At 42.2% G+C, this 144179-nt stretch overlaps 1 protein-coding gene across 2 annotated transcripts; it reads right to left on the reverse strand.

Annotated features, from left to right (window-relative positions):
• Nucleotides 1–33579: 33579 nt before the first annotated feature.
• sap130b (Sin3A-associated protein b) lies at nucleotides 33580–99591 on the reverse strand. Of its 2 annotated transcripts, none has more exons than XM_072255785.1 (21): nucleotides 99451–99591; nucleotides 95706–95832; nucleotides 95000–95256; nucleotides 90441–90608; nucleotides 90176–90308; nucleotides 89444–89571; nucleotides 88238–88362; nucleotides 85058–85208; nucleotides 83372–83462; nucleotides 79531–79635; nucleotides 78714–78855; nucleotides 77783–77913; nucleotides 68922–69230; nucleotides 66690–66861; nucleotides 65520–65624; nucleotides 56982–57334; nucleotides 55637–55894; nucleotides 55276–55401; nucleotides 51559–51662; nucleotides 42762–42875; nucleotides 33580–35084 (listed from the first exon to the last, which is right to left on the reverse strand). In XM_072255785.1, exons 2-21 carry the CDS (start codon nucleotides 95824–95826, stop codon nucleotides 34926–34928), a joined length of 3252 nt encoding a protein of 1083 aa, XP_072111886.1. In that variant the 5' UTR covers nucleotides 95827–95832; nucleotides 99451–99591; the 3' UTR covers nucleotides 33580–34925. The 2 variants fall into 2 exon arrangements, with proteins under 2 accessions (XP_072111886.1, XP_072111884.1); XM_072255783.1 differs by having other exon boundaries at nucleotides 66690–66864.
• Nucleotides 99592–144179: the final 44588 nt, after the last annotated feature.

Raw genomic sequence — 144179 nt, forward strand, 5'->3', positions numbered from 1 at the left:
GACTGTTGTTTAAAACTTCTCTGCTCATTTCCCTAATGCATATTTTCCTCCACCTCTCTTCCACCATCAGTATGATCAATCCTTTTTATTATTTCTAAGTGGTTCTATTTTTGTCTTCATATTGCTCTATTTGTCTTCTATTGCTATTATGTTATACATACTGCAAACTCTTCTTTTATTCCTCTCCATCTGCTCTAAATATTTTATATCCTGCTAAGTTCCAGTCTTGGTTTAATATCTTCTGAGTAATTCCTACCATACCCAGTTATGCTCAGAGGCCACTTTATTAGATACACCTGCTTGTTAATGCAAAAATCTAGTCAACCAATCATGTGACAGCAACTCAATGCATCAGAGCATGCAGACATGGTGTTGTTCAGACCAAATATCAGAATGGGGAAGAAATGTAACCAAAGTGACTTTGACTGTGGAATAGTTGTTGGTGCCAGACAAAGTGGTTTACATATCTTAGAAACTGCTAATCTGAAATTTTCATGTGAAAATTGGTGAAAATGCCTTGTTAATGAGAGAGATCGGAGGAGAATAACCAAATCGGTTCCAACTGAAATAACCAGGCGTTTCAACAGTGGTGTGTAGAAGAGCACCTCTGAATGCATAACATGTTGAACCTTTATGTGGATGGGCTACAGTAGCAGAAGACCACTTAATACTTACTTACCACTAGGAGGTTACCTTAATAGGTGCAGGAGGTTCATAATAAAATGGCTACTAAATGTATTTCCAAGGCTGAAAGCATGGTATCAGCTCCTGTTTTACTATTCGCCTCTCTACGAAGACCCACTCATTTTTTAAACAATTTCCTCTCACTTTTTAGTTACACATCTCCATTATAACAATTGTTGTCAATGCCCCCACTTTACACTGATGCTCTCTATATTTTTGTTCCTATTTAAGATGCTTGCCTTTCTTGCAGATTCTCTCCTTACAAATATAAAGTCTTTACCATCTCCAATTTTTATAGGTGCACCATAGAAATCACCTTTTCCAGATACATTATGGCATGGTATGCAACTGCTCTACCTGAGACCTCAAGAAACTGCAGAGTTGTGGACAGAATTCAGTCTGTCACGAAAATCAGTCCCCCTTCCATGGACTCTGCCTACAATTCTTGCTGGTCTCAGTAAAGCAGCTAACATAAAGACCCCTCCCACTACAGACATTCTTTTTTCTCCCACAATCTATTGGTAGAACATTGGAAAGTCTTTGACAAGAACAGGTTATTCAGCCCAATAAAGCTTGCCAAATTCTGCCTGGCCTGCTGAGTTCCTACAGCATTTTGTGTGTGTTGCTTGGATTTCCAGCATCTGCAGATTCCCTCTTGTTTGCCAAATTCCTATTCACATTGTTTGTTGAAATAACTATTGAGTTTAGATCAGGAAGTCTCTAAGGTACCACTCTCAACCACACAACTAGGTAGTTTGTTCCATGTGTCCTTAATTCGCTGTATAAAGAAATGCTTCCGATGTTAGTCTGAAAACTCCCCTTAACCATTCTGACACAGCCCCATGTCATCAATGATAGATTAATTTTGAAGTAGCAACTGGCATCCACTTTACTTATACCATGAATGTTTTTGAACACTTCTATCATGTCTCCTCTTAATCTACATCCACTTAGGCTAAAACAATTTAATTCTTTCAATCTTTCTTCACAGCTCATACCCTGCAGACCCAAAATGAGTCTAGTGCCCTTCTCTGGACTGTCTCCAGTGTCTTCACATCCCTCACTCAATATGGAGACCAAAATTGTACACATTATATAAGGTGTGGCTTCACATGCACATTATACACCTTAAAGAGAACCTCTTGATTTGAACTCCACTGAGCACATTCTGTTAGCCTTCCTAATTGCTTCTGTGCATTGTCTAGATGTTGTTAGTGGTGAGTCTACCAGGACAACCAAATCCTTGTCATACAGTGTACTTTTTAACTCAAGGCCCCCCCCCATTATATATTTATATCTAATATTTCTACTTCCTGTATGTAATACTTTACATTTACTTACATTAAATTTAATCTGCTACTTATCTGCCCACATCTGGATTTTACTTAGATCTAACTGTATTGATTCTGCTGCCTGAATGTTATCAACCCGTCCCTTTAATTTGTGTCATCTGCAAACTTTACTAGTTTATTTGTTATGTGCTTATCCAAATCATTAGTTTAAATTAAAAACAGCAGTGGCCCCAAAACTGATCTCCACAGAACCCCACTTTTAACATGATTTTCTCACCATAACTCGTTTATTGTTTTTGAGCCAATTCTGCACCCATTCACACACCTTACTCTGAATCCTTACCTCTTGTAATTTAATTATTAACCTCTCGTGGGGTCAAAAACCTTTTGAAAGTCAAGGTAAATGATATCAATCGTTCTATTGTTATAAATTTTAGCTGCCTCTTCATAGAACTGCAGCATGATAGTGCAACATGATTTCCCCTTTCTGAACTCATACTGGCTTTCTGCTAACATGCCTGTTCTTATCAGCAGCTTTTCCACCTCATTCTTTATTATTACCATTATTTTGACTATGATACACATTAAGCTTACTAGTCTATAGTTACCAGGGTCAATGCAGTCACCCCTCTCATATACTGGGACAACACTTGCCCTTTTCCAGTCCTTAGGGATTTCACCAGTCTTCACTGATTTTTGTAAAATACATGTTAGGGGTTTGTATGTATAATCACAGAACTCTTTAAGTACCTTCAGATATATGTTGTCTGGCCCCACAAATTTATTTTCAGCTGAAGCAGGACCTCACTTTCTAAGAACTGTAAGTCTCTTAAAATAAACTTATATTTCTCTGCACATTCTGGCATACTGTTAACATTTTTGCAGGTGAATACTTTAGCAAAATATGAGTTAAGAGTATCTGCTATATCTTTCTCTGCATAATTCATCACCCCATTATTATTCCTAACACACTTAACTTCCTCCTTGACTTTTCTTTTACTACGAAATGATTGAAAAAAAATCTCTTGGGGTCAATCTTGACAATATCAGCAATATCTTTCTCAACCTGCTTTTGGCAATCCAAATTTCCCTCTTGACTATAGCGTTCATATTTTCATATGCCCTACAGTTAATCAGTCAGTCAGTGGGTGCCGTCCCAAATCCGGGGTTGGCGGCTGTGCACTTCCATCTTCTTCGATCTTGCGCTCTTTTTCTGGCCTCAGCATAACTCAACCCAGTCCATTGCCTCACATTATCGTACCAAGTGGTTCGCTGCCTTCCTCTTTCCCTCTTTCCTTCTGTCATCCCTTCCAATAACAATTTCTGCAGTCCACCACCTCTTAACAAGTGCCCGGCATATTCCAGCTTCCTTTTCTGCACATTCTTCAGCAACTCCTTTTCTCTCCTCGCTCTCTTCTACACTTCCATATTACTGACCTTCATCACCCATCTAATTTTCTGCATTCTCCTTAAACACCACATTTCAAATGCCTCTAGTCGTTGTTGCGCTTCCTTGCATAAGGTCCATGATTCAACTCCATACAAAAGACTGCTCCAGACGTAGCATTTCCAAATTCTACAATGCAGCCCAAAGTCCAACTTCTTGCCACACAGCACGTCACTCAGGCTCCAGAACATTGATTTTGCAATCTCAATTCTTCATCTAATGTCTGTATCACATTTCCCGTCCTCTGTGACCATCTGTCTCAAGTATACAAACTTCTTGACTTGCTCTATGCCTACGTTGTTAATTTTGATACTGATTTTGGGGACTTCTTTCTTCTGTGATACTACCATCATCTTCGTCTTTGCAGCATTTATTTTCATTCCAAATCGTTCTCCTTCAGCATTTATCTTGTCTACTATTCTGAGTAACTTGTCCTCAGTCTCGGCTAACAACACTGAATCATCTGCATACCTCAAGCTGTTCACTGTCACTCCACCAATTTGGACACAAGCTTCATCGTTCAACACTCTGAAGATTACCTCTGGATAAATGTTAAATAATAAAAGGGAGATAATGCAGCCCTGGCGAACTCCTTTTTGGATCTCAACTTCTGGTGAATTCCCACCACTAGTTCTTATGGCCTTCTGATGCCAGTACAGACTCGCAATCAGTCGAACATCTATCCCATCCAGCCCCAAGTTAATATCATTACTATTTTTACTTCAATAATTTTTATGTATATCTTTATTCATCCATGTAATTATTCAATTGTTTTTATTGCTTCTTCTGACCTTGGGCATGAACATTTCCTGCACTGTGTGGAGAAGATGGCGGCGCGACGCAGCTTGCAGCGGCCACTCTGGTGAATGATATCTGTTATCTGTCAAGTAGGGCACCGTGCACAATCCTGATTTGATGGAGACAGACGTGAGAGTACTGAGGAACATCTGTGAAACTTCTGAAATGCCCGCTTCACTGCTGCTGCTACTGTGTGATCCAGGATCTCCGGAGGGAAAGGCCCAGAGTCCTCAGCTTTGCTTGTTGCTCGTTGGCTGGGGCGGGGTCGAAGCGCTCGGCAGAGATGGTGCCCGGTGCTTGGTGTTGGAGGGCTGGTCGGAGGCTCGAAGTTTTTGGACGGACTCAGAGTCGGCTGCGGTCAGGTGCTTCCAATGCATCAGCAAGATTGCGGCACTTGGAGTTCATGGTAGGGAGAGTTTCTCCCTTCTACCGTCTGCGTGAGATGATGGGGCTATCAGGACTTGAGACTTTTTTTTACTGTGTCCATGGTCTGCTCTTTATCAAATTTCGGTATTGCTTTGCACTGTTGTAACTATATGTTATAATTATGTGGTTTTGTCAGTTTTAGTCTTGGTTTGTCCTGTGTTTCTGTGATATCCTTCTGGAGGAACATTGTATCATTTTTTAATGCATGCATTTCTAAATGACAATAAACGAGGACTGAGTGTCCTCATAATCTAATCTAATCTAACCTGTAAATCAACCCTATTGTTCCTCATCTGACTCAACGTTTAAAAAAGGTAATAGGGAGAATCCTGGGAACTATAGACCAGTGAGTCTTACGTCAGTGGTCTGCAAACTATTGGAAAGGATTCTTAAGAATAGGATCTATGAGCACTTGGAGAAGTACAATCTACTCAAGGATAGTCAACATGGCTTTGTGAAGGGAAGGTCATACCTCACGAGCCTAATTGAGTTTTTTGAAGAGGTAACAAAAGAAATTGATGGGGGTAGGGCAGTAGATGTGGTCTACATGGATTTTAGCAAGGCATTTGACAAGGTCCCCCACGAGAGACTCATCCAGAAAGTCATGAGGCATGGGATCAATGGAACCTTGGCTGTTTGTATAAAAAATTGGCTTAGATTATGAAGACATGTAGTCCCCTTTTATTGTCATTTAGTAATGCATGCATTGAGAAATGATACATTATTTCCTCCGGTGTACTATCACAAAACACAGGACAAACCAAGACTGAAAAAACTGACTTAAAGGAAGAAAGCAGAGGCTAGAAGTGGAAGGAAAGTATTCTGCCTGGAGGTCGGTGACTAGTGGAGTGTCGCAATATCTGTCCTGGGACCCCTGCTCTTTGTGATTTTTATAAATAACCTGGATGAAGAAGTGGAAAGATGGGTGAGTAAGTTTGCAGATGACACGGAGATTGGAGGAGTTGTGGATGGAGCTGTAGGTTGTCGAAGGTTACAAGAGGATATAGACAGGATGCAGAGTTGGGCAGAAAAGTGGCAGATGGAGTTCAACCCAGATAAGTGTCAGGTGATGCATTTTGGAAAGACAAACCAGAAGGCTGAGTACAGGGTTAATGGTCGGTTACTTAAGAATGTGGATGAACAGAGGGGCCTTGGGGTTCAAATCCATACATCCCTCAAGGTCGTTGCACAGGTTGATAGGATAGTTAAGAAGGCCTATGGGATGCTAGGCTTCATTAATAGGGGGATTGAGTTCAAGAGTAGAGAGGTCATGTTGCAACTCTACTAATCTCCAGTGAGAGCACACTTAGAGTATTGTGTTCAGTTCTGGTCAGCTCATTATAGGAAAGATGTGAAAGCTATGGAAAGGGTGCGGAGGAGATTTACCAGGATGTTGCCTGGATTGGAAAACAAGTCTTATGAGGCAAGGTTAGCAGAGCTGGGGCTTTTCTCTTTGGAGCATAGAAGGATGAGAGGGGACTTGATAGAGGTCTACAATATTATGAGAGGCATAGATAGGGTGGCTAGCCAGTATCTGTTTCCCAGGGCATGAATAGCAAACACCAGAGGGCATATGTACAAAGTTAAGGGAGGGAAGTTTAGGGGAGACATCAGGGGTAAGTTTTTTACACAGAGGGTTGTAGGTGCCTGGAATGAGTTGCCAGGGATGGTGGTGGAGGCTAAAACTTTAGGGGTATTTAAGAGCCTCTTGGACAGGCACGTGGATAAAAGAAAAACAGAGGGTTACGGGGTAGTGTGGGTTTAGTACTTTTTTTTTAAAAGAATATATGCATCGGCACAACATCGAGGGCTGAAAGGCCTGTACTGTGCTGTAGTATTCTAGTGTCTAGTAACATCAAGCAGTTCCTTACAGTTTACCTTCTTAAGTCTTTGCTGCATCTGCACAAACTTTGCCATTCTGAAATTCAATTTAATGGCTTTGGTCTTTGCTGATGTACTCCCCCCAAAAATTTTGAGACTAACAATGTTATGATCACTTGTTCCTAAAGGCTCAATAACTTCCATACTCAAAATCCTGTCCTGTTTGTTACAGAATATCAATGTAGACAGGCCTCTCCTCATGTTGGTACACTAACATAGAAAGAAAGGTATGTCGCATCCAGTATTTTCCAGTTAGCGGGCGATTTCCTTCCACGCCACTCTGACGTACTGGGAAATCATGTACGAGGCAAGTTACAGCACTGGTTTGCCCTTGCCTTCTGCCGGGTGAGGTTTTTTTTAAGAGATCACCAGCTCTTAACCCAGCATGGATGGAGAGCATGCAAGGGTAACATACTAGGTCAAAAAATAATCATTCGACAACTCAGTAAATTTACTCTCAGGTAGTCCATTTGTTAGTGGGTTCTCCCACTCAATATTTGGGAAATTAAAAGTCACCCATGACTGACATCACACTCAGAACTTGCTTTTTTGGTTGAAGACACGAAAGTTTGAAAATACATACTGCTAGGCTCAAGAACAATTTCCATCTTGACTATCAGATAAGCAAACCTCTTGTATGTTAAATATGAACTCTTGACCTCACAATTTACCTTATCATGGCCATTGCATCTTATTATCTTCCTGAACTGCACTTTCTCTGTAATTGCAACACTATACTTTTACATTCTGTTATTGCTATTCCCCTGTTCTATATGAATGTACTTATGTTTTGAAATAATCTGTACGGTTAATATGCAAAACTACAACATCTCAGTAAGCAACAATATTCCATTTACAACATCCCAGTTTTCGTGAGGGCACAGCTCTGATTCCCAATTCCCAGTTACACCTGTAAATGCTGTGTTTCTTCAGGATTTTGAATCATGACTGCTTCCAATCATTGAGATTGAAAACGTGTTCACAACCACAACCTGAGGGAGGAGAAGCTGTAAAGAAAAAAAATAGTGTTCACAATGGAGAACAAAGATCTTAACTGAGGCCACATGTAAACAAGAGAGGTGATGAATTTAGAAAAAGAAGAAAAAGGAAAAGTATGTAAAGCTTCAGAAATTAGGATCAAACAGAGCACATGAGGCGTTTTATGAAGCCAGAAGAGATCCAAATAGGGTATTAGGGAAGTCAGGAGAGGCCATGAAAAGTCCTTGGCAAGTAGGATTAAGGTGAGTCCCAAGGCATTCTATACATAAATCAAGAGTAAGAGGATAACTAGGGAGAGGGTGGAACCACTCAAGGATAAAGGGGGAGATCAATTGCTTGGATGCAGAGAATATGAGTGAGGTACTTAATGAGTACTTTGCTTCAGTATTTACCAAGGAGAAGGATATGGAGGACCAGGAGATCAGTGCTGAGTGTATAAATATGTTAGGGCACTTAGAAGTCAAGGAGGTATTGTTGGGCTGCCTAATGAGTATAGAACATAGAGAACATAGAATAGTACAGCACAGTAAAGGCTCATGTTGTGCCGACCCTCAAACCCTGCCTCCCATATAAGCTGCTGCCTTAAATTCCTCCATATACCTGTCCAGTAGTCTCTTAAACTTCACTAGTGTATCTGCCTCCACCACTGACTCATGCAGTGCATTCCACGCACCAACCACTCGCTGAGTAAAAAATCTTCCTCTCATATCCTCCTTGAACTTCCCACCCCCTACCTTAAAGCCATGTCCTCTGGTATTGAGCAGTGGTGCCCGGGGGAAGAGGCGCTGGCTATCCACTCTATCTATTCCTCTTATTATCTTGTACATCTCTATCATGTCTCCTCTCATCCTCCTTCTCTCCAAAGAGTAATGCCCTAGCTCCCTTAATCTGATCATAATGCATATTCTCTAAACCAGGCAGCATCCTGGTAAATCTCCTCTGTACCCTTTCCAATGCTTCCACATCCTTCCTATAGTGAGGTGACCGGAACTGGACACAGTAACCAAGTGTGGCCTAACCAGAGTTTTATGGAGCTGCATCATTACATCGCGACTCTTAAACTCTATCTCTCGACTTATGAGAGCTAACACCCCATAAGCTTTCTTAACTACCCTATCCACCTGTGAGGCAACCTTCAGGGATATGTGGGCATGTACCCCCAGATCCCTCTACTCCTCCACACTACCAAGTATCCTGCCATTTACTTTGTAATCTGCCTTGGAGTTTGTCCTTCCAAAGTGTACCACCTCACACTTCTCCGGGTTGAACTCCATCTGCCACTTCTCAGCCCACTTCTGCATCCTATCGATGTCTCTCTGCAATTTTTGACAATCCTCTACACTATCTACAACACCACCAACCTTTGTGTTGTCTGTAAACTTGCCAACCCACTCTTCTACCTCCACATCCAGATCGTTAATTAAGGTGGATAAGTCTCCAGGGCCTGATAGGATTTACCCCAGGTTATTGAAGCAGGCAAGAGATGAGATTGCTGGGGTCTTGATTAGTATCTTTGTACCCTCTCTGGCACAGGCAAGATCCTGGAGGACTGGTGAGTGGCTAATATTGTACCTCTATATAAGAAGGGAACAAGGGAGAACCCTGGGAACTAAAGTCTGGTCAGTTTCACGTCAGTTGTAGGGAAATTGCTGGAGAAAATTCTCAGGGATAGGATATATGAGCATTTGGAAACCGATGGCCGAATTAGGGAGAGACAGCATGGCTTTGTGTATAGCAGATCATGCCTTACCAATTAGATTTTTTTTTTGACAAAGTGAAGAGAGAGATTGATGAAGAAAGGGTAGTGGATGTTGTCTACATGGATTTTAGTAAGGTGTCTGACAAGATCCCTCATGGGAGGCTCATCCAGAAGATTAAGATGAATGGGGTCCACAGCGAATTGGCTGTTTGAATTCAGAACTAGCTTGTGCATAGAAGACAGAGGGTAGTGGTTGAAGGGACTTATTCAGCTAGAGGTCTGTAATTGATGGTGTTCTGCAGGGATCAATGCTGGGACCTCTGCTGTTTGTGATGTATATAAATGACCAGGATGAAAATGTAGATGGGGGGGTTAGTAAGTTTGCAGATGATACCAAGATGGTGGAGCTATGGATAGTGTAGATGATTGGTGAAGAATGTGGTGTGATATAGGACTGTTGCAGATATGGGCAGAGAAATGGCAGATGGGGTTTAACCCAGATAAATGGAAGGTGTTGCCCTTTGTAGGGTAAATGCAAGGAGACAGTACACTGTTAAAGGCAAGATCCCTTTAGAGCAGAGCAGGGAGGTCTTGGGTCATAGGTCCTTGAAGGTCTCTACAGAGATCGATAAGGTGGTTAAGAAGGCTTATGGAATGCTTGCTTTTATTAGTCGAGGCATTTTCAAAAGTCAAGAGTTTATGTTGCAATTTAATAAAACTCTGGATTGGTCATGTCTGGAGTATTGCATACAGTTCTGGTCACCCCACCATAGGATGGATGTTGAGGCTTTGGAGAGGGTGCAGAAGAGGTTTACCAGGATGCTGCCTGGTTTAGAGGGCATGAGCTATCATGAGAGGCCGGATAAACTTGGGTTGTTTTCTCTGGAGAGGCAGAGGCTGAGGGGAGATCTGATAGAGATTTATGAGATTATGAGAGCCATAGATAGAATAGACTGGGAGTATTTGTTTCCGAGGGTTGACATGTTTAATACCAGAGAGCATACGTTGAAGGTGAGAGGAGTCAGGTTCAAAGGGGATGGGAGGGGCAAGTGTTTTTTACTCAGAAAGTGGTGGATGCTGGAATGTGCTGCTTGGTATGGTGGTAGAGGAAAATAAATCAAAGGCTATTAAGGGATGTTTAGACAGGCACATGAATGCGAGTAAGATAGAGGGATTTGAAAATTGTGTAGGTAGGAGGGATTAGTGTTTTTGATTTGCTTTTTAGTTGGTTCGGCACAACATTGTAGGCCAAAGGGCCTGTTCCTGTGCTGTACTGTTGTATGTTCCATGTTCTAGGTGAAATTATCAGAGGAGTGGAGGTTTAAATCAAAGTCTGGTTCATCGCCAGATCACACCATCACAAAGACAATCTGGGCAGGGAAGTGTTCAAAGGTGTGTCTGATAACACTCCTTGTGGGTTCATGTTTTTCTTCTGATTGAATGCTTTGAGGATGTAACAAAACACGTTGATGAAGAAAAAGCAGTGGATATAACATATATAGATTTCAGTAAGGCATTTGATAAGGTTCCCTATGTGAGGCTTATTCAGAATGTAATGAGGAATGGGATCTAAGGAGACCTTGCTTTGTGGATCCAGAATGGCTTGCCCACAGAGGGAAAGGGGGGGGTTGTAGATGGTTTGTATTCTGCATGGATATCAGTGACCAGTGGTGTTCCACAAGGATCAGTTCTGGGGCCCCTCATATTTGTGATTTTTATAAATGATCTGGATGAGGAAGTAGAAGGGTAAGTTAGTAAGTTTACTAATGACACAAAAGTTGGGGGTGTTGTGGATAGTCTGGAGGGTTGTCAGAGGTTACAGCGCAACATCGATAAGATGCAGCACTGGGCTGAGAAGTGGCAGATGGAGTTCAACCCAGATAAGTGTGAAGTGGTTCATTTCAGTAGGTCAAATTTGAAGACAGAATATAATATTGACAGTAAGACTCTTGGCAGTGTGGAGGATCAGAGAGATCTTGGGGTCCGTGTCCATAGAACACTCAAAGCTGCTGCGTAGGTTGACAGTGTTGTTAAGAAGCCACATGACGTGTTGGCCTTCATCAGCCATGGGATTGAATTCAAGAGCTGTGAGGTAATGTTACAGTTATAAAGACCTTAGTTAGACCCTACTTGAAGTACTGTGTTCAGTTCTGGTCACCTCACTACAGGAAGGATGTGGATACTACAGAGAGATTGCAGAAGAGATTTACAAGGATGTTGCCTGAATTGTAGAGCATGCCTTATGAGAATAGGTTGAGTGAACTCGGCCTTTTCTCCTTGGAGTGACGGAGGATGAGAGGTGACCTGATAGAGGTGTATAAGATGATGAGAGGCATTGATCACGTGGATAGCCAGAGGCTTTTTCCCAGTATTGAAATTGCTAACATGAAGCAGCAGAGTTTTAAGGTGCTTGGAAGTAAGTAAAAGGGGGATGTCAGAGGTAAGATTTTCACACAGAGAGCAGTGGGTGTATGGAATACACTGCCGGCGACGGTGGTGGAGGCGGATACAATAGAGTCTTTTAAGAGACTCTTAAATAGGTATATGGAGCTTAGGAAAATAGAGGGCTATGCAGTAGGGAAATTCTAGGCAGTTTCTTGAGTAGGTTACATGGTCAGCACAACATTGTGGGCTGAAGGGCCTGTAACGTGCTGTAGAGTGAATTTAAAACTGACTGAGAACTCACTAGCTACTTCCTCTGATATTTTCCACAGCCCATCAGTGTTGTCTCACTGACTTCAGTGCTATTTGTTTTTAGTGGAGTTTTCACTGTTCAGACTAAGATTCCGAGAAGGTCTTGAGAAATGTCAGGGCGCTTTGAGATTATCCTAGAAGGGTGGAATGTATTACTGTTGGTATAGCACAGCCAAAGTAGAAGAAATTCAATCTGAAGAGGTAGCTGGTAGAGGAACTCCCTCTCCCATAAACCACTTGCTTGCCTTGACCTGCTGTGAAAAAGTATTCCTGCTTCAGCGCAATATGAAGTTTGTTGGGAAATAAGTCAGCAACAGTCAGATACTGCAATCATCACTAAAGTAGCTCAGCCATTCAGATCTTTGGCACTCAGTGAAAGGTAATGGCCAGATAATGAATGAAAAGTTCCTCAGTTCAGCAACAGAAAGAGTAATGTCCTCTCAATGATGACTATCTGACGGGGGATCTCATTGAAACTTACCAAATACTGAAAGGCCTGAATAGAATGAACATGGAGAGAATCTTTCCACTAGTAGGATAGTCTAGGATCCGAGGGTACAGTCACAGAATAAAGGGATTTCTTCAGTTGGGGGTAATGAAATCTTGCAGTTTATTGCTACTGTGGGCAGTGGGGGTCAAGTCATCGGGCATTGAAGAATGCTGTAGAACAGAGGGATCTAGGAATAATAGTGCATAGTTCCCTGAAGGTGGAATCCCATGTGGATAGGGTGGTGAAGAAAGCTTTTGGTATGCTGGCCTTTATTAATCAGAGGATTGAGTATAGAAGTTGGGATGTAATGTTGAAATTGTATAAGGCATTGGTAATGCCAAATTTGGAGTATTTTGTACAGTTCCGGTCACTGAACTGTAGGAAAGATGTCAATAAAATTGAGAGAGTACAGAGGAGGTTTACTAAAATGTTGCCAGGGTTTCATCTCCTAAGTTACAGAGAAAGGTTGAACAAGTTAGGTCTTTATTTTTTGGACCGTAGAAGATTGAGGGGGGGACTTGATAGAGGTGTTTAAAATTATGAGGGGGATTGATAGAGTTGACGTGGATAGGCTTTTTCCATTGAGAGTCGGAGAGATTCAAACAAGAGGACATGAGTTGAGAGTTAAAGGGCAAAAGTTTAGGGGTAACAGGAGGGGGAACTTCTTTACTCAGAGAGTGGTAGCTGTGTGGAATGGGCTTTCAGTAGAGGTGGTTGAGGCAGGTTCGATTTTGTTGTTTAAAGTTAAATTGGACAGCTATATGGACAGGAAATGAATGGAGGGTTATGGGCTGAGTGCAGGTCAGTGGGACTAGGTGAGAGTAAGTGTTCGCTGCGGACTAAAAGGGTTGAGATGGCCTGTTTCCGTGCTGTAATTGTTATATGGTTATATTTAATTAAGAAATTGATAGGTTACTGAAAAAGGCAGGAGAATAGGATTAAAAGAACAGCCATGAGAATGGCAGAGCAAACTCCATGGACAACATGGCTTGATTTTGCTTCTATACAATGAGTAACCATTTTTTAGATACCTTCTGTTCCTAATATAAGTCGTTGTAACACATCAACTTGAAAGTTCAACATGTTGTGCATTCAGAGACAAGAAAAAAGGCATCCATTAGTCTTGCGAGACCATGGATCTGCGCCTGGAAAGTCTTCACTCTCCAGGGCACAGGCCTGGGCAAGGTTATATGGAAGACCAGCAGTTGCCCATCCTATAAGCCTCCCCTCTCCACGACACCAATGTTGTCCAAGGGAAGGGCATTAGGACCCATACAGCTTGGCACCAATGTCGTCGCAGAGCAATGTGTGATTAAGTGCCTTGCTCAAGGACACAACACGTTGCCTCAGCTGGGGCTCGAACTCACGACCTTCAGGTCGCTAGTCCAATGCCTTAACCACTTGGCCACGTGCCCACATACAAGAGACATAACTCAAATAACATATGGTTATTTGAGTTATTGTCATTTTCCTGTCAATAACTCGAATAATCATTGAGAATGGCCAGCAAGGTCACTAGATGCTTGTTTTTTGCACCATTGTCTGTAAATTCAAGAGACTGTTGTGCGTGAAAATCTCAGCAAGTTAGCTGTTGCTGTGATACTCAAACCTCCTTGTCTGGCACCAACAATCATGCCAGTCGAAGTCACTTAGATCACATTTCTTCCCCATTCTGATGTTTGGTCTGAACAACAAACCAAACCACTTGACCATGCCTGCAAGCTTTTATGCATTGAGTTGCTGCCACACGATTGGCTGATTATCTATTTGCATAATAAGCAGGTGTACCTAATATAGTGGCCACTGAGAGTTCCTTATGGGCTTATAAACATAAGCATTGATCTCCATGAGTGATAATGATGGTAACAGCTGCATATATCATCTCAGAATAGTGGGATTAAAAGAAGTCATTATAAGCCTCGTTTAAAGCATGGTCAGAATCATAGTAAGAATCTATGGGAAAAAAAAGTGTAATTAAAGAAATATTGTTTTGTTAAGGAGTTTGTGTACTGGGCAGTCACAGCTCTTGGCAAAGCCTCCCATTTGTGGGGAGAAAGAAAAGTGTATAGTCAGAATTGAATGATCGCAAAGATATTGGAGGATTGCAAAACATTACATTTCAAAGAGAGTCCAGAATTATAGCAAATTTACAGCAGGCAAGGAGACTATTTGGGCCAGAGTCTGCACAGATACTTTGGAAATATAATTTAATCACTTCTGTTTCCCAGGTCTTTTGTAAAATCCTGCAGAAGTAATTATTGAACATTTTTTATTGAATTATTACACTTTCAGGCAGTGATCTCTGGATGATCATAGCTCACAGGGTGATAAGATTTCTCCTCTTATCAACATCAACTTTTATCATCCAGTTTACATGTGCTGGTCCATGCAGATTCTCTTCTTTCACTTTCCCAAGGCCCTTCACAATTAAGAATATATCTTTCAAATCACCTGTCAACCTCCTTTTTTGAATAGCAGTGTCTTACGTAGTTTACCAATCTTTCTGAAGTATTAGTCTTGTATTTCCTTTTAATCAATATTTTAGTCTTGCTTTGTGGGTTTCTAAATGCTCCCCAATCCTTCACCTACTATTCATTACAATTTTACAGGCATTTTCTTCCAGTCCAATACCACTGATAATGTGTTTCATTGCAACATGACGGCGCCAGTGACCAACACAACCAACAGTGATGGTCCACAAACAGTTCATGAAACTTCTTTTAAATATGCTTCTATGACTAAACTGCACGTAACTGGAGCCTGATATTTACATTTTGATGATGTGGTTTTGTGCCGACTGAGTGTTCTGGAGCTTTTGCTGTCTCCGGAGGAATTCGGCGAGGTTGAGAGCAGAGTGTGCAGCCTAAAGGTGGAGCACAGGCTCCTGGGTCAGCTCTATTATGTCTCGCTGATTAAAGCGTCGAGCAAGATTGAACTTGACAAGGACGAGAGTGGAAGGCAAGTGGGTGTTCAACGCCATTTGTCTGTGCTTGACTGGTCTCCCTTCCCCCTCGCTTACTGCTGCCGCAGGAGTCTCACACTGCAAGGTGTGATTGGCGTGGCTCATGGCTGTGGTCTTGTTTTTGGAGGACTGCGGTTCAAATTACATGCGTCTCTGGATTCTGGTCACTTTTTTTTTGCTATTTTGCGCAATTTGATTAGGGCACTTTGGCACAGACTGTCGCTGTGGCCTGCTATCACCAAACAATACAGTGCCAGACCAAATTAAACTGAACATCCCTAGACATTTCGAGGACTCTGCAGTTTGATATTTAATATTCTGTGTGTTGTTCACTCACTTTTTGCTGTTTGAGTGATTTGTTCTTTTTTTTGCATTTTGAGTGTTTGATGTTTTCTTTGAATGAGTTCCATCGTGTTAGTCCTGACGAAGGGTCTCAGCCTGAAACGTCGACTGTACCTCTTCCTAGAGATGCTGCCTGGCCTGCTGCGTTCACCAGCAACTTTGATGTGTGTTGCTTGAATTTACAGCGTCTGCAGAATTCCTGTTGTTTCCATCATGTTTCTTTGTTTCGTGGCCTGTGGGAGCATGAAGCTCAGTGTTGTATACTGTATATATATTTTAATAAATATAGTTTGACTCATTGGCTATAAAAGGTTCATTTTGCCCATGGTGTCTTGATTTACAGTGGGTGATATTTTGAAAATTATGAAATATTTCTTTAAATTCCTACCATTGCACAGATACTGTAATATCTTTTCATCGTTCTTTGTATAATTGTTTTCTGTCATTTCTGCTATAACGCATAGGCAGCCATTGAGTTGTAGGGAATACAGTGAGCAGAATTGACTCGATGCTAGGATGCAGAGGGTTATTTGAAGGTTGACTCTGGCTGAAGACCTGTGACTAGTAGGTGTAGCCCAGAGGTCTGCGTCAGGACCTGTTATATGTGAATGATTTGGATATGAATATAAATGGAACAATTAGCAAGTTTGATGATGATACAAAATTAGGAGGTATTGTTGATAGTGAAACAAGTTACAATGAATTGCAAAAAAAGACCTTGATCAGTCAGGGAGACATGCTGAGGAATAGCAAAAGGATTTCAACTTGGGTAAGTGTGAGATGATGCATTTTTGGATAATCAAACCAGGGTAGGACTTATACAGTGAATAACAAGGCACTGACAAGTATCATGAAACAGAGGGATCTGGGAGTACATGCACACAGTTTGTTAGAAGCGACGTCACAAGCAGACAAGCATGTGAAGAAGGGAATTAGTAAGCTGGTCTTCATTAGTCAGGGCACTGAGTTTAGGAGTAGGGACATGATGTTGCAGTTATAAGTTGCTGGTGAGAATACACTTAGGAGTATTGTTTACAGTTTTGGTCACCCTGTTATAGGAAAGCCATTGTCACACTTGGAGACGTTACAGAAGAGATTTAGGTGAATGCTGCCTGGACTAGAGAATCTGAGTTATAGGGAGAAGTTGGCCATACTGGATCTTTATTACCTGGAGTGCAGGAATCACCTCAGACGATTATGAAGCTATAAGGGATATGGTTAAGACAGACAGCCACGTCTTTTCCGCTGTGTTGGTGAGTCCAAAACTGGAAGGCGCAGATACAAGAGGGGAGGAATTTCACAAGAAACTTGAGAGGTAACTTCTTTATACAGAGGATAATGAATGAACTTCCAGAGGAAGTGGTCAAAACAGGTACAATTTCAGCATTTAAGAGGAACAGAGGGGATAATTGTGAAAACTGGGACTAGTAGGAAGGATGCTGTGGTTGGCCTGGACCGGTTGACATTTGCTCCAACACTATCTCAATCTACAACGGGCTATGAAAGCACTTCAGTCTCACTGCTCTGCAATTTTCTTGCAGATTTGGTATTCTGTTCCCCCTTATTGATTACTGGCAGTACAGCAATGGCACCCATTTTCCTCATCTCCAACCAAATGCGTTCTCTGTCCTTTAAGGACAGTAATTGAAAATCTGAAATTTTTTTAAAAAGTGAAACTCCTGGGAATACTCATCAGGGTCAGGCAGTTTTGTGGTCTGAAAAACAGAGGTAATGTTTCAGGTTGATTACTTCTCATCAGCCGATTTAATCCTTGGATACTTCAGCCTCTCCAAAGCCAAGAAGGCATGATATCCAGAACTAATCTCCAGGTGGGCAACAGATAAGACTGTAAAGAGTAACTTATCTAATAACTTTTGAAACATGTGATTGCAGAGAAATAATTATTATAAGTTAAAGAATCAGAACAGGAATCTGGTAGGAACCTCAGCAAAGTTCATCAGCATTGATGTCAGGTTAGAATGGAGAGAGTGCTTGCTCTCCTTGGAATAAGGAAAGCCAAGAAAAAATCATAAACATAAGAGATTCTGCAAATGCTGGAAATCTTGAGCAACACACAAGAAGTGCAGAAAGAAGTCAGATCCTGATCATCAGGTTTCATCAATCCCGAAGAAGGATCTTGGACTGAAACATCAATGTTTATTCTCCTCCATAGCTACATCCTGAGTTCCTCCAGTGTTTTGTCTGTGTTGTTCAAGTTGAGAGATTTGGTTGAATTGCATGAGATCGTGATTGGTTTCGATTGGGTAAATAAAGGAAAGCCGGTTCCATTACTTCAATAGCCAGCAACAGAAAATTTTAGATAAAAGATATAAAGGGGATGTGAGAAACAAATTATCAAGAGTAGTTTTGATCTGAAATTCACTGTCCATAAAAGCAATGGAAATAAATCAGTCTTCAAAGCCAGACTCAGTAGGCCTTGAAAGTAAATTATTTGCAGCAGAAAGAGGATGATAGGATTAGGCCTCGAGGTGCTGGTAGAGATTCAAGTGGCTTCCTCTAATGTGGCATTTCTGGAATTCAGCACTGGACAAAACTTCAGCCTACCATGGGATACAAAACACTTTCATAAGTTTAAACAGCAAAAGCATTCATCTTGGATCCCATAGTCAAGAGCCATTACATTTGGCAGATTATTTAATGACCATCACTTTCATCTTACACAAATGTGGGTAAGTTCTTAGTTCATGGTTCACATGGTGCTACCAGCACCCAAGCTAGCTCTCTATGTTGTACATACAGCTTCAAGTAAATAGTTTCTTTAGGAGGCCTGGCAATTAATACATCAGTTTCCCTCAGGGAGCACTTTCTTTCTCTTTGCCAGTGCTTAAGCTGCAAGCACAATTCTCAGAAACTGCAATAGGTAAAAATAAAAGCTGTCGTCAAAGTCCAAGGTTCGAAGCAGCCTCCAGTTTTGAGGGAGATCTGTTTGTTGACCAGTCTCACTTCCATTCTAACAAATTTCAAAAATACTTTAAGTGACATAGCAGGACAATCTCTGTAATGTGAAGGGCTAGTTTACTTGTTGGCTAAAAGCAGTTACCATGCTGGTGGTTGATTAACCCTTTCAAGGGATGCATCAGCTCCTTCCCATTGGTTGCCTTGCTCGCCAAGTCCAGTTCCAGGCGCTGAGTAGTACGTGCAAGAGACTTGCAGGTTTTCCTTTGTCTCCAGGTGCTCACCTTCACACTGAGGTCACGACCAGTGCAGAAGAACCATTGGGGAAATGTGCTGCATATATAGGAAAGCCCATGCACACGCTTAGCTCGGTACTGAAACTGTTGAGTTTGAATGTTTGGTGTTGTAGTTTCTGTGACAGATGTTTGGTTGATTGTTTTACTGCTTGTCTGTAAATAAATGGTGAATGTGCTTATTTGTAATCAGCATCTTCTATCTCACTTACCAAACCTGTGAACCTGCTTCCTTGTGACAAATCTCCCAAGTAATTCAAGACCTTTCTCTTTTAATAATACAGTAAGCAACACAATATCTGCTATTATTATGGCATAATGTATTCCTGGGACTGATTCCAATGCAGTAATCTAGGCATTTAAGTGACATCATCAATCATAGCTATGAAGAACCAGGTTAACTTGTTCTTAGCTGAAACATCAGGTCATAGCTTTAAATACTTAGTTGTAAGGCTCTCTCTCTCTCTCAGTTGCTATTCCATAGTCTTATTGCAAAACATTTTCAAATTGGTAGTATGGTCTCAAAGAAATGGCCAAGAAATTGTATAAATAGTATAATGAATTGAACCGACTTTATTTCTGACATTCTTCACATACATGAGGAGTAAAAATCTTTACATCTCCATCTGATTGTGTAATGTGCAATTTTGTAGTAATTTGTAATAAATAGTATGTACAACAGGACAGTCAATATAGCATAGAAATACAACTGTGTCAGTGTGAATTAATTAGTCTGATGGCCCGATGGAAGAAGCTGTCCTGGAGCCTGTTGGTCCTGGCTTTAATGCTGTGGCACCATTTCCTGGATGGTAGCAGCTGGAACAGTTTGTGGTTGGGGTGACTCAGTTCCCCAATGATTCTTCGGGCCCTTTTTATGCACCTGTCTTTGTAAATGTCCTGAATAGCAGGAAGTTCACATCTACTGATGCGCTGGGCTGTCCGCACCACTCTGCAGAGTCCTGCAATTGAGGGAAGTACAGTTTCCATACCAGGCAGTGATGCAGCCAGTTAGGATGCTCTCAATTGTGCCCCCATAGAAAGTCCTGAGGATTTAGGGACTCATACCAACTTCTTCAACCGGCTGAGGTGAAACAGGCACTACTGTTTTTTTTTAAAACACACAGCCAGTAGGTACAGACCACATAAGGTCCTTGGTGATGTGTATGCTGAGGAACTTAAAGTTGTTCACCCTCTCAACCCCAGATCTATTGATGTCAATATGGTGGGGAGGGGAAGGGGGGAGCCAAATCTTTTGGACACAGATGCAGAGAGTCCATTCACAGCACAGTGCATCACAGGCTCACCACTTCCAACCATCTTCATGATGTTTTTCTTCAGGAAGGCTAGTATCATCAAGGATGGCCTTTCCCTTTACTCTTTTCTACTTTCTGCCAGAAGATATAGGAGCTTGAAATCTTGGACAGCCGGCTTAAGAATAATTTCTTCCCCACTGCCAGCAGACCACTGAACCAATCATTTCTTTCAAACTTCCTTCCCAATGGTGCTGCTACATCCTAGGACTCGCAATTCTCCGTTATTGTCACTTCAGCATTTCTTTTTCTACTACTTCAAGGTGCACGGCAATCTTTGCACCGTTCTGCTGCTTTGTACTCGTCGCTGTGCTCGTTGTATTTATTATCACCACGTGTACCGTTTACCCTGCAAGTTTCATGCAAGCAAAGAATCTAATTGCACTCTGGCGTACATGTCCAAGTCTGAATCTGAACAAACATCACCCTAAAGTGCTGCGGATATGTTCTGCCAGTGAGCACATTCAAAAACTGAACTTTTTAAACACTTGAGGAATCAAGGATGTGGGGAAGTGGGCAATGCAGGTCAACTATGATCTCATTAAATGGCATAGGAAAATGCAAACAGCCTCCTCTAATGTTTAAATGCACATGAAGTGCCACAAGGAAAGCCTTTAAAAGTCAATAGAGATTCAGTTGCCCCTCGATATGCAGCATTCACATGCCTTCAAGTCAGAGGCTGTTCCAGGATGACCATCCAGGACGTGCAGCTCAGAAGGGCCATCTTTCCAAGTAGTCAATGATCCCCAGTCCCTCAGGTAAAGGAAGTAAGTGAACGATTCAAAGGTACATATGTCAGAGAAATGTATACAATATACATCCTGATTGCCAAGGCTTATACTCCAAAACAAACCAACAACAGACGAAGAGGGACGTATCAGATCAGGTATCATTCTACAGGAGGCCAGTATACTTGATCAGATCCAGGCTCTCCTCCATCCTGTTGACAAGCAACTGGATTTCCAGGTAGGTCATCTTATCCAAGGGGAAGGCAGAAATTAAAAAGATCTGCATTTTAAGGGTGGTGAATCTCTACCCAAGGGGGCTGTGGGGGCTCAAGACAGAGACTGATAGATTCTTAGATAAAGAAAGTCAAAGTCTATGGCATAAATGCAAGAAAATGGAGTTGAGGTAATAATACAGAAAGGCAAAGCAGTTACAAGGTACCTAGTTGGCTACTCCGGCTTCTGCTTCTTCTAAATAAAATCAAATTGTAAACCATTCCACTACTAGATCATAAAGAGTCTACCTCTGAACTCCAGTTCCTTCAGTTTGATAACTTTCTCCCTTTCCCTATCAAGACTTTTCAATTTTATTCTTGATATTTTCAACTAACCCACCCACTACAGTTTTAAAGATTGTTCCCACCTTGGGTGAGGGAAAGTGCTTCCTGATTTCATCCATGAACATAAAGCTTTAATCTTATAACTCTTTCTGTCCAAGACTCACAATGTGGGAGGTAGTTTCTTTCCATCTTCCTTTGAAAGTCCTTAGGATCCGGACTTTCCACTCATATTCGGCATTATTCTAGTGAATCTGCTCTACATCCCTTTCTAATATCCTTTGGCAGTTTGGGTCACAGAATAGAATGACACGTTTGCAATAAATATGAAGACAACATAAAAGACAATAGAGATTTTCAGAACAGTGACAACAGAGATATCAAACATTTTACCTAGAGGAACAGTTATCTTGATGGAAAACTAGGAGCAGAGTAGCCATGATTGACCAGTAGGGCAGACTTGAGAGGCTGAGTGGCCTACTCTTACTTTCTTCTGTTAAAATCATCAGCCTCTTCACTGTTCAAGCTATAGTTTTCACATTCAGCTTTAAAAAAAAACAACCAAAATCCATCTATTCCAGCCACACAAACAGTCATAAATTTTGCAGTAGTCGATTAAGGATTGAGAACAGTTAGTCTTTTGAATAAAAGAAAAGCTCCATTCTAAAAAGAACCCAGTCCACTGAAAGAGTAATCTGTTGTTGGGACTGTAGGTCAAGAAGGACTTATTCGTTGAAATAAGGAATTCTTTGATAAGCAAAAGATTCATATCTCTCCACAAAATTAATCTGGGCTCCAGGTGATGTGGTTAACACAGCATCTTAAAAAGATTCAGAGTATGTGACCCTCTCAGAGAGGTCTTGCTGGCACAGTAGCTGTGAATGAGCAATAGCTCTTGGAAAATATTTCTTCAGATATACGCAGGGATCCTGAGGTCAAGATCAGGCTCTACCTCCAAATGACCCAAATTCATGATTGATCAACATTTACTGATCAGTTGAGAATAAGAACACAAGAGAACAGGAGCTGTAGGCCATTCTGTCCCACAAGCCTACCCCACATCCAATATGATCACAGCTGATCTACCCCAAGCTTCATTTCTTTTATGTCAGTTCCTCAGAGCCCTCAATTCCCTTAACTTTATATAATTTATCTATCCTCCAGATGCTCTAGCCTCCAGAACCCTTCAGGGTAGAGAAATCTAGATACTCACCATCCTGAGTTCAATACATATTTCAGTTTTAAATGATCACCCCTAATCTTGTTATTATGCCGCTGTTTAAGACCTTTCACTGGTGTAAACAACTTGACATCTACCCTGTGGTGCCCCCAAGGATGCCATATATTTCAATAAGATCACCTCTCATTCCTCTCCACCCTAAGGAACATAGATCTGATTTCTTTAGCTACATATGACAGGGCAAATCTCTCAAGCCGGAAAATAGCCTCATGAATCTCTTCTGCATTGTCAAAACCCCAGGAAGAATTAAAACTTCATTGAAGTCAGTGGCTGCAACATCCAAGACAGCTGGGTTACAGCATTCTCCCTCAACAACTTAATAAAACAGTGCATAAAGCTGGGAACCTCTCCTGAGCTGAACTTTCAGTCGAGTATGGTATTAAGATCATTTTTTCTTCCCACCAGAAACACTCTCTCTCCTAAATTTGTGAATCACTTTTCTCACAGACCTCTTTCTTCCTCCTTCGCAAAATCCATAGCCCGTCTTATCAGCCACATCATCTGCCTTTTTCAAGCCCCCCCCCCCCAGGGTCCTCACTGACATTAACAATGTTACACCCAGTCTGGAATACTGCAACTCACCTTGGACAAAGGCTAACAGTCAACCTGCTCTTTAACATTTAAAAACTGAAGTTATGATCCTATCAACAATTAGAGTTTCCCATTCTCTATGAATTACTAATTAATCATCTGGAACCTCTGAGGAACCCAGGTCCAACTTGTGGAGATACTTCTTTGCTCAGTTTGTAATTAACCTAGCTACACATTTCTAAATTCTTGGACTTCTAAAGCAATAAGAATTTAATTTTTTTTATCATCTTTAATCATAAACATTTCCATTTATGCATTCTATAAAATGTTTAATCTATTGGTTAAAATCTGGATATTTTTCCTCTAAGTTTGCTAGTGTGAATGTGATTGCCTCCCTGGTCCATACATCACTTGCTGAATGCTACAGATCCCTTTGAATTGATAGCTGACAGCAAAAAACTTGAGAAACTAATCTCCTTTAACAATTCAGTAAAAGAAAAATGAATTGGAAGTGAAACAGGGCAAAGATTCAAAGTCACAGCAATACGTCATTTGGGCACAAAGTCAGTTCATTCTTTTTTAAAAAAAGCTAAATTTAAGGAATGCAGTAAACCAAATTAACCAACCATACAAATTTCTCTCAATAAAGGCAAACTAAGGTTACTACATACAATTGGAGAGGATAATTATGTATAAATTAATTGCCTCAAATCTGTTGGTTATAAAGTTTCCAGGTTTGATTGGTAGGAGAAATATCTAATCATCTCCATACAGTCTTGGAATAACCAGGGCACAGAAATCTGGTGTATTAGTAAAGAGCAACTGTAACGAAAACCAATTTCCCCCGGGATCAATAAAGTATGACTATGACTATGACTAGGAAGTCTACCCTCCGGGACCCAGCAGACTTTTACAGGCAGCTTTCTTCAAAGCAAGAAGCAAGTGTTGTCATTTGGCTGTTTATTGTTGTGTGATCAATGGAACCTTGCAGAAACATCTTCCTGAAACAAGAAAAAATCTCGGACTCCTGAAATCATCCCGAGTAAAGTCAAGCCCATAAACAAGTGTCAATCCTCCAGTAAAGGTACGAGGGTGAAGAATAGAATTTTGCTGCACAAAAAGATGCCATTTGATGCCACTGTTTATGGCTAGCCGTCTCCGTGTGTCACAAGTTTGGAAGAACTGGAACAATTTCAGCCCATACTTCAACCTCAAATCGGGCCACCAAACCCTGCTCTAGTGAAAAAGGAACAGAGGCAGCTGGAAATGACTGAATATGGTATCTATGCACAGTAAAATGTTAGGCTGAATTAACACTAAGTAGAGACACACCACTGACCACTGGTGAAAAGTGCACTTTGCAATTAAGAGTTTGATTAAAGCACACAATCACACACTTACACACCACACTAATCATCAAGACATGGTTTTACCTTATTTGAATCCTTTAACTAAGGGTCTTCCTGTAATCCCAGATTTGCATGTTGTTTCAGGATTTGGGAAGGAATTGTTTCCCCTTGTTCCAGTACCGCACTGATAATCCAAACCAGGTTTGACCTATTTCAGCACCTTCATCACAAGGATTGCTGCCTACCACAGTATCACCTACATTTCCCACCTGAACTGTGCAGTATCCTTGCAATAAGTACTAAGCTAATCAGGAACAGAGGAGCATGGGATTGATTGCTTCTCAAAGTTCATAAAAGGACTAAGTGGGTCTCATCACTCGGGTATTTTACTGTCTTAACCAATACCACAGTAACAGGAACTGCTTCTACCTACTGTTGAAGCCTTGACTGCCATTAGAGATGTCTTAAAATGGACTCCTTGTTTCTAATTCCACCACCATAAGATGGCCTGTAGTGTGCTTCCAATTTAAGGGCTCTGACACCTTGGGTCTCAGTAATGTGGGCTAGTTTCCCTAATTATTATTGCTGCTTGGTGAAGTTAATACCTCATGCTAGACTAAATTTATCCTGTGATCAATCACTCCTTCAACTATCAACTACTTATATTTTCAAAAAAACTTTACAACCACTGACATCCTTGTATGTAATTTCCAACTTATGGTTCAAACTGTAAACTGTTCTGTTGTGTTATAGCTGTTTTAACTCTCTGACAACCAAAGCATTAAGGTATATCATCTTGGTTTACCTCTCCCTCCTCCACAGTTAAAGCTATAGAATTAAGCCAATTCAGAACTGTACCAGGAACTGTGGGCCAACAGCAGAGCAAAGCCTTACAACAGATGTACAATCTTTAACAAGAAACATTAATCTCAACCCATGTGAACGTTAAAAATCCTAATACATTAAATTTAAAAAAAACAGGGATAGCTTGGCTCAGTCAAAAATCCTTCATTCACCAGGGAAAAAGAAACAAATTGACTGGTGCTTAATCAAGCAGTACACAAACTCCCAGGTCTGTCTCCAATACAGAGACTACATTTCAAAACAATTCATCATACACAGAGTACATGAGAAGATTGAGACACACACAAATTGGCAAATAAGTACAGGTTTCCAGCACAAGACTGGTTTTGTTCGATGATTCTACTTTGAGAGTGGGAGCCTGACTCAAACCATTTAGTGAGAAACAAAACAATTTTTGGATTTTGCATTTCTAACATAGAAAAATATCTCAACCCACTTCAAAGGCAAAGAGGAACTTAACACCAAGGAGTGGCAAACAAAAGTGTTTGGCAAGGAACAAGATTTGGTTAAAAGTCAAAGAAGAATAGGGAGGAACAAAGATCTGTGGAGGGAGTTTAGAAAACAAAACACAACAGTGAAATGAAGGAGCATACACAAGAATGAAATGCAGATAGCAAGGAATGCTTTGTGCTTTAGGGACACAAAGTTTTGAATGCATGTTTCTATGCTGTATGATTCTGCAAATACGAGGAACTGGAGCTCCACAAATAGGTCAGCAAGAAATGAGGTGATCAGGAAGCAAGAGGCTAAAGAAGATGTTACATGGGTTACAGTATAAGAGAATAAGGAAGATTGCAAGGTCAGTTGAGATAATACTGGAATCAAGGCAGGGATGAACATTAGTTCAACCCAATTCTGTTTTATATATTAACTGCCATTATGCTTTGCTGGGAGTTATCAAGATAGTCAATGGAGCAAGTCCTAAAACCTATATGAGGCATTGTCAGGTTGAAATCTACCAAATGCTATAGTGCATTTGGGACAAATTTTGGGTGGCACAGTAGCCGGCTGGTGGCGTGGTGGCATCAGCACAGGACTTCGGAGCGAAGGCTCCCGAGTTCAAATCCAGCCAGCTCCCTTGCATGCCTTCCATCCGCACTGGGTTGAGTGTCGGGCTAGCAACTCGGCCTCGTAAAAATAAGAAACACTGCTAAAAAAACGCCATCATGACGGCATCCCAATGACTCCACCCAGAGTTAAGGGCTTTCTTCTTTCTTCTTCTGCATGGCACAGTAATGTAGTGGTTAGCATAACGTTATTACAGCTCCGGCGACCTGGGTTTAAATCCTGCCACTATTTGTAGGGAGTTTCTATGTTCTTCCCATGTCTGGCACACTATGATTTCCCCCCATATTCCAAAGACTTACAAGGTTAGTAGGTTAATTGGTCACATAGGTGTAATTGCGTGGTGCAGGCTTGTTGGGCCAGAAGTGACTTATCTCTTTGTTAAAGCATCTACATACTTGCCAACACCTCCCTTAGGCATAATACACCTTCTGGTGCCTCCCTAGTGTAAAAACATGTCTTCCATACACTAACATGGGAAAAATAATTCTGCTTTAAATTTTTATTTGTCTTTAAACCTAGTTTACACAGTACCTCTGCGCTGTACAGCAGCTCCGATATCAACGTGATCCTTGAGCTTGATTGTTTTTAGCAAGAGTTGAAATATCTGCTTCAAGTTGTGACTGGAACAGCCTCAGGTCACCATGCCTAACGATGTCCAAGCAGTTTCTGTTTTTTGTGAGTATATCATTCACTGCACTGAACCCTCTTTCAACAAGGTAAGAGGATGTAAGTGCAATGAAGAGCAGTTTGGGTCTTCTCCAAAGACCAGGAAACTTTGTACAACAATGTAGCCACACACCACAAAAGCCGACAATTTTGAAAAGCATTTTTGCTTCTTCATTCTGAATTTCAATAATTTCTTCTTACAAGCTCTCTTCCTGTTCTTCCACCTTACATAGAAATGGGTTAATTACCCAGTCTGGAATTTCCAGATCATTCAAATTCTTGAGTCGATTCTGAAAATCCTTCTTCAGTGATTGCAGGTGTAAGCAGTACTCTTGCAAATCACCTTCTGTGGAAGAGTGCCATTCTTTCCATGCAGGGAAACTGAGAGAACATTCTTGTCCCAGTGTTTTGCTTATACGTTTCCAATAAAAGTGGACACTGAACTTTTTGTCTGGATTAAATTGAAATTCTCACCCTGCAGTTTCATATTTAGAATGTTCATTTTGTCATACAGAGTGGCCCAGTATGCCACATCTCCACGTAGAAGTTCAATCTTATTTCCCAAGTTCTTGTTGACTTAGAGAAAAAATTCAACCAGTATGTCAAAAGATCAAAGAAAAGTTTTAAGCAGCTGCCTTTTGACAGCCAATGCACTTCAATATGAAGCAGCAAGCGTTCAAACTTTTCATTGTTATCTTGGCATAACTGGTGACATATTCTGCTATTTAATGGATGAGATTTAATTTTGTTGATAGCAAAAATTACAAGAGTCATGCCTGAAAAAGTCACTGGCTGAGGTATTTGGCTGCAAGATGTTGATGATGAGTTACCCAATGATTGCAAACAGACTTAAATTTTTTTTCATAAATGCAATGAAACCAGCAATGCGACCTGTCATATATGGTGCTCCATCTGTTGCACAAGAAAGTATGTTCCTACTTGGAATACTTTTATCCTCAATATACATTCTGAGCTCATCATAGAGTGATTTTCCATTGATACTTGTTTTTAAGCTTTTTACAATCTCTTCATAAACTTTTCCATTTTTGATAAACCATACATATGCTCTAAGCAATACCTCATGTCTTACACAATTCACTCATCCAGTTGTATCCCAAATTCTGTTTTTATAGCTCTGTGCATAGTTGATACTCAATGTCTTCACTCATGTTGTCAATACAATGAGCTACAGAGCTATTACTCAGAGGAATTGATTTTAAAATACTGGTATCCATTTTGAGACAGTGGTCAGCACTTCTTATATAAGCAGGCATTATTAATCTTTCACCAATTGTATGAGACTTTTCACACTTTGCTATCCTTTTGCAAATGTTATAAGAAGCAATGAGACAACTATCAAGGTTATTTTTAGCTTTCTTGGCAAATAACTTGAGTGTGCAACATTTTTCAAATGCTTCTTTCTTCTTCTGGAACTGAGTAATAGCATAAGTAGCCTTATCAGGGTGTCTACTATGGAAGTGTTCCTGCAACCTTGATGGTTTCATGGCTTCATTAGCCAGTGCAGTTTTACAATTAAGACACATGGGGCGTCGCTGATCTGACAGGAACGGAATAAAACCATACTCCAGGTATGTAACATTGTATTGATGGACTTTCTGTAGTTTCTGTTTCTTAGGATTACAATTCAAGGCTTCACTACCTTCAGACTCAGATCGCACCATATGTATTTATCCATTATTATTGGAGCTGGATTAAAATAAAGTCAACACACACTGGGGATACTTACTGGATGTTGACGACAGCAGCCAGTTGACATGGATGGAACGATGGTAGCAGCACGCGAAGGAATGAGGCGATGATGAAGACGATCACAACAGCAGAAATTACATTGACAAGGATTCCGATTGGAATCTGAATGTTAGTTGGGATAGAGCTAGTATTTAGCAAGCTACCTTTATACTATTCCAGTTAGCACAATTGACCAATCACATAAGGTCTCATAATCCCCAAAGATGGTTCTTGACTGCAAATATGAAGCCAAGGTCGCTTTGAACACCTCAGCAGAAATCCTTGGGATTGGCAGATTCATTGATTGGCTCTATTTCACTGTTCAGTTCTGGCCAGTGCTGTATCATTAAGTAACCTGTTTTCTGTAGATCTGTAGAGAAAGTTGAGAGGGTGTACTTGACTTACCAACTATTAAATTGCATGAACTCGTTCCATGTCACAAGTCAAGGGGAACTGTTGGGCACCCTAATACTAATTTATGTATCCCCAGTAATGTCTGTTTGCTTGGTAAGGTCGGATGAGATTGTTGAATTTCAGACGTGTTGTGACGACAAGTGCTCACCACTTGTTCTTCCTGTGTACCAGTGCCTCATCCCTTGTTTTTAAAAAAAAGTTCCTGCTCTACTAATGGTCAGTCAGGGCTCGTGCCTCAAGTTAGGGTTCTGCTTACTGCCTCCCTCCCCAAGAATTTTTAACGCCCCCCCATGACTTCCAATTTTCCTAACACCCCGTAGGACGCGTTAACCACCCCCATTAGGAATTACTGCTGTAACTCTAAGTTAAAATAAAATCAACAGGGCAGATAAGGTGGTGGTAAACACAAAATAATCTGCAGATGCTGGGGTCAAAGCAACACTCACAACACGCCGGAGGAACTCAGCAGTTCGGGCAGCATCCGTGGAAATGATGAGTCGACGTTTCGGGCCAGAACCCTTTGTCAGGACTGTAGAGGGAAGGGGCAGAGGCCCTATAAAGAAGGTGGGAAGACCCTCTACAGTCCTGATGAAGGTTTCCGGCCCGAAACATCGACTCATCGTTTCCACGGATGCTGCCCGAACTGGCTGAGTTCCTCCAGCGTGTCGTGAGATAAGGTGGTGGGCTGAGGAGGCTGTGGATTATTTTTTTTTGTATCTTTAGAAGGCATTTGATAATATGCCATGCAAAGGCATGTTGTTCTATGATTGTAGCTCATGCAACTGAACAAGAGCTTGAATTTTTTTCAGTTTTTATTTTCGGTTCTTTGTTAAATCAATGGTGCAGCTAAGTTTAATTTGGTAGTAAGAAAATGTACATATTCAAAGTATTATTTATTAAAATCTACCAATGTCTACCAAGTCAACATGCTCACATCACTGGCCAATGCAATCCATAAATAAAATCATGTTGTCTTTGTAAAACTGAGGAACTCAAAAAGCAACATAAATTAAAATGCAAATTTATACCCTACACAGTTTTATCAGTTTTAAAATCATTTTCCCAATATTTTGGACCCCGTATCCAAAGAAAGATGTGCTGGCACTAGACAGGTCTAGGGGAGGTTCGCCAGTCATCCTGGAGGTAGTGTACATTCCATTTCAAGCAGATGTCAAATGGCACTGGAGCACTGTGATCAGTAGTCATAAGACAGCACACCCAGATGCCTTCCTGATTGTTGTGGGGGTGGGGGGGCTTCAACCAGGCTAGCTTGAAGACCCCAACTACTCAACACCAACATGAGACCTGCAGAACCAGAGGAGCCAACACACTCGAGCACTGTTACACCATCATCAAGAACACTTACCATCCCATTCCATTTCCATACTCTGGTATGTCCTATCAACAGGCTGTACTACTTGCAACATATAGGCAGAGACCAAAAACCACAGTACCAGTGGTGAGGACAATGAAGGTATGGTCAAAAGAGATAGAGAAGTATATACAGGACTGATTTTGAATTGGTGGGCTGGACCATATTCAGAGATTGACATCAGAACATCCTTGTCAGGCATCAGGTCCCAATAATGTATCTGACAAGGTACTGTAAATTCATGCCAACCAACTGGCTGGAATGTTCAAAGCCATTTTCAATCTTGCACCCCAGCAAGCAGAGGTTCCCACCTGCTTCAAAATGTCATCAGTCATACCAATGCCCAAGAGCAGAAGGAGCTGCCTCAATGACTATTGCCCAATGGCACTCTTATCTACTATGATGAAGTGTTTTTGAGCATTTTGTCATGGTTAGAATCAATTAGATGCAACTCTCAGACTGAAGGAGCAATACCTGGGTAATCTGCAACCTGATGGCATGAACGTTGATTTTTTTTACTTCTGGTAATTTTCTCTCTTTCTCTATTCCCCATTCTGGCTCCCCTCCTACCCCTTTCTCTTCTCACCCATCACTTCCCTCTGGTGCCCCTCATTTTTCCCTTCTCCTATGGTTCACTATCAGGTTCTTTCTTCAGCCCTTTACCACTTCCACCTATCATTTCCCACCTTCTTTCTTCATCCTCTTTCTCCCAACCACCCACCTTCCACCTCATCAAGTTTTCACCTATCACTTGCCAGCTTGTACTTCTTCCCTTTCAGCCACTTTCTTATTCTTGCTTCTCCCACATTTATTTACAGTGCTGATGAAGGTTCTTGGCCCAAAATGTCAACTGTTTCTTGCTCTTCATAGATGCTGCCTGACCTGTTGAGTTTCTCCATCATTTTGTAAAGTGTGTGTTGTTCAAGATTATTAGCATCTCATGTTTAGCTCCCGCCTGGGTAAGGCGCTGGCCCCACATGCACTTGCCTGCTGCCACAAGTCCACAGCACACACACTCTCTCTTGGCTTTGGAGCACCGAGTCAACAGCAAAATGTCAGTCAAGCTGCTGTTTATCAATTACAGATCAGTGTTCAACACTACGATCTCCTCACCACTAATCAACAAGCTTGAAAACCTGGGCTTCTGTATGTCCATTTGCAGCTGGAACCTTGAATTCCTCATTGGGAGACCACAGTCCGTACAGGTGGGTTATAACATCTCTTCCTAGCTGACAATTAACATAAGCAACCTAAAAGATGTCTGCTTAGCCCGCTGTTCTACCATCTCGACACTCATGACTGTGTGCCTAGGCACAGGTCAAAGGCAATCCATAAATTTGCGACTGACACCACTGTTGTTGGCAGAATCCAGATGGTGATGAGGTGGTGTACAAGAGTGAGATAGATTAGCTGGGTGAATAGTGTTGCAATAACAACATCACTCTCAATGTCAGCAAGACCAAGGAACTATTTGTGGACTTCAGCAAAGGGAATTATGGAGTACACGCACCAGTCCTTATTGATAGGTCAGAAGTGGAAGGGTGAACAGCTTCAAGTTCCTGGGCATCAACATCTCAGAGGATCTATCCTGGATCCAGCACACTGATGAAATCATGAAGGCGGCATGCCAGCTGTTATAGCTCATTAGGAATTCGAGGAGATTTAGAATGTCACCAAAGACTCTTGCAAATGTATACACATGTATAGTTGAGAGCATGCTGATTGGTTGCATCACAGGCTGGTACAGAACGCCAGTCCTCAGGATGACAAGAGGCTGCAGAGAACTGTAGCTTCAGCCAATTCTGTTATGGCACAACTCACCTTGCCAAAGGCCAACTTCAAGTGGCACTGTTTCAAGGAGGCAGCATCCATCATTAAAGACCCTTCACTATCTGGGACATTCCCTCCTTGAGTAACTACCATCAGAGAGGTGGTAGAGGAGCCCGATGACCACACTTGGTATTTTAAGAACAGTTTCTCCACCACCACCATTTTTCTGAATGGTCTATGAATCCATGAATTTTTTGCACATTTTTGTACTTGTAATTTTTATGCCTTTGCACTGTACTGCTACAGCAAAACAACAAATTTCATGACGCATGTCACTGATAATAAATCTCATTCTGAACCTGGAAATGAAAAACTTAACAAAGAAGGAATGTTTGATCACTCTGGGCCAGTACTCAGTGGAGTTCATAAATATGATCTCATTGAAACCTACTGGATACTAAAAGGCCTGGATCAATAGGACATGGGGAGAACGTTTCCATTAGTGGAAGAGTCTCAGATGTGACAGCACAAGCTCAGAATAAAGTGGTGTATCTTTAAAACTGAGGAGGAATTTCTTCATTTGGAGCGTGATGATTCAGTCATTGCTATGGAGCACTGTGGAGGTCAAGTTATTGGTGTATTTTAAGGCAGAGATTGATTAGTACAGGGGTTAAGGGCTAAAAGGTGAAGGTGGGAGAATGGGACTGAGAGAAAGAAATATTAACCATGAATGAATAGTGGTGCAGAATGGCCCAATTCTACTCCTACATCTCAAATTAGTTAAAAACAAGAAATTCAAATAGTAAATATATTTTGTCAAGGCACCACAAGTTAATAAAACAGCTGCAAAGAGTGGATTATTTTCACAGCTTGAGTGTTAAGTTTAGCCAACTGTGATCAATTCAAAATTCTCTGGAGAGTTGAAAACTAACAAGGTATGTGACATGTTCACCATTTTGTCACACTACCAGCTCTGGAAAATAGAACACACATACGTAAGAAGGTGCAAATTATGTCAGAGCTTTTTGTTTCCAGTCAGGATTATGCAGTTGGTATAAAAGCTTGCACTGTTTATTAATGGATTTTCAAGTGATTATGTACAAGAAACTGCATCACAAACTACAAACATCTCACACAAGATCACCACACACAAGAAAAGCAGCCCAGCTTAAATACCTTCTTGGTTACAGACACTGCTGGTCCAAACACCAAACACATAATGTGGAAAGAAGTGATGGAGGAGCAAAAAAAAAAGCCATGTTTTACAAAGACTCTGATCAAGAATCGTGCAACCTTCCTTTTAAATATAAAAAAAACTAGTAATTTCACTTTATTAATAATTTCTGATAGAAAGATGACATGGTTAGAATTTTAACCAATATATAGGAACCTGGAGTGGAACGATACTACAACTGCACAGTGCTCAGTCAATTCACCATGGCCAGGAGCAGCACAGAACAAAGCCACACTGCAACAAATTGACAATTCTTTTACAGTCCTTCTGGAAACTAAAGATACAACGAGGCTCACAAGTATGCAATTTTGATTAGCATACACCCCACTTATTCCCAAGATGAAAATATTAATATTTTTTAAGGGAACTTCTTTCTTTTTCTCATTGAGAAAATATTCAAACAGCTCTCGAATGGCTCCTGTCAGTCAATGCGGGGGCAAACACGAGTTAAGTTTTGCAAGTGCCAAGAATCACATTCTCAAAGATGCTTGCCTCATGTAATTGTAAAGGACAGCATATGCTTTAAGAGACCAGCAAAATCAGATTAGCTGTTTTCACAAAGGGGTTCCCTTCTTCTGTTGGTAAACTGACAACTCTGGCTGCTGGACTTGGATGATTCTTCCATTCTAAGCTACAGCCACCCTCAACAACTGCAGCTGACTGGGGTTGCTAATCACGAACACCTAGATTTCTTCTAACTTCTCGCCACTGTAAACCAACATTGGTGACGAGGTGCTGCTAAATTGGAACTAATGAATCACTACCCCAAACTCATTACCTCAAAGATTAAAAGAAAATTAACGGGAGAACTGCCTGCCAATCTGTTCTTTCTGAACAACGAGGAACATCAAAGGAAGGAGGAGGAGGAAGCCATGCTATTTAACTTGATGAGCAAGTTAGTCAACACTGCAGTGTGTAGTCAGGTTCAAGAAAAATCAAACTCACTTTTTGCAGGCTGTCACAATTTTAGTGGGATTCAACTGATCAACAATGCTGAGACTGTGGGTATTTCCAATTACTGCCATCCACACCACAGCAATGTTCATGTTCTGTGGAAACTATCCATTACCTGCAAACATTGGCTTTATTAAAATATCAAACTAAACATTTATACAGTGGCTTTAAAATACAGTTACTACCCAAATTTGAGACCTTAGGACTTCTCTTTTCTTTTCAATTTGGACACCTTTTTGACGGTTCCATTTTTGTTGAGGAGTTTTAGGACTCGATCCTTGTGATCCAGAACCTTCATCATGGTATCTTTGGCTTCAGTGATCTGGTCTATAACCAGTTTGCAACGCTGCATGTTCCCCTGTGAATAGAACAATGCAGAATAATGTTACAGCAAATTAGATACTATTAGTTCCATTCTCACCAAAATGCTCCCAACTGACTTGAGGACAGATCAAACCACACTCCATGGGCAGGAGGTGTACGGCTTTGTGCACTTTGCTTTGCCAGGGTCCCAGTGCTAGTCAGGTGTATGTCTTCATGCTGACTGGTCAGGTAAAAGAATAGACAAGAGATTCTGCAGATGCTGAAAATCCAGAGCAACGCACAAAATGCTGGAGGAACTCAGCTGGAGGGGAATGAACAGTCAACATTTCAGGCTAAGACCCTTCATTAGGACTGAGCTCTTCCAGCAACTGGTGTGTTGGTCAGGAAAAATAGCTTTATTTGAATAATCCAATTGGGAAGAGGCTTTGGTACTGTGATAGTGTGATGCACAAGGTCTGCTCTGTGGGATGCACAAAGATCCATTCTCTCAGCAATTTCACATCATTCACTTATTTATTTCTTTTGACTCAAGTGCTTCAGAACAAAAAAGAACCAGAGAGGGTGAGGCTATGAGGCTGGAAATGGTCAGTGGAGGGGGCAGCTGGGAGGGAAACAGGTGGGATTCCATTGCATAATTAAACCAATTTCATTTGTGAAACTGTATATACATTTTAAAACAACTTTTTAAACTAATAATAATTAGCTTATGAATGGGCCTCAAAAATATTTCACATTGTCCTTCTGTCCCTCCCAACTAAAAGGTTGTGTACTACCAAGTATACAGGACTAAAACAAATAACGATAATAAGTATTACTGCCTCAACCTTCCTCCTTTCCAATAAAGTCAGTGCTGTTCTGATCTTTGACCTCATCCTCTTAGCCCTCAATTCTCATGTAGAATTTGTACTTCCATGTTAGTCATGAATTTCTTTTAAGGACTACACCCACAACACTGTCGACATAGTGAACTTTCAAAGATTTGCAACCGGAGGAAATTCCTCCTTACAATTTTTTTTAATCCTAAGACACTGCTCTTTAATTTTGTAACTTAACAACTTCTGTCTTGCACTGTACTGCCCCAAAACAACAAATTTCATGGTGTGTCTGTAATAAGGAATACAATTCTGCTAACCAATTTTATATTCTCCTACTGTGAAATATCTTCACAACACCCCTCTGATGACCCTTCTCAAAATTAAACATCTCAATGGGATTGCCTCCTACTCTTCTAGATTCTCGGTTTGCATTTCCTTTCTTCTAAAACAATTCTCAAGAATCAAGTCCCCTAGATGTGACATCACAAACCCTGCATGGCTGTTACAAAGTTAATGCACCAACACTTTGCATCAAGAGTCTACATTTTTCCTCCAGTATCTTTCTTTAGTTACTTACATCCTATCTTCGTGTGTTCCTTTGAGTTTCTAAACACTATGTAATTTTAATAAAACTGTTTTCTATTCTTCCCAAAGTAATACATTTCCCCACTACCCATCTGCCACATGCTTGCCCACGTCTATATTCCACCTTACTGTCCTTGGTCATGTATAAACGTGGCTAAGCTATACTTGGTCCCCTAGTTCAAATCATTAGTACATAAGTAGTGAGGCCACTAGTACAGCTGGTTAACCCCCTCTTCTTCAGTGTGCTGCCATCAAGATTATTTGACACTTTTTATGTGGCACCCCACCAAATGCCTTTTGATTTGATCCTCAAACATTAACATTTTCTCCCTCTACAGATGCTGTCTGACCTGCTGAGTGTCTCCAGCATTTATTTCAGATTTCGCAATGTTTGATTTTTTGTTTTAATTTTCAAAGGACAATTAATGTTGGTTTGTGGCTCCCAGCTTCCTCTGTAATCCAGTGAATTGTAAACAGGATTCATACTATTAGTACACAGTTGATGCAAAAGGATTAATGAGCACTTTGAATTTGACTTTTCTCATAAAAAATGGTAAATCTGAAGCATCATGTGTTGTCAAATTTGGGACCATCCAGTTCAAGGTGCAGGACTATCTTATTAAAGTTAAGAATTTTTACCCCAACAGAAATGACTGCATATATACCTATCCACCAACCACAACATTCCTGCTCCAGGACATATTTTATCTAACTACGTGATACAGCCTCCTCAATTTCTTTACATTCTGCGGACAGATTTAACTGGCCATTTTTAAGGTGGAGATGGATCAACATTAGTGGTCTGATACAGAGCGCCATACTAGGCTTTCTCTGAGACGAGGTAATAAACACTGATGTGGACTGCAGTCTAATAAAGGCCAGATGGGGTTAAGACAGCCACTTTCTTTACCTAAAAGATATTAAGTAATCAGTTCAGTTTTGACAACAAATCTGATAAATTAAAAGTTGTTTTTTTTTAAATCTAGTTTAAGCTATTTCTCTCTTATCCCCCTAAATAATCTTAATTCAGATCCATAGTTTGGCATTACGGCATTAAAACGAGTGCCAAACTCAGCCACTACATTGTGGCATGTAAGCAACATCAGCAAGAATAGCAAATCATTGTGTTAGTTTGCCTGGTCCTTTTAGAGGGTGGTTAAGAATCACAGTGTTACAGACCAAGAACAAACTAGGCTGAGGACCTCAGGTTTCATTCCCGAAAGGATGTTAGTGAACAGCCAACCAACATCCTCTGTAAGGAAATTAATTACTGCATTTAATTTTTCCAGCTGTCATGACAGGACTTGAACTCTTGCCTGTGGACAATCAATCCACACCACCAGACTGAGAGTCAAGGTGACTCACCATTGTGTAAACGTAATCTGTTATCACACTGAGATGGAGCTAAGGGCAGCAGTCGTGTTATAGCTTGGACGGGAAGCAATTGTAGTGATACATAATTAGACCATAAGACATACGAGTACAATTAGGCCATTCGGCACATTGAGTCTGCACAGTCATTCAATCGTGGCTGATTTATTATCCCTCTCAACCACTTCTCCTGTCTTCTCCCCATGACCTTCCATGCCCCTACTAATCAATAACCGTTCAACTTACACTTTAAATATACCCAATGACTTGCTCTCCAGCGCCATCTAAGGCAATAAATTCCACAGATTCACCATCCTCTGACTAAAAAAAATCCTCCTCATATCTGTTCTAAATGGACATCCTTTTATTCCAAGGCTGTGCTCTCTGGTACAGGATTCCCCCGGTGTAGGAAACATCTTCCCCATGTCCACTCTATCTAGGCCTTTAAACATTCGATAGCTTTCAATGAGGTTCCCCCTCATTCTTCAAAACTTCACTGTACACAGGCCCAAAGCCATCAAACATTCCTCATGTGTTTATCCTTTCATCATTCTCGTGAACCTTCTCTGGACCCTCTCCAATGGCATCACATCCTTCTTAGATAAAGAGCCCAAAACTATGCACAATACTTCCAAGTGAGGCCTCACCAGTACCTTATAAAGCCTCAGCATTACATCCTGGCTTTAATATTCTAGTCCTCTCAAACTAAATGCTAACATTGAATTTGCATTCATCACCACCTACTCAACCTGCAAATTTACCTTTAGTGAATCCTGCACGAGGGCTCCCAAATCCCTTTACACCCCAGAATTCTGAATTATTTCTTGGAAAATAATCCACACCTTTATTCCTTCTTCCAAAGTGCCTGACCACACACTTCCCTTTACTATACTCCATCTGCCACTTCTTTGCCCATTTTCCTAACCTTCTGCAGACTTCCTGCTTCCTCAACATTACCTGCTCCTGAACCTAGTTTGTATCATCCACAAACGTGGCCACAAAGCCATTAATTCCGTCATCCAAATCTCTGACATATAATGTGAAAAGAAGCAGTCCCAACACCAACCCCTGAGGAACACCACTAGGAACTAGCAGCCAATCAGGAAAAGATCCTTTTATTCCCACTTCCTGCCAGTCAGCCAATCTTCTATCCATGCTACCATCTTTCCTATGGGCACTTGTTTAGCAGCTTCATGTGTAGCATCTTATCAAAGGTCTTCTGAAAATCCAAGTAAACAACATCCACTGACAGTCCTTTGTCTATCCTGTCTGTTAGTTCCTCAAATAATTCGAACAGATTTGTCAGGCAAGACTTTCTCTTAAGGAAACTATGCTGACTTCAGCCTATTTTATCATGTGCCTCCAAATCCCCCCAACACCCCCTCCCCCTTTTTTTCCAGTGGTCTGATATCCATTCTGGCTTCTCTTTTACTCTTTATACACCTGAAAAAAAAACTTTTGGTATCGTCTTTTATATTATTGGCTAGCTTACCTTCATATTTCGCCTTTTCTATCCTTATTGTTTTTTTAGTTGCCCTTTGTTGAATTTTAAAAGCTTCCCAATCATTTTTGCTATACTGTATGCCCTCTTTGCTTTTATGTTATCTTTGACCTGCCTTGCCTGCCACAGTCGCCCCATCTGTCCTTTAGAATACCTCTTCTTCGGGAGAAGTCTATCCTGCGCCTTACAAATTTCTCCCAGAAACTCTAGCCATTGCTATTCTGCCATCATCCCTGCTTGTGTTCCTTTCTAATCAACTTCGGTCAGCTCCTCTCTCAAGTCTCTGTAGTTGCCTTTACTCCACTGTAATAATGATACATCTGATTTTGGCCTTAAACCCTCAAACTGCAGGGTGAATTCTATCACATAATGTCACTGACTCCTAAGGCTTCCTTTACCTTAAGCTCCCTAATCAAATCAGGTTCATTACACAAAATCCAAAATTGCCTTTTTCCTAGTGGGTTCAACTACAAGCTACTCTAAAAAGCCATCTTGCGGGCATTCTACAAGTTTTCTCTCTTGGGATATAGCGTCAAAATGATTTTCCCAATCTACCTCCATATATTGAAATCTCCCCATGACTATCATAACTTGCTCGTTTTACATGCATTTTTTATCCCCCGTTGTAATTTGCACTCCACATCCTGGCTACCGCTTGGAAGCCTGTAATCTAACTCCCATCCAGGTCTTTCGACATGCAGTTTAGCTCTACCCACAGGGATTATACATCTTCCTATCCTATGTCACCTTTTTCTAAGAACCTGTTCCCATCCATCCCCCAGCCTCCAAATAGAGCCACCCTGCCCCCCGCCTACCTGTCTGTCATTTCAATACAATATGTATTCTTGGATGATAAGCTCTCAACTATGCTCTCAGTAATGCCCACAACATCACACCTGAATATTTCTAACCTCACTGCAAGATTATCTACCTTATTCCGTATACTGATGCATTGAAGTATAACACCTTCAGACTTTTCAGCACCCTTTTCAATTTTTTCCCCATGTTACCAGCAGTTACATTCTTATCTCTTTCTAAACTACACACTGTATTTACTCGTATACCAACAACCCCATCCTCTGCACTACCACTCCGGTTCCCACCTCCTTGCCAAATTAGTTTAAACCCTCTCCAACAGCTCAAGCTAGCCTGCTCACAAAGATATTGGTTGCCCTTGAGTTCAGGTATAACCTGTCTTTCTGTAAAGATCACACCTTTCCCAGGAGAGATGATCTAGAAATTTTAAACCTTGCCCCGGCATCAATTCCTCAGACACACCTTCATCTACCAAATCATCCTACACATATCCTCATTGGCACGTGGCACAGACATCAATACAGAGATTGCTGTCCAGGAGGTCCTCCTTTTCAGCTTTCTATGCAACTCCCTATATTCTCTCTTCAGATCCTCATCTCTTTTCTTATGTGTGGTGTTGGTACCACAACTTCTAGCTGTTCATCCTCCCCCTTTAGAACGCTGTGGACTCAAACTGAGATATGCCTAACCCTGGCACCTGGAAGGCAACATACCATCCTGATGTCCCTTTCATATCCACAGACATTCACATGACGAATAATGTCAATGTCATCTAGGAGGTCCCAGGTGTGCTGGTTTCCATTATCCTACCTTGGTGATGCTTTACCATAGGGAGATCGATCAATTCAGCCCATATCTGGAGGTTGCCTAGAATTAGCCGGTTACAACAATACATTTAGCCATCTAGTCAGTTGCAATAACAGATTTAAATTCTTCTCTTTCCTGCAGCTTGCACAATTCTAGCCTTCAAATTCCATAAGACCACAAGTTATAGGAGCAGAATGAGGCCATTTGGCCCATCGAGTCTGCTCCACCATTTCATCATGGCTGATCCATTTTCCTCTCAGCCCTAATTCTGCCTTCTCCCGGGATCTCTTCATGCCCTGACTAATTAAGAATCTATCAACCTCTTCCTTAAATATATCCAATAACTTGACCTCCTCAGCCACCTGTGGCAACAACTCCAGATTCACCACTCTCTGGCTAAATTAGCATCCCTCTATTCTGAGGCTGTGTCCTCTGGTCTTCGTCACCACAGGACACACCCCCTTTACATCCACTGTATCTAGGCCTTTCAGCATTCGATAGGTTTCAATAAGATCCCTCCTCATTCTTCTGAATTCCAGTGAATACAGGCTCAGAGCCATCAAAGGTTCCTCATATGAGAAGCCTTTCAATCCCGGAATCATTTTTGTGAACCTCCTCTGGACCCTCTCCAATGTCAGCTCATCTTTTTTTTTTAAGATAACAGGCCTAAAAACTGCTCACAATACTCCAAGTGATGCCTCAAAAATCCTCAACATTACATCCTTGCTTTTATATTCTAGTCCTCTTGAAATGAATGCTAACGTTGCATTTGCCTTCCTCACCACCAACTCAACCTGCAAATTAACCTTCAGGAAATCCTACACAAGGACTCCCAAGTCCATTTGCAACTCAGATTTTTGAAATTTCACTCCATTTAGAAAATAGCTTATGCTTTTACTTCTTCTACCAAAGTGCATGACCATACACTTCCCAACACTGTATTCCATTTGCCACTTCTTTGCCATTTCTCCTAATCTGTCTAAGTCCCTCTGTAGCCTCTGCTTCCTCAACACTACCTGGCCTTCCACCTATCAACGCATCGTCCGCAAACTTGGCCACAAAGCCATCAGTTCCATCATCCAAATAATTGACATATAACGTAAAAAGCAGTCCCAACACAGACACCTGTGGAACATCAACCAGAAAAGACTCCCTTTATTCCCACTTTGTCTCCTGCCAATCAGCCAATGCCTTATCCATGCTTGTATCTTTTCTGAAACACCACAGGCTCTTAACTTGTTAAGCAGCTTTATGTGTGGCACCTTGTCAAAGGCCTTCAGAACATCCAAGTACACAACATCCTCTTTTGTCTTTTCTACCTGTTATTTCTTCAAAGAATTCCAACAGTTTTTTTGTTTGTGATTTGTCAGGCAAGAATTTCCCTAAAGGTAATCATGCTGACTTTAGCCTATCTTATCATGTGCCTCTAAATACCCCGAAACCACATTCTTAACAATCGACTTCCAACATCTTCCCAACCAATAAGGTCAGACTAACTGGCCTATAATTTCCTTTCCCCTGCTTCTCTTCCTTCTTGAAGAATGGAGTAACATTTGCAATTTTCCAGTCCTCCAAAATCATGCCAGAATCTATTGATTCTTTAAAGATCATTACCAATGCCTCCGCAATCTCTTCAGTCTCCTCTTTCAGCACCCTACGATGTAGACCATCTGGTCCAGGTGACATCTACCTTCAGACCTCACAAACTGCAGAGATGGGGCCTTGTATATATCATGGGCCAGCACTTAATCTGCTCCCAGCAATGCATGGCTGGGATGTGAGCTCCACAGTTTGCTCATATAGGGCATCCACAAACCTGGATCAGCTCACTGATTCGATGCATGTCATCATCTGCAGCTGCTTTCTTCTTTGGAATCAGCCCTTCCTGTAATGAAGCCAATCTGTTGTACACATCATGTTCCAAGCTAGTCTGTAGAGTTCAGAAAAAGAAAAGGATTAGTGAAAAGGACTGAGCTCAAATTCCAAACTTTTTCTTAGTAATCTGCAATGAGTAAATACTTGAATGTTATGATACCCAGTCAGGAAACAAATGAACAGAATCTGTTTTAGTTTAAATTTCCTTCCCTCTCCCCACCCTAGTTCTTAAGCATTGCAAATTCTAGGAAACCTCTAGTATAATTTTCATAGACATTATTAATGCATGAGCCTTGAAAGTAAAACAGATAATTCTTAATGCCCTTTATGTGGAAATTAAAATCCCACTGATGTTTCTTCTGTTAAGTGGTTACATTCACCGAGTAGATAACGCTCAATTGTATTCACAGCTCCTCGGGAAATGATTGAATGCCAGAGCAGACTCGATGAGCTGAATGCCTAATTCTGCTCCCAAGTCTTATAGAGCCCATGCCTACATGAGCAAAGGCCTTGTCAAAATTCAGTCAAAGACAAAGTGACAAGTAGCATTTAACCAACAAGCACCAGGTACTTTACCATAATATTTTTGATATTCAGTTGTCACTAACACTGCCATTTTATGGTTCACCACCAAGCAGAACTCAGCTGGACCAGTTGTGCAGGGTCTCCCTTCTCAACATCTATGCAGGCATGTCAGAAGCATGATTTTTCACTTGTCTGGGTGAATGCAGCCTCAACAGATCAGAAGTTAAACAGTAGCGAGGATGAAGTATCCTGCCTGATTCATCAACCTAACTATTCACACCTTGAGCACTGTGGATGCAGTGTGCACCATCTACAAACTGCACTGCAGTTATTTAAAAGAGCACAGTACCTCCCAACATCACAGCCTCCATTAGCCTTCCCTTTCCTTTGCCAAAAATTATCCTTTACTTCAGGATCAAAGAAAGCATCAGCTTTTGTGTATTTAAAGCACCTCCCCACCTTGCCCTGTCACCTTTCATAATGACAGCTTTGTCACTAAGACTGAAACTGGTCCTGACTCACCACCATTTGTGATCTCAACTATAAATGATTTCATGTAATCATCTGTCAGACATCTAGCATCATGAAACAAATAGAATTTGACTTCTGCTGACATAACTTACTCACAGATCAGCATGAACAATGCACCAGAGCTTCCCGAAGATAATATTGTACACAGTATCCAGTACCATGACAGTTACGTTCAGCAAACACTTAGTTAACAACTTTTAATGAAGGTCACAGTTGACAACCAAATACAAAGATCATTCTATTTACAGAGCTCTACTGGTAAATTTAGATCCACGCACCCACTACAACAATGGGTCTTTTATCATAATGCAATGATGTAGAGTCTGGTGTGCTTCATGAGAAGGTATCTAGTAAACACATACCTCAGCTCCTTTCCATAAACAGCAAAATTGGCAGATGTTTGCTTTATGCGCTGGAATATCTTCAAATACATTTCAGCATAACTTCTCCCTTTGGTATCAAGTTACAGACAGTATACTGGAATTCCTTGCGTGTGCTTCCAGCATGAAATCAGACTCAGCAGCATCCTACAGTCATACTGATGTCAGTCTTATTTGATCACAAACTTCTACAGACACACTGTTGAAAGTATCCTGACAGGTTACGTCATGCTCTGTTTCGGCAATTCAAATGTCCAGGACTACAAGCTACAGAGAGTAGTGCATTAACCAAACAGATCACAGGCAAATCCCTTCACATCATCGGCAGCACCTATAAAAGATGCTGGCTTAAGGCAGCAAAATCTACCGAAGATCCTCACCATCTACTTGCAGCTACCATCGAGCAGAAAGTCCCAGACCACCAGGTTCCAGCACAGCTACTTCCCTTCAACAATCTGGTGCTTAATCCAACTGGCAAAACCTTAATCACCACTATAATTTAGTAAACCTATGGTTATTCTGATCACCATGGACTAAAATGGACTGTTTAAAAAAAATTGAATTACATTTTTACTTATAAAATTTGTGTATAATCTACGTTTAACAAGTTTTTCTTATGAATGCTGCTTATTTGATGCTATATGCCTGTGGCACTGTTACAGACTAGTTTTGCATTATCACCTGTGCAGATGACCATAAACTCTACGTGGAGTCCACCAAAATATTTCAGAGGAATAAGTAGCAAGGCATCGAAATTCACTGGAGCCAGGAAACAAAGTGATGATGAAAAGAGGTTTTGCAGGAATTTCATACAAGTCCTCCTCACAGCGATATTCCTTTGCACGTGTAGCTCAGGGAACTGGGAATGAGTGAATAAGCCCCGCTTACGAGAACACGCACAGAAATTTTCTCCAGCATGGAGAAAGTAACTCAGCCAATCAGGAAGGCTACGGATTACAGAAGATGGAAGTTGTTAGGAAAGACACTGGGGAACAAACATAGGAATCAGGTATAGGGATGGTGGGTAGCGATTGGGGCTTTAACAAGATATGAATCAAGCATTTTGGGGTGCAAATAGGTAAATAAAATTTATCTTGAATGACCTAACAGTAGATTGATTCCAAATTATGCAAGTATATTTCCAGCCGTTTATCTATTAAATCTCTGATGCTAGTTAATAAAACCACTCTATTTTCTGAGTTGTTATTTTAAACTTCCTGTAGAATCACCACTATTTATTTGAAAGCATAAATCAATAACCCCACCCACCCTGGATGTTCTCCTATCCCTCTCCCAACGAGCAGGAGATACAAAAGCCTCAAAGAAAAGCTTTTATCCCACTGTTATCAGATCTCTTAAACAGATATTGAAATGTACTCGTGGCCTCAATCTACCTCATTAGGATTGTACACTTTATCATTTACCTGCACTGCACTTTCTCGGTAGCTTTTATGCTTAATTCTGCATTGTTTTGTTTTACCCTATTCTAGCTCAATGCATAGTTTAATGATATGATCTGTATAAACAATATGCTTTTGGGACTGCCTGGTAAAGGAAGCCTAGAGAAAAATAATATTAACAAAGACGAAGTCTCACTCCAAGCAAGGACTGGACTTCAATTGTAAACAAAGTGGGAGAGCGGAAACCTGATTGGATGAAGACTAACCAATCAGGAGGGACGGAATACAGGGGTGTAAATACTACCAGTCTAGACATGCCCAGGCATCAACACTGAAGGATGTCAAAGTATGTCATCAAAACACTAGTTATAATCAAACCTGTACTCTGCTTGAAGCCAGAGAAGAGTTTATTCATAATATGCATACAAGCTTTTCACCGTATCTTGGTACATGTGACAATAATAAACTGATACCAATAAAAGGTCAGATTAATTTAACTATGTCTATTTTAATGTAAAGAGTATCATGAACAAAGGGGATGAGCTTAGAGCGTGGATCAGTACAGGGAGCTATGATGTTGTGGCCATTACAGAGTCTTGGATGACTCAGGGGCAGGAACGGCTACATTTAGTGCCAGGCTTTAGATGTTTCAGAAAGGAAAGGGAGAGAGGCAAAAGAGGTGGGGGAATGACACTGCTAATCAGAGATAGTGTCACATTGAAACATCGAAAACCGACAGCACTATACAGGTCCTTCGGCCCACAAAGCTGTGCTGAACATGTCCTTACCTTAGAAATTACCTCGAGTTATCCATAGCCCCCTATTTTTCTGAGCTTTATATACCTGTCCAGGAGCCTCTTAAAAGACCCTATCATATCTGCCTCCACCACCGTCACCTGCAGTCCATTTCACACACTCACCACTCTCTGCATAAAAAACACCACTCTCTGCATAAAAAAAACTGACATCACCTCTGTAGCTACTTCCAAGCACCTTAAAACCGTGCCCTCTCATGTTAGCCATTTCAGCCCTGGGAAAAAGCCTCTGACTATCCACACAATCAATGCCTCTCATCATCTTATACACCTCTATCAGGTCACCTCTCATCCTCCGTCTCTCCAAGGAGTAAAGGCCGAGTTCACTCAACCTATTCTCATAAGCCATGCTCCCCAATCCAGGCAACATCCTTGTAAATCTCCTCTGCACCCTTTCTATGGTTTCCACATCCTTCCTGCAGAGAGGTGACCAGAAATGAGCACAGTACTCCAAGTGGGGTCTGACCAGTGTCCTATATAGCTGCAACATTACCTCTCTGCTCCTAAACTCAATCCCACGATTGATGAAGATCAATGCACCAGATGCCTTCTTAACCAGTCAACCTACGCAACACACATCAAAGTTGCTGGTGAATGCAGCAGGCCAGGCAGCATCTCTAGGAAGAGGTACAGTCGACTTTTCGGGCTGAGACCCTTCGTCAGAACGCCTGCTGCGTTCACCAGCAACTTTGATGTGTGTTGCTTGAAGTTCAAGCATCTGCAGAATTCCTCGTATTTGAGTCAACCTACGCAGCAGCTTTGAGTGTCCTATGGACTTGGACCCCAAGATCCCTCTGATTCTCCACATTGCCAAGAGTCTTACCATTAATACTATATTCTGCTATCACATCTGACCTACCAAACTGAACCACTTCACACTTATCTGGGTTGAACTCCATCTGCCACTTCTCAGTCCAGTTTTGCATCCTATCAATGTCCCACTGTAACCTCTGACAGCCCTCCACACTATCCACAACACCACAAACCTTTGTGTCATCAGCAAATTTACTGACCCATCCCTCCACTTCCTCATCCAGGTCATTTATAAAACTCACGAAGAGTAGGGGGTCCCAGAACAGATCCCTGAGGCACACCACTGGTCACCAACCTCCATGCAGAATATGACCCGTCTACAACTACTCTTTGGCTTCTGTGGGCAAGCCAGTTCTCGATCCACAAAGCAATGTCCCCTTGGATTCCACGCCTCCTTACTTTCTCAATAAGCCTTGCATGGGGTACCTTATCAAATGCCTTGCTAAAATCCATATACACTACATCTACTGCTCTACCTTCATCAACCTGTTTAGTCACATCCTCAAAAAATGTTAAATCCTTTTCAATGCCACCATTAACTTTACAGCTTTATAACCAAACTCTGTCCAAGGTCCAGATGATGCCTTGGGTACATCAGTGATATTCTTCTCTCTCAAACTGGTCTCCCCTCTCTCTTATTGGTCTCTCTCCCTCTTCCTCCTATGTCCCGCCCCGTTTATTGGTCTCTCTCTTCTCCTATTGTTTCTCTCTCTCTCGCTCTCCCTGTCTCCTACAAGTTTCTCTGTCCTACTTATCTCCTCTTCCCCTATTGGTCTTTCGCTCTCTCTCCTGTTTGTCTTCCCAACCCACCCTCTCCCCACCTCCTATTGGGATCTCTCTCTCTCACTCACAGCTGCAGAAAAGAAGGAAGTCATGGAAAGATTGCCTACTGACCGTCTCTTTGTGTGGAAGTTAGGAACAGGAAGGGGTCAATAACTCTACTGGGTGTTTTTTTATAGACCACCCAATAGTAACAAGGATATCGAGGAGCAGATAGGGAGATAGATTCTGGAAAGATGCAATAACAGGGCTGTCGAGGCAGGAGGTTTTATTTTCCCCAATATTGATTGGCATCTTCCTCGAGCAAGGAGCTTAGATGGAGAGGAGTTTGTTAGGTGTGTTCAGGAAGGTTTCCTGACACAATATGTAGATAAGCCTACAAGAGGAGAGGCTGTACTTGATTTGGTATTGGGAAATGAACATGGTCATGTGTCAGATCTCTCAGTGGGAGAGCATTTTGGAGATAGTGATCACAATTCTATCTCCTTTACCATAGCACTGGAGAGGGATGGTAAAGGAGATAGAATTGTGATCTATCTCCTTGTCTATCCATAGGTACAGACAAGTTAGGAAAGCGTTTAATTGGAGTAAGGGGAAATATGAAGCTATCAGGCAGGATCTTGGAAACATAAATTGGGAACAGATGTTCTCAGGGAAATGTATGGCAGAAATGTGGTAAGTGTTCAGGGGATATTCCCGTGGCGTTCTGCATAGGTACGTTCCAATGAGACAGGGAAAGGATGGTAGGGTACAGACACCATGGTGTACAAAGGCTGTTGAAAATCTAGTCAGGAAGAAAAGCTTAGAAAAGACTCAAAAAATTAGGTAATGATAGAGATCTAGAAAATTATAAGGCAAGCAGGAAGGAACTTAAGAATGAAATTAGGAGAGCCAGAAGGGGCCATGAGAAGGCCTTGGCGAGCAGGATTAAGGAAAACTCCAAGTATGTGACGAGCAAGAGGATAAGACGTGAGAGAATAGGACCAATCAAGTGTGACAGTGGAAAAGTGTGTATGGAACTGGAGGAGATAGCAGAGGTACTTAATGAATACTTTGCTTCAGTATTCACTACAGGAAAGGACCTTAGCAATTGTAGGGATGACTTATAGCAGATTGAAAAGCTTGAGCACATAGACATTAAGTAAGAGGATGTGCTAGAGCTTTTGGAAAACATCAGGTTGGATAAGTCACCAGGACTGGATGAAATATGCCCCAGGCTACTGTGGGAGGTGAGGGAAGGAGATTGCTGAGCCTCTGGCATTGATCTTTGTATCAATGGGGATGAGAGAGGATTGGAAGATTGCAGATGTTGTTCCCTTATTCAATAAAGGGAGTGGAGATAGCCCAAGAAATTAAAGACTAGTGAATCCTACTTCAGTGGTTGATAAGTTGATGGAGAAGATCCTGAGAGGCAGGATTTATGAACATTTGGAGGGGCATAATATGCTTAGGAATAGTCAGCACGGCTTCGTCAAAGGTAGGTCGTGCCTTACGAGCCTGATTTAATTTTTTGAGGATGTGACTAAACACATTGGTGAAGGTAGAGCAGTAGATATAGTGTATATGGATTTTAGCAAGGCAGTTGACAAGGTACCCCATGCAAGGCCTATTGAGAAAGTAAGGAGGCATGGGATCCAAGGGGACTTGGCTTTGTGGATCCAGAATTGGCTTGCCCACTGAAGGCAAAGAGTGGCTGTAAATGGGTCATATTCTGCATGGAGGTTGGTGACCAGTGGAGTGCCTCAGGGATCTGATCTTCAACCACTTCTCTTCGTGATTTTTATAAATGACCTGGCTGAGGAAGTGGAGGGATGGGTTAGTAAATTTGCTGATGACACAAAGGTTGGGGATGTTGTGGATAGTGTGGAGGGCTGTCAGAGGTTACAACAGGACATCCATAGGATGCAAAACTGGACTGAGAAGGGGCAGATGGAGTTCAACCCAGATAAATTGAGGTGGTTCATTTTGGTAGGTCAAATATGATGGCAGAAGAGAGTATTAATGGTAAGACTCTTGGCAGTGTGGAGGATCAGAGGGATCTTGGGGTCCGAGTCAATAGGACACTCAAAGCTGCTGCGCAGGTTGACTCTGTGGTTAAGAAAGCATACGGTGCATTGGCCTTCATCAACTGTGGGACTGAGTTCAAGAGCTGAGAGGTAATGTTACAGCTGTATAGGACCCTGGTCAGACCCCACTTGGAGTACTGTGCTCAGTTCTGGTCACCTCGCTACAGGAAGGATGTGAAAACTATAGAAAAGGTGCAGAAGAGATTTACAAGGATGTTGCCTGGATTGGGGAGCATGTCTTACGAGAATAGGTTGAGTGAATGTGGTGTTTTCTCCTTGGAGTGACAGAGGACGAGAGGTGACCTGACAGAGGTGTACAAGATGATGAGAGGCATTGATTATGTGGATAGTCAGAGGCTTTTTCCCAGGGCTGAAATGGCTAACACGAGAGGGCATAGTTTCAAGGTGCTTGGAAGAAGGTACAGAGGAGATGTCAAGGGTAAGTTATTATTGTTGTTTTTTTTTTAAAAGCACAGAGAGTGGTGAGTGCTTGGAATGGGCTGCCAGTGACAGTGGTGGAGGAGGCGGATACAATAGGGTCTTTTTAAGAGGCTCCTGGATAGATAGATGGAGCTTAGAAAAATAGAGGGCTATGGGTAACCCTCAGCAATTTCTAAAGTAAGTACACGCTCAGCACAGCATTGTGGGCCAAAGGGCCTCTATTGTGCTGTAGGTTTTCTATGTTTCTATTTGGATATGCACACTTGGAGGATGAGAGCTGACTTGATAGAGGTGTACAACATTATAAGAGGCACAAATCAAGTGGCTAGTCAGAGACTTTATCCTAGTGTGGAAATGGCTAATATGAAGGTGTGTAATTGGAGGAAAGTATAAGGGGATGGGAGAAGCAAGTTTCTTTTATATAGAGTGTGGTAGGTATGTGGAACACCCTGTCTAGGGGCATTTTAAAAACTCTTAAAGAGGCACATACAAGATAGAAGAATGGAGGGCCATGTACGAGGGAAGGATTAAATTGAAGGTCAGCACAACATCATGAGCTGAAGGGCCTGTATTGTACTGTAATGTTCTATGCTCCATGTTCTGCTACTTTTCAGAAAAAAATCTATTTTTCAGAAAACAGAACTATTTCCAGATTTCTGTTCTGATAAGATTAAGCACAGATACATTGAGCAACAGCAAAACTTAGACGAAATGGGACAGATGAGACTACTTTAACACACAGCATAGGCTTGATATGCTAAGTGGCCTTATATATTTTAAGAATAGAACAATAGAACTTCTTGCGATACGAAACATAAGATAAAAGTGGAGATTGCTATTGACACTTTGGCAATAAAAGACACTACTTTTTTCAGAAGTCTGTGAAAAACAAACATCATACTTAAGCAACAACTATAAAATTGGACCAGGTGCTACACACCTAACTGCTTGCAATGTGCACAAATATGCAGGCTTCACCCAACTTACCAACTGCATGAGTTGTGCGGCACAGAGGTGTACTTTCCAACCCTGAGCCTTGCAGACAATTCCTTTTTGATTGGCTATCTCTTGTAGCGTGGGCTTTTTCTCCTCTAGAAGTAAAGAGAGAGAAGGCATTAATCCAGGATTACTGTGCAGTGAAGAATAAATCAACCAACCAAAACGTTACAAGAGATTTTATGTACTTTCAGAGACAAATACAAGTTGCATTTGATCAGTTAAACTCAAGAACCCTCAAGTGAAAAGAAACAGACTAGGCCTAAGCACCTTCTAAAATTATAGTCAAAGATCTCCCGAAATCTCGTATCAGAGCATTATTGCTCTCCTAGTTAAAATGTAGAATTGAAAAAAGAATGACATTTAAATAGCAACTTACATTTTCTGCCCAAAGACTACACAAGCAACAAATTACTTTGGCAGTAATTTTTCACATTTATCGAACATGGCTCAAGTAGCAATTTTAGTAGAAGGTTGTGTGTTTAAGTCATAGTCCAAGATTTCTAGCCCAACTGAACCTTCTGACCAATGATGGTGGAAAAGGGAGTGTGATGTCTCTGGAGGCACTGTTCGTTCTGTATGCAGTTCGTTTTGTACAAATGTCACTTCCTGTTTATAATCTGTATCTACATCATTTCCTTCACAGGTTAATTCAGATTTCAACTTGAAGCGCACACAGTAGAAAGACATCCATCTCCATCCACTCTTTACTTGCCCTTGAAACAGCAATATCTGAGTCTTAAGCTTTCTTAATATTGGTAAGCATTAGTAAATGTACTTTGGAAGTATTAGGTTTATCGTTCATCGTTAAGCTATTGTTTTGCCAGGAGTTCGTTCTAGTCCATGGCATAACTATCTGTGTATAACCTTGTTTAACACTGATCAGGATTGACAATATTGGCATATTCAGGCGTATGTCAATTCTGTATTGAATCTAATATGTGTTTTACTTAACTTTTTGAAACCACGAAGTTATCATTAAAAACACTGAAGAAAGCTTCTGGCTGGGGTGATTTTTGAGAAGGTCCCTGTCTAGCTTTGTACGCAATGCACTGCAAGGGCAGTAGAGGGAGCATTTGCATGTAATATGTAATATGTAAGCTTCAATGTCTGTTTCAATGGCTCAAATGGATTTAAGTGGATAAATGATAAATGGACTTGTTTTGATAAACATTTACCAAAGTCACCATTCACTGTTTTCTGGGTTCTTGTTCTGCACCCAATAGCTAAACATCTTCCTATTACAGTGTAAAACAAGGTCTACATTATACCCCTCATTGTTCAGATGCCAACTGACAAAATTACCAACAATATTAAATGTTTTCACAAGCTAACAGTAGAAGTAAAATGATAAGCATTTACACAGTTTAGTTTGTGCCTGTAGATGGCAGAATGACAATACAAGTACAGGTGTCCCCAACTTTTCGAATGTTCGCTTTACGAAACCTCACTGTTACGAGAAACCTACATTAGTTCCCTGTTTTCGCTAACAGACGGTGTTTTCACTGATACGAAAAAAAGCAGCGCGCGCCCCGAGCAGCCGCTCTCCCCCAGATTCGGAACTGCATTCTCACCGGCATTGCTTAAACATGTGCCTGTGAGCAGCCGTTAGCAAGATGAGTTCTAAGGTATCAGAAAAGCCTAAAAGAACTCGTAAGGGTGTTGCACTTAGCGTAAAACTAGACATAATTAAGTGTTTCGATTGTGGTGAACAAAGTAAGGACAAAGTGAGTTTGGCTTGTGGAAGTTGACGAAGATGATGTTGAAGAGGTTTTGGCATCCCATGACCAAAAAACTGATAGATGAAGAGCTGATACAATTGGAAGAGGAAAGGATAACAATTGAAACGGAACGCAGTAGCGAACAGACCGAAAGTGAAGTAGTCCAGGAACTGAACGTGAAGCAACTGCATGAGATTTTCGCTGCAATGATAAAGTACGACTTTATTTCTGAAAGGGTACGTCGGTTTAGGGCATATTTGCAAGATGGTTTACAAAGAACTGTATGATAGAAAAATGCGCGAGGCCAGCAGTCAAGCATACTGTCATTTTTCAAACCTTCCACATCGCCACAGCTGACGACAAACCTCGATCTTTGACGTCGAGGCAGGCAGAGATAGAAGAAGATGACCTGCCTGCCCTGATCGACGATGAGATGACACCCCTATGTCCCACCACCTCAGTGGCCGCGCGCGGACAGATACCGATCCGCGGAGAATGCAGCGGTAGCCGGGAGGCACTCAGCACGTCTTTAAGAAAAAAAGCTGAAATAAACAAGCTAATTAATTAGGTGCCGCCCGGCACGTAAATGTCGATTCGCCTCTGATCTGGGCCGATATTTACGTGCCGGGCAGCACCTAATTAACTAGCTTGTTTATTTCAGCTTTTTTTCTTAAAGATATGCTGGATGCGTCCCGGCTACTGATGTACCTCTACATGCTTCGCGGATCGGTATCAGTTCACTGTCCAGAGGGTGGGGGCCACTGCACCACCCCAACCTTCGCCAACTCAACCTAACACACCATCACCAGTGTGCTCGGCGCTGTCCCAATTCCGGTAAGTGATACTACACTGTACATACATTATTTCTACTTTATATCAGCTGCGTATTTTTACGTGCAGGCAATCGTTGTAGAGAAGTATTTCTACTTTATATAGGCTGTGTATTTATCATATCATTCCTGCTTTTACTATATGTTACTGTTATTTTAGGTCTTATGTGTTATTTGGCATGATTTGGTAGGTTATTTTTGGGTCTGCGAGCGCTCACAAATTTTTCCCATATAAATAAATGGTAATTGCTTCTTCACTTTACAACATTCCGGTTTAACAGCCATTTCATAGGAATGCTCTACCTTCAGATGGCGGGGGAAACCTGTATTGTGCTTCTAAAAGCCAGTAGTCTCAAATTCAATTGCAAACAAGTTTACTGGTACAAATAATATAGGTAAGAGGTATTAGCTTGTACAACACAAGTTTAGGAAGCTAGGTAACAGATTAAAAAGTAGGAGTTTTAAGGCTGTCATCTTTGTATTACTTCTGGTGCCTTGTGCTTAGAGTATAGAAATTGTTTGATGAAATGTGTGACTGAAAAGATGGTGCAGGAGGGAGAGTTTTGAATTTCATTGGGACCATTTTTGAGGTAGCACCTGTAGAAACTGGGCAGGTTGCAACTAAACCAGAATGGGCTCAACATTCTCGAGAGCTAGTGCCACAGCGGAGAATTTTAGCTAATTTGGCAAGGGAGTGGGACAAAGTTGATGGTGGAGTGCTGTCAAATCTGGAAGGAAAACAATATTCAGTAGGTAGATCAGACATGGGCTTGATAAGGCACACGGGATAAATGCAATAGAAATGATGGATTGAGAGCATTGATTATCAACAGGAATATGATAACATTGAACTTGGTTGAAAGAAGGGCAAAACTGGCAACTCAATTCCTGGTAGAAAATAGTCAGGTGTGCTGTGAAATAGGAAGTGCATTACAGTATTGATGCAGTCCTTTACTGCAGTAATAAGGAAGGATATCCTAAAAACTTTTCAAACAAGGTCACATAAGCAGAGTTTAGGAAATAAGGAGATATGATTAGCATGTTTACTGATGACATGTAAACTGGTTAACATTGACAACATATTCGATTCAGTTCAAAAATACTCACTAGCCATCAGACTCATCTATAACGTAGTAGGCATGAAAATAAAGTCTCACCTTTGACTTTCACATCGCTGTATCTTTGGAAATGATGATAAGCTGCCTTCCAGGGATTCCTATAATGTCGGAGTAACGTAACCGGAGGTCTAGGGCGCACAGGCACATATCTGACACCCTCTTCATCTGCAAAACAAGGTTTTGGTTGGGTGGAGAGATTTTAGAAAGATTTCAAAAGGATTTGCATTGCCAAAATAAACATGCTGTTTTGGGTTAGGATTGAATGACTTTTTCCAGGCAGGTAAGTTACATCACTTCTTCCTCCCTCTTGGGGTTACAAATGACCGCTCTGCTCATCTTGGGTCTACAGCCATCCTTCACCCCACCCTCAGTCTTCATTGTAGCTGCAAATCCACTTTACCTATATATTCCTTTGGTGGTGATTTCCTCTTCTCTGCTTTGATCAGCACTGGCTTGCTGCTGCTATTCTTCTCCTCGTCTGTACTATTTGCTTCCATAATTTCACTCTCTTCCGTGGAGATGATGTGCTGTTGTTTACGGGGTTTCTTTCGGGGAGATGCACCCAGTGGCAGCTCATTCCCAGGAAGGCTGAGGTTGTTCACCACTGGAGTCAGAGCAGGCGAAGTCACCGACATATTCTGTGATGTTGATACTGCAACTGGGAGACGGCAGTGGCAGAGGGCAAGAGAAAGTGGAGATGAAAGGAAAAAGAATGATAGTGAGAGGGAGGAAGAGAGGCAAAAAAAAAAGGAAGAGATTGAAACACAGACATTCAGAGGGACAAGAAAAAACTAATGAATAACCTAAAAAATAAAGCATCCAAGTAACCATACAGATTCATATAGCTGAATATCCCAATAATTTCGAACCCAAAATCTCTGCTAATTAATGGATTAAAATCAGTAAGCTATCTGGAAGGACTGGGTGGCCAATTGTCTCCTCTGCTGGGAGTTTGTCCTTGGGTTACAAACAGGTTATTTTCCTTAAGATATTCTTGAAGTCAATTTTATCCACAAGTCAGAAGATACTAAAAAAAATCACTCAGTAGAGTAACCAGCTACCACACTATTGTAATGAATGGCATCAAAAGCACATGACTGATAAGAAGGGATGATTACTAAAATTGGTGGGTGAGAGGAGGAGTGGGGGAAGAGGAGAGAGGGGGTCAGTACACTGTACTCTGATTTAATATGTGGATAAGCTAAAGGTACATTTCTAGTTGGAATTCAATCAGCAATATGCACTCTTCTTCTGACCAACAATCTGCCGGAGGAACTCAGGTTCAGCAGCATTTGTGAGAAAAGGAATTTGTACACCTCACCACCTCCTCTCCAAACACAATTGCAGCTTAACTTGCTAAGTTTCTGCAGAAAATTGTGTTGCTCCAGATTCCAGCTCCCTGACCATTTTCCTCCTTAAAGATTCCAACCTACTTTCAAAAAATCTCCCCCAGTAGACAGAACATTGTATCTATAAAGCACTCTCAAGCACTCTTCTGCAAGTATGAATGACAAGTTATCAAAGCTTGATCCTCATAAAAAGAAATGACGATCCTGTGAATGATTATGGTGCTCAGAAAGCTTCCCACTAGGCCATGGGATGCTGGGCTCAGCAGTTAATTTTGTTCACTTCCTTCCCATGTTCTTCAGACAAAGGTTACCATCAGTAGCCTATTCTGCAGAGAAAAACAGAACTCACTGCACCCAACTCAATCTTTACCTGCGCTCTGCAGAGAGAATACCTACTTGATACAGACAGTGCATCTGCAGACTCGCTCTCTTGCTTGATTTTCACTTCTGGTAACGTTGAGCTCATGGAAACAGGTACCGAGATGGCAACTGGTTGTGATGGAGGAGTTACCACTGTAGCCATGGAGACTGAGATTGGAGGGGTGGTGGAGACGGCTGCTGTAACAGTTGACAAGGCTGTAGGCTGAGGATGGGGAGCAGCCGCTGCAATGAGTGTTGGGATTGGTGGTGGAGGCTGCTGAGAAGTCGGCTGTCCTGGTATGTTTTCCATACTCTGGTTGCTAACTGCTTCCATTGCAACAGCTACTGGTGTGGCCATGGAAACATGGATCTCTGACTTAGGTTTTGTTCTGAAAAAGTTAGAAACAATCTGAATCAAACATCAAAATACCCTCATCAGCTGCTGCAAAAGAATACCTACAAGGATACGGTCAGTTTGTTCAAAACTCTGAACATTTCACTCCCGAGTCACAAACACAAACAAAACTAACCTGATGCAGCAGTGTCAAGCAATCATGTGATTCTGCTCCTGTGGTATTAAAGAAGTGTGCAGTGGCACCATAGAATTGCCAGTCTTTGAACAGGGTTCTGTGTGCCCAAGTGAATGGAAAAGATCCCGAACAACATTCCCTAACCAACATCACAAAAACATTATCTAGTCACCATCACACTCTGTGCAAATGACCTGAGGCAATTCCTACACTTCAAAAGTAATTAATTCATTATAAAGTACTTTAAAGAAATTGAAACTGTGTTAAGCTCTAATTTACATTAGGAGTGCAAGGCCATCATTAAATGGAAGATTCAAATATCAGTACTTGACAACACGCCAGAACATTTTCTATCATCTTCATTGCCAGATCTATGTTTAGTTATTAGATTAGACATTTGAATTGTTATTTTCTTTGCAGTTTAACAATTAATTATCAGCTTGTATTTTATGCAAGCCTGATATAACTCTGCCGCTATACAAAGTATAATTCCGGAAAGCTCCGGAAACTTATTTGTTCTGCATTAACTGAATAAGTGCATTTTCATTGGTTGGCTTGGTACTGTAGTATGAAATAAGTATTTTCTCATTGTTTAATTCTTATCTATAGTTTTGAATATAATTTTTCTTTACCTCAGGGTACAAAATAGCTAAACACAAAGCTGTTCTACAAGCACTTAATAAAACAATCATGAAGCAATAAGTTTTATGCTTCATTTCGTACTTCTAAAAGAACCCTAGCTTTAAACATCAGAATCTAACACCAGAACTTTACATCCAAGTAAATCCCCATACATTCGTTAATTTCAACTTAATCTTATTCATTGGCTTCTACAGTGAGCAATCAGGAGGCCATACATCCTCATATAATAAGGCATTTGAACAGCAGCCAATCAGAGATCAGCAACAAGAAAAGCAGTGACTCACACAGGTTGGTACATGTGCATTAAAAAGGACATTAAAAAACTCGTGGGAGTTTCGGCATTTAACAGCAGCCAGAGAAAGTGATTCATTAGCAAGGGCAAGTAAAAAATACAGCAGAGCATGCAGAGTGGCCTTTGTTGGAGCAGGCAATGTTAACGTGGCGATTTGAGGCTTTAGCTCTTTGAGGCTCTGGTGAGTTAAGCTTGAGTGAGAGAAGGCAAAAAGCGGTGGGTAGATTTCTTCCTCTCAGTTTATTTATCATTTCCTTCTTTATAATTTCATAGTTAGAGTAGTAGGGGGGGCCAGGCAGGATAGTTGAATGCTCCTCTTGCGGGATGTGGGAAAGCAGGGAGACCTTCAGTGTCCCTGATGACGTCACCTGTGAGAAGTGCATCCAGTTGCAGCCTTTAATACTCCACATTAAGGAGCTGGAGTTGGAACTAGATGAACTCTGGATCATTTGGGAAGTTGAGGGGTTGATAGATAGGACATATAGAGGGGTAACTACACGCATGGTGCAGGACACAAGAAACTGGGTAACAGTCAGGAGGGTGAAAAGGGTTACACAATCATTGCAGAGTACCCATGTGGCCAACCCACTCAACAACAGGTTTACCACTTTGAATACTGTTCGGGGGGGGGGGGGGGGGGGAGGGGAGGCAGTGGAGATGACCTAGCAGAGGAAAGTCACAACAGTCTGGTCTCTGGCATTAGGTCTGACTCTGTAACTCAGAAGGTAAGGAGGAAGGGGATTCTTGGTTAGGGGAACAGAAAGGAGGCTCTGCATGAACATAAGATTTCCAGATGGTATGTTGCCTCCTGAGTGCAAGGGTCTGAGATATCTCCAATTGAGTGCTCAGCATCCTTAACTGGGAGGGTGAGCAGCCACAGGTCATGGCTCACAGAGGTATCAATGAAATAGAGAGGAAGAGGGACAAAGTTCCCCAAAGTGAGTTCAGGGAGTTAGGAGCTAAGTTAAAGGACAGGTCCTACAGGGTTGTGATCTCAGGACTGCTAACCATTCCATGTGCTAGTGAGGCCAGAACTAGGAAGAACATACGGCTTAACATATGGCTGAGGTGTTGGTGTAGGCTTCAGATTTTTGATCATTGGGCTCTCTTCCAGGGAAGGTGGACCTGTACCGAAGGGAGCGTTTGCACCTATAACTGGAGGGGAACTAATATCCTAGTGAGAAGATTTCCTAGTACTGTATGGTGGGGGTTTAAACGAGAGTTGTAGGGGGATGGGAAATCTAAATGACAGAACAGATAGCAGAGTGGTTGTGGAGACAGATGTCGCTAAGACCCCAGACAAAGAAAGGAATCAAAAGGTTGAACATGGGGAGACTAATGTTTGAGTTGCATATATTTCAATGCAAGCAGTATTGTAGGAAAGGCAGATGAGCTCGGGGCATGGATCAACACATGGAATTACGATATTGCAGCCATTAATGAGACTTGGTTGCAGGAGGGGCAGGTCTGACAGCTCAATATTTTTTTTAATATAATTTTTATTAAGTTTTCAAAGTGAATACATGGAAAGATAATATCTACCCTCCCCCCTCCCCTTAACCCTCCCATCATATATACTCCTACCTAAAAAAGAAAAGAAAGAAAGAAAAAAAAAGAAAAAAGAACCGCCTGGATATTGGAAGGTTTCCACATGCTCCATGGGATTCAAAATAAATTTAGTATATTTATTTATTACTTTCCACAAGGGACCAAGATCTTCATCATCGGAGCAACTAAATATGCCATCCTATCTTTTGTAAATAAGGGCGCCAAATATTCAAAAATGTTTCATATTTATCTCTTAAATTATAAGTAGTTTTTTCGAGTGGAATAGAACTAGCCATTTCATTGTTCCAACGATTCATACTGAAATACGAATCAGATTTCCAAGTAGCTTCTTAGCTACTGCCAGTGCAATTTTTATAAATTCTTTCTGATATTTATTCAATTTAAGTTTTGGCTTTATCCCTTCAAGTAAGAAGGTACCAATTTCTTGATTACACTGAAAGCATTTATCGGATAGATTTGAATTTAATCTATTTATTTTTTGTGGTGTAATATATAATTGGTGTAAAAAAGTCGAACATTTATTGTATTTGTCATACGGTCAAGACACAGTCTTGACCAATTTGTTTCATCAATATTAATATTCAGATCCGTTTCCCATTTTTGTTTTGACTTACGGATTCCTTGTTTAATTGTCTGTTTTTGAATCAAATTATACATACAAGAAATAAATTTTTTAATCTTCCCTTTTTGAATTAAAATTTCAATATCATCTCTATATTTTTAAGTTCAATTGTTTTAGATTAGATAGACTGGGAGGAATTAAAGGGGGAGGGGAGGCTTTAGGGAAAATTTCACGGCAGTGCTTAGTCAGGACAGACTGGAGAACTCATCAAGAGAGGCTTTATGGGTGGAACAGAAGAATAAGAAAGATACAACTACATTAAGAGGGTTATATTAAAGACCACCCAATAGCCCGCAAGCTTTAGAGGAACAAATTTGTAGAGAGATCGCAGACTGTTGCAAGAAACTATTCTAGGTGATTTTTCCACATATTGACTGGGAATCCCATACTGTAAAAGGACTAAATGGGATAGGGTTTGTCAAATGTGTTCAGAAAAGTTTCCATCATCAGTACACAAAAGTCCCAAAGTGCGTGCAATACTGGATCTGCTATTAGAGAATGAGACAGAGCAGGTTACACGAACACCTTGCATCTAGTGATCATAATGCCATTAGTTTCAAGGTAATTAAGGATAGGTCCGATGCTCAGGTGGAGATTCTAAATTGGAGAAAGGATAATTTTGATAGTATCAGAAAGTTCTAGCAACTGTATACTGTGACAGGCTGCTTTCTGGCAAAGGTGCACTTGATAAGTGGGAGGCCTTCGAAAGTGAAAATTTGAGAGTAGAAAGCCTGTATGTGCCTGTCAGAATAAAACGCAAGTTTAACAGATTTAGGGAACATTGGTTTGAGAGATACTGAGGCCGTGGTTAAGAAAAAGGAGGTGTATAGCAAAGATAGACAGGAAGGAACAAATGAGGTACTTGAGTATAAAAATTGCCAGAGAACATTTAAAGAAATCAGGAGGGCTAAAATAAGGCACGAGGTTGCCTGAGCAGACAAGGTGAAGAAGAATTCTAAGGGATTCTACAGATATGTTAAGCAAAAGAATGGCAAGGGGCAAATTAATCCTCTGGAAGATCAGAATGGTAATCTATACGTGGAGCAAGAGTTAGTGGGGATCTTAAATAGATTTTTTTTGCATCCGCATTTACCTGGGAGATGGACACAGATTCTATAGAAGTAAGGCAAAGCAGCACGGTAATGGACTCTATACAGAGGAAATGTTTGCTGTCTTAAGGCAATTTAGGATGGACAAATCCCCAGGGCCAGGCGAGGTGTTTCCACGGACACTGTGGGAGGTAAGTACAGAAATTGCAGGTGTCCCAGTAGAGATATTTAAAATCATCCTTAGCAACAGGTAAGGTACCAGAGGATTGGATGATAGCTAACGTTGTTCTGTTGTTTAAGAAAATCTTTAAGAATAATCTTGGAAATTATAGGCTGGTGAGCCTGATATCTGTAGTGTGGAAGTTACTGGAAGGTGTTCTAAGGGACTGGATATATGAATATTTGGATAGACAGGGACTGATTAGGAATAGTCAGCATGGCTTTGTGTGGGGTAGGTCAGGTCTAACCAATCTTAGTGTTTTTTGAGGAAGTTACCAAGAAAGTTGATGATGGCAGGTAAGTGGATGTTGTCTACATGAACATCAGCAAAGCAGTTGACAAGGTCCCATGAGGATTTGCTCAAGAAGGTTCAGTTGCCTGGCATTCAGGATGAGGTAGTAAATTGGATTAGACACAGGCTTTATGGGAGAAGCCAGAGAGTGGTCTAGATGATTGCCTCTCTGACTAGGTCACAGGGATTGGTGCTGGGTCTGTTGTTGTTTGTCATCTATATCAATGGTCTGAATGATAATTTGGTTAACTGGATCAGCAAATTTGCAGATGACAACAGGATTGGAGGTGTACTGGACAGCTTGCAGCAAGTTTTGGACCAGCTGGAAAAATAGGCTGAAAAATGGCAAATGGAATTTAAAGCAGACAGGTGTGAGGTGTTGTACTTTGGGAGGGCCATAAAGGATAGGTCTTACACAGTAGGGCACTGAGGAGCGCGGGAGAACAAAGGAATCTGAGAACACATGTCCATAATTTATTTAAGGTGGCATCACAGGTAGATAGGGTCATAAAGAAAGCTTTTGGCACATTGGCCTTCAGGGATCAAGGTACTGAGTTCAGGAGTTGCATGTTACATTGAAATTGTACAAGACATTGGTGAAGTCTAATTTGGAGTTCTGTGCGCAGTTTTGGTCCACTACCTATAGTAAAGAGTACAGAGAAAATTTACAAGGATGTGCTGGGACTGGAGGACCTGAGTTACAAGGAAGCATTGAATAGATTACAAGTTTATTCCTTGGAATGTAGAAAATTGAGGGGAAGATTTGATAGAGGTATACAAAATTATGACAGGTATAGACAGGGTAAATGCAAGCAGACTTATTCCACTGAGGTTGGGTGAGACTATGAGAGGTCAGAGGTTAAAGGAGAAAGGTGAAATGCTTAAGGGGAAATTTCTTCACTTAGAGAGTCATGAGTGTGGAACAAGCTGCCAGCATGGATGTGATTTTCATTACTATGTTCAAGAGAGGTTTAGATAGGTACGTGGATGGGAGGACTATGGTCCAGGTGCAGGTCAGTGGGACCAGGCAGTTTAAATGATTTAGCATGGACTAGATGAACCGAAGGGCCCGTTTCTATGCTGTACTTTTCTATGCCTCTACGAATTCTCTGATCAGATACTCAGCCTTAAACCATTGAGCCTACTATATAGTGCATCTCATCAATCCAAACTGCAAGTAAAAGCCCGATTCTTGAAACAGGCAAGCAAATGCCAAGGGCACCTTAGTAAGGAACAATTGAATTTCTCACAAGGTGCAGATTAAAAATGTTGGACGAAAGCAGAAACTTTAACACTCAATTTCTATTTATATGGAATATGTCATGGAAGGACAAGCACTTTGAAACCTCACTGGGCCAGATCAAACAGTAATGAGGAAAATGGTGGACAATTTGTGCATGGCAAGCATTCACAAACAACACTGATAACTTCTCAGGATCATTACATTCATCCACTTGAGAAAAGCAAACTTTAAGCAAAGGGGAACTCCTCAACTGTGAGGTACACCTACAGTTCGGTAGTAAACAAGCCAAGACCTTTGTACTTGATTATCCAGAACTCAATCCTGCAACCTTATGATGACCATGCTAATCATGTGAGAATAGACCAACACCTGTGGATGGGGACATTTTCTCTGCTACCTTTCAACTGAAAGGCCCAAATCAAGCATGTGTAAGGGGGTTTCTTTTTTTTTATATGTCTGCGTAGTATAATTAAAAGGGCTTCTTTGTTATGTTAACTGCTGAAAAAATCCTTCCCGCTAGGGGTTTGTTTGAATCACGTTACTGATAAGAAGGTATTACGAACCAATTGCGATTGTTGTTATGTTTTTGGTGTATCTGTAAGATATTGTATGCGCGGGGTTTTGGGGCAGAAGGCAGGGGAAGAGAGACAGAGGATGGACCAGGTGCTGTGAGTCCGCTAACGGGGTCGGACCCCGAACAGTTCGGTGAGGAGAGGAGACGGAGACGGACTCGTGTGGAGCGTCTGGTCGACCACTGTCGTTGGTCCCAGGCGGCCGGTCGAGGTGGTCCAACGGGTCGCAGGGTGAAGAAGAAGGGTCCTGAGCTCCAACTGTTTGTGCACGAAGAGATTGAACTTTGATAAGTGTGGCGCCTTTTATTTTCCTTTTATATTTTATTCTCTGTTAATTATATAGTTCCAGTAATATCTATAAACTGTATATCACTTAATCCTATCTGGTGTATTGTCTGTTATTTGGGCGGGGTGGGGTACTTCACACAGCATCCACACTGATTACCCAGTTTGGCGGGGCCGAGGGCTATTTCCCTAGACGACAGCGAGCCGAGCGACCCTGAGGTTGGCTGGGGGGGGGGGGGAGCTACATATGCAATTGGCCTGAATACTCCAATCAGCTTGCATCCTTCAGACAAGTTTCACATGCGAACAACATCTATGATTTGGAACTTGCTTGTTATTTTTCTGCTCCAGAGAGAAACACCATCAGCAACACAGAGACAAGCAATGATAAAGGTGGACTGAAGCTATATCTCAAATGCAATTAAATCATTATCTGGCTGTTCTCCTGGAGACTAATGTTCCAGTCTGTAGACGTAGCTCTAGTTCTAGGTACAGGAAACTTGAGACAGAGCCTCGAGGAAAGCAGCCCAAGGACAATGAACAGATGTGCTCAGGGTAGATTCTACTCAGCTCACACTAGCACACCCTACAGCCAAATGCTTAGTGACTTTACTAGGTTGGATAAGCAAGGAGGAGAAAGCAACCACCTCTTCCAAAAAAAAAGAGTATGCAGCAAGCCTGTCACATGAGCAACCTCCTTCCACAAGGCACTTAAAATACTACCATAAAAGATGATGACCTTTACAGCTACAGCTGTGTCTTTCACCCTAATACTGCCTCAAACATCACCAGAAAATTATTCTGCAGCAAATACACAAAGCACTGAAGGAACTCAGCAGGTCAGGCTGTAGCTACAGAGGGAAGTGGGCAGTTAACGTTTCAGGTCTAGACCCTTCATTTGGGCTCGTGTTCAATGTATAACATGAATTCCTGAAGGCACGGAACTTTCCATTAACTGAAATACACCAGGATGATAAGTCACCCTTGAATGGCATCCATCCACAAGATTTCATTAATTTTGTACTTCCAGATAAGGCCATTGATAGCCATCAAGAGTCAGAACTACAATTGATTCCTCCACAACTTGAACATTAACTTCAACATTAATTGGAAGTCACTTGGTTACAGCTAACAGAGCAGGGTTCAAACCTGGAGAATTTGGGGGTGGTGGGGGCAGGATTTATTTAGACCTCAAAGGCCATACTTTTCTTGCTTTAAAAGCTGAATAAAAAGGAGCAATTTCAAAATTCTAATCTTACCCAACTGGTCGTGGGGATCCTGATGCATTCCGCATTGTGCCATCTAATCGAGGGCTTGTAGCCTCTGTTGGCTGAGGAGGAATGAGACTCTTCCGAACAGCCATGCTGAAAATGAGAACATGATGAAAATGGTGAATAATGTGCCATTTTTATTTCAGATACCCTGAAGAGTAGAAGCATAATTGCAACACAATGGTATCTTAAAGGAATGACCAACTGAACGGTTCCAGGCAATAAGTACAGACAAACAATAACTTCAACCAAATTTCTGTCTTTAACATACATTAATTAAGCAGGGAAAAAAAAAATCAGATACCGGCAGCTGAAATTGAAACAGAAAATGCTGGAAACATGCAGAACTGCCTTCTAAAACAGGACTAGAAACATTTACAGTTTTCTCTTTCTACAGATGAGGCCTGATATGCCAAGTGTTTCTAGCATTTTTGTTTGTGTTTTAAAATAGTGGTCAAGTATACATCCAAGACAAAATTCATTGTCATTGTTTTAAAATAATAATGGTACTAGCCACCTTGAACAAGACTCTAGTAACAGTGAGTTAGATTAACATGACATTTAAAAAACATATGGCTATAGAAGTCAGTGTTAAGTGATTTCAGATGTGAATTGGAAATGGCAGTTCATTTAAAATATTAGTTAGCATAAGCAGTGGCCCAGTGGTTCCTGAACTAATGGAACTGCTACTTCACAGTGCCAGAGGCCCAGGTTCAATCCTGACCTCTGGTGCTCTCTGTGTGGAGTTTACACATTCTCCCTTTGACTGCATGGGTTTCTTCCCACATTACAAAGATTGTGCAGGTTGATAGGTTAACTTGCCACTGTAAATGCTGCTAGTGTAGAATTGTAGAGTTGCAAAATCTGTGGAAAAACTGGTGGGAATTAAGGGTAAGTTGGGGGCACGGGAGTTGGTGAGAGAATCTGAGGAGCATAGGTGCTATATCTCTACAAAGAAACTGACTAGAACCCTATAAAGATTGAACTAAATGGTTTAAGGAGATATATTTCTCTTCCATTTCCCCTTCTTTCACAAGAATGCAGATCTGATGACAGCAAGAAGATCTCATTAATATAACTAAACAGGTTTCACTACACCTGCCAAGCAACTGAAATGTATCTGCTTGATTGGTGTAAGGTCCAGTTAAATGCCCTTACCCATCAGAAGCTGGTTTCTTGCGCAGAATACTCGGTCGTGGCGAAGATCCCTGTGCTGGAGCAGTGGTACTGCTACTCTGAGTGTGGGTTTGAATCACAGTTGTGATAGCTGGTGTTGCGCTGAATGTGCTGATGGGATTTGCTACAATGGTGGCTCCATCTGTCAACACCACTGCTGAAAAACAGGCAAAAATTAGCACTAATGATACCTCTCATGGATTCACACTTAAAACACATTCACAATCACAGACAGAATGAACAACTCAGCTCAAAGTAAAAAGCATCAAGCAAACTTCAGAGATAGAACACTAACAAGATAATCCATAGGCAACTGCAAGGATTAAAATTCACCCATATCCCACCAGCAATTACTAGATGTCTACTATTATCCAGCTATTTTCATTACAGAAAGGACTATTCCTTATTCCCAATCAATTGATTGGAATGCCTATGCTCTAGGTGATGTTCAGAACCATGAATGGTATAATTAATCAAGATCAAGATCCACTCTCCACTTGCTGCCACTTGGCATATGCGCCAAAGGCATGAAGTACACCTTTATTTCCATTTAGTTAATTAATCAGAGTGCCCTACAAAAACTACAAGCAATGAAGTACTTTAAAGGGTGGTTATTATTGTAGCCAATATACCCCAAGGGGATGAATAGATGAAAATAAATATTGGCCAAGTCACTAGAGAGCTTCCTTGTTCTTCTCTGAACCACATACTTGGTTTAAAGGGGCATAATTGAGGTTTGACTTTACAAAATGCATCACCTCATCTACATTGAAATCCATGACACTCCTTGGCTCATTTCCCTAACAAATCAAGATCCCCCTGTAATCTACAATAACCTTCTTCACTATCAACATCTCCTAATTTTGTGCCATCTGCATAGCTACTAATCAAGCCTTGCACATTTACATCCAAATAGTCTATATAAATAATACATAACAAATAACAAGGGTCTCAACACCAATCCATGGCACGATGCTAGTCACTGGCCTCCATTCAGAAAAACAACCTTCAATGTCCATCTTCTGGTTGCTACCTCCAAATCAACTTTGAATCCAATTGGACTCCATGCGATACACTCTTCCAGACTAGCTTATCATGCTGGACCTCGTTGAAGGCCTTGCTGAAGTCTAAATAGACAACATCCACTGCCCTACATTCAACTACCTTTGTGGTTACCTCTTCAAAAAGCTAAAAGATTTATCAAGCATGTCTTCCAATACACACAGCTGAGATAACTCCTCTTAACCAGACTGACCATCCAAATGCTGATAGATCCCTTCTCTCAGAATTCCCTCCAGTAAGTTCCCCATTACTGATGTCAGGCCTATCAGCCTGTAGTTCCCTGGTTTGTCCTTGCTACCCTTCTTAAACAACGAAACTACAATACTCACCTTCTAGTCCTCGTGAACTTAACCAGTGGCTAATGAAGCTACTATCTCCACAAAGACCACCATCTCCTCTAGACTCCCACGAAGTCAGAGGTGGCACTGCATCACACTTTGTACTCTTGTTATCAATCCTCCTGCAAATGAAATAGCTTCTCCCTCTGCATAATCAAAACCTGCCAGAAAATTTTAACACTATGAAATCTATCTTTTGTGTCCAGGAAAACAAACCCAGTTTATTTGGTTTCTTCATGTAATCAAAGTCTCTCACTGTTCTAGTAAAGCTTCTCTGCACCTACCTCCTTCCAAACATCTGATACCCAGCACAGGTGCTAGAGCCAAGGTCTAATCAGAGGCTCATAAAACTTTACAACCACCTTACTTCAATATTTTCTACCTCCATTCACCAAACCCAAGTACCTTGAATCACAGACAAGAGAAAATCGGCAGATGCTGGAACTGTTTACTCATTTCCATAGACGTTGCCTGGCCTGCTGAGTTCCTCCAGAATTTTATGCGTAGTATCAAGAATCTGGAAGGCAGCTTCAAAGCCTTTACAATTTATCTTACCAACTTCAATAATTTTGGTATGCCAACCTATCACTCTATTCTTATTACAATGGAGAGTAAAATACAAAAATTTAACCTCATTACAACTTGGGAATAACCTATAATAAGGTGAACTAAAATTTCAAGAATTCAGCCACAATTGCTTCACTGGCAGGTGTCTTCAAGGAGTCTTCTTGCTAATGAATGCAAGGCTACAAGGAGATATGGCCAAGTCAATTAACTCCCCCCTCCAGGTTTCAAGCTATATTTTCCCCTTTACCTGGTGGCTTGTTCTCTGTGGTCTGTTGGGGGCCGATTGATGCAGGCTGCAGAGCCTGGGTACCAATAGTTGATGACTGAATTCCCTGAGCCCCAAGTGGAGCTGGCTGAATTCCTTGGGGGCCAATTGAAGTAGGTTGTAGCCCCTGGGCAGTGATTGATGCCGGCTGGAGCCCCTGAATGTGACGTGTGTGTGTGGTATCCACAGTCATCAGCTGCATGGGATTCAGATGGACAGTGGAAGCCACGCCCACACCCGCCTGTGCTGCAATCGCTGCTGCAGACACTGAACTCGGTGCTTGTGCTGAAACTGAGATGGAGAGTGGACATTAATGGTTTCTTACATAACAGCACATCTGCTTTTTCTTCAAAGTGTTGTAGAATTATGGATCTTATAGCATTGAAAGAGCAAATTTGGCCATCATAACCATGCCAGCTCCACAAAATATTCAGTTTAGTCCAACACCAAAGCTTATTCCCCATAAGCACAACAACATTAACAATACTCTTTATCTATGAAAAATAACTTGCCCTCCCCCTTATGCACTAAAATAAACACGATGATTCTTCTTAAATTATTAACACCAAAATGACTAGACTTAAAAGAGCAAGTTATTATATATTACTTGCAAACAAAAACATCCTGCCAATTGCCCCACTTTCCAACGCTCCAGTCAGCTGGAGGCAAATAGAATCAGAAATGTACAGCATAGGTAGACGCTCAACCCAGCACGAATGGAAAGCATGCAAGGGAGCTGGCTGGATTCGAACTCGGGAGTCTTCGCTCCGAAGTCCGGTGCTGATGTCACTATGCCACCAGCCAGCATGGTTGAGTAAAGATGGTGTAAATTAACTTCACTCTAGCTGGAAGCTGAGAGGCAGGATGAGTATTTCTGAGAGATACATAAAGAAAGTTAGAGCAATGACAGAGGCTTGACCTCAGTCTGCACTGATATTGGGATCACAGCTCAAACTACTGTGTAGCACATTTAGAATGATAACAATGGTAAGTATTTCTGAGAACTGTTACATGTGAGGTTTCTTTACAACATTTCTTGGTTGTCAACTGTTCTTGACAGGTCCAAGGCAGCCAAAGTTTGGTCTTCCTTCTATCCTTTCTTTGAATTTGTCATGCAGTGAAAAATCACATCCATTGGGCATCTTGATGGAATCAGAGGATAACTCCTCAGCTACTGGAGGATAAAGCTGAGTAGGATCTTTCCGAAAAAAAATATTCCCCGGTAGCAGCCAACAGGAAAACGCTATTTGTTGGAAAACTGGCAATCCTTTTCTTCAAGATGGTCATTTCTGTGGAATAACTCCCCCATGTTTCACCAGAGGTCTTGTTTTTCCAAGTTTTAGGTGACCTTTTTAATATCTTTCAGGATGGGGTGGTGCCGTGAGCATGATGGATAGCACACTGTAGAACAGAATACTAAGCACCCATGTAAAAGGCAGTTTCGCCCGAGGAGATTTTCTCAGTGCTCTTTCCATAGATACAGAGTTTCCCTATCTTTGGTGAACTCCTTATTTTCAGCTTATGGATTCCAATAGGGCACCATGGTAGCATAGGGGTTAGCACGACACTATTACAACTTGGGGCATTGGAGTTCAGTGTTCAATCACAGCATCCCCTGTAAGAAGCTTATACATCCTGCCAGTGGAGTGCATGGATTTCTTCTGGGTATTCCAGTTTCCTCCCACAGTCCAAATTGGTCATCGTAAATTGTCCCATGATTAAGCCAGGTTTAAATGAGGGGCACAGCTCAAAGAGTCAGAAGGACCTATTCTGCACTATCACAAAATAAATGAACACAATACACTGAGGCTTAATTGGTAGCACCTCCAGACCATAATCTGTTCACCAAAAAAGGTAGTACATACTAGGAATGACACTACCATCTTTATTTCCTCTCCAAATCACATGGAACCCCAAATCTGAAATAGATTACTGTTGACTCATTGTGGAAAATCCAGGTAACAGGAACATATCCAGCACAAGGTAGTTCAAGAAGCTAATTCACTAACAACTTCATCTTGGGATAGTCAACAATTTTTGTCATCGCTACTGCTGCTTATTCCCATAAAAGCACGTTCCTCAATGAGGTTGCCATTTGGAGGCTAGGTAATTATATGGAGTAACAGTACTTCCTTTCTAATCACTATTAGGAGTCCCCTAGTATTCAGATAGCAGCTTTATAGTTTGAAGATTAATCATCTCCAACAGGAAAGTCTAACCATCTATGTTCAAAATTACATTACTATTGCCAAGTCCTCTACCATCAACATACTGGGGTTGATCAGAATCAAATATTGTGATTACGTGAGGTCAGCAACCAAGAATCCTGCAGTCACTGACTCACCCTCCCAGGACCCTAAAATCTTTCTACAAGACACAGGTCAGGAATGGGATGGAAGTCTCCACTGGCCTGGATAAGCACAGCTCCAATAACAAAGAAGCTTGACACAATCCTGGTTAAGGCAGCCTAGTAGCATTCCATTAACCACCTCAAATCACAAGACCACAGACCATAAGATATAGGAGCAGAATTAGGCCATTTGGCCACTGAGTCTGCTCTGCCATTTCATCATACCTGATCCAATTTCCCTCTCAGCCCCAATCTTCTGCCATTTCCTTATATCCCTTCATGCCTTGACTAATCAAGAATCTATCAACCTCTGTCTTACACGTGTTTTGGCATACACATCTGTCTGTGCCAAAGAATTCCACAGATTCACCACTCTCTGGCTAAAGATATTCTTCCTCATCTCTGTTCTAAAAGGACACCCCTCTATTCTGAGGCTGTGTCTTCTTGTCTTAAACTTCCCCATCATTGGAAACATCCTCTCCACATCCACCCTATTAAACCTTCAACATTCAATAGGATTCAATGAGATCCCCCCTCATTCTTCTGAATTCCAGTGAGTGCAGGCCCGAGAACCATCAAACTCTTCTCATATGATAAGCCTTTCAATTCTAGAGTCATTTTCGTGAACCTCTTTTGAACCCGCTCCAATGTCAACACATCCTTTCTTAGATAAGGAGCCTAAAACTGCTCACAATACTCCAAGTGACGCCTCACCAGCACCTCATCATGACATTGTTGTTTTTTACGTTTTGATCCTTTCAAAATGAATGCTAACACTGCACTTGTCTTACTCACCACTGACTCAGTTACCAAATTAAGCTTTAAAGAAGTCTGCATGAGGGCTCCCAAGTCCCTTTGCACTTCAAATTTTTGAATTTTCTCTCCATCTAGAAAACAGTCTACACTTTTATTTCTTCTACCAAAGTGCATGACCATACACTTCCTACACTGCATTCCATTTGTCACTTCTTTGCCCATTCTCCTAATTTGTCTAAGTCCTCCTGAAGTCTCTCTCCTTCCTCAAAACTACCTGCTCCTCTACCTATCTTCATATTGTCTGCAAACTTGGCCACAAAACTATCAATTCCATCATCCAAGTCATTGACACAAATCATTCCCTTCATCAGCTGTGTACAGTGGTGCCAATGTGCTGTACTACCTGCAAAATTCTCTATAGTCACTTGCTGTGATTACTCCAATAACACCTTCCAAACCCTCAACCTCGATCAACAATAGGATTGATTCTATTACAATACAGTTGTAATCACTATTAATGACTTCACTATTAATAGTCATCACCATTAATGACTTTCTTTTAATTCTAGATGATTAACTGAATTTAAATTCACAGCAGCCATATGAAGATTTAATCTCCCATACCCAAATTTTTCTCCAGGGCACTGGACTACCATTCCAGTAACATAAATACTATGCCATATTAATCCCACCCCACTCTCTCAAAGTTCAAAGTAAAATTTATGATCAGAATACACACATCACTACATGCAACCCTGAGATTCATTCTCGTGGGAACACCGATACCTGCAAGCTCCCCTCCTAGGCTCGCATCATCCTGACAAGATGATGTGAGTCCTTTGTTATAGTTGGGTCTAAATCCTCAAACTCCTTCCCAGGTATCTTCAAAAGATTACAGTAATTCAAGCAACCACCACTTTCAAGGGCAATAAATGGGGACCTGACCAGCAACAGACACATCCTGTTAAATGAATCACAGAGAAGTGATAGTCATGGTTTTAACAGCTTGGGACATACTACACCCCAATTTGGAGTTAATCACTTTCAATAAATGCCAAAGCCCTTACTTGTTTCTTTAAATTTCCCCTCCTCTCCTATAATAAAATCATGGAATCCTATAGCATAGAAACAACTCTGCCAGTCTATCTCGTCCATGTCAATCATGATGCCTACCTATGCAAACCCAAGTAATTGCCTTAGGTCCATATTGCTCTACCCTCTTCCTATTCAAACACCTGCCCAAACACCTTAATCACTGAATTCTATATGCCTCCACCACCTCCTCTGGCAGTTCATTCTGGACATTCACTACTCTGTGTAAAAAGCTAAGATCTCTCAGACCTCCTTTACATTTCTCGACTCTAATCAATGTCCTCTAGTTCTATACTCCCCTGCCCTGGAAAGATGATTCTGACCATATATACTATCTATGCTCCTCATAATCTTATAACCCCTGCAGGATCACTGCTCAGCCTCCTACACTACCAAGGATAAATACATCCTATCACCAAGAGAGTTATCCTCTGTGACCACAGTTTACATTCTGCCAAAAGCACTCGAGATATTGAATTCTGTCATCAGCAAACAAGAAATAACCCACTTCAACGCACTTCAATTCCCTGTTGGGGCTTCAATCAGGCTACTTTGAAGAAATCTCTGCCCAATTATCATCAGCATATAACCTGCAGCACCAGGGGTCCCAACATACTCTACCATGGTTATATTATAATAAGGAATGCCTACCGTTCCATGCCTAGACCACATTGCGGGCAATCTAATCACTTGGCTGTCCTTCTCCTACCTGCATACAGGTAAAGGCTAAAGAGCAAAACTCCAGAGATAAGAAAAACAAAGAGGTGGTTTCAGGAGGCAGAGACGTGGCTGCAGGACTGTTTTGAGTTGGTGGACTAGGCAGTGTTCAAGGATTCAGAGGATCTGAATGAATACACTGCACTTGTCACAGAACTTATAAAGACAGTTGTAGACAGGTGTGTCCCCACAAAATCATTCAGAGCCTTCCCCAACTAGAAGCCTTGGGATCTGCAATCTGCTAAGGACCAGATCAGTGGCATTCAGGCCTGGCGATCAAGTAAGATACAAGAGATCCAGGTATGATCTCCAGAAAGCCATCTTATGAGCAAAGTGGCAATTCCAGACCAAACATGGATCACTGAAGGACGCTCAACAGCTGCGGCAGGGCTTGAACGCCATTCTCTCTTACAAAGTACAACCAAGCATCGTAGGTGACAACAAGGTTTCGCATCTAGATGATCTCCATGCCTTCTATGAAGGAACATTCACGAACTCCCACAGCTCCCGATGACCTTGTGATTTCAGTCTCTAAGGTCAATGTGAGAGCTCTGTCAAGAGGGTGAACCTACAGAAAGCATCTGGCCCAGACGGGGTACCTGGCTGAGAAATGAAGACCTGTGCTGATCAACCACCGCACCCCACCCCGCCCCCGGGCTGGAGTGTTCACTGATATATTTAACTTCTCATTTGCTTCAATAGTATCAGTGCTTAAGAAGAACGTGGTAACCTGCCTCAATGACTATTGTACAGTTACACTTACATCCACAGTGATGAAATGCTTTGAGAGGTTGGTGAGGAAACATGTCAACTCCTGCCTAAGAAGTTACTTGCATCCACTCCAATTTGTCCACAGACACAACTGGTCCACAGCAGATGCCATTTCATTGGCTCTTCACTCAACCCTGGAACATCTGGATATTCTTTATCAACTACAGCTCAGCATTCAATGCCATCATCCCCTCAAGTTCCAAGACTTTGGCCTCACTATCTCTTTGTGATGTTGGAACCTCGATTTTTTCACTTGTGGACCCTAACTAGTTTGGATTGACAAAAATATTGCTTCCGCAATCTTCATCAGCACAGGTGCACCACAAGGCTATGTGGTTAGCCTTCTGCTCTGCTCTAATTATACATGACTATGAGTCTAAGTGCAGCTCCAATCATATTTAAGTTTGTTGACAACACCACTGTCGTTGGCTAAATCAAAGGTGGTGACAAGTCAGCATACAGGAGGGAGACTGAAAATCTGGCTGAGTGGTGCCACAACAACAACAACGTCTTACTCAATGTCACCAAGACTAAGCAGCTGATTATTAACTTCAGCAAGAGGAAACTGGAGGTCCATGAGCCAGTTCTCATCGGGGATTAGAGGTGGAGAGGGTCAGCAACTTCAAATTCCTCAGTGCGATCATTTCAGAAAATCTGTCCTGGGCTCAACATGTAAGTGCAATTATGAAGAAAGCATAGCAGTGGCTCTACTTTACCACAGAAGTTTGCTAAGATTTGGTAGATCATATAAAACTTTGACAAACTTCTGTAGCAATGCAGTAGCTATTGACTGCTTGCATCATGGCCTGATATGGAAACACCAGTGCCCTTGAACAGAAAACTCTACAAAAAAAGTAGTGTACGCATCCCAGTCCATCACAGGTAAAGCTCTCCCCACCACTGAGCACATCCTTATAGAGCAATGCTGCAGGAAAAAAAGCATCCATCGAGGATACCCACCACCTTGGCCATGCTGTCTTCTCGCTCCTGCCATTGGGAAGCTGGTATAGGAGCCAGGTTCAGGAACAGTTATTACCCCTCAACCATCAGGCTCTTGACCCAGAGGGGATAACATCACTCAACTTCACTCGCCCCATTACTGAACTGTTCGCACAATGTATGGACTCACTTTCAAGGACCCTTCGTCTCATGTTCCTTGTAATTATTGCTTTATTTATCAGTATTATTTTTTGTCTTTTGTATTGCACAATTTGTTGTTTGTCTGCCCTACTGGCTGCGGTCCTTCATTGATTCAATTGTGTTTCTTGGATTTACTGTGTACGCCCATAAGAAAACAGACCACAGGGTTGTATATGGTGACATGCATGTGCTTTGATACTAAATTTACTTTGAACTTGGAACGCCAGTCAATTCAATCCCCCCTTTTAAATACACACCTGCATTCCAGCAACATCCTGAAGAATCTCTTCTGTACTCTCTCTATTACAGCACAATATGGAGACAAGAACTATAAGCGATGTTTTAATTGTGGCCTAATCAATAGCAATGTTTGTGTCTGTGCTATATGACTCATCTTCCATGAACTGCACCAAAAAACCTAGTCTGATTTCTAGGTTTAGTTTCTGTTGCAATTTAATCCTCCATTTATCTTTTTATTGTTGAAGCAACAGGCATTGCTTTAATGGCGACACCAGACTTCTGGTCAAGATGGCGCTTGTGTACAATGCTCCTTTGGTCAGTATCTTCTGGATAGATCATGAAACCACACATTTCACTTCTTTTATGTTTTTTTATGTTTGTTTTTTTGTCTTAAGTGTGATTCTGGAACCGTTGAAGCCTGTGATTTGCAGTTTGGAGATCATTTGGGTGTTTCAACGCTCTGCAGTCTCCGAAAGGATTCCAGGAGGCAGAGGCAGCACGCGGAAACCTCACGGCAAGGCTGCAAGCCAATTTTTTACATGCATTTTGCTGTTTAAAGCTTCCCTTCTTCACCGATTAAAGCGCCGAGAAAGAGTAAAATGCTGGCTGGCTGCCTTTTTATCACTGGTGAGATTGCTCTGCTATGGACGGGGAGAATGTTGCCCAGGTTTTCTGCAATAGGGATGTGAAATTGGACTGTGAACTATATTTCCCCCCCACCCCCAGTCTTATGGCTTTTTCTGTATTCTGTGCTTTTCACCCTATCTTTCTTGGTTTTTTTTGTGTATGGGGGAAGAAGATTTGGGGGTTGATGATTGTGCAACCTTTCTTTTCTTTCTTGGTTTCATGGCTATCTGGAGAAGAAGAACCTCAGAGTTGTATAATTTAATAATAAATGAACCTTTGAAATAGCCTCCACACTCCAGATGAGAGAGGGACTACAGGAAGAAATAAGAATTACAGGCTAATAAAGAGTAAACTAACAAGTGTATCTTCTCATGCTCAAATCCAACTAGATGAAAAATTTAAATATGAAGAAAGAACTGATCTTGGGATGACAAACTGGACAAGATAAATACAAGGAAATAGAGAGCTGCCAGTGGTCACAAAGCTACCCTCCAGAAAGACAACAGCTTGCAGATTCAGAAAAGTACACAAGGTGGGGTAAGCGTTTTAAAATCTAATGCAAGAGGCAGTACAATACAAAAGTGTCTATTCAAAACAAAAAAAATGAAGGACTAGGCTCAACTGCAGTACTTTCAACCAACTTCCCCAAGCAGTAGTACAGAAGTAAATTGAAAAGCTGCTTTCATTACCCCTGAGAGTCGAGAGGCGTATCCTGCAAGAGCTGCTAGCTGCAGCCACAATTTAATAGCTGCTGTCTTATGCACCATCTGATTATTTTATCATTATGATAACTAATGAAGATTAAATTATTGCATAATTATGAAATATCAATATAGAGTAACCTGCCAAATATCAATCATCATGTAGAATTTCAAGAATTAGCCCACTTCCTAATTGTAGAAAAGCATTACATATGTTCCCACTACTACACTTTTAGGAGTATCTTTATGAGATCAATACAGTTCTCACCATGTGCATGTATGAGGGAGAACTAAGTCTTCGAGTAAGCTACTTAAAAACAGTTCAAATCTGAGAGGGTACCCTCCCAGTTGCTCAGTTTATCGAATCAGTAGCCTATCCAGTCAACTCTGAACTGCATTTCCCATGATACACATTCCTATAACAAGTGAATTAATTCAGATATTCATACCTGGGTATTGCCGAATAGTGGAGACTGTACTGGTTATTGGGGTAAAGGTATGTGCTAGTGCTGAGTAGCCAGGGATGGCAGCTGACGGTGGATAAGCTGGCAGGTAATACTGGAACTGCACAGGAACTTGCCTTGACCAAATGAAAAAGAAATTGGGAACACTGAGTTAATCTCTGTCAATAATTAAAAACACAGATTTTGTAATTCAAAATTACGCCTACACTTTTGAACAAATTTCTAAATACAAACAAGCCATTCCTGTATCACAGCCATTCAGGTTATGGAAATACACCCATCAGAATTCACAAATCAATACCCAAAAATCTGAGACACAGAAAAAAATTTGCTCATGAAACTTAGGTGAAAGTGAATAAACAAAATATCTCCTTTTTTTTTTAAAATCTCATGTTTCTTGGTGTGTACGCAGATGACATGGCTTCATCTGGTAGAAAATCATGACACAAACCATTTTCTAGGAATGAAACCTTCTAGTAACACAGAGGGTTCCCTGTACTTCAGTTTCAGAATAACAGCTACTTCAATTTAAACTGGTTAATAACTCAAATAGGTGATGTTAATGTACAAGCCAAGATAATAATAATAATAATAATATCTGATCTGCTGGGGCACATCTACAAAGTACATTACTCTTGATCAACTTGACTCTTACATTTACAGTTTATTTTCCAACAGATCAATGGGCATTGACCACAGGTCAAAAACAATTGTATTTTCCTTTATTATACGACAAGATCCAGCACATGGAGCCTGTTACAACAATAAATTGGTACACATGGAAAAACAGAGGAATGGAGAAGGAAAATGGGATAAAAATATTGACAGTAGAAGTCAATGGGGAAACTTGGATATGCAAAATCTAAATCTCTATTGATGCTTCTAACATTAACTCAGGCACTTGAAGCCACCATACCTATTCTCAGTGCGTGTTTCCATCGTAACAGGGTTAGGCGATGCCCTATGACCTGGTATGGAAATCAGGTTCCCCCTCTCTGTTGTATAATCAGGCTGGATCCGTGGGGAATTGTGGGTAATTGGTTGAGGAACAACTTTTGCTGTAACACAGTACAACAGAGTGTACATTAGTGATGGAAAAATACAATCCCAACTACCAGCGATTTCCCCACCCAGAAACCTTTGCTGGGTAATCGAAGTTAGCAGCCACAGAAAGAGTTACACTGAAAGTTCATGAACCAGAAATGTCAATCCTGTTGCTCTCTCCATACATGCTACTTGACCTAATGAGTGCTTCCAGCAGCTTGCTTTTTACTTCAGCTTTCCAGGTTTACTTTTGTTTGCTTTTCTGCTAAAATTAGCAGCTACTGAAGAAGCTCTTTTTTGCCAATACTTCAATAAGCCTTTTAAATCTATTCTTAGTTCAGAACAAAAAATTCTAATGGGTTGTTACTCACATTATTTTATAGCTAGCCATTGATTTTTCATTCAACTTGAATTCTTTCTAATTGGTAGGACAGTTTTCTTTACTGTGCCATAAATCAATCCATTTATGAAGATCATTGCAAGGAAATTCAACTTCCACAATGTCCTACAAAATAGTATTTCACCTTTCCCCTGAAAAAGAGCACTCAAGCAGTCAATACCCTAGTCCAGAATGAAGACACCAAGGTCCGAACACTGTACCAACTCCTGAATTAGAACCTTTCAAAAAAATTCAGTCAAGCTTTCTGGTCACATTTGAGTTGGAAACCATGATAATGGGTTGCACTCACCAACAGGAATAGTTGACGTCGTGACTACAGGAGCATGAGGTGTATGAGAAGCCATTGTCATGTTAACAATTGTACTGCTTGTTACTTGGGAATGGGAAACAGCACCTGTAAAGCAAAAATAAAAGTATTTACAAACAGAAATATCAAAAAGCTGACGAATAATGAAACACACAAGATGTAAATGCTCGCATGTAAGCAACAGGAAATAGATTGTTTTCAGAGTCATGACATAAAATGAGAAATAAATCTAACTTTTCTTAATGCAGAGAGGTTTCTAAGCAAAAAAAAAATCAATAGGATTTTGGCATTCACTGTTTTCAGCTTCTCTGCTGGAATTATAGGAAAACTTAAATAATTTCCTCAACATAGATTACATATGCAAAAAAGTGAGATTCTAATGACCGTATTTTACAAACACTGCCAGGGTGGTATTTCATTTCAACAACCCTATCAAAATGTATTTCTAAAAAGCAGTCAGTTATGTTATCCATACAATAAAGGCAACAGGAGTGCTGAAAAAGATGATATAAATAGGTCAGTTGATACACAAAATTGTTTGTAACATCACCATTCTGGGCAGCATCTTTCATGCTTATTTCAGTACTTTCTCTGATGGCTTAGCTTGAAAATTATTAGTTTGCTACTTGAGAGGAGCAGAAGATTAACATCTCTGATACACAAATTAAACAAACGTTTCACCATGCAAACTATTAATCTGCTTTACAGTATGCCCAGTTACAAAATGACAAATAAGGTAAGACACATCAAAGTTGCTGGTGAACGCAGCAGGCCAGGCAGCATCTCTAGGAAGAGGTACAGTCGACGTTTCAGGCTGAGATCCTTCGTCAGGACTAACTGAAGGATAAGTGAGTAAGGGATTTGAAAGTGGGAGGGGGAGGGGGAGATCCAAAATGATAGGAGAAGACAGGAGGGGGAGGGATGGAGCCAAGAGCTGGAGATTGGCAAAAGGAATATGAGAGGATCATGGGACAGGAGGTCCGGGGAGAAAGACGGGGGGGGGGGGGGGGGGAGGAAAGAGGGGGGCGGATACCTCCTCTTATTTACCCCTCGATCGTGACCCCACTAAGGATCACCAGGCCATTGTCTCCCACACCATCACCGACTTTATCCGCTCAGGGGATCTCCCATCCACTGCTACCAACCTAATAGTTCCCACACCCCGCACTTCCCGTTTCTACCTCCTACCCAAGATCCACAAACATGCCTGTCTGTCCTGGCAGACCTATTGTCTCAGCTTGCTCCTGCCCCACCGAACTCGTTTCTGCATACCTCGACACGGTTCTAACCCCCCTTGTTCGATCCCTTCCTACCTGTGTTCGTGACACTTCTCACGCTCTTAAACTTTTCGATGATTTTAAGTTCCCTGGCCCCCACCGCTTTATTTTCACCATGGATGTCCAGTCCCTATATACTTCCATCCCCCATCAGGAAGGTCTCAAAGCTCTCCGCTTCTTTTTGGATTCCAGACCCAATCAGTTCCCCTCTACCACCACTCTGTTCCATCTAGCAGAATTAGTCCTTACTCTTAATAATTTCTCCTTTGGCTCCTCCCACTTCCTCCAAACTAAAGGTGTAGCTATGGGCACCTGTATGGGCCCTAGCTATGCCTGCCTCTTTGTTGGCTTTGTGGAACAATCTATGTTCCGTGCCTATTCTGGTATCTGTCCCCCACTTTTCCTTTGCTACATCGACGACTGCATTGGCGCTGCTTCCTGCACGCATGCTGAGCTTATTGACTTTATTAACTTTGCCTCCAACTTTCACCTTGCCCTCAAGTTTACCTGGTCCATTTCCGACACCTCTCTCCCCTTTCTAGATCTTTCTGTCTCTGTCTCTGGAGACAGCTTATCCACTGATGTCTACTATAAGCCTACTGACTCTCACAGCTATCTGGACTATTCCTCTTCTCACCCTGTCTCTTGCAAAAATGCCATCCCCTTCTCGCAATTCCTCCGTCTCCGCCGCATCTGCTCTCAGGATGAGGCTTTTCATTCCAGGACGAGGGAGATGTCCTCCTTTTTTAAAGAAAGGGGCTTCCCTTCCTCCACTATCAACTCTGCTCTCAAACACATCTCCCCCATTTCACACACATCTGTTCTCACTCCATCCTCCCGCCACCCCACTAGGAATAGGGTTCCCCTGGTCCTCACCTACCACCCCACCAGCCTCCAGGTCCAACATATAATTCTCCATAACTTCTGCCACCTCCAATGGGATCCCACCACTAAGCACATCTTTCCCTCCCCCCTTCTCTCTGCTTTCCGCAGGGATCGCTCCCTACGCGACTCCCTTGTCCATTCGTCTCCCCCATCCCTCTCCACTGATCTCCCTCCTGGCACTTATCCTTGTAAGCGGAACAAGTGCTATACATGCCCTTACACTTCCTCCCTTACCACCATTCAGGGCCCCAGACAGTCCTTCCAGGTGAGGCAACACTTCATCTGTGAGTCAGCTGGGGTGATATACTGCGTCCGGTGCTCCCGATGTGGCCCTTTATATATTGGCGAGACCCGACGCAGACTGGGAGACCGCTTTGCTGAACACCTACGCTCTGTCCGCCAGAGAGAGCAGGATCTCCCAGTGGCCACACATTTTAATTCCACATCCCATTCCCATTCTGACATGTCTATCCACGGCCTCCTCTACTGTAAAGATGAAGCCACACTCAGGTTGGAGGAACAACACCTTATATTCTGTCTGGGTAGCCTCCAACCTGATGGCATGAACATCAACTTTTCTAACTTCTGCTAATGCCCCACCTCCCCCTCGTACCTCATTATTTATTTATATACACACATTCTTTCTCTCACTCTTCTTTTTCTCCCTCTGTCCCTCTGACTATACCCCTTGCCCATCCTCTGGTTCCCCCGCGCCCCCCCCCCCCCCCGGTCTTTCTCCCCGGACCTCCTATCATATCCCTTTTGCCAATCACCTGTCCAGCTCGGCTCCATCCCTCCCCCTCCTGTCTTCTCCTATCATTTTGGATCTCCCCCTCCCCCTTTCAAATCTCTTACTAACTCTTCCTCCAGTTAGTCCGGACAAAGGGTCTCGACCCGAAACGTCGACTGTACCTCTTCCTAGAGATGCTGCCTGGCCTGCTGCGTTCACCAGCAACTTTGATGTGCGTTGCTTGAATTTCCAACATCTGCAGAATTCCTGTTGTTTGCGTTTTTAAAATAAGATAAGAACTTGGATAAAATTATATCAAAAATCATACAATATTGAACTTAAAAGAATAATATTGATGTACGCAACATTAATTTTTTGGTCCCTGCACAGCATTGTTCTCATTTTTCTCTTTTACCTCAAGTGGATTAAATCAAATCAACTGCAAATTCTTAGACATAATACTCGCAGCATGGCAAGCAGTCATAGAGCATTAAAGAAATGAATGCTGTACTGGAACCAGAAAACATCAATCAACATACTAACCATCCCGGACCCACTCTTCCATTCATATTCTAGATGTTAAGCATTTTAGCTGTTAAGGAATTACTTATTTACTCCAGTATTCAGTGTTATGGCTAGTGTTTCCTTGGTACCTTGCAGTTAAGATAAGTAAATTAAAATGTTCAATAACTGAGGCATAGGGTTTTTTGTATGGAGAGCCATGCAGTTACTTTCGTAGTTATTGAGAACTAGTGTTAGGTAGAATCTACCATCAATACAACTGACGAACTCAGTAGAACTGAGAGCAAAATATGTCTAATGTATGCAAGACTACTGCATCAAGAGTGCTTCCATTTGAAGAGCAGTCAACAGCTTTCTGTCGTAAGAGTCTAAAATGAATACAAGTATTTTGCAGAAACCAGGTACTCACCCTGACCCGTAGTAGAAGGGACTGAGTTTGTTGAAAGTATAGGTGCCACAGTGGCGGCAGCAACTGGTGTGCCAGTACTGAACATGGCTTTCTGTTGAAAGAGAATGGATTGTTGGTTTTGGAAGCTGATAAAAGTTATTGATCGATGCTACCTATTACATAACCAACAGCAGGAATAGTCATTAGTCATCTTGAGATGAGCACTGGAACACAAAAACTGAATTTCTGATTTATCATGAGCTTAATGTCTAAAACATGCTAAACTTCCTTACTTCAAGAAATCACAACTGTGGCTTTCTTGTTCAAAAGCTGACCTGTGTGTGCAGACATAAGCTGACTGCTTGGGTTTAGACCTGCCTTCTCAACTACTGAGAGGTGATCAGCACTGTTGAAAAGCTCTCTTAGTGGTCACTTAGGTTGCTATGGAGATGAGAGAAGACAGGGACGAGGGGAAAAAGATTGAACAGCAAAGTGCTGGGTAATGCAGCCTCTCCCCATATTGGAGCAGTGTGACTGAACCATTACCACAACAGTCATTGGAATGTATATGCTGCAATCTTACTCTGTGCAGCACTTGCAAAGCAACGTGTTACCAGTGAAACCAAAGACCAAGTGGGACCCTTTAACTTTTATGGTTCTTGATTTTCGGCTCAACATCCTCCTTATTTTACTGAGGTTGATCAAAGATCACATGTGGCAACCTTCTGATCCAATCTGTACAAGTAGAAAATATGCACTATGCAGACTGCAGTGGGGAAATCACACCGGCACAGGGGTGAATCACTCAGCCTAATCTTCCAATGAATGGGATTTCTACCAGAAATACGTGTTAACACTCCAGAACATGCAAAAGCATGATTAATTTCGCAGCTTACAAACATGCAGTCTTTAATTTTTCATACAAGCTTATCCAGAGCACACACTTGCAGGGATTCAGGAACACAAACACTTAATGAATGCCTACTTGCCAACAACTGCAGTTTAGCCAACAACAACAGCAGGATCGTGCAAGTGTGATGACACTGTTTATTACACACAATGAAACAGGTGCAATTGAAGGACCCCTTTCTAACTAGCAGAATTATTTTCCTGTGTTGGAAACCACCTGCATCATTTAGAGAGGCAGCAGTACTGGCTTGAGGAGGTAAGCACAAAACAAGATCCAAATGCAAATGCAAATGAGCAGGGGGCACAGTCCCTTTGCATGAAAATAATAATTGATATTGAATAACAGTGTTGCGTATGAATCTATCAATTAGACCAACTTTTATCATAGCTGTGGGCTTCTTCCCATTTAGTAATGCACTGAAGAAACCTCTCAGGAATTGCTGAATGATATCAACCTGGAACAAACCATTATATATATCCTAAATCAAATCACACTGTTTACAGTAACTCTACTATAATGCCAAGTTTTTCAGTTCATGAAAAGATAAAATGTTCACAATGTTCTCACTTGCCAACTAAATTTCCAAGTTATTTAAAAGACCAAAATATGTCAATCTGTCTTGAGGGTTCCTTGTTACATTAAACATACTGATCTTGAGTGGCAATTTCAGGAAGAATTTATCTGATATAGATCACAGTACAACAATTTCACAGAGGGTGGGGGCTTGGGACAGGATAATTAATAACAACGACAGCCACTTTGGAGCCAAGTGCAGGATGGTAGATGAAAATCTTTACCTGTGTTATGGGATGGAGCTGAGGTTTCTGAGCAGCTACTGCAGGGTGAGAAGGCAATGTGATGCGGGCAGTTGTATCACGAGGCTGCTGGGTACGCTGGATACTAATTGTGGCAGCAGATGGATGAGGTTGGATGGTCAGTGCTGGTCTACTGCAGGGAAGGAGAAACAATTCAGACAGGGGACCTCTTGCACTGAACTCTGAATTCTCTGACAAAGACTAATGTTTGAAATTGGATACAAAGCCCCTTGAGTCTGTTTCACCACTAAATCAAGTCTGAACCATATCTTATCATCTATCCTCAACACTCCTGCATTATAAAAATCCTAGATTTTAAACTAAGCACTAGCTTCAGCTTTCTTCAGTATACGGTACTGTGCAAGTGTCTCAGGCACATGTAAAAAATCCTGAAGACACTTTCAAAAATAATGAAGTTTCTAAATATCTAAAAATGACTATAAAAGAGCAATAAACAGTTAAAAAGAAACACCAAATCAACTCAATACTTGGTGTGACCACCCTTTGCCAATTCTCGTTAGGTACGCCGACATGCAGTTTTATAGGGGTAAAGGGGGCAGGCATAAAGAAATATTTTGGTTGGTAGTTTGTTCCAAGCATTTTGGAGAACTTGCCACAGTTCTCTGCAGACTTTGGCTGTCTTGCTTACTGTCTCTCCAGGTAATCCCAGATGATCTTAATGTTGAGATCAAGGCTCTGTGGGGGCTACAACATAGAGAAATCCTTGTTCTTCTTTTTGCTGAAGATAGTTCTTTATGCCCTTGGCCGTATGTTTGGGGTCATTGTCCTGCTGCAGAATGAAGATGGGACCTATCAGACACCTTCCTGATGGTATTGTGTGATAGATGAGAATCTGCTTGTACTTCTTAGCATTAAGGATTTCATTAATTTTAACTAAGTCACTAACTCCATTTGCAGAATTGCAGCCCCAAACCTGCAGGGAATGTCCCCCGTACTTCACTGGTGGGTGCACACACTCAATGTAATGCTCTCCAGCTCTTCCAAGGACAAACTACCTCCTCATTGAGCCTAGAATTTCAAATACTAACCCATCAATCCAGAGCACTTGCTTCCATCGTTTAGCACCCTAGCCCTTGTATTTTATGCAGAGGTGAGCCACTTGTCTGTTTCCACAGGAGGGATGGCCTTTTTGGCAGCATCTCTTCCTTGAAGACCACTTCTGACAAGACTGCTCTGGACTATAGCGGGGTTTCAGTGGTTTCTGTGAGTTCAGAGCTGATAACCTTGCTGGACTTGTTCTGAATCATAAGGGATGCCAGTTTGATGAACTTCTCACGGCTGCACTCAGTTTTCGTGGCCTACCACTGTGTTTTTGATCCTGAACCTCGTTTTGTGCTTCTTCAGAAGAACTTAGACAGCACATCTTAGAAATGTCCGCCACAAAATTTCTGCTTGGGAGAGACCTTGCTGATGCAGGACGACCTCCTTGTGTCTTGTTGCTGTGATCACTTGCCATGGAGTAAGAATTGTTGATTTGAAGGTTACAATGTCAAATCTACCACATCCTCACCTTTTAGTTTGGTTGTCCTTTGCCCAGTTTGATTGCTTCTCCACCCGTTTCTGTTTCAGTTAATCAGTTTAGTTCATTCAAGTCATTATGTCATTGATCATTAGCATCCTATTTTGTTATCTTTGTTTAACCATGCACTGGCCTACAGTGTATACTCACAAAGTAATCAGGTTTGTATTTGAAATGTGGTCCATTACTTAATAAGTTACTTTCTTCAACAAAATACAAAACAAAACATTTATTTTTTTGGAAAATAATGTTTAGACATCTAAAATTTGCTGCTCTTTTCTGCTGACACACTAATAAAGACAAAAAATAATAACGGAATACAAAATTTATTTTTAAAAAATCAAGGGTGCCCAAGACTTTTACACAGTACTGTATTGCAAATTAGTTCTTTGTGGGAATAGAAGTAACATCATCCCTGAAAACCTACCTCTAATTTTATTTCCCCTACATCAGAGGAAGCAAAATCTATCTACCTTGTTGATCCTACTTAATCAATGCTAAACAATTTGTTTGAATTGCTCCTCGTTTCCTATGTGTTCTAATACAAGCATGATACAGAAACCTGTTCTTATAATTAAATCCTTTAGTCCCAGTACCACATATAAACTGTGTCACAATTTGGAGCCAACATGTGTTGTGGTGCTCAGAATTGAAAGCAAAGTCTAATTGAGGTCTAACCATAAGCTTATATAACAGATGTAAGTTGCAATACTGGGTTACCTATTTGGTGTATTCAATAATCCTATTATTTTTGCGGCAGTTAGTTCCTTAGTTCAAGTGAGCTTTTGTCCATAGCTTTACAGCCATGAATTCAGAACTACAGAAGGGAAGCGATGATTGCTTATTGTTAAAACTTTCAAAGTACTACAAGAAAACTTCACTGACATTTCCAAAATACTGCCTCATTGTACTGCTGCCGCAAAGAAAACAAATTTTGCAACATATGCTGGTGATATTAAACCTGATTCTGATTCTGGGGCTTTAGCCTAACATATTAGTTCTGAATTGTTTACATGCTCAGGATCATAGATAAACAGAACTGGCTACAAGACAGATTGTTAATGTCCAAAAATTTAGCAACAGAATAGCTCAAGTTAACTAAAAAAAATTAAGCATTGATGGAAAGAATAACCCTGACAGCCGTATTCTAGGTTACTATCAGTGTTCCAGACTCATTTTTCTTGCAGAGCTGACAAAAAAAACTTTGGACAGCAGCCTCCAGCAACAACTGCAGTTCTCTGGAAGCAGGTTAGAAAAGAAATTCACTGGCAATTAAATATTATTCATCCTGAAAACATAAAATACTTACAGGAGGTTCTTTCTTCACCTCACCACATCCCTTCTGTAGTAATGGCTGTGAAGGTATGAACTAGAGCTCTCTTGATCTAAGGAACTAATTGCCACACTGGTACCAAGTTTGTTCAATTTAATATCTGATATCAGACAAGGTAACTATTCTTGCAGATGTTTACATCTGTTACACAAGCCCATAGTTAGACTTCCTTTTGCTTTCAACTCTGAGCACAACACATGTTGGCTCCAAATTGTTTGCCTTCTAGGTGTGTAAACATTTAAGCCATGACTAACGTACACACTGATGACCTTGTTTTCCATCAGGTTACCTGTGAGCCACATCTGCCCCATGAGCTGCTGCTGTGGTAATGACAGGAGACTGGGCTCGTGTTGCAGACACTGTTGCCACCACTGCTGAAGGAATTGCTGCAGAGGTGGTTGAAGGTGGCCGAGACTGCCAAAAGAAATGCACAAATTTCCATCTTAATATTTAAAGATGAGAGCAATGACTGCATAAGCTGCATCTAAGGTTGAAGATAGTACTGAAGGCCATTCACACCATCACCCTTGAAATTTGGCGCAGATCATGCAGAATTACGTACCAGAGAACCCAAGTGTGATTGCCTTGAAGATAATAGAGTGACATTTGGAAGTCAGCAATAATTGTACTACAGATATCTATCATTAAGTTGACAGTGTACTTAACGTTCCAATGGTGGATAGGTTCAAATGGTCATGAGGTGGAAAAAGATATAGATATAGGGCTGTAGAAAGTCATGCAAGATTTCAGGCTTACCATTCAACAAAGGGAGAGTCACAGGAAGAGACTATACGTTGATAAATCCCAGTGGTGAAGTACTTTTACACAAGTGATAAAACTTCATGCAATATTGTGCACATTTAACCATTACTAAGAATCATAGGACAGCATAATGACATATATGGACCAAAACTGCTGGGCGTGCATGGTAAATACTGAAGTGCAATGTATGATTAATGTCACTCATGGCTTTCTAACACAATTCATAAATGGTAGGTTGCAGGACCACACTTAGCCAGAGGATGAAGGTCTGATTCAGTGTCAGTTAGAAAGCAAACTGCTACCTGGTTACTGCTGAAGGTATGTCACTCATTCCTTTAGAGTGGCCAGGGACACTCAGCCACCACTGTAGGTCTCTGAATACTCACCTCTGCAGGCACAATGATCCACTGACTGTCAGAAGCACAAGGTGTCCAAATACATACTAACTCCACCAATTTCCACTCCAAATAAACCTTCAAGAAGTAACTTCTATTGGGAATTGCTATTTGAGAGCTTTCTCTGTGCTAGGAATCAGAGGTAAAGTCATGATATGCACATAACTTTGACCCTTAACCCAGCTTGTCACACCTAAGACCTGTAATTAAAACCTACTCTGAACAAAGCACCTGAAACACATCACCCATCTTTAAAACCAAAGAATTACAAAGTATTTTAAGTTCAAAATGCATTCCATCATGGGTTGATAAAGATTAGCTTAGAGTTAAGTGGCTACCTGTATAGGTAAGTGCAGAGAATGTTGCACCGCAGTCTGAGGATTGCCTGCTGTCGGTAACGGTGCTGGAGCAGGACGCAGGACCGTGGTCACTTTGGAACTTGAGATTGCTGCTGCCACTGCTGCACCTATGGAGGACATCAGTTTGCTTAAAATAAGTATTTCATTTCAAATCTCAAAAAGCATTGGAAAGCACTCGTTCAGTATCGTAAACACACAAAATGGAGGACTAATTAAGAAATATAGATGTATATCACTGCCTCTGAATAATACAATAGAATCTCCAACTATATGTCCTTTTCCACTGCAACTGACTGCAGGTCCAGCTCATTGGACCTCTGCTTAAGTAGACATGAAGATCTGACATCCCCAACTTGTAGAGCTCCCTCAAAACATTGACAATATTTGTGCACTAAAGCATGATACGAGATTTCCATCTAGTCAGCGAACACAACACAGCAGCAATAAAACGGGCAATGAAGATTAAACAAGATTTACAGAAATAACAAAGATTACTTCAGCTGTCTGTTGCATACAAACCTCTACGTGGACCTGAATGAGTCAAGAGAATTCTCATTTTTACTAATTTATGGGAAGAATTAAATTACTTATATAAACCGTGCCTACAGGCCAAAACAAAAATGAACAGAGGACGGAAAGTGAAAACTGCGTTTCCAAAACACATCCATGTTATCTCTTATATATGGAAAATGCTGTTAAAAATTACGTTACCTCTAGGCACATGAGATGAGAACATATGAGACTGTGCAGTGGATGGTCCAATGTGGAGGGAAGCGGGAACAGAGTTTCGGATAATAGACATCTGCACATTGGGACCCATCAGATGAGGGATGTTGGGATGACCCTACAAAGAAGATCATCGAAATGAAGTCACAATACTGATACCACAATTGCAAGATTAAATGGTCTTCTTAACTGAGTGCGTGAATGTAGTTGTTTTAAGTTTTAAACAAAATTAGGACAATTGTGTACTTACCTGCTGCCCACTGATAGTAGCCACAGGGATTGCAGAGGCCTGTGGAACACTGGTATCCATGCTAACAGTTACGTGTCCTGAAACTTTAGGAGGAACAGTCAAGTGTCCCAAGCCAGATGATGGAGCAGGAGCAATGGGCCTACTTGGCAAGGGCGACTTCAGTGTGGTCTAGAAAAACAAAATTTCAGTCCGACTTCAGACAAAAACATAAAAGGGCAACAGTAAAGCTTTGAGAAGTTGCTTAAACTTCAGCTTATTTGGATCTTTTTTTTGCCCCTCCTCCAAATACGCACGTGTGGGAGAGACAGACAGATAGGCGCAGTCACTCACAACACCTTGCAAATGAACCTCAGGATTCATTAATAATAATTCTGTAGCACTTCAACTGTCTATGGCATCATTGTGGAACTGGCTTTAAAGTAACATAGTTTAACATTGGCAGGTTATCATAGCATTCTCACTTCAGCAGGATCAGCAGCTCTCCTCAGAGACAAGGTTAACATTCATCATTTTAAAACAGTGGTCCCCAACCACCAGGCCGCAAAGCATGTGCTACCGGGCCGCGAGGAAACAATACGAGTCAGCTGCACCTTTCCTCATTCCCTGTCACGCACTGTTGAACTTGAACATAGGGTTGCCAACTATCTGGTATTTGCCAGGACATCCCGTATATCGGGCTAAATTGGTTTGTCCCATATGGGACCGCCCTCGTCCCGTATTTCCCCCGCTAAGGTACAGCGCTCGTATGAAACCTTCCGTGCCAAAATGGCGTAAAGCGAAGAAGCAATTACCATTAATTTACCATAAATTTTTGAGCGTTCGCAGACCCAAAAAATAACCTACCAAATCATACCAATTAACACATAAAACCTAAAATAACACTAACATATAGTAAAAGCATGAATGATATGATAAATACACAGCCTATATAAAGTAGAAATAATGTATGTACAGCGTAGTCGGGAAGATCAAGTCAAAACCGATTTGTGGGGGAAAAAATCAGCACATACGCGCATGCGCACACAGGTGCCTGCACAAGGCTTCATGGTCATGGTAGTCTTTCTCAGGGTAAACACTGTCCCGTATTTGACTGCTACTTTTGACCCTTATCTGGGAGTGAGAAGGTTGGCAACCTTAACTGTAAAAGTCATGCTGAGGTGAGTTTAACCCTACTTGAACACTCCAACCCCCCCACACCCCCCCACCCCCAATCGGCCGGTCCGCAAGAATATTGTCAATATTAAACCGGTCCGTGGTGCAAAAAAGGTTGGGGACTCCTGTTTTAAAACACATACAAGTAAAAACATGGAGAGATATTGAAGTACAGAATGGAGGAAGAGAGCACCCAGTTCCTTGTGTGAGCCTTCAGGCAGGATGAATGAAGCTGGTATCCCATTCATCACTTATCACATTTACCAAGTCAAGTCGGTTTTTCTGGTGCTCAAAGGTAGCAGATTTGGCTACAATGCCTGAAGTAATTTGTAACATGAAAGGTTGCTAGATGAAACAGTTATGTTATGAGAAGTTAACGCTGACCCACCAGAGAACATTAATGAGTAGATAAAGCAACGAAATGTCATTATAGTTGATGAAGGTTTTATAGCCAATAACATGAATGGACCACAGTCAAGATGTTCCTAGGATTAGTGGACTGTAGTTATGCAGAGAGATTGGGTGACCCGCACTTGTCTCCCTGGAACGGAGGCTAAGACGTGACCTGACCGAGACACAGACAGTACCCGAGTTAACACGGATTCTCTTCAAAGTATATTTATTATCAAAGTATGTGTACATAATACAACTTTGAGATTCATCTCCTTGCAGGCAGCCACAAAACAAGGAAACCTCAAAAGAACCCATTAAAAAATGAAGTCCATCAAACAGAGAAAAAAAAATCGTGCAAACGATAAAAATTAGCCAATAGCATCAGAACTGATGTTTTATGAAAGATACGAAGCCAGGCATTACAGAAACTCAAGTAGACCACTGCCACAGTTCAGTGTGGAGCTGAGTAAACATTGCAAGACCACAGACATGAAGCCAGGCATTACAGCAGCTCAAGCAGGCCACTGCCTCAGTCAGAGCGGAACTGAGAAAACGCCACGGAACAGTGAGCAAAACCGGGCCTCGCCTCGCCTGCAGTCCCAACACCCTGACCTTTTCAGTTTGGGCTGGCACTTAAATCATCCGAACATCGGGGAGTATGTTGCTCTCAGGCCGCTCTGGGTCTGAACCCCACTGCCACGATTCAGCCCATTCCCCAACTTTCCAATTTGGCCCAACACTTAAATTCATCGGACATCGGCACTTTGCTTACACTCAGGGATACCACGACTCTGATTCGACCCCCTCCCCGCCCTTCACTTGCCTCGACCATGCCTTCCCTGCGCCTCACCTCCATTTTCCTTGACCATTTCTACCTGTGATATCCCTTACTAGTGTTGATCGTTTTTAATGAAGCGTTATTAATAAGTCATTTACCAGTTTCCTTTGTTTTGATTTGATAAGTAGTCATTGGGCATCAGCAGTGCCATCTTAAACTAGATGTTTATTCTTGGGAACTGTTGGTAGGCCAATTTCTCCTAATGGCAGAGACATGTTTTCTCTAGTAACCCACATCATATCTACCAATTTGCATAGGTAGATTTCCTTCAGTGAAATCATTTGTAACTGGGTTGGGGGGGGTGGCAGCCGGATATGATATTCTGTCAAAGGAGGTGATATAATCACAGCATTTAAACAGGAATAAGAACGAGAGTAAGAGAGCGCGAGAGATATTCCCCAGATATACCCACAAAGGTTGGTCTGAATGCTAAGCAGCTACAAATGAACAAATCTACCAACTAAAGGAAACAAACACATGGGTGCCCTTTAATCAAATAAGTGTATGAACAGAATTTCAAACCAAAAGACAGAAGAACAGTTTTGAAGAGGATACTGGAATAAGTTACCAACTGCAAAAACAATAGCAAACATGTCGCATATCCCCTTTCCCTACCATCTTGCAATTCAAGTATCAAAAAAAAATCAAATTGCAAATCAACTCTGGCAGCAACTCACATAAATATGGACACCTCACACAATGTGGAATAATAAATGACACAAAGTTTTCTTAAGATATACGGCAACCAGTCCAATTTCTTAGAAAGGGTTTCATTTACAACTACAAACCACTAAATCCACTAAGGCTGGCATAATCATGTTGGGTTCGGAGAACCTGGACAGCCTTAGCTGAGAACTAAAAGTGAGTTACTGATCAGAACACAATGATCTGTTTCAATATTCAAGTCTGCTGTTTATGTTGCCAAGTACTTTACATGTCTTCAACATGAAGTTGACAGAGATATTTTTAACTCATTTCAAGTCAACAAATTTAACCGGGATAATAAATCTTGCAATGTATCCAGTTAGGGACCTGAAAAATTGCTTTAATGGTGCCTAAACAATATTCTTTTCTGACTGCTAATTAAAACAGGAACTTCCTACATGGATCATTCCCTTGAAAGGAGAGCATTACAAACAGATTCTATACTATTGGATGTGCTAAAAGCAACATCTGAGAAGATGAGTCATTCTGAAAGAACTGAATCAGTCTTCAGAGCTAACAGGTCAAAGGAATAGTGACACACATCAAAGTTGCTGGTGAACGCAGCAGGCCAGGCAGCATCTCTAGGAAGAGGTGCTGCCTGGCCTGCTGCGTTCACCAGCAACTTTGATGTGTGTTGCTTGAATTTCCAGCATCTGCAGAATTCCTGTTGTTTGCGTTTTTAAAGGAATAGTGAATTAACTTCACCATGGATAATAAGCCCAGCCTAGTATTTCTGACATCACAGAATTGTGAAACAACCACATTCAGTACACCAGCTTTTAGTACAAACTCCAACAAGATGCAGTACTGAGCTTGGATGTACAGGCAGTGCATGGAACTGACATATCACCAGTGCACAGACTTTAAACAACAGATATGAAGCGATATGAGCAGACTACTCAGCTCAAGTCTGCTATGTCGTCTAATTAAATCATTCGTACATTCGCACCATTTTATACCTTTGTCCCACTTCCTTTGATATTCTTACTTCACATAGTCTATTGATCCTAGTCATGTGAACTCCTGTATCAACTAATTTGTAGGAAAATTTATAGATTTTCACTAAGCTTCCCGATTTATAAATAGGACTACATTAATTTTAGTCACGGCCTCTTCCTCTTGATGGTTTTGCTAGAAGAAAGTTTCTACCATAACGAATCTCTTCATTATTTTGAAGACTTTGATTAGATTGTCTCTTAATGAGTCAATCCAAGTTTATGTGACTGAACCAGAGTAGTTAAGTCATGAGGATAAAAACCGTTGCAGAATGCAGGGATCACATCCCTGGATGGAAAATTACCAACAGCATGTGGGACATTCACTGATGTGTCAATTAATGGAACACTGGCTATAAACAAACTCAAATTCCACCTCAGATGCACATTTTACGTCCCTAGGCTTTGCTTGCTGAATCTTAATTTAAAACTTAATGGGCTCTGCTTCTAATATTTAAAAACAGAAGACCACATACCTTCATCAGACCTTCTGGGAAGGACAGTTGAGTGGCCTGTGCTAGGTGAGTGGGAGGAGCGCCCATAGTTACAGGCACTCCAGGCTGCTGCATGTGGTGCTGGGCTGTTGCTAATGGCTGTGTGTGAGTCTGCACCTGTGGGTAAGGCCGAACTACCACAGTCTCCTGCTTCTCATCACGGAATGGCAGTGAAGATATAGGATTAGAGTGTTCACGTGGTACATGCTCCAGATCTCGATTCATCTCCTCACTGGTAGCTGGGGAGAAACAGTAATCAATATACACAGTAAAGCTTTAACACACCATTTTGATGAGGTAACTACCTACACTCCTGAAAGCCTGCTCAGCATCCTTCCTGATTTTAATCTCCCCTTAGCCTCAATGCACTAGTCCACCTCCATCTTTCTCTATAGCATCCTCCAGCCCTATGTTTTCCTGAGCTCTTCAAATTCTTGTGAACCAATATTAAATAAAAATGAATGTGCACTAAAAAGAGTCAGCTTGTCAGGCATCTGTACTTAACTCATTTTAAAGCAATTCTATCTATACAAGTCACTTTGAGATGCTCTAACATGCATAGGTACCACCATGACAGTGCAAACCAAGCCAAGCACAGCAAAATCAACTTAATTTTTTAAAAATTATTTACTATTCTTCACAGAAGCTGAATCTGAATCTGAGGAAAATAAACATGTTCAACATATACCTGTGATGGTATTGCCTGATGTCACCGTACCACTAGTGTTCTGCATGCTGGTGATGGTAGACTGGCTAACTCCCAAGCTTGACGAAGATACACCAGGTCGCGGAAACTGTTGGGTGCTCATTGGACCCTAGAATAAATCAACAACAAAGTCAATTATACAGCAAGAATAGCAGAGAAGAGAAAATAAATTGAAGAGCAAAAAATAAGTGAATAAAAGTCTGTGAAACGTCCACAGACCAAGCAGATTAATGTGACAGTTACTACCACCACTTCTACTTCTACTCACCCTATCACACACATTTTCTTTCTTCAACCCACCTCCTCTCCCCCTTCATTCTCATTGAAAATTAACATGCATCCATCTCTCTTCCAGTTCTGACGCAGGGCGGCAGGCACACAACCACAGATACTGTCTGATTTGCTGAATTTTTCTGGCACTTTTTGCTATTATTTCAGATTTCTTTATACATTTTATTCTTGTGTGCCATACTCTGCCAGAGCCTCAGCGACCACTTTTTTTCAAGTGGTTGTCTTGGAGGAAAGATTCTGGGAGTGGTCCTCCACGTCCTCCTCACAGCGCAGTTTTTTTTACGAGGCCGAGTTGCGAGCTCGACACTCAACCCGGCATTGGATGGAAGGCGTGCTCGGGAGCGGCCTGACTGGGTTCGAACTCAGGAACCTTCGCTCCGGAGTCCGGCACTGATGTCACTGCGCCACCAGCCAGATCCTTTATACATTACTTTCACCGTTTAATGAAAGGGCATCTAAAATGTTTGTTATTGTAGGCAGCACTTTACATTCCAGTGTCGAAGACAACATCATATAACACAGGAAGCACACAGCCCATTGCTTCTGTACAAGCTCTTTGAAAGAGCTCTCCAATTTAACCCCTTCCATGCTTTTCTCACTGCCCTGTAACACTCTCCTTCTTATAAATGTATTTATTCTTTTAAAGTTATTTTTGGAACTGTTTCCATCATACTTCATGCAGTGTACTCCAAATGATAGCTCTCTCATTCTCCTCTCTTGGCCTGAATCCACAGCATTATTGCTTCATGGTTACTTATTCCCAAACAAGATAGTTTCTTCCCAACAGATCCAGCAAGATCCCTAACATCATCTTTATAAAATTACTCCATAATTTGCTCTGCACTAATAAAAATGTCACTTTTGTCACCACATAACTGGGGTCCCTTTCAGTACTACAGACTTTTTTTTAAAAAGCCTGAAAGAGGAAGTCACACTAAACTTCAAATCACCAGCTCAATTTCCACTGAAGTGCTCTGTCGAATTCTGAGTATTATATTTCTGGAGGATATCAACGACGTGGAGGAAGAGTTTCAGCTAGGTGAAGAGCTTCAAGACACTAGGAAAATGCCAAATATGAGAAACTTGGTTCTCTAATAAGTCTTCAATACTAGATGGCAAATTTATTATAAATGGAAGCATACCCAACCACCCTTCCCCTAGTCTGATCCACCAGCTACTTGGATATCATGGTTGATCCCTTAGCTCATCACCATTTTTCTGGCTTCTCACATGCACGGTTTTAACACGGGGCAGCACGGTAGCGTAGCACAACGCTTTACTGTACAGGCGACCTGGCCTTAATTCAGCACGGTAGCGTAGCACAACGCTTTACTGTACAGGCGACCTGGCCTTAATTCAGCACGGTAGCGTAGCACAACGCTTTACTGTACAGGCGACCTGGCCTTAATTCAGCACGGTAGCGTAGCACAACGCTTTACTGTACAGGCGACCTGGCCTTAATTCAGCACGGTAGCGTAGCACAACGCTTTACTGTACAGGCGACCTGGCCTTAATTCCTGTCACAACCTGTAATGAGCTTGTACTTTCTCCCTGTGGCCGACTGGGTTTCCTCTGGGTGCTCCGGTTTCCTCCCACAGTCCAAGGCAGTAGTGGTTGGTAGGTTAATTAGCCATTGTCGATTGTCCTGTGATTAGGTTAGGGCTCAATCGGGGGATTTCTGGGCAGTGTGGGTTAAACGGCCGGAAGGGCCTTTTCCGTGCTGAATCTCAATAAATAAATGAAACGATCTCAAAAAGTTAACGGAAAACAGCTTTTTTAAAAAGTACCATAGACAAATAAATTACCTCCTACTATACATAATAATCTAATTCTAGTAAACCGCCACATCACTCACACTCATCAGCCTTCCGAAAACACAATCCCTAAAACTGGACACAATTCCTAGCCTGAGTTACAAAGGCTTACAAATTTTCACAAAGCCTCACCAGAAAGTCAAAGCATTGAAATACGGATGCAAACGATACAACTTCTTGGAGGGGCAAGGAAGAAATCGTGAGCTACCATAAGTAAAGTGATGATCTAGAGCCTGTAACTGGACCCTCCCCCCACCCAGCTTTCCTTCAAATGAAAGATTCCCTGAAAAAAGTTGGGAAACATGACAAGACTAATAGCAGGGGAAAAAAGCAGAATGTGTCATATTATCCAGAAGGCACAAGGATGGACATGAGTCTAGCTGACAGGTATGGATGAGATGGGACTGAAGTACATCTTGTATATCATTTCCCATGTGTTCCACTAGATGTTAACATGAACATGAGAAATTCTGCAGGTGCTGGAAATCCAAAACAACACACACAAATGCTAGAGGAATTCAGCAGGCCAAGCAGCATCTATGGAAAAGAGTAAACAGTTGACGTTTCAGCCTGAGACCCTTCTTCAGGAGACATGGTCTTAAGTTAACATGGTCTGGCCACATTGTACAGTTCTATGATTCTAAACTTTCGTGGCACATAATCCAAATAAATAATTCAGGAGAAACATTTTCATCCAGGGTTTGATTAGACTGAAGCACCAACCACATACTTAATAGGGTCATGAGGTCACATTGAAGAACAGCTTGGGGTTAGATGCAGAGGAAAGAAAGGGAACTTACCATCATAAACAACATATGACTTGCCTCTGTGGCAATTTTTAAGCAATCTTTCTCTCAACCACACACACACACACACACTCGCAGTGTGACAGTTTCTCTCTGACAGTGCTTCTGATGACATTGTCCTTTACTCTTTCATGACTCACAGGTTTTCCTATCAGTTTTTAGGGCCTCATAAGCAGTGTCATGGTTTGACATTTTTCACTGGTATCTCATCCCACCACTTTACTTGCTCCATTCATGATTGTGCGGCTAAGCACAGCTCAAATGCCACCTATAAATTTGCAGATAACATTACTGTTATTGGTATTATCTTAGATGACAATGAGGCAGCATACAACATCATCCTTGTACTAAACATCGGCAAGACCAAGAAACTGATTCGGGCTTCAGGAAGGGGAAATCAGGAGAACACACACTAATCTTAATTTCTGATGGGGTCCCAAACAGCATCTATCAAACACTGTCCGGGGGGGGGGGTCCCTCTCAAATCTGATGTGTTTACCTGTACTCCACTAAAAAAGCTCAGGATCGAATGCTGCTCCCTGAACTCCAAACACGTTACTGGGCATCAATAGTATCTCCCGACCTCCCTCACTAATACTGCTCAGAAACTAACCTCTCCCAACTGACTCAATGGAAAAGCCATACATCTGACGCGTCTACCCCCACCCCTCAAGCGGCTCGGGACCCCGAGCGTCTCCCCCGTCTGCCCCTCACACGACCCAGGGCCCCGAGCGTCACCCCCGTCTGGCCCTCGCACGACTCAGGGCCTCAGGTGTTTCCCCATTCCTTTCCACTGGCTTCCTGCCGTGCCCTCACCTCTTGGCCTGCACTCGGCGGCCGTTGGGATTACTGGGGAGCCGCCGACACTCGCACTTTTTCCCCCGCTGCGGGTAATCGCTTCCCGAGGTTTCTCTGGCCATCGACGACGTTCCAAGCAACTCCTTCTCTGATTGGCTGAGTTGTGGAATCCTTTCTTCTGCTATTGGGTTACAATCTGACGGAGCGCAGCGATTCAACATGCAACACAGATGCCGATTGGCCATCGAGCTCTCGCTCCGCTCTGCCAGCTTCTATTGGTCACCACGAAGAAACGGTGAACCCTGTACCCTAGTTGTCTTGACAACAGATGACAGAGCCTTGCCCCCCGCGCGGCTCTCTGGGAATCGTAGTCTTTTACGTTTCCGGAGTGTGTTGGCGGGCAACAGCAGGGGTCAGGGGTCAGAGGTCAGGACGGAAGGATTCGTCGATGCTGCGACGCCGCCATGGCCTTTTGTAAGGAATAGCGAGGCAGAAAATGCCTGTTGTACCCGTGCCCTCATGAAGGGCTGACGTCGCGAACTTTTCCCTAATGCCTTCTGTTGTTAAAGGTCATGGTAGAACCCGAGTTAATGTGTGACTCTGAAGGCGGGTATTAGGCCTCTCGAGTTGACCGGCAAGGCTCCCAATAATTTTCGGCCCATTTCTCGGATCTTGTGCCCTAATGACTAGTGGAATCTTTTTTATTTATTAACCACACCCTCATAATTTCAACTAACCACGATTTTTTTGCTTCAATTTTATCTAAAACTCTTACATAGTATATGCAAGCCCTAGAACCCATTGGAGATCAGATACTTCGGGATATGGTTCTGTGATAGCGGTTACGCAGGTAGACAGGTTAGTGATGAAGACTTTTGGATTACAGTATTTGCCTTCATTGGACGGGGCAGTGAGTATAGAAGTTAGAGCGTCGTGTTACAATTATTCCGGACGTTGGTTAGGCTACACTTGGAGCACTGTGTGCATTTGTGGTCATCTGAATATAGGATAATTGTCATAAAATTGGAAAAGGGTGTAGAAATGATGAACAAGGGTTTTAGTGGGCCCGAAGGGCTTGAGCTAAAAGAGGAGACTTTGACAGGCTGGACTCCTTTCCCGGAGTGAAGGAGGCTGAGGTGAGCTTAAAGACGTTTTTAAATATTGCAGGTAGAAATTTTGTTATGATAGAGTTTGAAACTGGGTTTAAGGTGAGAGGAGAAAAATCTAAACGGGATGTGTGGGGCAAGTTTTTCACACAAAGTAGTGGGTATATGGAACAAGCTGCTGAGAAAGTTAAAACAGCAAGTACAATGTGAGAATGTTTAAAAATTATTTGGGCAAGTTCATGGATAGGACGCTTCTAGAGGAATCAGGGCCAAGTGCGGGTAATTGAGATCAACTCAGGTACATACCATGGTCAGCATCGATAAAGCTTGTACAAAAAGCCTGTTTCTTTAAACTATGACTTTAATCCATGCTAATCCAATCTTTCCACCCAAATGTTATTTACCTGTACTGATAACATCCTCATAAATCTCCTTTGCACACTCTGAACTGCACTTACCTGTGATGTACTGACCAGAACAGTATGTTATACACAAGCTTGTGGTCTGATTGATATACATTTAATGGGCACTTTATTAGGTAGACCTGTACATCTGTGTGTTAATGCAAATATCAAATCAATCAATCATTTGGCAGCAACTCAATGCATAAAAGCATGTAGGCATGGCTCAAGACATTCAGTTTAGCCTGGCTCAGAGGGAATGAAGTCAGCATGGAAAGGTGGCAGTTGGTGGTGCTGGCTGTGATGGTGTGGGGATGTTGGGGAATAACATAGGTTCAGATGGGGGGAAGAACTGCAAATGGAGGGTCCAGGTGAGTGTGGGTTAGTAGAAGGAGGTTGGAATAAAGTTGAATCTAGATCTGGAAAGTAGAAAAAGAAACATAGTATTGGATTGATTTCAAGTGATGGAGAGGAAGGGTGGGACTCTACTTGGCAAGAAAGATAGTGTCTATGTTGGTTGATGAAAATAGAGGTATCAGGGGTGTTATAATGGGCGTTCCTGTGGAGATGTTGATAGAAGAGGTTAAATCTCATTAATTGTGAGGCAAGTTCAAGGAGGTAAAGAGATTGTAAGTTGTCAGAAATGGGGAATGGGTGGATAGTTTATATTGGTATGTTTTGATGAAGTGAAATTCCCTGATAAAGTTAGTTTGGGGTATGTTAGTTATAATGTGCAAGCTTACATTCCACCCCCACTTGGATGTTACAGATGTCAGAGGGTTGGGCATGTGTGGCAGTATGTCATGGGAAACTAAGATGTAGTAAGTGTGGGGAACATAAGTATGAAAATTGTGAAGACGTAAAGTTTAAATGTAATTTTGGAGGAGAATGTAGTGCAGCTTATGGAGGATGTGAAGTGCTTAAGAAGGCAGCTGAAGTTCAACTGGTTAAAGTACAGTTAGGTGTGACTTGTGCAGAGACTTTGCAAAAGAAACCAAACGTTGATAAAGCATTACATCGGAGAGCAGAATGTGAAGTCGGTGCCTATATGTCAAAATCACAGTTCTCTTACTAAAGATACTTCACTAAATGAAGTTTGTGATGTTTATAACAGATATGGTGAATTCTACTGCTCATATGTCTAGTTGTAGTGAGAAAATTAAATTGATTGTGAAAGCTGCTGAGAAGTATTTTGGTATAACTGGTAGTACAGTATGTGGGAAGCTGTAAGTGAAGTTCTGGCTGGGGTAACTGTGCTTCAGTGTGCTTGTAAAGGTACGTAATGGGATTAGGAATATTGCAGAGGAATGCAAGAAGCCTGATTTCTGATGATCAAGACTTTAAGTTTATTTCTGAGTTGTCAAATCATATGTATTCAGGAAACCTGGTTGTTAGCATATTTAAGTTTTTCTTTGCTGGATTATATGGTAATTGGGTGTGATCAGTAAGTTGGTAGCGGGATGTTATTGCAAGTTCTGTAAGGAAATGTACAGGATATAGGGTTGTGGATGTGAATAGAGTGTGCACTTGTAGAAATATTTCATTCAAAGTGCTATATTTTTACAATCCTTCTGGAAAGCTTTCAATTGATGGCAGGTATATGTAGCTCTAGTTCACTAAGAGTTGTATGGAGCGGGGATTTTAACAGAATTTACTGTGGGGGTTGTTTGCGGAATGATAATGGTTTGATAGTAGAAATTTTTTTTAGATATTTCCCATTTTGCGTGTCTTAATGATGGAAGAGTACAAGATTTAATGTTCATAATAGTTCTGAAACTTTAGATTTAACATTAGTTTTGGATATTCTGGCTGGAGTGAGTGAGTGGGATGTCATGGGAGATGCAACATTGGGGAGTGATCATTTTCCTGTATTTATACGCTCGGGTTTGGCTTTATATAGGAGATAGGTGGAATTTTGGTAGAACAATTTGTGAGCAGTTTAAGGTTTTATGTGATGAACGTCTGTCTGGGCTGCATGTTGACGATGATGTGGATTTGTGCAATGAAAGGTTATGTCAGATTATTCACCAGACTGCGTTAGAAATGATTCCTATTAAAAAGGGCATTAGTAAGAGAAAGACTGTACCGTGGTGGACTGAGGAGTGTGTAGAGGCAACTGGGGAGAGAAATGAGGCATTTTGGAAAGCTAAAAGTATCACTCTCTGAGTGACCTTTTTAAGTATAAAAAGGCATTGGCCGTGGTGAGGAAGGTTGCAAAAAAGGTTTACTAGAGGTCACATTGTGATAGTATTGGAAGGGATGGTAAACTTGAAGATGCTTGGGGACGATTAAGAAAATGGGGGGGGGGGGATTCATAAGGTTAATAACATTCCAGCATTGATTAAAGAAGGTAATATTTTAGTAATAATCATAGAGAAGGTTGAGATACTGGCTCAGTATTTTTGCAATTCACAATCAAGATAATTTAAGTGAAGAGGCTAAACAATGTAGGGGTAAGGTTTAAGTGCATACCCTGATATGTTGGAATCCAGCTGTAGCAATGAAAATATTAGCGATATAAAGTTTTCTTTGTTAATTTAAAAAAGCTATTAATAGGACAGGTCAGATGGCTCTGGAAAAGGATGATATGTTTAAACATGTGGCTGACAACACTTGAAATAATAAAAATTTTGAATCCTATTTGGAATTTAGGCCATCTTCCTCGTGCAAAATGGCAGTAGTAATGCCTGTTCTAAAACCTGGAAAACCCCTGTTGGATCCTTCTTGTTAGCTTATGGAATGTATAGCAATAGTGGTTAAATTGTATTTTGGAAAAGAGGTGATAGTGTTTTATCAGAGTGGATGTCAGAAGGGTAGAATGGTATTGATTTCAGCTTTATGTTTGGAAGGTGATAAAGGAAAGCACAGGCAAATAATGAATAATGAAAAAGCATTTCGTCGTCTGAAGTGACTGTCCCTCGAGGTCGAGGATGATTGTCTTCGTTCTGAAGAAGTGGCCCACAGAGTGAAGATGCCTGTGCGTGTATTTGTTTAACGTGTACTTGATGTTGCACTCCAAGAAGCACACGATACTTCACAAATCAACAAACTGATTCCAATGGTATGGCAACCACGACGATTGGAGCTGATGGATTTGTTGCAGCCTTCATCCGCCTTCACAGCCGTTGATTTCAAAGTAACTTTGTTTGCCTGTTCCACCATTGAGATCTTAGTTGGATTGTTCTTTGTCAGGAACCTCACCCTCGACCTTACCGCCATGGGTGACCCTACCAGGAGCATGGCTCCAGACAGCATCGCTCTCGGAATCACAGGACCACACAAGCTTCTCCACCGCGACAAGGTGACAATCTATGGAGAACAGAAAAGCATGTATGTTATGAAAGGAAGATCTTTTGATTAAATTATGGAAATTAGGAGTGAGAAGAAGGCTATACCATTTTTTTCCCCCCTGAGTTTATTTGGATGGTCTATGCAGGGTATATTTGGGTCTCTATGAGATAGAGAATGGGATCCCACAAAGCAGTATTTGTAGCCCCTTATTTAAAATTATTATTAATGATATTTTCTCTGAGATGGGTACTGGGGTGGGTGAATCACTTTTTGCAGATGATGGAGCTTTGTGATTGGAGGTAGAAATTTCAATTCAACTGTATAGAATGCAATTTGCAATTAAAAAGGTCAAACAGTGGACAAATGGGGTTTTAAACTTTCAGTAGCTAAAATGCAAGTTGTGTGTTTCACAAAGAAAGTGTTTTGCCTTTGCATAAGCAGTTTGCTAGAGGTAATAGAAGCACTTGGCTTGTTTTTCAAAGAAAAAAGTGAACTGATAATTAGGACAGTGGTGAAGTTGTTGTAGGCCTAACAAGGCAGGACTAGGAGTTGCTTCGTGATATATTTTACCAGTGGGGAGAGTGGATTTGACCAATTTTGGCTCAAGAGGCTTTGGGAAGGAGGCACAGTTGAATAGTGGGTAAAGCTTTTGCAGTGGTTGAAATTTAAAAAGTCACCAAACTATAATTAAATAGAGTAGGGATGTTGCAGGATCATGTGATGTGCTGTAGCTGCATGATGTGGGAGCTGGTGGACCCCATTGTGGTTCCTGGTGACCACATCTGCAGCAAGTGCTAGCTGCTTGAGGAACTCAGGCTCAAAGTTGATGACCTGGAATCTGAGCTTCAAACACTGTGGCACATCGGGGAGGGGGAGAGGTCTGAGATTCTTGCTCCCTGTATGGTTGAGAGTGGGAGCTGTAGGAAGGATGAGCAACCTAACTGGGGGAGAGAAGAGAAATGTAGTGGTAATTGGGGATAATATAAGTCAGGGGATTAGCCAAAGTTCTCTGTCACAGAGATGGAGCATCCCGTAGGCTGTGTTGCCTGCCTGGTACCTGGGTTTGGGATATCTTATCTGACCTGCAGAGGAATTTGCAGTGGGAGGAGAAAGATCCAGTTGTCATGGTCCATGTGGGTACCAGCAACATAGGTAGAATGAGGAAAGAGGTTCTGCTGAGGGAATTTGAGCAGCTAGGGATTAAATTAAAAAGCAGAAGAAAAAATGTGGTAATATCTAGATTGCTACCTGAGCCATCTGCAAAATGGTCAAAAGATTAGTGTGTGGCTCAGGAATTGTTGTGGGAGAAGTGGGTTTGAATTCATGGGGAAACGAGCACCAGTATTGGGGAAAGAGGGAGCTGTACCAATGGGACGGGCTCCACCTGAACCATGATGGGACCTGGATCCTGGCGAATTGCATAACTAGGGCAGTGGATAGGGCTTTAAACTAATAGCAAGGGGATGGATTTAACAGATTGAAGAAGTGTGGATAAAGGTAAAGTAAAAGCAAAAGTTTTTTTTTAAAAAGTAAGAGTGGAGTGCAGAAAAGTCATGTGCAAAAGAGACAAAGATAACTAATTTTAAAAGTACAATGAGTGTAAAGGGCACTTCATCTGAATGCCCGTAGTATTTGAAACAAGGTCAGTGGACTTGTGGCACAAATCAGTACAAAGGGGTACGATATAGTGGCCGTTACAGAAATGTGGTTACAGGGTGGAGAGGATTAGGAATTAAATATCCAAGGATATCAGGTATTACGGAAGGTAAGGGAAGTAGGGTAGTGCTCTAAATTAAGGATGAGATCAGGGCGATAATGAGAGAGGATATAAGATCTAAGCAGAATGTTGAATCCATCTGGGTAAAGATTAGGAATCGTAAAGGGGGAAAAAAATCACTGGAGGGTGTTGTCTATATACAACTGAATAATACATTACAGTGGCACAGGCAATAAACTGAGAAATCAGAGGTATTTAAGAATGGAACAGCAGTTATCATGGGGGACTTTAACTTGCACGTAGATTGGGTGAATCAAGTTGGCCAAAGCAGTCTTGAGAAGGACTTCATAGAACGGATATGTAATGGCTTTCTTGTTCAGTACGTTACTGAACCTACAAGGGAACATACTATCTTGGATCTGGTCCTGTGGAATGAGGCAAGTAAAATTAGTAATCGTAGTTAGGGATCCTCTGGGAAAGAGTGATCACAGTATGACTGAGTTTCTCATACAAATGGTGGGTGCAATAGTTTGATCTAAAACAAGTGTATTATGCCTAAACAAGGGAGCCTACAATGTGATGAGGGAGGATTTGGGTAGGGTAGACTGAGAGCACAGGCTATATGGTGGGACGGTTGAGGAGCAGTGGAAGACTTTCAGAGATTTTCAACGGTGCTCAACAAAAGTAAATTCCAGTTTACGAGCAAGGACAGTAAGGGCAACGAGAGCCAGCCATAGATAACTAAGGAAATAAAGGAAGACATCAAACTAAAAGCTCCTGTGTACAAAGTTGCCAAGAGAAGTGGGAAACTGGAAGATTCGGAAAACTTTAAAAAGCATCAGAACCATGAAGTGAGCAATAAAGAAAGAGAAGATGGATTATGAAAATAAACTAGTACAAAATATAAAAACGGATAGTAAAAGTTTTTATAATTATAGAAGTGGAGAAGGGTGGCTAAAGGTACCTTGGAGTATGAGGAAATGGCCGAGGCTTTGAATGACTGTTTTGTGTCGGTCTTCACGGTGGAGGACACGTCTAATATGCTGAAGAGATGATATGGATGCGATTGGAGGTGAGGGCCTTGACGCAATAGCTACCATTAAAGAGGTAGTGCTGAGCAAACTGGGCCTAAAAATAGACAAGTCCCCTGATCCTGATGGAATGCATCCCAGGGTACTGAAAGAAATGGCAGAGGTTGTAGTAGAGGCTTTGGTGATAATTTACCACAATTCTCTAGACTCTGGGCAGGTCCCGGCAGATTGGAAGATGGTGCATGTCACACCACTGTTCAAAAAAGGATGTAGACAAAAGGCAGGTAACTATAGGCCAGTTAGTATAGCATCTAGTTGGGAAAATGCTTGAAGCTATCATTGAAGAAGAAATGGCAAGGCATCTGGAAATAAATGGATCCATCAGACAGATGCAGAATGGATTCAGCAAAGGCAGGTCTTGCTTGACAAACTTGGTGGAGTTCTTTGAGGATATAACGAGCACAGTGGATAGAGGGGAATAGATGACATTATTTACTTGGATTTCCAGAAGGTGTTCGATAAGGTGCCACATAAAAGACTTGTCCAGAAGATGAGGATGGATAGAATTGGGGTGATGTATTGGCATGGAAAGAGGATTGGTTAGAGAGAAAGCAGAGTTAAGATACATGGATATAACTCTGGCAATCCGTGGTGAGTGGTGTGCTACAGGGGTTGGTGCTGGGCCCACAACTGTTCATGATATACATTAGCGATCTGGAAGAGAGACTGAATGTAGTGTATCTAAGTTTGCTGATGACAGTAAATTGAGTGGAAAAGCAAATTGTGCAGAAGATATGGAGAGTCTGCAGAAAGATAGAGATAGGTTAAGTGAGCGGGCACGGATTTGGCAGATGGAGTACAATGTTGGTAGTTGTGAAGTAATCCACTTTGGAAGGAAAAATGGAAGATCAGATTATTATTTAAATGGTAAAAAATTGCAGCATGCTTCTGTGCAGAGGGATTTGGGAGTGCTTGTGCATGAATCACAAAAGGTTGGTTTGCAGGTGCAGCAGCCTATCAAGGCAAATGGAATGTTGGCCTTCATTGCTAGAGGGATTGAATTTAAGAGCAGGGAGGTTATGCTGCAACTGTATAGGGTACAGGTGAGGCTGCAACGGGAGTATTGTGTGTAGTTCTGGTCTCCTTTCTTGAGGAAAGATGTACTGGCTTTGAAGGTAGTGCAGAGGAGGTTTATTTCAAGATTCAAGATTCAAAAAACTTTATTGTCATTCAAACCATACATCAGCTCTGCAGGGCAGAATGAGGCAGCGTTTCTCAGGGGCAGTGCAATCATAGCATAACAAATGCAACACTAAATAATAAACATAACAATAAATAGTAAAACACAACGGCCACATGTCCGTTAAAATCAGTTATAAGTGTCCAGTGCAAGTTAAAAGTGTCCAAAGCAGAGTCAGGTGGAGCAGCTATTTAGCAGTCTGACTGCCTGTGGGAGGAAGCTGTTTAGTAGCCTTGTGGTTTTAGTTTTGATGCTCCTGTAACGCTTGCCTGATGGCAGAAGAACAAACAGTTCATGGAGAGGGTGTGAGGGGTCTTTAATGATGTACTGTGTCTTCTGGAGGCATCGACTCTGAAAGAGGTCTTGGACAGAAGGTAGGGAGACCCCAATAACCTACTGTGCTCCCCTAACCACCCTCTGCAAGGCTTTTTTGTCGACAGCACTGCAGCTGGAGTTCCAGGTTGTGATGCAAAAGGTCAGCACACTCTCAACCACACCTCTGTAGAATGTAGTTAAGATGTTAGTGGGGAGTGATGCATGTTTAAGCTTCCTCAGAAAATGCAATCTCTGCTGGGCCCGTTTCACAATCCCAGTGGTGTTCCTGGACCAGGTGAGATGTCCGAGATCTGCACCCCAAGGAACTTGATGTTTTCCACTCTCTCCACTGTGGAGCCGCTGATGCTGAGGGGTGTGTGCTCAGGCTGAGACCGTCTGAAATCGACAATCATCTCCTTGGTTTTGGTGACATTAAGCATCAAGTTGTTATTCCTGCACCAGCTCTCCAGGTGTTTGACCTCCTCCCTGTACATAGTTTCATCATTTTTGCTGATGAGCCCCACCACTGTGGTACCCTCTGCAAATTTAATGATCAGGTTCTCCTTGAATCTGGCTGCACAGTCATGTGTTAGCAGTGTACACAGCAATGGGCTAAGCACACAGCCTTGTGGGGATCCAGTGTTCAGTGTGATGGAGTCAGAGATGTTCCTGCCAACACAGACTGACTGTGGTCTCTCTGTCAAGAAATCCAGAATCCAGCGACACATGGCAGTGCTAAGGCCAAGCAGCGACTGTTTCTCCACTAGTCTCTGCGGGATGATGGTATTGAATGCTGAACTGAAATCAATGTACAGGATTCTGGCATAAGTGTCTTTGTTGTCCAAGTGAGAGAGAACTGTGTGCAGTGTGGTGGATATTGCATCCTCCATAGAGCGATTTGGACAATAAGCAAACTGTAGAGGATCCAGCGATGAGGGGAGGCTGGCTGTGATATGAGGCTTGACAAGCCGTTCAAACCACTTCATCACTATGGGGGTCAGGGCAACGGGACGGTAATCATTCAGATAGGCTACAACTGATTTCTTTGCTACAGGGATGGTTGTGGAGGTTTTGAAGCATCTGGGGACAATAGCTTGACTAAGGGAGATGTTGAAAATGTCTGTCAGGACATCTGCTAATACATCAGCACATTCCTTGAGCACACGTCCAGGGATGTTGTCGGGACCTCCCGCTTTTTGTGGGTTGACCCTGGCAAGGGTCCTCCGTGTTTGCTCTGGATCAATGATTGGAGCCGGCTGGTCAGATGGTAAAAAGGGACTGGCTCTCCCCCTTGCTGTAGTGCTTGATGCTTCGAAGCGGGCAAAGAAATTGTTAAGCCTGTCTGGTAGAGAGGTGTCGCTGTCATCAGTTTTATCAGGTTGATTTCAGAGATGAGACTATGAGGAGAGATTGAGTCACCTGGGACTGTACTCTGGAATTCAGGAGAATGGGAGGAGATTTTATCGAAACATAAAATTATGAACGCGATAGATAAGATAGAGGCAGGAAAGTTGTTTCCAGTGGTAGTTGAGTCTAGAACTAGGGGACATAGCCTCAAGATTCGGGAGTAAATTTGGGACAGAGAAGAAGAGGAACTGTTTTTCCCCAAAGAGTGGTGAATCTTAAATATATTTAAGACAAGGTTGGGTAGATTTTTTGCATAGTAGAGGAATTGAGGATTATAGGGAAGTAGGTGGAAATGTGTCCATGATCAGAACAGCCATGATCTTATTGAATGGTGGAGCAGGCTCGGTGGGTCAGATGCCTTGCTCCTGTTTCTTCTGTTTCTTAGACCTGCACTTGATTTGAAATTGTAAGGGCAAACTCTTGAAGTGTCGCTGGTAAGACCATAAGATCTGGGAGTAAAATTAGGCCAGTTGGTCCGTCAAGTCTGCTCTGCCATTTCATCCTGGCTGATCCAGTTTTCCTCTTAGCCCCAATCTCCTACCTTTTCCCTGTATCCCTTCATGCCCTGGCCAATCAAGAATCTATCAACATCTGCCTTCAGTGTACATACAGACTTGGTCTCTACAGCTGCCTTTGGCATCAAATTTCACAAGTTCACCAGTCTGGCTAAAGAAATTCCTCCTGGTCTCTGTTCCAAAAGGACACCCCTCTATTGTGAGGCTGTGTCCTCTGGTCCTGGACTCTCCCACCACAGGAAACATTCTCTCCATCGAGGCCTTTCACCATGCAATAGGTTTCAGTGATGTCACCCTCATTGTTCTGAATTCTAGTGAATACAGACCCAGAGCTATCAAATGCTCTGCATGTTGTGGAAGTCGAATCCGGATAAAGTTACTCAGAGACCGTATAAGTACAAACTTTATTCCAAACATCCGGGTCTATTCAGTTAGTCGCTCAGACAGGAACAGACTGCCTGTCCACCAAACTAACTAACAATTCCCCTTACAACACAGATGTATTTGTTCAGATACCTCCCACAGAAGACAGGCTGGAGTCAAAGTTATCCACTGTGACAGCCCCAAAAGACAAATTACAAAGTAGGCATAATAGACAGAACATGCAGAAACAGGCTAGAGTGGTCCTATCTCTACACATGAGTGCACAAGGAGATAAGCATCCTGAAACCCTAGCTAGCTACCTTCAAGAAGAAATATGGTTCAGCATGGCTTAGCACATCTGTTGATCATCAGCGGTTTCTTTCAGAAAAACAGGCTGCTATTGTTTAATGAAGTGTTAACCCTTTCAAATTGTCATTCCCTCCTTTTGATAATTACATGATCAACAAAACAGTAATTTTTTTACAGAGAAAGTGATCGAGTACATCAGTGGGTAAAAACAGTGTACAGCAGTAATTATCACAATAAGTACAACTATTAGGCCATAATGCAATATCATGCCCACATATTACCGAACAGGCCTTTCAAATGACCACCATTTAGACCCCTTGGTGAACCCATGTAAATCCTGCCGTACTTAATGGTGTCGATCTCCTTGGCAATATGCTCGGAGAGGGACGTAATGTTGGTAGACTCATCAGGGATATAGGTGCAGCATTCTGTGTCAATAATAACACAGGTTCGCCCTTTCTTAGCTAGGATAAAATCTAAAGCCATACAATTCTGTAGGACTGTTTGTCGAATGGCTATCATTTCTGTGATCACCTCAGCCACCTGCGTCTGGGTGCCTGATAGAGCGCTGGCAGTTTCATTTGCCAGTTCCTCCAGGGCAGCTGCCAACTTAATTTCTCAGGAGTTTCTGGCATTGCCATAAGATGGGAAGGCAATCATCCAGGACCTCTCTGATACCAGGATTCCCTGTTTCTGCCTCTGCCAGTGGTGGTGATCCCGTGGCTCGGGCACTACCCAGGTTGGGGAGTAGGTAAGCTAGATAACAGCACCCTCTCCATTTCTTCTGGGGTGGCTGTGGGTCCCACCCGTTCATCGCTTCCCTGGGTTTATCCCCACAAACCCAATAGGTGCTATTCAAAGGAAAGAGGAAAAAGCCTGCCATTAACATTATAATTATAGATGCTGCAAGTGCTGTTCCCCAGCAAAAGTTTCCCCTGGCGTCTGCAGTGACAAGTTGTGTTTGTCACCTGGGCACGGGGCACACTTTGGTGTTGCCAGGAGGCTTCGGGGAGGAGGTCATATTCAACAGAGACCTGAGGTACCACCCTTCAAAGCACTAACGTTTGCAGTCGCTCAGGGTCCCCTTGCAATTCTGGACTTCACTACCCTGGGTGTTATTAGAGAATCCCCAAGCAGAGAGTTCCTCGCTAGAATTGAGGGGGATCACTGACAACTGTACCATAGTCTTTCCATGTGAGAGTACTTGCGCACATATAAGAACATAAGAAACCGGAGCAGCAATAGGCCATCCGGCCCATCGAGCCTGCCTCGCCATTCAGTAAGATCATGGCTGATCTGTCCGTAAACTCAGCTCCATCTATCTGCCTTTTTCCCATCACCCTTAATTCCCTTACTATGTAAAAACCTACCTAACTATCTTAAATATATTTAGTGAAGAAGCCTCAACTGCTTCCCTGGGCAGAGAATTCCACAGATTCACCACCGTGGGGAAAGAGTTTCTCCTCATCTCCGTCCTAAATCTTCTCCCCTGAATCTTGAGGCAATGCCCCCTAGTTCTAGTCTGTCCTACCAATGGAAACAACTGTCCTACTTCTATCTTATCTATCCCTTTCAAAAGTTTGTATGTTGCTATAAGATCCCCTCTCATTCTCCTGAATTCCAGAGACTATAGTCCCGGGCGACTCAATCTCTCCTCGTAGGTTAACCCCTTCATCCCTGGAATCAACCTGGTGAACATCCTCTGCACTGTCTCCAGAGCCAGTATATCCTTCCTCAAGTATGGAGACCAGAACTGCACACAGTACTCCAGGTGCGGCCTCACCAGTACCCTGTATAGTTGCAGCATGACCTCCCTGCTCTTGAATTCAATCCCTCTAGCAATGAAGGCCAGCATTGCGTTTGCCTTCTTAATAACCTGTTGTACCTGGAAGCCAACTTACTGCGATTCGTGCACAAGCACTCCCAAGTCGCTCTGCACAACAGCATGCTGCAATTTTTCACCATTTAAATAGTAATCTACTCTTCTATTATTCCTTCCAAAGTGGATGATCTCGCATTTACCAACTTTGTATTCCATCTGCCAGACCTTGGCCCACTCACTTAACCTACCTTTATCCCTCTGCAGACTCTCCACATCCTCTGTACAATTTGCTTTTCCATTCAGGTTAGTGTCAGCAGCAAATTTTGCTACGCTACGCTCAGTCCCCTCTTCCAAATCATCAATGTAAATGGTAAACAGCTGCGGGCCCAGCACCAACCCCTGCGGCACCCCACTCACCACAGACTGCCAACTGGAGCAACACCCATTTATACCAACCCTCTGCCTTCTATTGGTTAACCAATCCACTATCCATGCCAATACACTTCCTCCGACTCCTCATCTATATCTTACTTACAAGTCTGTTGTGCAGCACCTTATCGAACACCTTCTGGAAATCCAAGAATATGACATCCACCCGTTCCCCTCTATCCACTGCACTCATTATGTCCTCAAAGAACTCCAGTAAGTTTGTCAAACAGGGCCTGCCCTTTCTGAATCCATACTGCATCTGTCTAATGGAATCACTCATTTTTAAATGTTTTGCTCCAACATTCCCCTGCTTCTTAGTGTTTGGCACAGTTGTAGCAAAGGGACAGGGAAGTATTATGGGCAAAATCAGACAGTAGGGGATGTTTTGGCCACGGCACTTGGGGAACTACTCCCTGTGTGGGCCATGGGAAAAGATGGTTCTAACCTGTGGGGAGCTGCCACATCCTCGGTGGCCACTGCTCCTGCCCTCATGTATGACTCTAGTTGACTGGAAGCCCACAAAAAGAAGGCAAAAGACAGCGGCCCAGTACATGGTGGTGTCCATGATGGTCTCTTTAGTCCATAAATTTTTACAGTCAGTACAATGTATCCACAGCGGTTGACTGTCCAACTTGACTGCCGTGGACGTGGTGAGCAGTACTTGGAACAGTCCCTTCCTCTGTTGTTCTAATTTGCCACGGCACCAGTTCTTAATTAGTACGTAGTCCTCGGGTTCGATGTTGGGGTAGTCGCCTTCCCTTGTCATATCATCTTCGTCCTCATATGCCTGATGCATCTGTGAATGTAAGGCTCGGAGAATCTTTGGTAGCCCGTTTATATCAAGAGTGGGAGGCTGCGTAGAACCCCATGGAATCATTGGGGGCTTTCCAAAGATGATTTCAGCTGGTGACACTCCCGCATTTTTTTCCTCGGGGGGGCGGGGGAATATGGAATAATGCTAAGGGCAATACCTTTATCCAATTAAACCCCATTTCCTCCATGACTTTTACCAATTTGGTTTTTTAATGTACCATTTGCTCTTTCCACTATACTCGCAGGCTGGGGATGGTGAGAGCAATAGAATTGTTGTTGAATGGATAAGGCATTGCAGATTTCCTCATTTAACTTTGCTACAAAGTGGGGGCCGTTATCTGAACTCAACATTTCTGGTAGCCCATACTGGGGGATTACTTCTCACAACAGTATTTTAGCTGCTGTTGTGGCTTATTGGGAGCATGAAGAAATTTGGCATAACAACAAATACGTGCCAAAAACTTCTATAGTTGTACCGTGGAGAGCATTCTGACAGGCTGCATCACTGTCTGGTATGGAGGGGCTACTGCACAGGACCGAAAGAAGCTGCAGAAGGTTGTAAATCTAGTCAGCACCATCTTGGGCACTAACCTACAAAGTACCCAGGACACCTTTCGGGAGAGGTGTCTCAGAAAGGCAGTGTCCATCACGAAGGACCTCCAGCACCCAGGGCATGCCCTTTTCTCACTGTTACCATCAGGAAGGAGGTACAGAAGCCTGAAGACACACACTCAGCGATTCAGGAACAGCTTCTTCCCCTCTGCCATCCGATTCCTAAATGGACATTGAAGCTTTGGACACTACCTCACTTTTTTAATACACAATATTTCTATTTTTGCACATTCTTTTAAATCTATTCAATCTACATAATTTGTTTGTTTATTATTATTTTATTTCTCTGCTATGCTAGATTATGTATGCTGCTAAGTTTAACAAATTTCACATCACATGCCGGTGATAATAAACCTGATTCTGATTATTCGTGGCTGGAATTGCCTCGATCCATCTACTAAACACATCTGTGATCACTAAGTAATATTTCTAACAATGCACTCTAGGTAGTTCAATAAAATCAAGTTGTAGACATGAAAAGGTAACAGAGTGGTGCCCAACACACAGGGTCTCCCCTTGCCCACATTATTCTTACGGCATATTAAACATGCTTTTGTCCTCTTTGTTGCTGCTTGCTGCAATTTCGGATGCCCCTATGTTTGCAGCAAACTGTTTACCCTTCCCTCCTTTCCGAGGTGAGTACAAGTATGAATATAACCAAGGAGGGTTGGTAGAAATTGGGCGGGGACACAGACCTGTCCTGCAGGGGTATGCCAGGGCCCCGTCACGGGACCCTCCTTACAGCCCATCTGTGACTGTAGTCTGCGTTCCTCCTCAGGGGCGTCCCCCTGAAACGGACGTACGGCTTCCATGTCTGGCATACCCGTGCTGTCTGAGGCACAAGGGGTTTTGGCGGGGCCCTGGTGAGACTTGGGACTATAATTTCTAGTGGGCTGCGGCTTTGGCAGGCTCATCAGCCATGGCGTTACTGGTGGAGATTTTATCCGTCTGACAGGTATGAGCAGAGCATTTAATAATGGCCAATGTTTTTGGAAGCAGTGAAGAGAGTCTGTGCAAACGTAGCATTGCTAATGGGTTGTCCCGAGGAGGTGAGGAAACCCCGGCATTCCCAAAGCGCTCCGCAGTCATGAGCTACCCGAAGGCGTATCGAGAATCAGTGTAGATGTTTACACGTTTGTTGGTGGCGAGGATGCAGGCACGAGTGAGGGTAAATAACTCAGCTTTTTGAGCTGACACGGCTGATTGAAGGCTTCCTGCTCGAGCACCATGTCATTTGTGACCACAGCATAGCCGAAACATCTCTAGCCTTGAGGGCCCATGAAAGAACTACTATCGACATACAGTTGCTGGTGAACGCAGCAGGCCAGGCAGCAACTTTGATGTGTGTTGCTTGAATTTCCAGCATCCGCAGAATTCCTGTTGTTATCGACATACAGTACAAGGTTATATAACCATACAACAATTACAGCACGGAAACATGCCATCTCGGCCCTTCTAGTCCGTGCCGAATGTCGGGGGCCTGTAGGGGTTGGTCCGTGAGGTCCTCGTGGGCTGTAATGAGGAGTTGATTTCGCAGCACACAATCGTTTGTAACCTGGGGTGGCAACGTTAGGAAAGTGGCCGGGTTTAAAGTGGAGCAGAGAGAAAATCTCAGCAGGTGGTTGCTCAGTAAGGCTGTCTCATAGCGATTTTGTCGTGCCTGAGTGAAGGTGCTGTGTCTGTCGAGAGGTCAGAAGCTCCACCACCAAGTGGGAAGAGAGCACATTTACAGGCTGATGTAGGGTAATATTAGTCATAGTCGTACTTTATTGATCCCGGGGGAAATTGGTTTTCGTTACAGTTGCACCATAAATAATTAAATAGTAATAAAACCATAAATAGTTAAATAGTAATATGTGAATGATGCCAGGAAATAAGTCCAGGGCCAGCCTATTGGCTCAGGGTGTCTGACCCTCCAAGGGAGGAGTTGTAAAGTTTGATGGCCACAGGCAGGAATGACTTCCTATGACGCTCTGTGTTGCATCTCGGTGGAATGAGTCTCTGGCTGAATGTACTCCTGTGCCCACCCAGTACATTATGTAGTGGATGGGAGACATTGTCCAAGGTGGCATGCAACTTGGACAGCATCCTCTTTTCAGACACCACCGTCTGTCATGGTCCGGTCCGTGAAGTCCGTATTCCGGTTCACAGTCCGGTCCATCGACCCTTGCTCCAGGTTTTCCTGTCTACCCTGTTTCTGTTCTTGCTGAGCTCTAATTGAGGCAGCTGATGCTCATTGGGGCTGGCTGTATAAATACCTCCAGAGACCAGGGCATGGCTGCTGGATTGTTCTTGTCCTTACTCCTTGTATCCCTTCCTCTGCCTCCTGTTTCCTCGCCTGAAGCCCTGCCTTGTCTTGCTGGTAACTCTTGCCTCGCCCGAAGTTCTCGTCTCGCCTTGCTTTGCCAGAAGCCTTGCCTTGTCTTGCTGGTAACTCTTGCCTTGTCTCGCCTGCAGTCTTGTCCTGGAGCCACCCTGTACCTAACTCCCTTCCTGTCCCTTGGCTCCACCCAGGTAAGCCAGGCCGTCTTGCCGTTACCTGCGGTTGGTTCTGTCCCTTGCCTCCGTCAGGTAAGCCAGGCCGTCTTGCCGTTACCTGCGGTTGGTTCTCTCCCTTCCTGTCCCTTGCGTCCGTCGGGCAAGTCAGGCCATCTTGCCATTACCTGTGGTTGGTTCTGTCCCTTCCTGTTCCATGCCTCCATTGAGTAGTGATCCGCGCCCTGCCCAAGAGGAGCCTGGCTAGCCTCAAGCCTGAAGACTCCAGCCTCCTGCCTAGCCTCAAGCCTGAAGACTCCAGCCTCTTGCCTAGCCTCAAGCCTGAAGACTCCAGCCTCCTGCCAAGCCTCACCTCAAGCCTCAAGCCTGAAGACTCCAGCCTCCTGCCTAGCCACACGCCTAAAGACCCCAGCCTCCTGCCTCTTGCCAAGCCTCGCCTCAAGTCTCTAGCCTCAAGCCTGATGACCCCAGCCTCCTGCCTCCTGCCAAGCCTCGTCTCTAGCCTCTAGCCTCAAGCCTGAAGACTCCAGCCTCCTGCCTCGCCTCGTCTCTAGCCTCTAGCCTCAAGTCTGAAGACTCCAGCCTCGTCCTGCCTGCCTGCCAAGCCTCGTCCTTGCCTAGTTCTGGGGTCCAAGCCAGAGGCAAGACCCAGATACTGGGTCCTTGTCCAGTCTCTGGCTCGGAGTCCAAGCCCGGGCTCCCAGCTCTCTTGTCCAGTCCTGTTCCGGGTTCCCGGTTCTCGTGTCCATATCCTTGCTTTCACCCTGTATCCTTGTCCTGTCCCTAGTACTTCAGTGTCTGTGTCTTGCACTTGGGTCCGTTCCCAGCCACCCCCCTTATGATACTGTCAGAGAGTCCAGTTCCATCCCCACAACATCACTGGCCTTACGAATGAGTTTGTTGATTCTGTTGGTGTCTGCTACCCTCAGCCTGCTGCCCCAGCACACAACAGCAAACATGATTGCACTGGCCACCACAGACTCGCAGAACATCCTCAGCATCGTCCGACAGATGTTAAAGGACCTCAGTCTCTTCAGGAAATAGAGACGGCTCTGACCCTTCTTGTAGACAGCCTCAGTGTTCTTTGACCAGTCCGGTTTATTGTCAATTCGTATCCCCAGGTATTTGTAATCCTCCACCATGTCCACACTGACCCCCTGGATGGAAACGGGGGTCACCGGTACCCTAGCTCTCCTCAGGTCTACCACCAGCTCCTTAGTCTTTTTCACATTAAGTTGCAGATAATTCTGCTCACACCATGTGACAAAGTTTCCTACCGTAGCCCTGTACTCAGCCTCATCTCCCTTGCTGATGCATCCAACTATGGCAGAGTCATCAGAAAACTTCTGAAGATGACAAGACTCTGTGCAGTAGTTGAGTCTGAGGTGTAAGTGGTGAAGAGAAAGGGAGACAAGACAGTCCCCTGTGGAGCCCCAGTGCTGCTGATCACTCTGTCGGACACACAGTGTTGCAAGCACACGTACTGTGGTCTGCCAGTCAGGTAATCAAGAATCCATGATACCAGGGAAGCATCCACCTGCATCGCTGTCAGCTTCTCCCCCAGCAGAGCAGGGCGGATGGTGTTGAACGCACTGGAGAAGTCAAAAAACATGACCCTCACAGTGCTCGCTGGCTTGTCCAGGTGGGCGTAGACACGGTTCAGCAGGTAGACGATGGCATCCTCAACTCCTAGTCGGGGCTGGTAGGTGAACTGGAGGGGATCTAAGTGTGGCCTGACCATAGGCCGGAGCAGCTCCAGAACAAGTCTCTCCAGGGTCTTCATGATGTGGGAGGTCAATGCCACCGGTCTGTAGTCATTGAGGCCGTGCTGTCTTCGACACAGGGACGAGGTAGGTCGTCTTCCACAGCACAGGAACCCTCCGGAGCCTCAGGCTCAGGTTGAAGACATAAGTCCATAAGGTGTAGGGGCAGAAGTAGGCCATTCAGCCCATCGAGTCTGCTCCGCCATTCAATCATGAGCTGATCCAATTCTTTCAGTCATCCCTACTCCCCTGCTTTCTCTCCATACCCTTTGATGCCCTGTCTGATCAAGAACCTATCTATCTCTGCCTCGACAGACACTCGTGGCAAGAAATTCCACAGATTTACCACCCTCTGACTAAAGTAATTTCCCTGCACCTCTGTTCTAAATGGATGTCCTTCAATCCTGAAGTTATTCCCTCTTATCCTAGACTCCCCTACCATGGGAAATAATTTTGCCATATCTAACCTGTTCAGGCCTTTTAACATTCAGAATGTTTCAATGAGATCCCCTCTCATTCTCCTGAACTCCAAGGAATACAGCCCAAGAGCTGCCAGACATTCCTCATACGGTAACCCTTTCATGTCGGGAATCATTCTCGTGTATCTTCTCTGAACCCTCTCCAACGTCAGTATATCCTTTCCAAAATAAGGAACCTAAAACTGCATACAATACTCTATGTTTGGTCTCATGAATGCCTTAAAGAGCCTCTACATCATATCCCTGCTCTTATATTCTATACCTCCAGAAATGAATGCCAACATTGCATTTGCCTTCTTCACCACCAACTCAAACTGGAAGTTAACCTTTAGGGTATCCTGAACAAGGACTCCCAAGGCCCTTTGCATCTCTGTATTTTGAATTATCTCCCCATCTAAATAATAGTCTGCCTGTTTATTTCTTCCACCAAAGTGCATGACCATACACTTTCCAACATTATATTCCATTTGCCACTTCTTTGTCCATTCCCATAAACTATCTAAGTCTCTCTGCAGGCTCTCTGTTTCCTTAACACTACCCATTCCTCCACCTATCTTTGTATCATCGGCAAATTTGGTTACAAATCCATTAATCCCATAGTCCAAATCATTGACATACATTGTAAAAAGCAGCAGTCCCAGCACCGACCCCTGTGGAACTCTACTGGTAACCGGCAGCCAGCCAGAATAGGATCCCTTAATTCCCACTCTGCTTTTCGCCAATCAGCCAATGCTCCACCCATGCTAGTAACTTCTCTGTAATTCCATGGGCTCTTACCTTGCTAAGCAGCCTCATGTGCGGCACCTTGTCAAAGGCCTTTTGAAAAACCAAATACACCACATCTACTATATCTCCTTTGTCTACCCTGCTTGTAATTTCCTCAAAAAATTGTAGACGGTTATTCAGGCAGGACTTTCCTTTCAGGAAACTATACTGGCTTTGCTCTATCTTGTCATGTGCCTCCAGGTAGTCTGTAATCTCATCCCTGACAATCGATTCCAACAACTTCCCAACTATTGATGTCAGGTTAACAGGTCTATAGTTTCCTTTCAGCAGCCTCCCAGCCTTCTTAGATAGCGGAGTAACATTTGTAACTTTCCAGTCATCTGGTGCAATGCCAGAATCTATCGATTCTTGAAAGATCATTGTTATTGCCTCTGCAATTTCTCCAGCTCCTTCCTTCAGAATATGAGGGTGCATTCCATCAGGTCCAGCAGATTTATCCACCCTCAGACCATTAAGCTTCCTGAGCACCTACTCAGTTGTAATTTTCACTGCGCATACTTCATTTCCCTGACACTCTTGAATGTCCGGTATACTGCAGGTGTCTTCCACTGTGAAGACTGATGCAAAATACGCATTCAGTTCCCCTGTCATCTCTGCATCTCTCATTACAATATCTTCAGCATCATTTTGTATTGGTCCTATATCTACCTTCAACTCTCTTTTACCCTTTATATACATGGCAAAGTACTCCACATAGCTGAGAGGCACAGGCCCTGAGCACCCTGGTTCTGACACCATCCGGTCCTGCAGCCTTGCTTGGGTTGAGACGTTTCAGCTGTCTTCTCACCTGTTCAGCTGTGAAGCCCACGGTGGTGGTTTCATGTGGGGAAGGAGTATAGTCATGGGAGCCGGGTGGGGGACTGTGAGGAGGGGTAGGAGGGGAGAGTGGAATATGTGTTGGTTGGGGGCCGACAACACATGACTCATGTGGGGGATGGGCAGGGGCCACAATGTCAAATCTGTTAAAGAACAGGTTAAGTTCGTTGGCCCTGTTCACACTGCCTTCAGCTCCTCTGTTGCTAGTTTGCCGGAACCCAGTGATGGTCCTCATCCCACTCCAGATCTCTCTCATGTTGTTCTGCTGGAGCTTCCGCTCAAGCTTCCTCCTGTACCTGTCTTTAGCCTCTCTGATCCTGGCTTTCAGGTCCCTCTGTATTGCCCTCAGCTCCTCCCTGTTTCCATCTCTAAACGCCCTCTTTTTAGATTTTAATGTCCTTTGTCACCCATGGCTTGTTACTTGAATAACAAAGGACAGTTCTTGTCGGAACATTGCAGACCACACAGAAGTTGATGTAATCAGTGATGCACTCTGTAAGCCCATCAATATCCTCTCCATGTGGCTCACAGAGTGCCTGCCAGTCTGTCACCTCAAAACAACCCTGGAGCGCCTCATAAGCCTCTGTTAGTATGTTCTTTCAGACCCTTCGAACCCCGAGAGGGCAATGGTGGATTATGCTGGGTTCCTCTTGCGGGTCGCCACTTACAACAGGCAACATTTTCGAGAGTCAGTTAGCAAAAGGATTGTTCGTGGAGAACGGGTGACGGTCCGGTTTGAAACAGGGCGTCTCTGCTGTCCCCAGGGGCACCTTGCCTTCCAATGTCCTGGTCGGCCACAGTTAAAACATAGTCCAGGCTGAGCTACCCCAGGCATGGGCGCTCACTGGGGTGGCCCATTTCTTCGCTCAGGGGGATAAGGTTGTTGGGGTCGTCCCCTTACTGTCATCACCTGGCTGGGTCCTGGGGCATATGGACCATCATAGGGGGATAAAACCAATCAGGGAATTGATCCCATTCCTGGTTCCGGCGTATAGTTACGATACCGGCCATTATCTGACCCCGGTCGGTGTCCCTCACCCCGATGGACAAATTCATGCTTGACTTCCCTTTGAGTCGGGTCTGGACTCTGCGCTGGGATCCCAGTAGTAAACTATCGCCTGCCGCATCCGATTATGGTCATTATCTGGCAAGTGCATATCGTTGGTCTTAATCGTCGTGGCTAACTTAACAGGGAGATACTGGAGCAGCAGCGCGTTAAATTGAAGGGAAGTATTCCCGTTGTTGAAGATCTGGTCCACCGCATAAGTCTCGTAGCATGATACAAAGCGCTCCTATTAATCCGAGCTGATTCCCCGCGTTTCGGTTTACATTGGGGATGTTGGAGTGCTTTTTCCAAGCTCTGGCCTGCTCCTCACCGTTTGGCTAACCCCCTGTCAGTTCTTGGCAAGTCTGGTATCCCAGTTCTGCCTTCCATTTCCGTCCCTCGTCCGCAGGTAATATCATGCAACAAAGTCCGAAAGGATCCTGAGGGTTCGCGTTATACATCTGAATCATGTTCTGCACATATTGTGCGAAAAGCACAGGTTTCTCCTTTCTGTCAGGGGCCTGATTCTTTATCATGATCATTTCTTGTGGTTTCCATGGAGCATACACAGGGATAACCGCCAGCTGATCTTGCTCCCCCGCCCTGGGATTTGGCATCATTCGGGTAGGTGACTGTCTCTGAGGTTGGGGCGGGGGACTTTTCTCGGGGACTGAGCTTATCCGTTCTTCAGTACCATCTCGTGGGATGGTTGGATATAGGGGCTCTGTCCTCCCCCTCTCCCTTTGTTTCACCCTTCCTCCCACTGTGTTAGAGCACCATGGAGAATTTTCGGGTCCTATGGCTAGTTGCAGCTCCCAATACGATGGTGGGGGTCTTGTCACTGGCCAGTCCTCATCATGATCACTCTCATCGAACAGGGTCGGTAAGCCAGACATGCTCCCGGGATCCCGTATTTCATTCCCTATTTGTACCCCAGGTTTTATTCCTTGATCAAGGTTTTGCATTTATTACCACTGATCTTTTTCCGGACCATTTTTATGGCTTGTTCAATTTGCCACATCCCAAGTCCCTCCCCATGGCCACACTTCATCCCCCAATTTCTTACGTAAAATACCATCTAAGACACGTAAACCTCTCTCTTTATCATGAAACAACTCATACTTTTTATCTAGTGAAGTTCCTGTACCTTTTTATTACACAACAGATCTTGTCCCATATTTTTGCCTTTTTTTTTACCAGGCACGGTGTCTGCTGCTCAATTCTCCTGTTGATTCTTACGATACCTGCGCACAGTATCTACTGTTCAATTTTCCTGATTCCTTTCCCCAATTTTAATTCTTAGACGATTTCAAATTTTACCCAACCCGTGCCACCTATCCAATTTTACCCTTTCTTTTTTTTAACCAGACGTAGTGTGTCAGCTGTCCAATTTTCAAATAATTGTCCTACCTTACACAGGTCTCTCAGCAGATTCGATCCGTGTCCCGTCAAGGTCCTGTGTTGAGGTCTGGGCGAGGGGCAGAGACTCACACCGGTATCGTAGGGAGCGACAAAGACAATTCGTCTTTGCGGGCCCGATCGGTGCCCGTAGATAAGATGCTCAGTCTGTCGCTTACTCAGTCCGCCTCCGTGTCACGGTCCCTATGTTAGTACCCTGCTCGCAAGCGCCAAATGTGGGAGTCAAATCCGGATAAAGTCACTCAGATTAGATTATGAGGACACTCAGTCCTCGTTTATTGTCATTTAGAAATTCATGCATGCATTAAGAAATGATACAATGTTCCTCCAGAGTGATATCACAGAAAACAAGACAGACCAAAGACACACTGACAGAACCACATAATTATAACATATAGTTACAGCAGTGCAAAGCAATACCATGATAAAGAACAGACCATGGGCACAGTAAAAAAAAAAGTCTCAAGTTCCGATCGACTCCCAATAGTCCCGATAGCAGGCAGCAAAGAGAGAAACTCCCTACCATAAACCTCCAGGCACCGACAACTGCCGATGCATTGGAAGCAGCCGACCAGGGCTGACACTGAGTCCGTCCATCCAAAAACTTCGAGCCTCTGACCAGCCCCTCCAATACAGCCTCCCGAGTGCTATCCTCTGCCGAGCACCTTTGACCTCACCCTGGCCGCTGAAACAAGCAAAGCCAAGGATTTCGGGGCCTTCTGCTCTGGAGATTCCGGTCCATACAGTAGCAGCGGCAGCAAAGCGGGCATTTCAGAAGTTTCTCCAGATGTTCCTCTGTACTCTCACGTCTGTCTCCATCAAAACAGAATTGTGCACGGTCCCCTACTTGACAGATTACAGATATCATTCACCGGAGAGGCCGCGCGGTGCCATCTTCTCCTCCTGTTAACCGTATAAGTACAAACTCTTTATTCAAAGTACCTGGGGCTATTCAGTTAGTCGCTCAAACAGGAACAGACTGCCTGTGACTGTTCCTGCCCGATCCACCAAACTAACTAACAATTCCCCTTACAACACAGATATATTTGTTCAGATACCTCCCACATAAGACAAGCTGGAGTCAAAGTTATCCACTACGTGACAGCCTCGAAAGACAAATTACAAAATAGGCATAATGGTCAGAACATACAGAAACAGGCTAGAATGGTCCTATCTCTATACATGACTGCACAAGGAGATAAGCATCCTGAAACCCTAGCTAGCTACCTTCAAGAAGAAATATGGCTAAGCACATCTGTTGATCATCAGTGGTTTCTTTCAGAAAAACAGGCTGCGATTGTTTAACGAAGTGTTAACCCTTTTACATACCTTTTCTTTCTTTCCTTCCTTTCAAATCTTTTTATTGTTATGTTATAGAAAAAAATAACGAGTACATTGAAGTAACAACACTTACAATGTCTCAAAAAAGACATTATCTTAAAGATTGAAAAAAAATTGTGATAACAAAAAAACATACTAAGCAGAAAGGTGAGATAAAAAAAGAACCCATTAGGTGTACAACCCTGGAGTAATGCGTCATACAAAAAGCTTCTAAAAATAAACATCAAACCGCCAGCAAGAAAAGAAAATATACTAAAAAATTTACAATTGGATCGTGGAAAAATTCTATCAATTAGCTCAAATGATAATAACGAGCAAATAGACCATAAGACGAAGGAACAGAAGTCAGCCATTGGCCCATCGAGTCTGCTCCGCCATTTTATCATGAGCTGATCCATTCTCCCATTTAGTCCCACTCCCCCGCCTTCTCACCATAACCTTTGATGCCCTGGCTACTCAGATACCTATCAATCTCTGCCTTAAATACACTCAATGACTTGGCCTCCACTGCTGCCCGTGGCAACAAATTCCATAGATTCACCACCCTCTGACTAAAAAAATTTCCTCGCATTTCTGTTCCGAATGGGCGCGCTTTAATCCTTAATTCATGCCCTCTCATACTAGACTCCCCCATCATGGGAAACAACTTTGCCACTTCCACTCTGTCCATGCCTCTCAACATTCGAAATGTTTCTGTAAGGTCTCCCCTCATTCTTCTAAACTCCAAGGAATACAGTCCAAGAGCGGACAAACATTCCTCATATGTTAACCCTCTCATTCCTGGAATCATTCTAGTGAATCTTCTCTGTACCCTCTCCAACGTCAGCACATCCTTTCTTAAATAAGGAGACCAAAACTGCCCACAGTACTCCAAGTGAGGTCTCACCAGCGCCTTATAAGAGCCTCAACATCACATCCCTGCTCCTATATTCTATTCCTCTAGAAATGAATGCCAACATTGCATTCGCCTTCTTCACTACTGACCCAACCTGGAGGTTAACCTTAAGGGTATCCTGTACAAGAACTCCCAAGTCCCGTTGCATCTCAGAACTTTGAATTCTTTTCCCATTTAAATAATAGTCTGCCTGTTTATTACTTCTGCCAAAGTGCATAACCATAAACTTTCCAACATTGTACTTCATTTGCCACTTCTTTGCCCATTCTTCCAATCTATCCAAGTCTCTCTGCAGACTCTCAGTTTCTTCAGCACTACCGGCCTCTCCACCTATCTTCGTATCGTCAGCAAACTTAGCCACAAAGCCATCTATTCCATAATCCAAATCATTGATGTACAATGTAAAAAGAAGCAGCCCCAACATGGACCCCTGTGGAAAACCAGTGGTAACCGGCAGCCAACCAGAATAGGATCCCTTTATTCACACTCTCTGTTTCCTACCAATCAGCCAACGCTCTATCCACGTATGTAACTTTCCTGTAATTCCATGCGCCCTTATTTTGTTAAGTAGCCTCATGTGTGGCACCTTGTCAAAGGCCTTCTGAAAATCCAAGTATACAACATCCACTGCATCTCCCTTGTCTAGCCTACTGGTAATTTCCTCAAAAAATTGTAATAGGTTTGTCAGGCAGGATTTTCCTTTAAGGAATCCATGCTGATTTTGCCTATCTTGTCATATTCCTCCAGGTACTCTGTAACCTCATCCTTGACAATTGACTCCAACAACCTCCCAACCACCGATGTCAAGCTAACAGGTCTATAATTTCCTTTTTGCTTCCTTGCCCCCCCTCTTAAATAGCAGAGTGACATTTGCAATCTTCCAGTCCTCCGGAACCATGCCAGAATCTATCGACTTTTGAAAGATCATCGCTAATGCCTCTGCAATCTCCACAGCTACTTCCTTCAGAACACGCAGGTGCATTCCATCTGGTCCAGGTGATTTATCTACCTTTAGACTATTCAGCTTCCTGAGTACTTTCTCTGTCGTAATTGTGACTGCGCACACTTCTCTTCCCTGCCACCCTTGAGTGTCCGGTATACTGCTGATGTCTTCCTCAGTGAAGACTGATGCAAACTACTCGTTCAGTTCCTCTGCCATCTCCTTATCTCCCATTACAATTTCTCCAGCATCATTTTCTATCGGTCCTCTCACCTGTCTTTTACTCTTTACGTACTTGAAAAAGCTTTTAGTATCCTCTTTGATATTATTTGCTAGCGTCCTTTCATCGTTAATCTTTTCTCTCTTAATGACCTTCTTAGTTTCCTTTTGTAAGGTTTTAAAAACTTCCCAATCCTCTGTCTTCCCACTAATTTTTGCTTCCTTGTATGCCCTCTCCTTTGCTTTAACTTTGGCTTTGACTTCTCTTTTCAACCAGGGTTGCATCCTTTTTCCATTCGAAAATTTCTTCTTTTCTGGAATATACCTGTCTTGCACCTTCCTCACTTCTTGCCTAAACTCCGGCCACTGCTGCTCTGCCGTCTTTCCTGCCATTGTCCCTTTCCAATCAACTTTGGCCAGTTCCTCTCTCATGCCACTGTAAATGAGCCCTGTCTTCTCAAAATCAAATAAAGGTTCAAAGGTTTGACTTCTAATTTTCTCCAAACTAAGACAGCATCACTTGAGAGAACCATTGTGACAAAGTGGGAGCTGATGTATCCTTCCACTTCGACAAAATGGCCCCCCTAACTATCAATGTAACAAATGCAATAACATGTTGGTCAGACACAGAAATACCATGAATATTTTGAGGAATTATTCCAAAAAACACAGTTAGTTTATTAGGTTGTAGATTAATTTCAAGTGCTTTAGAAATTGTTGAAAAAACCGACTTCCAGAACTGTTCCAATTTAGAACAAAACCAAAACATATGTGTCAATGTAGCTATCTCAGTTTTACATCTATCACAATGATGATCAACATTAGAAAAGATTTTAGAAAGGCTCTCCTTCGTCAAATGATAATGATGTACAATTTTAAATTGAGTCATTGAATGGCTAGGACAAATTGAAGAAGGGTTAACCAACTTCAAAATCCTCATCCAATCTTCCGTCATAAAAGTCAAATTAAGTTCCTTTTCCCAATCCTGTTTATTCTTAGATAAAGGACTCTTATCCCATTGTAATAATAAATTATAAATTCTTCCAACAGAACCCTTGATCGAAGGATTCATACTCATAATAGTATCTAACAGGTCAGCCTCCAATATGTAAGGAAAATTACTTAAATATTTTTGTAAGAAGATGTCTAACTTGAAGGTATTGCAGAAAGTGTGAGTATGAAAGAGAATATTTATCAATTAATTGTTCAAAAGACATCACTCTAAATTTCTTCAAATTTAACCGTAGGGTCAAAAATAATTCTAATTTTTTCTAAATTTAAACTTAATATAGTTTGAGAAAACCATTGGAATGTAGTTGGAAGATTGATTTCCTTCCAGTTCAACAAAATAGATCTTCTCGTAATTAAAGTAACAAATGCTATCATCCGACAGGCTGAAGAAGACAAAGATCTATGTTTTACCATTGGCAATCCAAAATTTGCAATATTTTCATATGATGTAATCTCACCTTTCCAAATCTTTTTTTTTAACTTAAATTATATGATTAGAGGAGCAGATTTGACAGCATTACTGAACGTGTCTCATGCAAGATATTGGTCTAGCCCTGTTTTGTTCTTTTTTTGGGGGGGGTTCTCTTTTTCTTTCGAGGATTTTTTTTGTTTATATATTTTCTTTTTATTTCGCTTTTTTTAATGACTAATTTCATTATGAGTTTGGAAGTCTTTTATATCTATGTTACTTAAAATCTGTTTTGTTTATGCTGATTAAGATTATTCCAATCTCTTTGTATCTACTTTGTTATTGAATTTATAATTTTGAAAATTAATAAAAAGATTTAAAAAGAAAGAAAGAAAAGACATCAATCTACCTTCTTTAAATAAATCCAAAAAAGAATTAATGCCTTTATTTTTCCAAAGTAAAAAAATTGGATCACTCAAAGAAGGCTTAAAAAAGTAATTTCGCTAAATTAAACTACAAATTTTAAATTTTTTAAGATTAAAAAAATTGTGTAACTGGAGCCAAATTTGTAAAGAATACTTAATCACAGGATATAGGTTTAAATTAACAACTTTAGCTAATTGCATAGGTAAAGCAGCTCCCAATAACGAGGTTAAATAAAACTGTTTTACAACTTTCAGTTCCAGGTCTACGCAAATTGGCCGATCACTCTTATCAACCCAATATAACCAAAAAGACATGTATCGCAGATTAACAGCCCAATAATACATTCTTAGATTAGGCAAAGCAAGACCTCCATTCTTTTTCAATTTTCGTAAGTGACATTTACTAATTCTTGGTCTTATTATTCCAAATAAAAGATAAAATATTACAATCAATCCGATCAGAAAACTTCCTAGTCAAAAAAACAGGAATATTCTGAAATAAATATAAAAATTTTGGTAAAATCATCATTTTAACTATATGAATACGACCAACAAGTGAAAATGTAAGTGGACTCCATCTACTAAATAAATATTTCATAGAGTTTACTAAAGGAACAAACTTGGCTTTATAAAGATCCTTATATTTTTAGTAATTATAATACCTAAATATCTAAAAGAATCTGTGACTTTAAAAGGAGTATTATCATATATAGAGACAGAGTCATTTAAAGGAAACAATTCACTTTTACTAAAATTTATTTTATATCCTGAAAAACCTCCAAATTCATTAAATAATTTTAGCAAGGCAGGAATAGATTCATCTGGGTTAGATATATAAACCAATAAATCATCAGCGTAAAGAGAGATCTTATGCATGGTCTCATTCACAAAAATCCCATGGATATTTTCAGCCTCATGAAGAGCAATAGCAAGGAGTTCTAATATTAAATTAAACAACAAAGGACTTAATGGACAGCCATTAAGTCTCTAAAACATTGGATAAATATTTCCACTTGACTCAATTGAATGCTTTTTCAGCATCCAAAGATACAACACATTATGGAGTTTTAAAAGAGGACAAATATATAATGTTAGATAGTCTCTGAACATTTGAAAAAGAATAGCAACCCTTTATAAAGCCTGTTTGATCTTTAAAAATAATTTTACTCAAAATATTCTCCAACCGATTGGCCATTATCTTTAACAGAATCTTAACGTCGGCATTCAGTAATGAAATAGGTTTATATGAAGCACAGTCAGTGGGATCTTTATCTTTTTTAAGAATTAAAGAAATAGAAGCCTCATAAAAAGTAGAGGGTAAGTCACCTTTCACAAAAGAATCCTTAAACATTTCCAACATATACAAAGAAAGCAACTTCCCAAATTGTTCATAAAATTCTACGGGATAGCCATCAAGTCCCGGGGACTTACCAGATTGCATTGAAAAAATAGCTTTATGAATTTCGGCTTCAGTGATTTGAGCATCAAGAGTTTTTTGATCCCCAGCCGAGATTTTGGGAGAAACAATCTTTCATAAAAAAGCGTTCATTTCAGAGGAATCTAACGGCCATTGAGATTTATAAAGTTCTGCATAAAAATCTTGAAAAATCTTATTAATTTCTTCATATTCCTGAGCCAAGGTACCATTTTTCATAAAAAACCATTCATTTCAGAGGAATCTAACGGACATTGAGATTTATAAAGTTCAGCATAAAAATCTTGAAAAATCGTATTAATTTCTTCATATTCCTGAGCCAATTCCTACGAATTTTCATGATTTGCCAATATGATTTATCAATATGACAAGCTGTTCGATCCTGGAATCAAGCTGTTTGAAAAGCTCAAACAAATAAATAGAGGGGTAGCTCAGGCAGAGCGGCCTGTGGAAAGTGGCCAGTGAAAGATTGGAGCTTTGAGGCTTTGACTCGATAGGCTTCAACAAGAAGAGGCGGAGGATGAGCGTGTTCCCAGTTAGTCTTTACAATGTCTCCTGAGACGGTGATGTGCCTCTCATGTGAGATGTGGCAGTCTTGGGGGAACTCCCCTCTCCTGCAGAGTCACATCTGCCAGAAGTGCATATGGCTGGGCGAGCTGGAAGACTGTGTAAGGAATCTGGAGCAGCAGCTGGATGACCTTCGACTCGTGAGGGAGAATGAGGCAGTCATAGATGAGAGCTACAGGGAGGTAGTCACACCTAGGCTGCTGGAAGCAGGTCACTGGGTGACAGTCAGAGGCGGGGAAAGCGAAGGTGAGTAGACAGTTAGTGCAGAGCACCCCTGTAGCCATTCCCCTGAATAAAAAGTTTACTCTCCTGGATACTGTTGGCGGGGATGACCGACCAGGTGTGAGCCATGGTGGCAGGGCCTCTGGCACTGAGTCTGACCCTGTGGTGCAGAAGGATGGGATGGAGAAGAGGAGAGCTGTCGTCATTGGAGACCCCATAGTCAGGGGAGCAGACAGGAGGTTTTGTGGATGTGAGAAAGACACCTGCATGGTTTGTTGCATCCCGGGTGCCAGGGTCCAGGATGTCTTTGACCGGGTGCACAACATCCTGGTACAAGAGGGAAAGCAACCAGAAGTCGTGATACATGTTTGCACTAACGACATAGGCAGGAAGAGGGATGAAGTCCTGAAGTGTGAGTTTTGGGAACTAGGCAGAAGGCTGAAGAACAGGACCTCAAGGGTGGTGTTCTCAGGATTGCTGCCAGTGCTACATGATAGTGATGGTAATAATTGGAGGAGATGGCAGTTGAATGTGTGGCTGATGAGTTGGTGCAGGGGGCAGGGTTTTAGATTTTTGGATCATTGGGATCTCTTCTGGGGAAGGTGGGACCTGTACAGATTGGATGGGTTGCACCTGAACTCGAGGGGGAGCAATATCCTTGCAGGTAGGTTTGCTAGCACGGTTCAGGAGGGTTTAAACTAATTTGCAAGGGGGATGGGACCCGGAGCGATAGAGCAGTGAAAGAAGTGCATGGAGTAAAGCCAGATCTAACATATAGAGAGGCTTTGAGGAAAGAGAAACAGAATAAAGGGTGTAAAAGTAGTAAGGTAGAAGGGCTAAGGTGCATGTACTTCAATGCAAGAAGCATCAGGAACAAAGGTGATGAACTGAGAGGTGATGTTCAAAAAAGGTAGTAGGGATAGTCCGGGTAATTATAGACCAGTGAGCCTTACGTCTGTGGTGGGAAAGCTGTTGGAAAAGATTCTTAGAGATAGGATCTATGAGCATTTAGGGAATCATGGTCTGATCAGGGACAATCAGCATGGCTTTATGAAGGGCAGATCGTGTCTAACAAGCCTGATACAGTTCTTTGAGGAGGTAACCAGGCATATAGATGAGGGTAGTGCAGTGGATGTGATCTACATGGATTTTAGTAAGGCATTTGACAAGGTTCCACATGGTAGGCTTATTCAGAAAGTCAGAAGGCATGGGATCCGGGGAAGTTTGGCCAGGTGGATTCAGAATTGGCTTGCCAGCAGAAGGTAGAGGGTCGTGGTGGAGGGAATACATTCGGATTGGAGGGTTGTGACTAGTGGTGTCCCACAAGGATCAGTTCTGGGACCTCTACTTTTCGTGATTTTTATTAATGACCTGGATGTGGGGGTAGAAGGGTGGGTTGGCAAGTTTGCAGACAACGCAAAGGTTGGTGGTGTTGTAGATAGTGTAGAGGATTGTTGAAGATTGCAGAGAGACATTGATAGGACGCAAAAGTGGGCTGAGAAGTGGCAGATGGAGTTCAACCCGGAGAAGTGTGAGGTGGTACACTTTGGAAGGACAAACTCCAAGGCAGAGTACAAAGTAAATGGCAGGATACTTCGTAGTGTGGAGGAGCAGAGGTACCTGGGGGTACATGTCCACAGATCCCCGAAAGTTGCCTCACAGGTAGATAGGGTAGTTAAGAAAGCTTATGAGGTGTTAGCTTTCATAAGTCAAGGGATAGAGTTTAAGAGTCGCAAGGTAATGATGCAGCTCTATAAAGCGCTGGTTAGGCCACACTTGGAGTTCTGTGTCCATTTCTGGTCACCTCACTATAGGAAGGATGTGGAAGCATTGGAAAGGCTACAGAAGAGATTTACCAGGATGCTGCCTGATTTAGAGAGTATGCATTATGATCAGAGATTAAGGGAGCTAGGGCTTTACTCTTTGGAGAGAAGGAGGATGAGAGGAGACACGCTAGAGGTATACAAGATATTAAGAGGAATAGATAGAGTGGATAGCCAGCGCCTCTTCCCCAGGGTACCACTGCTCAATACAAGAGGACATGGCTTTAAGGTAAGGGGTGGGAAGTTCATGGGGGATATTAGAGGAAGATTTTTTACTCAGAGTGGTTGGTGCGTGGAATGTATTGCCTGAGTCAGTGGCAGAGGCAGATATACTAGTGAAATTTAAAAGACTACTAGACAGGTATATGGAGGAATTTAAGGTGGGGGCTTATATGGGAGACAGGGTTTGAGGGTTGGCACAACATTGTGGGCCGAAGGGCCTATACTGTGCTGTATTATTCTATGTTCTATCATTTTTGTGAACTTCCTTTAAACCCTCTCCAGTGTCAGCACATCCTTTCTAAGATAAGGGGCCCAAAACTGCACACATCCTTGCATTTAAATTCTAATCCTCATGAAATGAATGCTAACATCACATTTGCCTTCCTCACCACAGACAACCTGCAAATTAAGCATTAGGGAATTCTGCAGAAGGTCTTTCAAGTCCTTTGCATCTTAGATTCTTGAATTTTCTTTTCATTTAGAAAATAGTCTACCCTTTTATTTCTTCTACCAAAGTGCATGACCATACACTTCTTGACACTATTCCATCTGCCACTTTTTTGCCCGTTCTCCTAATCTGTATAAGTTCTTCTGTAGCCTTTAAACATGTAGATGGATAGTAAGCTGACATGGAAGCATCATATCAGTAAAATAATTGATAAATGTGAAGGGGCATTAAATATTCTCTGGTGTCTGTGTGGTATCCTTGGGGTGCTTTCACTGATGTCTTTGTTGACCATTTATATTTGTTTAATTAGATCTGTTCTTGATTGTGGCTGTGTGGTTTATAGATCAGCTTTATCTTCAACTTTAAAATGCTTGGATATGATACAAGCATAGGCTTTAAGATTGTGTTGTGAAATAAGGTCATTCCCTGTTTCAGATTTTCTGGTTAAAATGCGACAATTCCCCTTACAATTTCAGAGGCTCGAAGGGTCTCGGCCTGAAAAGTCGACTGCACCTCTTCCTAGAGATGCTGCCTGGCCTGCTGCGTTCACCAGCAACTTTTATGTGTGTTGCTATGCTTAATTATTCTTTTTACCTTGTTAGAAAATATTATTCTGGGTTGTGTAGGTTTTGTCTACGTTATGAAACAGTTGAACGTAATACTATTGCAGTTTGATGCATATAAGGTTGAAAGTCATCAAATGCAGGCTTCATTAAAATATTTGGGGGTTGGTAGTTTTCATTTAAAAAATTAAATAATGGGAGTGACTTTAATTTCATTCACAGTATTGTAAGCAATGAAAGGCAATCTATAGGATTTTTGGTCATTAGCTTTCATTTGAAAGAAGTAGCAAGGGTTTTTTTCCCAACTTCACCACCCTCCTTCTCATTGGTGGCAGTAATGCACCTTTACGTTGGACTGCCAATCGCCATAAAAAGCCATAAGGGAAAAAAGCGGTCCAGTTCTTGTTCAAACCAAACATCAGACTGGGAAAGAAATGTGATCCAAGTCACTCTATAGAATGATTGTTGGTGGCAGATGGGGTCGTCTAAGTATCTCAGGTACTGCTGATCTCCTGGGGTTTTCACACATAGCAGTCCCTGGAGTTCACAGAGAATGGTGCGCAAAACAATAAACATTCAGTGAGCAGCAGTTCTGTGGGCGAAAACCCCTTGTTAATGAGAGAAGTCAGAGGAGAATGGCTGGCCTTGTTCAAGTTGGCAATAATCAAATAGCCACACATTACAACAGCGGTGTGCTGAAGAGTATCTCTGAAAAGACAAACTACCAAACCTTGAAGTGGATGCACTACGGCAGCAGAAGGCCACGAACATTCATTCAGTCACCATTTTATTACGTACGGGAGGTAACACAATCTCATGGCTCTTGGTTGATTGTTTTGAAAAAATAAAAGAAAGCATCCCATTACTTTTTCAAGTACCACATTGACTAGTCCTGTTATGATTCAGGATCAATGGATGTACATTTCAAATTTCTTCTCCACACCACTACTTCAGAAAATGCACATCAGGTCTGGAAGAGAAACAGGGTTAACATTTCAGGTCAAAGACCTATCATCAGAACTGGTGAAGAATCTTTGACATCTTTCTCATTCCACAGATGCTGCTTGATCTGCAGAATTTTCTAGCATTTTCTGTTTTTATTCCAGGTTTTTGTGTGAAGTTCCACTCAATATCTTCGCAATTATTGTGTGTTCCTTTGCCATCCCTTCCCTAAGTACCTGGTTCTGATGAAAGATTATTTTTCTGAAACATAAACTCCTTTTCCTGACATATGCTACTTAACCTGCTGAGTATTTCACCTTTTATCTATGTCAACCCACATTTTAACAACAGCATCATATCCAATTTTTAATACATTCATATTTAACAACATTGGCATTGACAATAATATTCATTAAAAGCCTCTCCTATGTACTCTACTGACAAACTGGGATGACCTCTTTTAGTTCCAATAGACTCTGTTATGTTTGCTTTTCACTTGATTATAAAATATGATTTTTTTTTATTTTGCTGGCTTGCATTTTTCATAATTTCATCTGCCCCAATCCACCTCTTCCTCACTTTCCTAATTTCCATACAAAATTCATTCCTTTTCTAAGTTATCCTAAGTCTTCAGAATTTGACAAAAGTTTTTTTCCTTATTCTACTCTCTACACAACTTGTCTTCCAGGGGCTTTGGGTTTAGTGGTTTTCTTTTTCCCTTTCCTTTTTTGGAACATATTTACCTTGATCTACTTTGATCTCCTCAAGTACCTCCTGTTGATTTGAAACAGAGTTACGTCTGAAGTTGCCCTTTTGCTAAATCACTCCAGTCTGTTTAAATCAGACATTTACCAATTTAGAAAATTTACTATTTTGTTCTTGCCCTTTTCTATAACTCCATCAAATCTAACTGAATTTCAGTCACAATCACAAAACCACCTTCCCACTGATATTCCTTGTGAATCAGTTAATTTCATTTCCCAAGCCGACATCCAGAGTTGCACCTTTTTTTTTGGGCTTGCAACATACTGGTTAGAAATATCTGAATGCAATATAGGAACTCTGTGCTCTGTGTATATTTGTACATCGACTGTATCACAGTTACTGTTAATATAAATTAAACCTCACATTATTGTTGCCCTGGTGCTTTTGCATTCATCAGAAATCCAATGAGAAAGTACTCTCCTATCTTTCTCAATTTGACAGTCTAGAGAGGATTCCCAACAGTTTTGAATTCAACTATACTTCTTTTCCCTTTTTTAATTGGTCTTTCTAAAATCTTCCAGTCCTGTTCCCTGCTTCTGTCTTCACCAGTGCTCTCCTCACCTGCTTTATTCACTGTACTTGTGTTTAGATATGTACTATCTGGCACTGTCAGATTTCTTCATTATCTATTTTCTAAACTTTTATTTGCCTTTCAAACTTACATTAGGTTTATACTTTCCTTTCCAGTTGCATTACATTGTATTCAGCTTCTCATTGCCTGGCAATGCATTGGCAAAGCTACCTGTGAATTATTAGTCCCGTTTCTGTTGCAGGGAAATCAATATGGCATGTAGAGGTTCTACCCTCTCCAGAACTGGTCACAGTGCCTGGGGAAATTATAGCCCTCGTGCACCACCCCTCTACCCGCACATTCATCTGCACTATCCTCGTGTGTCTGTGCCAATATGGACTAACTTCTAGCTGTTCACCCTCCTTCAAATCTTTTACAATTGCTCAAAGACTTCCTTGACTCTGGAACTAAGGATATACCATCTTGGAAGCAGATCTGCTCCAAAATTACAGAATCCCCTATAACTACACCTCTTAACATCTCTCCTCCCTTGCTGTATTTCAAATCCACTCATGATGCTATAGTCTTCGCTCTAGTTGTTTTTGCAGTGGAACTTTCTCCCTATCAGCACCCAGAACAGAATGCTGAATAAAGAGCACGATGATGCTCTCAAGCTGCTCCTTCTGTATCATCGAACAGTAATCCAGTCCCTCTTTGCCCGCACTTCCCTGAGCTGCAATGTAATCACCTGAAAATTACCATCCATAAACTCAGCCACGCGGACAAACCTTTATGACATCACCTATTGCTAAAGCTCATCCAACTGATGATACTGCTCTGAGCAACCAAGAAACAAAACCTCAATTACATTCAAATTATTGGCCTTCACTGATTTATTGCTCTAAATTGAGAGCCATATTTAAAACGAGAGCGGGGAAGTCTTATTTTATGGAGATATTATCTGAGATGTGCTGCCAGGGATGTGGGAGGCAAAAATGATGGAGGCACCTAAAAGCCTATTAGACAGGTGCTACTTCTATAGATGTGTAGTGGAGAGTGCAGTGATGTGATACATCATGGCCTGGTATGGAAACACCAATGCCTTTGAATAGAAAATCCTACAAAAGGTAGCAGATTCAGCAGATTCATGGGTAAAGCCCTCCCTCCCATTGAGCACAACTACATGAAGTGCTGTCATAGGAAAGCAGCATCCATCATCAGACATCCTCACCACCCGGGTCATGTTCTTTTCTCACTGCTACCATTAGGTAGAAGGTACAAGGGCCTCAGGACTCGCACCACCAGGTTCAAGAACAGTTATTACCTCTCAACCATCAGGCTCTTTAATGAAAGGGGTAACTACACTCACTTGCCCATCCATTGAAATGTTCCTACAACCAATGGTAACACTTTAAGGACTCTTTATCTCATTGTCTCATGCTCTTGTTATTTATTGCTGTTCATTTATATTTGCATTTGCAGTCTGTTGTCTTCTGCACTCTGGTTGATCTTTCATTGATCCTGTTATAGTTACTATTCTATAGATTTACTGAGTATGCCCACGGGAAAATGAATGAGTTGTTTATGGTGACATACGTACTTAGATAATAAAATTTTTTTTGATTAGGCAGAGAATGATGGATTATGTGGCATTAGTTCAGCATAACATTGTGGACTGAAGGACCTGTTCTTGTGCTCTACTATTTTATGTTCCATGTTTTTATAAAATGCTGTAGAAATTATTTTAAAAATCATGTTGTTTAAGCGGAGCTGTCTCTGTAGCTTTTGCGACACGATCTCCTGTTTCTATGACCTGAATCAGGAGATTCACATTCAGGTTTGTTTATTTATTACATGTATATCGAAATATACGATGAAATGCGGAACAGCCAATACACCTAAGAATGTGCGAGGTGGGTACAGCTCATATATGACATCACACTTCTGGTGTCAACATAGCATGCCCACAATGTCAAGCAAACAGTAGGTAATCCTTCTCACTCACTGGCATTGAGGCTCCCTCATGCCTCAAAATACACAGTTTGGAAATGGCAAGTTCTTCTCTCTATGGTGCAAGTTCAGCTCAAGTGCCCTTCACATTTTTGCTCGGTGTCCCCTAACTCACTTCAGAGGTGGGCTTTTGCACACTTTGTCAAAGGCTTGCAGGACTGGCTCAGAGGGAAAGTGGGTGATAAGTATTTAAGACCTTACGACATTGGAGCAGTCTTGGGTCACTTGGCCTATAGAGTCTGCTCTGCCATTCCGTCATGGCAGTTTTCTCATCCCTCTCAATCCCATTCTCCTGCTTTTTCCCCATAACCTTCGATGCCCTGACTAATCAGGAACCTACCACCCTCTGCTTTAAATGACCTGGCCTCCACGGCCATCTGTGGCAATGAATTCCATGGACTCGCTGCCTTCTGGCTAAAGAAATTCCTCCTCATCTCTGTTCTAAAGTGACATCCTTCACTCTGAGGTTGTGCCCTCTGGTCCTGGACTCCCCCACTGAAGGAAACATCCTCTGATGTAGGTCTTTCAATGTTCAGTAGGTTTCAATGAGGTCTCTTCCTCCTCCCCCCATACTATAAAACTCCAGCAGGTTCAGCCCCAGAGCCATCAAATGCTCCTCTTATGTTAACTCTTTCATTCCTGGGATAATTCTTGTGAACTTCCTCTGCTCAAAGTACTCCGAGTGATCCGACCAATGCCTTAAAGCATCAGCATTACATCTTTGCTTTTATATTCTAGTCCTCTTGAAATTAATGCTAACGTTGCATTCCTTACCATGGAATAAAACTGCAAGTGAACTTTTGGGGCAGGGGTTCCCAGCCCTTTATATGGCATGGGCCAATACCATTAAGCAAGGAGTCAGTGGACTGCAGGTTGGGAGCTCTGCACTTTAGGGAATCCTGAAAGATGACTCGCAATTCCCTTTGCTCCTCTGGTTTCTGAATTTGCTCCCTTTTTAGAAAACAGTCTATGCCTTTATTCCTTCTACCAAAGTGCATGGCCATACACTTCCCTACACTATATTCCTTCTGCCACTTCTTCGCCCATTCTCCATCTGGTCGAGATGACTTCAAACCTTTCAACTTCCTGAACACATTCTTCTTAGATAATTTATTGATCTCAAAGGAAATTGCAGTGTCACAGCAGCATTACAAGTGCACAGATATACAAATATTAGAAGTGAAGTAAGAAAGAACTTAAAAAAAAAAGTTACCTCAGTCTAACAGGAGAGTGTCGTCACTTCCCCAGCTATAGGTTGACTCATAGAACCTAATGGCTGAGGATAAGAATGACCTCATATAGCACTCTTTGGAGCAGCGCAGTTGTCTTGGTCTATTACTAAAAGTAATCACAACTACACTCACTTCTGACTTCTGACCCCTGATTCGCTTGAATTTCTGACACACAGCTACTGCCTTCCACTGTAAAGACTGGTGCAAAACAGTTACAGTCAACCTTCACTAATCCGACTACCTGTAATCCGGTTCCTTTGATAATCTGGCACTGATTATGCTTAATGTGATCCTTCTGTAATTCGGCATTTTCACTAATCCGGCACTCCTCAGGTCCCAATGGTGCCGGATTAGTGAAGGTCGACCTATATTGAGTTTGTCCACCATTTCCTTGTTCTGTATTACTACCTCTCCACCATCATTTTCCAGCAGTCCGATATCCACTCTCACCTCTTTTATTTCAGAAAAACTTTTGATACCATCTTTTTATATTATTGACTAGCTGTCATGGTCTGGTCCATGAAGTCCGTATTCCGGTTCACAGTCCGGTCTATTGACCCTTGCTCCAGGTTTTCCTGTCTACCCTGTTTCTGTTCTTGCTGAGCTCTAACTGAGGCAGCTGATGCTAGTTGGGACTGGCTGCATAAATACCTCCAGAGACCAGGCCGTGGCTGCTGGATTGTTCTTGTCCTTAGTCCTTGTATCCCCTCCCCTGCCTTCTGTTTCATGGCCTGAAGCCCGGCCTTGTCTTGCCAGTAACTCTCCCCTCGCCTGAAGCTCTGGCTTGCCTTGCATTGGCTGAAGCCTTGCCTTGTCTTGCTGTCTTGTCCTGGAGCCACCCTGTACCTAGCTCCCTTCTTGTCCCTTGCCTCCGCCAGGTAAGTCAGGCTGTCTTGCCATTACCCTGCGGTTGGTTCTGTCCCTTCCTGTCCCTTGCCTCCATCGAGTGGTGATCTGCGCCCTGCCCAGGAGTACCACACCCTGCCCAGAAGTAGCCTCCAGCCTCCAGCCAAGCCTCTAGCCTCAAGCCTGAAGACTCCAGCCTCCTGCCAAGCCTCGCCTGAAGTCTCTAGCCTCTAGCCTCAAGCCTGAAGACTCCAGCCTCCTGCCTCCTGCCAAGCCTCACCTCTAGTCTCTAGCCTCTAGCCTCAAGCCTGAAGACTCCAGCCTCCTGCCAAGCCTCGCCTCTAGTCTCTAGCCTCAAGTCTGAAGACTCCAGCCTCATCCTGCCTGCCAGCCAACTCACGTCCTTGCCTAGTTCTGGGGTCTGAGCCAGAGGCAAGACCCGGGTTCTGGGTCCTTGTCCAGTCTCTGGCTCGGAGTTCAAGCCCGGGCTCCTAGCTCTCTTGTCCAGTCTTGTTCCGGGTTCCCGGTTCTCGTGTCCATGTCCTTGCCCTCACCCTGTATCCTAGTCCTGTCCCTAGTACTTCAGTGTCTGTGTCTTGCACTTGGGTCCGTTCCCAGCCACCGCCCTATCACACTAGCTTGCCTTCATATTTTATCTTTTCTCACCCTTATGCCTTTTTAGTTGTCTCCAGTTGGTTTTTAAAAGTTTCCCAATCTTTCAGCTTCCCATTTAATTTTTGCTATCTTTTATGGTCTCTCCAAGGAAACCCAGGAATGGAAGCATACCTGAGAGACTGGGACAAAAAAAAGTATTCACAAGTAATCTGAAAAAGAAATATGAAACTTTTTTCCTGTTCATTTATGAGGTGTGGCTACAAAACCTGCATTTGTGGCCGTCTTCTGATTGCCCTTGAGAAAGTGGTATCTGTCTTCCTAGACCAGGGGTTCCCAACCTGGGATCCACAGACCTCTTGGTAAATGGTTTGGGTCCATGGCATACAAAAGGTTGGGAACCCCTGTCTTAGAACATTGTATCAATTGTGAACGAAACTCAATGCTATTATTGCAGGGTTTAATCCAGCAGTGATGGAGGACTGGCAATGCCATGAGTGACATGGATATGAAATTGCAGGTGATGGTGTCTGTATACTTGGTGAGTTGATGTGTAGACAGTGCAGTCACTGTATGTCGAAGGTGGAGAAACTCTATGTTAAGAATGCTTGAAGAGATAGTAATCAAATATCTTGTGATCTGCCAAGCAGTATTAACCATACAAAATACTACTCAGCTTTCATGCATCAGAGGGGATTTAAATTAAAAATACAAAATGCTGGAAACACTCAGCATGTCGGGCAGCATATGTGGAGAGAAAAACAGTTAATGTTTCAGACTGAAAATGTGCTAAGACTGAACAAACATTTCCTGTTCTCTTAAAGTCTTCTTGCCCCATGTCTTTGGTTAGCTTTCTTCCTGCTTGCCCCACACTGTCTGTTACAATTCCTCATGAGCAATGTGTGAATGTGCAAAGCTGAGAGAAGGCTCTGACGGAGAAAAAGATTCTACTGCAGAATTGATTAACCTGAAACACTAACTCTGTCTCTCATCACAGATACTGCCTTACCATTTTTTGTGTTTATGCTTTTTAAAGTAAAATTGTGACTATCTATTCTGTTAATATTCCTGACCAAAAAAAAGTGTTCTGAATCTCCTTTTCTGTGCCTCAAAAGATTTTCAGGGTTGCAGGATTCTAATTAAAAGTTCAAAGTAAATTTATTATCAAAGTACATGTAAATGCCGCCATATATAACCCTGAGCTTTATTTTATTGTGAACGTTCACAGTAAGTACAAGAAATGCAATAGAATCAATTAAAGACCATACCCAACAAGATAGACAAACAGCCAATATGCAAAAAAAATCTGTAAAAACAAAATTAAATTAAAGAAAAGAGATAATAATTAAGCAATAAATATCAAGGAGATGAAATGAAGAGTCCTTGAAAGTGAGTCGATAGGTTGTGGGAACAGATGGGGTGAGTGAAGTTATCCCCTCTCATTCAAGAGCCTAATGGTTGAGGGGTAATAAGTATTGCTGAACCTGGTAGTGTGGGTCCTGAGGCTTCTGTACCACCTCCCAGCAGTGAGAAGAGACCATGGCCTAAATGGTGGGTGTCCTTGATGGTAGCTGCTTTCCTGTGATGGTGCTCCAGGTAGATGTACTCAATGCTTTGTCTATGATGGACTGGGCCGTATCCACTGCTTTTTGTGGGATTTTCTGTTCAGGAGCAGTGGTGGTTCCATACCAAACAGACAATATATTCTCCACTGTACATCATAAAAGTTTGTCAGATTTTTAGATGACACATCAAGTCTTCGCAAACTTCTAAGAAAATAGATGTGCAGCTGGGCTTTCTTTGTAATGACAACTAGGTGACGTGCTGGATTCAGGACAGAGCCTTTGAAGTGATAACACTAAGGAATTTGAAGCTGCTGATCACCTCCACCTCTGATATTTCCCCAATGAGGACTGGCTCATGGACCTCTGGACTCAATAATTAGCTCCTTGGTCTTTTGACATTGAGTGAGAGGTTATTATTGCACCACGGCCAGATTTTTAAAATCCCTCTAATATGCTGATTCGTCTCCACCTTTCATTTAGCCAGTGACAGTGGCGTCATCAGCAAAATTAAATATGGCATTGAAGCTGTGCTTAGCCTCACAGCACCCTGCTCTATTCTCTTTATGTTTATGACTAAGCACACAGCCTTATGGTGCCCCTGTGCTGATGGTGATTGTGGAGATGTGCCAATCCGAAGTGACTGCGGTCTGCAAGTGAGAAAATGGAGGATCTAGTTGCACAAGGAGGCATTGAGGCTTGCATCTTAACTCTTATTGATTTGTTTTGAGGGGTTGATAGTATTGAATTACAAGCTGTAGTCAATGAGGAACATCCTCACATATGCATCTTCACTGTCCAGTTGTTCCAGGGCTGAGTGAAGAGCCAACGAAATGATATCTGCTGTGAATCTGTTGTGCTGTTAAACAAATTGAAGCAGATCCAAGTCGCCCCTCAGGCAGGAGTTGATATATTTCATCATCAACCTCTGAAAGACTGGATGAGGCAGGTTACCACGTTCTTAATTGAAATGGGTGGATACCTCAGACTGCTGAAGTGAGAGATTAAAGAGATCAGTGAACACTCCAGCCAGTTGATCAGCACAGGTCCTTAGTAGTTGGCCAGGTATCCTGTTTGGTCTGATTGGCTTTCTGCGGGTTCACCTTCTTGAAAGATACTTCTATGTCGGCCTCAGACTAAAATCACAGGATCATCAGGAGTTCGTGAAGGAGTCCAAGTGAGCATCAAAGGCATTGAGCTTATCTCAAGCGAAACCTTGTTGTCTCCTTTGTTGTTTGTTGTACTTTGTAGGAGACGATGGCATTCAAGCCCTGTCACAGCTGTCGAGCATCCATTTTTGATTCAAGTTTGGTCCGGAATTGTCACTCACATGTGAGATGGCTTTCCAGAAATCGTACCTGGACCTCTCTCGTATTTTACTTGGTTGCCAGACTTGAATGCCACTGATCTGACCCTCAACAGATTGTAGATCTCATGGTTCATCCAGGGATTCTAGTTGGGCAAGACTGAAAGATTTTTCATCTATAACTGTTTTCATAAAGTCCCTGACAACCATGGTATATTTGTCAGATCTTCTGAAGAGTGCTTGAACACAGCCCAGTCCACCAACTC

The sequence above is a fragment of the Mobula birostris genome, chromosome 4 (assembly GCF_030028105.1).
Source record: "Mobula birostris isolate sMobBir1 chromosome 4, sMobBir1.hap1, whole genome shotgun sequence".
Classification (NCBI taxonomy): domain Eukaryota; kingdom Metazoa; phylum Chordata; class Chondrichthyes; order Myliobatiformes; family Myliobatidae; genus Mobula; species Mobula birostris.

Bases quoted from the DNA above. Each gene is read 5' to 3' on its own strand.
- sap130b (XM_072255783.1), bottom strand. From the start codon at position 95,826: ATGAGCACCCAACAGTTTCCGCGACCTGGTGTATCTTCGTCAAGCTTG. The intron at 83,463-85,057 runs GTAAAGATTTTC...CTCTTTCAACAG, and splicing joins AGCTCCATCCCATAACACAG to AAAGCCATGTTCAGTACTGG. The intron at 55,402-55,636 runs GTAAAGTGGATT...CTTGTTTTGCAG, and splicing joins ACCACCAAAGGAATATATAG to ATGAAGAGGGTGTCAGATAT.